Source organism: Phyllobates terribilis, unplaced genomic scaffold (assembly GCF_046119375.1).
Source record: "Phyllobates terribilis strain yellow unplaced genomic scaffold, ASM4611937v1 Scaffold_119__1_contigs__length_5224398, whole genome shotgun sequence".
NCBI lineage: Eukaryota > Metazoa > Chordata > Amphibia > Anura > Dendrobatidae > Phyllobates > Phyllobates terribilis.
In genome coordinates this window covers 4,195,211-4,339,389 of record NW_027362879.1, presented here as the reverse complement: position 1 = coordinate 4,339,389, position 144,179 = coordinate 4,195,211, and the positions used below count along the sequence as shown (strand labels likewise).

Sequence of the window (144,179 nt, the reverse complement as noted above, 5' to 3'; positions counted from 1 at the left end):
CACACCATCACTCCCACCATCTTCTACACTAGCTGCCCTGAGGCAATACTTCTCCCGTGGGGAGTTATTCCATACTTGGCTGCACAAACTACATCAGCCTCAGCGGTCTGCAGCGCAGCGGCGGTCCCCACCGACCGCAATCCACGGGTGGCGTAGTCGGACACTTGTTACAACATTAAGACTGCCACTGAATTGAACACCCTGGGCACGGACCGGGTTGCCGCCACACGGAGACTACAACCCCCAGCATCTTACAGAAGGCCCGGCTCCGGGTATCCCCTGCACAGCACAGGCCCAGGGGGCGCGTCATAAGCTGTCCAAAACGTACCGGGGACTCGATCTGCTGAATAATGAGGCAGCCCCCCTCACTACTGCTACTCCCATCCTCCTCATCCTCCCCCTCGCTCCCGCTGCCCTCTGAAGGGCTAGAATCAGACGGGAGAGCCATCTGCTCAGGGGCTATCCCGCTATGCGATGCCTGGAGATCACTTCCAGGCCACCAGGCGGTGGGTAGGGCGCAACCTCCTCTTCCACGCATACTTCTTCCTCCTCCACCGCCTGGCTGAGGCCCTGCGACCCCTCCAGAGCCCCACCGGTCATGGCTCTGAACCGGTCATCGTTCATCAGCTTCTCCCGAAAGGGTCAACTGCCCGCCAAGATGGTGCCTCTGCGGTCCTCCAGCTCTTGTATGGCCTGCTTGATCTTCCGGACCGCGGCGGATAACTCAGGCTTCTTGCTGCCAGAGGCCCTTTCGGACCTCTCCTGAGCTACCCTCAACTCTCCCCAGAGGGAACTCAGCTTTTTTGAGGTGTCCTCATTCTCGCAGAGGTGCGCATGGACACGGGAGGCATAGGTGACGGTTGCCTCCCTCGACACCTTGGTACCCCAATCAGGGAGCACCGCTGCAGCACCTCTGCTGGCACTCGACCTACCTCCGGAGGAAGGAGCCGCCGCGGTCGTAGCCTCGGGGGTCCTCCGGGTCCTCATGGCGGATCCCTTGCTGCCTTGGCCAGATTTTGCAGCCTTAGCCTGGTTGGTGTTCCTCCCACCCCCCGCCGGCTTAGACGGGGAGGTGGGAGTCGGGGGCCCAGCCCCGGAGGCCAGTCCTACAACAAGCTTTTTCCCTGGGAAGGGGGCAGACAAAAAGTCCCAGATGGAAAAAATTAACTCCCTTCCCAGGAGCTCTCTCCAAACACACAGTCCTTGCAGCACACGGCAGGCTCCGCCTCCACCACTTCCTGATTGAAGGTGCAACAGGCAGAACTGGAGCTCTTTTATTATAAAAATATAAAACAAACCATAATTACACACTATATAAAACCCAAAATACAAAACCCCAACAAAACACAACCCAAAGGAAACCCCAACAAGTCCAAAATATAATGTCCAGTTAAAATGTCCTGCAATGTTCCTCGAACATAAGTTGTCCATTACCCCAAAATCCCCCCCAGCAAGGGAAGATCTTAACCTTTTTTTTTTTTTTTTTTTTTTTTTTTTTAAACCAAAAAAAAAAAAACCCCTTCCAACATTCACTCACATTCATACCCATACACTAATAACTAGCCCTAAAGAAAAAAACAACAAACTGGCCCACTGCCAAAAATGTAAAGAAATAGGCCATCTGGCCGAAAGCATAATACATAGCAAACTTTTTTTTTTTTTTAATTTTTTATACATTTTTTTATTTTTATTTATTTTTTTGTTTTTGTTTTTTTGTTTTTTTTCCCCACCACCATTTTTTAACACCCAAGGTCCCACGAGAGTCTGTGGCCTTACCAAAACAAGGTCCCACTAAAGTTTGTGGCCATTTAACACACAAAAAGGTCCCTTTGCCTTTTCCGGCATCCCTCAGGACGTCCAAATTTTTACTCAAAACCACCACAAACCCCCCCCCCCCTCACCCCCAAAACCCCCCACCCAACCTAAACTAACCCCCCACACACGCAATACACATACATAATTTATATACAATACACAATACACAACATAACAATAACAATATAACACAGACTAACCATATACCTACATGACATCACAACTTAACCAGAAAACTACTAACCATGTACCAAAAGATCAGACCCAAGTTCAGTGCTTGCAAGCCCCATATTCAGATTCTGATACTGTAAAACTAAAAACTACAACGTGAGGGGAGCAGCCCACCACCAGGAAACTGGAGACTACAGAGGCTCTCATCCTAATCTAACACACAACACCCTATCCCTCTCTAATAAAGAAAAAGAAAAAACTGTCCCTACCAATCTTTCCCTACCTGTCCCTCACTGACCCTCACTACTAACCTAATACTAACTACCTGTCCCTAAAGACTGTCCCTATCTGTCTCTCTCTGACCCTACACATCTATCTGACCCTACAAATAACGATAAAAAGACCAAACTCACCCTATCACAAGCAAACAGAACCTAACTCTCCCTAGGGCACATTAAATGAGAACCCCCTCCATAGAAGGGAGGCCCTCCCTGCACCCAGCCTTTCATACTCCAGCGAGCGCACTTTTGCCAGGTCACCCAGGATGTTCCTAATCACCTCTTCCCGGGACAGGACTTTCTGCTGGGTGGACACTAAACACCGTGCATTCCAAGTGTAAAACCTAGTCACTAAGCTAACTAAGAAAACTGTGCCCCGATCTCGGCCACCAAGGGACCAGAATGCCCCATAGGCCCACTCCGCATAGGAAAGGCCTGCTAGCCTGGGCCAGCCAATGGAAGCACCCACCCTCTTGTAGACCTCTGTATTAAAGGGACACCGAAGCAGGAAGTGCTCCATGCTCTCGAGCATGCCGCCACACTCCTCGCAGGGACATTCCCGGTCATCAGAGTTCCTGTACTTCAGGTTGTCCCTCACATACAGTCTCCCATGGAAGCAGCGCCAAGCCAAGTCCCAAAACTTCAAGGGGATCCGCTTAGAGTTTAATAACCCGAGCCCCACCTCTAGATCCCTGCTTGGGCAATCCTTGAGGGCCAGGGGCTTCTGGAAGTGGGTCAACAGAACCCTATTGTCAAGTAACCTCCTTGACAAGGTCCTGATCTCCCACACTCCCAGACCCCACCGGCGGATCACCTTCACAACCAGAGTAGCATAAGCCGGAAGATGCCCATGAGGCGTGCGAAGGTCCTTCACCCGCCCTCCTGTCTCCCATTCCTGGAAGAAAGGCCGAAACCACCCCCTACAGGAGAATACCCACGGAGGAGCCCTCTCTAACCAGAGGTTGGCGATGTTTGCCTTAAGAAAGGTGTTTACTAGAAACACCACTGGGTTGACCATACCCAACCCTCCTAGTCTCCTCGTGCGGTACGTGACCTCCCTCTTAATTAGGTTCAGCCTATTCCCCCATAATAGTTGGAAGAACAGGCTGTAGACCCGCGTCCAAAAAGGCTCTGGCAAGATGCAGACGTTGCCCAGGTATATTAATAAAGGGAGCAAATACCCCTTGGCCAGGTTAACCCTTTCCCTCAGGGTCAAGGACCAACCCTTCCACTGATCCACCTTCTGGGCGGCAATCTTAAGTCTGCCCTCCCAGTTTTGCTGGGGATAGTCCCCCGGGCCGAAACTGATGCCTAAAATTTTTGCTGTGGCCTGAGGCCCTGGAAGGGTGTCCGGGAGATCAAAACTTGGATCTCCCCCTCCCAGCCAGAGACTCTCACACTTATCCCGGTTGATCATGGACCCAGATGCCAACGAGTAGCGCTCAACCTCAGACATGACCCAGTCTGCCTCCTTTCTCAAGGATACAAAAAGGGAAACGTCGTCGGCATACGCCACTACCCTCAAGGTTGCCTCTGGCTCCGCCCGGTCCATCCCGACTCCCACCAACGGTCCGCGCTCCACTCTCCTTAAAAAGGGGTCGATCGCGAACACGTATAACAGTGGGCTCAGAGGACAGCCCTGACGGACACCAGACTTCACCTCAAAAGGATGTCCGACCCAACCGTTCACAAGCGGAAAGTCTCTGCCCCATTGTATAACACTCTCAACCAATCAACAAACCTCCCAGGCAGACCGTACCTCAGAAGGACGGACCAGAGGTACTCATGGTTAACCCGGTCAAAGGCCTTCGCCTGATCTAAGGACAGCAAGTACCCCTTCCAGTGACCTGCCCTGCTGTGCTCCACTGCCTCCCGGACACCGAGCACAGCACTAAAAGTACTGCGGCCTGGAACAGAGCAGTGCTGGGCCCCCGAAAGGAGCCGGGGTGCAAACTTCACCAACCAATTAAAAAGCACCTTTGCCAGAACCTTTCGGTCCGTATTGAGAAGCGCTATTGGACGCCAATTCTCAATACGGGACGAGTCTTTACCCTTCGACAGAATAATCAGGGCAGACTTCCTCATTGAACCGGGCAGAAAGTCCGAGGAGAGACATTCATTAAAAACCTCAGTCATGAGGGGGACCAAAGAGTTCCTAAAAGTCCCGTAAAACTCAGATGTTAAGCCATCTGGACCGGGCGATTTTTTGGGCTGGCGCCCATCAATGGCCCGTCTCACTTCCTCTTCCCTGATTGCTTCTGCCAAAACATGAAGAGAGGGGTCATCCCCTGGCTCAGAGATGGTTTCAGCTAGGAAAGCCGACATCTCATCCCGATTTGGATCCCTCCTTCCCAAGAGGTGCGAGTAGAAGGATCTGACCACCTCCAGGATCCCTGATTTGGATCTGTTCAGGGAACCCGTACTGTCGATCAGTCCTGTTACCATTTTGCAACTCACTGACATCCTGCAGTTCCTGTAGGGGTCGGGCGAGTGGTACCTCCCGAAATCCCTCTAAAAAACTAAGGATGTGTGCCTATCATACTGGCACCCCTTGAGCAAGGCCTTCACCCTGGAGATTTCCTCACGGTCCCCTCCAGTCAAGACGAGCTGCTCGAGTTTCCTCCCCAGCTCCTGATACAGGCGGTACCTGTTCAGGCCTCTGAGGCTCGAGAGCTGACGGAAGAACCCCGCAACCCTTCTTTTGAAGATCTCCCACCACTCAGACTTACTGCTACAGAGACCCAAGAGAGGTACCTGGCTCTGAAGAAATTCCTCAAAGGATTGTTTTACATCCGCCTCTTCCAACAGGGACGAATTCAGCTTCCATAGGCCTCTCCCTATCCAGGGAGTGTCTGTAACATTCAAGGAAAAGAAAATGAAACAGTGATCGGAGAATTCCACCTCAACAGCGGACACTGCAGAAGAGAAGACTTCCTCCTTTAAAAAAAACCTATCTATCCTAGACCTACAACTACCCCTATGAAAGGTGAAACCCCCGTGACCTGGGGTGTGCCGGATGTGGACATCCACCAGGTGAGCTTCGCTTGCTATGCTATTAAGAGTATTACTATCAAAAGCCAGCCTTCGGTCTCCGGGGCCTCCCCTATCACGGGATCTAGTTATAGTATTAAAGTCCCCACCGAAGACCACCTGCCGGATGGTAAAAAGATAGGGCTTGATCTTCAGGAAGAGACATTTACGGTCCCACTTTGACTGTGGACCATAGATGTTAATGAGCCGGAGCTCCTGTCCCCTCATGAAGACGTCAAGGACCAAGCACCTCCCCATTTCTAACTCGATCACCCGTCTGCATTCCACCAAAGCGGCCTTAAAAAGGACCGCTACCCCGCTATACGGCTCGGCCGCAAGAGACCAGTATGAGGGCCCGCATCTCCACTCCCTCCTTGCTTTGTAAATGGCCCCCATGTCCATTAGTCTGGTCTCCTGCAAAAATAAAATGTCAGCCTCAACTAGGTTGAAAAAATCAAAGGCCATAAATCTGGCTGCATCTGACTTTATACTGGCGACATTAATCGACGCCAGAGTCAACGGGGTAGGTTCCGCCATCATGGGTGATTGAGTTAGACGGCCTTCTTTTTGACCGTACCCCCCGATTTTTTGTGCTCACCTTCAGAGGAGGAGCCAGACTCTCCCCTCCTCTTCAGTGACACAGGGGTGTCCATGGTAGTTAACACCTCCTTCCCAGTACTGGGTTCCTCACCTCTGGACCCCGGGGCAGTCCCCCCCCCAGAGGAAAGTGAGCCCCCCGGAGGATGGACCCCGCCGCTCCCTGAAGGCACCTCAGATGTTACCGCCGGTCCCTCGCCCCCGACCTCCGACACAGCAGAGTCATCGAGGGCATGGAACCGATTGGAGAGGGGGATCAGAGGGGAGCCGGTGAGCCCTTCCGTAGGCATCTTAGTGGCCGGGGGGGGGCTTTAGATGTTTTTGCCCCTTTTCTGTTCCTCCTCCTCCGACTCTTACTGGTCTTAACGTCACCTGATTTTGTAGGCTGCTCCACCACCTCCTCATTCAGACTTTCATACTGGGAGGAATCACCAGAAGCAGCCACCTCCTCCCTCTCCATCCTCCTGATCTCCTCGTTCACCGCCTCCTCCCCCAGGGCCTCAGGCTGCCGCTTCTGGAGTGGGGACAGACATCACCCCAGTCGCCTGAGGCTTATCCTGCCCCCTACCCCTACGGCGCCTCACCTGTTGCCACTGGTGGGCAGATGTACTGGCCTCGCCTTCCCTCACTGGCCCCTCAGCTCCTCTCCCGCCCCCACCTCCAGCAGAGGATGCAATACCGGGGACCCCCCCCACGGCTCTCCCCTGCCTGACTAGAGATGGTGTTAGAAACGGAGCGGGGGCAGCGGCTATACGGGTGACCTAGGTCACCACACAGGTGACACCTAATGTCACCACAGGCCGCGGCAAGATGACCTACCCCGCCACACAAGGCACATTTCTGCACCTTGCAGCCCGCGCTGAAGTGGCGGGGATCACCGCACCTGTGGCAGACCTTCGGTTGCCCCTGGTAGAAGATCAGGATCCTGTCCCTCCCCAGAAATGCTGAGGAGGGGATGTGGGTGACAGTACCACCTGAGACCTTCAACCTCATCATGAAGGTCCAGCCCCCTGACAAAATACCAAACTCGTCCCTGTTTTTCTTTGGGACGTCCGTGACCTCCCCATAGCGAGAAAGCCACGTCACGATGTCAATTCCAGAGAGTGACTCGTTATTGGTTAGAACGGTCACTCTCTTTACTCCGTTTTGGCGAGACACCGCCTGAACGGCAAAGTCTCGCCAGCCGGGCTCCCCCTTCACCAGTTCAAAATTCGACCAGAAAAGCTCTAGGCCCTCTGGCCGAACAAAACTGATGTCGAAGATGGGGGTACCAAAAGGATGGATCAGGGCAAAGATGTCAGTCGCCCTGAAGTTCATCTTCAGGAAGAGCTCCACGACCCTCGCTCTTGGCGGGCACGCTTCACTGCCCCTCCACCGAAGAAGGACCACATTCCTCCTGGCCACCCCCTGCCCGGCTGTCGGAAGGGACCGCTCTGTGTCCCCCTCCCTTTTATCTTGGAAGGCGGCCAGGCCATGTCTATCTAGCCAAAAGGCCAGGTCCACCTCTCTTCCCTCTACCTGGATCGCCCATTCTCCCTTTTTGAGGGCCTCCAGGAAAAGGCGTCGCAAGTCACCTTCCCTGAGGTCCAGAGGTGAGGAAGCCCCCCCGAGAAGACCCCGAGGAGGCCCCGGCTACTACCCCCGCAAAACTTCAGGGACCAGCAGCCGGGGGGGCAGATGAATCAGCCACGTCCCCACTCCCCCCACTACCAACAGACATACCAACACTTATATCCTCCACCACAGACACATTCATACCCACAGTCACCCCACTTGCCCCACTCCCACTCACATGCACACTGGGGTCACAGTTTTTTTTTTCTCCACACATTTTTTGCCAGCAGGTTTTTCAACAGCATTACCACTGCTGCTACCTGCTGGCAGCACCTACCCTGCCAGGGGGTCTTGGGAACCGGGTGCTGCTGCCATTTTTACCGGCGCCCCTGCCCCAGATAAGCCCACGGGCACCGACAGGCAGTCACCACCTCCATTTTCAGCCACAGCCGTGTCACCACTGCTCCCAGCAGCTGCTTGCGCTAAGCCCCGCCCCTTTCTAACGGAGCCACGCCCACTTGGGGGGTGGGTTTTACCTGCGAGGCCACGCCCCCCGCACCAGGCAGCACGGTGGGGGCCCCAGAGGCCACTCCCACTGGTGCCGTGGGTGACAGGGAGGCCAAGCCCCCTGCACCAGGCAGCACGGTGGGGGCCCCAGAGGCCACTCCCACTGGCGCCGTGGATGGCTGGGAGGCCACGCCCCCCCAAAGACGGCTGCGCCGGGTCTACTCACAGTGGCCCCTGGACCAGCGGCACCAGCTCTCAGGGGCATAGCACCCCCTACCGTCACACCCTTTGCCACAAAAAGCCTGGCCACCCCAGCTCCGGCGGCCGGCCCCAGGCTAGGCCACTCCCCCTCGGCACCCACCGGCGGTAGAGCCCCCCGCGCTGACCCATTACTGGGCCCCTGCGCAGGGGGCCCCGACCTCGCCGCGGATTTTGCCAAGGGAGCACGCCCCACCTTACCCTTATGAGCTCTGCCAGAGCCGCAGGCCCCGCACCCTTTACCTTACCAGGTTTCTGGGTCCCTAAAAGTGATCCAGATTTTTTAGCGGATCCATGTGTGAGGGACCCAGACACCCCAACACACGCTGACGGAGATGCGGCCCCGGCTGTCGGTGCGCCGCCGGCAGCGCAGGAGCAGCGGCAGATGTACACGCTGCCCCCCGCACGCCAGCAGGCGCACCAGGTGCCAGGCCAGACCCCCCTCTTACAGGGGATCCAGCCCGAGCACCACCACTGATAACACCCACCGTCGGGCCGCCCTCCGCGGCATGCTCCATATCAGACACCTCTGACCCACTGCCTCCATTACCACAAACAAAGGCAGCGCTCTGAATGCCATGGCCTATATTCTCCCCGCTCCCTCGCTGTGGACTCACAACAGAGTCTAAGCCGGGGTGGGTGGCAGGTGCAGCACAACGCGACAGGGGGGCCCCAGAGAGGGGGACATACACAAACTTATGTGCAATAGATGTTTTCCTCTTTTTTTTTTTTGCTTTTCTCTTCATCCCCTACCCAGGTGCCTCATCCTCGCAGATCTCATCCCTGAAAGTAAGCTGACCAAAACGTACCGGGGACTCGATCTGCTGGATCTGCTGCATGATAAGGCAGCCCCCCTCACTACTACTCCCATCCTCCTCATCCTCCCCCTCGCTCCCTCTGCCCTCTGAACTTAGCTTTTTTGAGGTGTCCTCATACTCGCAGAGGTGCGCATGGACACGGGAGGCATAGGTGACCTTTGCCTCCCTCGACACCTTGGTACCCCAATCCAGGGGCACCGCTGCAGCACCTTTGCTGGCACTCGACCTACCTCCGGAGGGAGGAGCCGCCGCGGTCGTAGCCTCAGGGGTCCTCCGGGTCTTCATGCTGGAACCCTTGCTGCCTCGGCCTGATGTTGCAGCCTTAGCCGGGTTGGTGTTCCTCCCACCCCCCGCCGGCTTAGACCGGGAGGTGGGAGCCGGGGGCCCAATCCCACTACAAGCTTTCTTCCCTGGGAAGGGGGCAGACAAAAAGTACCAGATGGAAAAAATTACCTCCCTTCCCAGGAGCTCTCTCCAAACACTCAGCACACACAGCTCTTGCAGCACACGGCAGGCTCCGCCTCCACCACTTCCTGTAGGGAGCTGCAACACATTGAACTGGAGCTCTTTTATTATAAAAATATAAAACAAACCATAATTACACACTATATAAAATCCAAAACACAAAACCCCAACAAAACACATCCCAAAGGAAACCCCAAGTCCAAAATTATAATGTCCAGTTAAAATGTCCTCGAACATAAGCTGTTCATTTTCCCAAAATCCCCCCCAGCAAGGGAAGACCTTAACCTCTTTTTTTTAATTTTATACCAGAAAAAAACCCTACAACATTCACTCACATCCATACCCATACACTTATAACTAACCCTAAAGAAAAAACAACAAAACTGGCCCACTGCCAAAAATGTAAAGAAATAGGCCATCTGGCCGAAAGCACAATACACAGCAAACTCTCTTTTTTTTTTCCCCACCACCATTTTTTAACACCCAAGGTCCCACGAAAGTCTGTGGCCTTATCACAGCATCTCTTTTTAGGTCCCACGAAAGTTTGTGGCCCACAAATAACGGGTCCTTTTTCCCGCATCCCGTAGGACGTCCATTCCCCCAAAAACCCCTCCCCCTCCCCCCCTGAAACCCCCCACCCAACCTACACTAACCCCCCCGTGCGCAAATTACACATACATACAATACACAAAACTATACATGTATATACAGTACTCAACATAACCAAAGCAAACACAACATAACAATAGCACAATATAAACAAATGACCATAACCATGAACAAAAGTCAGACCCAAGTTCAGTACTTGCAAGCCCTATATTCGGGTTTCCAATACCGTAAAACAAAAAACTATAATGTGAGGGGAGCAGCCCACCACCAGGAAACTGGAGACTACCGAGGCTCTCACCCTAATCTAGCACACAAACACCCTGTCCCTCCCTATTAAAGAAAAAGAAAAACCTGTCCCTACCGCCCTACCAATCTATCCCTACCTGTCCCTCTCTGACCCTCACTACCAACCTAATGCTAACTACCTATCCCTAAAGACTGTCCCTACCTGTCCCTCCCTGACCCTACACATCCATCTGACCCTACAAATAAATATAAAATATAGAAAGGACTAAACTAACCCTATCACAGACACACATACCCTAACTCTCCCTAGGGCACATTAAATGAGAACCCCCTCCATAGAAGGGAAGCCCTCCCTGCACCCAGCCTCTCATACTCCAGCGAGCGCACTTTTGCCAGGTCACCCAGGATGTTCCTAATCACCTCTTCCCGGGGGAGGACTTTATGCTGGGTGGACACTAAACACCGTGCATTCCACGTGTAAAACCTAGTCACTAAACTAACTAAGAAGACAGTGCCCCGATCTCGGCCACCAAGGGACCTGAATGCCCCATAGGCCCACTCCGCATAGGAAAGGCCTGCCAGCCTAGGCCAGCCAATGGAAGCACCCACCCTACTGTAGACCTCTGTATTAAAGGGACATTGAAGCAGGAAGTGCTCCATGCTTTCAAGCATGCCGCCACACTCCTCGCGGGGACAATCCCGGTCATCAGAGTTCCTGTACTTCAGGTTGCCCCTCACATACAGTCTCCCATGGAAGCAGCGCCAAGTCAAGTCCCAAAACTTCAAGGGGATCCGCTTAGAGTTTAATAACCCGAGCCCCACCTCCAGATCCCGGCTTGGGCAATCCTTGAGGGCCAGGGGCTTCTGGAAGTGGGTCAACAGAACCCTATTGTCAAGTAACCTCCTTGACAAGGTCCTGATCTCCCACACTCCCAGACCCCACCGGCGGATCGCCTTCACAACCAGGGTAGCATAAGCCGGAAGATGCCCATGAGGCGTGCGAAGGTCCTTCACCCGCCCTCCTGTCTCCCATTCCTGGAAGAAAGGCCGAAACCACCCCCTACAGGAGAATACCCACGGAGGAGCCCTCTCTAACCAGAGGTTGGCGATGTTTGCCTTAAGAAAGGTGTTTACTAGAAACACCACCGGGTTGACCATACCCAACCCTCCTAGTCTCCTCGTGCGGTACGTGACCTCCCTCTTGATCAGGTTCAGCCTATTCCCCCATAATAGTTGGAAGAACAGGCTGTAGACCCATGTCCAAAGAGGTTCTGGCAAGATGCAGACGCTGCCCAGGTATATTAATAAAGGGAGCATATACCCCTTGGCCAGGTTAACCCTTTCCCTCAGGGTCAAGGACCAACCCTTCCACTGATCCACCTTCTGGGCGGCAATCTTAAGTCTGCCCTCCCAGTTTTGCTGGGGATAGTCCCCCGGGCCGAAACTGATGCCTAAAATTTTTGCTGTGGCCTGAGGCCCTGGGAGGGTGTCCAGGAGATCGAAACTTGGATCTCCCCCTCCCAGCCAGAGACTCTCACACTTATCCCGGTTGATCATGGACCCAGAAGCCACCGAGTAGCGCTCAACTTCAGACATGACCCAGTCCGCCTCCTCTCTCGAGGATACAAAGAGGGAAACGTCGTCGGCGTACGCCACTACCCTCAAGGTGGCCTCTGGCTCCGCCCGGTCCATCCCGACTCCCACCAACGGTCCGCGTTCCACTCTCCTTAAAAAGGGGTCGATCGCGAACACGTATAACAGTGGGCTCAGAGGACAGCCCTGGCGGACACCAGACCTCACCTCAAAAGGGGGTCCGACCCAACCGCTCACAAGCGGAAAAGTCTCTGCCCCATTGTATAATACTCTCAACCAATCAACAAACCTCCCGGGCAGACCGTACCTCAGAAGGACGGACCAGAGGTACTCATGGTTAACCCGGTCAAAGGCCTTCGCCTGGTCTAAGGACAGCAAGTACCCCTTCCAGTGACCTGCCCTGCCCTGCTCCACTGCCTCTCGGACACCGAGCACAGCACTAAAAGTACTGCGGCCTGGAACAGAGCAGTGCTGGGCCCCCGAAAGGAGCCGGGGTGCAAACTTCACCAACCGATTGAAAAGCACCTTTGCCAGAACCTTTCGGTTCGTATTGAGAAGCGCTATGGGACGCCAATTCTCAATACGGGACGAGTCTTTACCCTTTGACAGGATAATCAGGGCGGACTTCCTCATTGAACCGGGAAGAATGTCCGAGGAGAGACATTCATTAAAAACCTCAGTCATGAGGGGGACCAAAGAGTCCCTAAAAGTCCTGTAAAACTCGGATGTTAAGCCATCCGGACCGGGCGATTTTTTGGGCCGGAGCCCATCAATGGCCCGTCTCACTTCCTCTTCCCTGATTGCTTCTGCCAAACCATGAAGAGAGGGGTCATCCCCTGGTTCAGGGATGGTTTCAGCCAGGAAAGCCGACATTTCATCCCGATCTGGATCCCTCCTTCCCAAGAGATGCGAGTAGAAGGATCTGACCACCTCCAGGATCCCTGATTTGGATCTGTTCAGGGAACCCGTACTGTCGATCAGTCCTGTTACCATCTTGCAACTCACTGACATCCTGCAGTTCCTGTAGGGGTCGGGCGAGCGGTACCTCCCGAAATCCCTCTCAAAAACTAAGGATGTGTGCCTATCATACTGGCACCCCTTGAGCAAGGCCTTCACCCTGGAGATTTCCTCACGGTCCCCTCCAGTCGAGACGAGCTGCTCGAGTTTCCTCCCCAGCTCCCGATACAGGCGGTACCTGTTCAGGCCTCTGAGGCTCGAAAGCTGACGGAAGAACCCCACAACCCTTGTTTTGAAGATCTCCCACCACTCAGACTTACTGCTACAGAGACCCAAGAGAGGTACCTGGCTCTGAAGAAATTCCTCAAAGGATTGTCTCACATCCGCTTCTTCCAACAGGGACGAATTCAGCTTCCATAGGCCTCTACCTATCCGGGGAGTCTCTGCAACATTCAAGGAAAAGGAAATGAAACAGTGATCGGAGAATTCCACCTCAACAGCGGACACTGCAGAAGAGACGGCTTCCTCCTTTAAAAAAAACCTATCTATCCTAGACCTACAACTACCCCTATGAAAGGTGAAACCCCCGTGACCTGGGGTGTGCCGGATGTGGACATCCACCAGGCGAGCTTCGCTTGCTATGCTGTTAAGGGTATTACTATCAAAAGCCAGCCTTCGGTCTCCGGGGCCCCCCCTATCACGGGATCTAGTTATAGTATTAAAGTCCCCACCGAAGACCACCTGCCGGCTGGTAAAAAGATAGGGCTTGATCTTCAGGAAGAGACATTTACGGTCCCACTCTGACTGTGGACCATAGATGTTAATGAGCCGGAGCTCCTGTCCCCCCATGAAGACGTCAAGGACCAAGCACCTCCCCATTTCTACCTCGATCACCCGTCTGCATTCCACCGAAGCGGCCTTAAAAAGGACCGCTACCCCGCTATACGGCTCGGCCGCAAGAGACCAGTATGAGGGCCCGCACCTCCACTCCCTCCTTGCTTTGTAAATGGCCCCCATGTCAGTCTGGTCTCCTGCAAAAATAAAATGTCAGCCTCAACTCGGTTGAAAAAATCAAAGGCCATAAATCTGGCCGCATCTGACTTTATACTGGCGACATTAATCGACGCCAGAGTCAACGGGGTAGGTTCCGCCATCATGGGTGATTGAGTTAGACGGCCTTCTTTTTAACCGCACCCCTCAATTTACCTTTTTCACCCTCAGAGGAGGAGCCAGACTCTCCCCTCCTCTTTAGTGACACCGAGGTGTCCATAGCACCCGTCACCACCTTCCCAGTCTTACCGGGTTCCTCACCCCTGGACCCCAGGGCAGTCCCCCCCCCAGAGGAAAGTGAGCCCTCCGGAGGACGGACCCCGCCGCTCCCTGAAGGCACCTCAGATGTTACCGCCGGTCCCTCACCCCCGACCTCCGACACAGCAGAGTCATCGAGGGCATGGAACCGGTTGGAGAGGGGGATCAGAGGGGAGCCGGTGAGCCCTTCCGTAGGCACCTTAGTGGCCAGGGGGGGGGCCTTAGATGTTTTTGCCCCTTTTCGGTTCCTCCTCCGACTCTTACTGGTCTTATTGTCACCTTTTGTTTTAGGCTGCTCCACCACCTCCTCGTCCAGACTTTCATACTGGGAGGAGTCATCAGAAGCAGCCACCTCCTCCCTCTCCATCCTCCTGATCTCCTCGCTCACCGCCTCCTCCCCCAGGGCCTCAGGGGCACCGGCTGCCGCTTCCGAGGAGGGTACAGACATCACCCCAGTCGCCTGGGGCTTATCCTGCCCCCTACCCCCACGGCGCCTCACCTGATGCCACTGGTGGGCAGATGTACTGGCCACGCCTTCCTTCACCGGCCCCTCAGCTCCTCTCCCGTCCCCACCTCCGGCTCCAGCAGAGGATGCACCGCTGGGGACCCCCCCATGGCTCTCCCCCGCCTGACCAGAGATGGTGTTAGAAAAGGAGCGGGGGCAGCGGCTGTACGGGTGACCTAGGTCACCACACAGGTGACACCTAATGTCACCACAGGCCGCGGCAAGATGACGTACCCCGCCACACAAGGCACATTTCTGCACCTTGCAGCCCGCGCTGAAGTGGCGGGGATCACCGCACCTGTGGCAGACCTTTGGTTGCCCCTGGTAGAAGATCAGGATCCTGTCCCTCCCCAGGAATGCTGAGGAGGGGATGTGGGTGACAGTACCGCCTGAGACCTTCAACCTCATCATGAAGGTCCAGCCCCCTGACCAGATGCCAAACTCGTCCCTGTTCTTTTTTGGGACGTCCGTGACCTCCCCATAGCGGGAAAGCCACGTCATAATATCGACCCCAGAGAGCGACTCGTTATTAGTTAGAACGGTCACGCTCTTTACTCCATTTTGGCGAGACACCGCCTGCACGGCAAAGTCTCGCCAGCCGGGCTCCCCCTTCACCAGTTCAAAATTCGACCAAAAAAGCTCTAGGCCCTCCGGCCGAACAAAACTGATGTCGAAGATGGGGGTACCAAAAGGATGGATCAGGGCAAAGATGTCAGTCGCCCTGAAGTTCATCTTCAGGAGGAGCTCCACGACCCTTGCTCTTGGCGGGCACGCTTCACTGCCCCTCCACCGAAGACAAACTACATTCCTCCTGGCCACCCCCTGCCCGGCTGTCGGGAGGGACCACGCTGTCTCCCCCTCCTTTTTATCTTGGAAGGCGGCCAGGCCATGTCTATCTAGCCAAAAGGCCAGGTCCACCTCTCTTCCCTCTACCTGGATCGTCCGTTCTCCCTTCTTGAGGGCCTCCAGGAAACGGCGTCGCAAGTCACCGTCCCTGAGGTCCTGAGGTGAGGAAGCCCCCCGAGAAGACCCCGAGGCCCCGGCTACTACCCCCGCAAAACTTCGGGGACCAGCAGCCGGGGGGGCAGATGGACCAGCCCCACCCCCACTCCCCCCACTAGCAACAGACACACCAGCACTCGCTTCCTCCACCACAGACACATCCATACCGACAGTCACCCCACTTGCCCCACTCCCACTCACATGCACACTGGGGTCACAGTTGTTTTTTTTCTCCACACACTTTCTGCCAGGAGGTTTTCCAACAACATTACTACTGCTGCCACCTGCTGGCAGCACCTTCCCTGCCGGGGGGTTTTGGGAGCCTGGTGCTGCAGCTATTTTTGCCGGCGCCCCTGCCCCAGATAAGCCCGTGGGCACAGAGGACACTGGCAGGCAGGCACCACCTCCATTTTTAGCCACAGCTGTGGCACTACTGCTCCCAGCAGCTGCCGGCGCTAAGCCCCGCCCATTTTCGGGTGAAGCCACGCCCACTTGTGCGGGATTTACCCGCGAGGACACGCCCCCTGCACCAGGCAGCACAGTGGGGGCCCCAGAGGCCACTCCCACTGGTGCCGTGGGTGACAGGGAGGCCACGCCCCCCGCACCAGGCAGCACAGTGGGGGCCCCAGAGGCCACTCCCACCGGTGCCGTGGATGACAGGGAGACCACGCCCCCCACACTAGGCAGCACTGTGGGGGGCCCGGAGGCCACTCCCACCGGTGCCGTGGGTGACAGGGAGGCCACGCCCCCCGCACCAGGCAGCACAGTGGGGGCCCCAGAGGCCACTCCCACCGGTGCCGTGGATGACAGGGAGGCCACGCCCACCACACCAGGCAGCACGGCGGGGGCCCCAGAGGCCACTCCCACCGGTGCCTTTGGTGACAGGGAGGCCACGCCCCCCGCACCAGGCAGCACGGTGGGGGCCCCAGAGGCCACTCCCACTGGCGCCGTGGACGGCTGGGAGGCCACACCCCCCGAAGCCGGCCGCGCATGGACCCCCAAAGCTGACCCGGAGCCGGGTCTACTCACAGGGGCCCCTGGACCAGCGGCACCAGCTCTCAGGGGCATAGCACCCCCTACCGTCACACCCGTTGCCACAAAAAGCCTGGCCACCCCAGCTCCGGCGGCCGGCCCCAGGCTAGGCCACTCCCCCTCGGCACCCAGCGGCGGTGGAGCCCCCCGCGCTGACCCATTACTGGGCCCCTGCGCAGGGGGCCCCGACCTCGCCACGGATTTTGCCAGGGGAGCAAGCCCCACCTTTCCTTTATGAGCCGGCTCTGCCGGAGCGGCAGGCCCCGCGCCCTTCACCTTACCAGGTCTCTGGGTCCCTGAAAGTGATCCAGATTTAGAGGATCCGCGCGTGAGGGACCCAGAAACCCCAGCACACGCCGCCGGAGATGCGGCCCCGGCTGTCGGTGCGCCGCCAGCAGAGCAGGAGGCAGCGGCAGATGTACAAGCCGCCCCCTGCACGCCAGCAGGCGCACCAGGTGCCAGGCCAGACCTCCCTTTTACAGGGGATCCAGCCTGAGCACCACCATAGATCACACCCACCGTCGGGCCGCCCTCCGTGCCATGCTCCATATCAGACACCTCCGCCCCACTGCCTCCATTACCACAAACAGAGACAGCGCTCCGCATGCCATGGCCTATATTCTCCCCGCTCCCTCGCTGTGGACCCACAACAGAGTCCAAGCCGGGGTGGGTAGCGGGTGCCGCACAACGGGACAGGGGGGCCCCAGAGAGGGGGACAAACACAAATTTATGTGCAATAGATGTTTTTCTCTTTTTTTTTTGCTTTTCTCTTCATCCCCCTCACGGGTGCCTCATCCTCGCAGATCTCATCCCCGAACGTAAGCTGACCAAAACGTACCGGGGACTCGATCTGCTGGATCTGCTGCATGATAAGGCAGCCCCCCTCACTGCTACTGCTCCCATCCTCCTCATCCTCCCCCTCGCTCCCGCTGCCCTCTGAAGGGCTAGAATCCGACGGGAGAGCCATCTGCTCAGGGGCTATCCCGCTATGCGATGCCTGGAGATCACTTACCAGGCCACCAGGCGGTGGGTAGGGTGCAGCCTCCTCCACGCATACCTCTTCCTCCTCCACCACCGCCTGGCTGGGGCCCTGCGACCCCTCCAGAGCCCCACCGGTCATGGCTCTGAACCGGCTATCATTCTGCAACTTTTCCTTAAAGGGTCCGCTGCCCGCCATGATGGTGCTCCTGCGGTCCTCCAGGTCTTGTATGGCCCGCTTCATCTTCCGGACCGCGGCGGATAGCTCAGGCTTCTTACTGCCAGAGGCCCTCTCGGAGCCACCCTCAACTTCCCCCAGAGGGAACTTAGCTTTTTTGTAGCGTCCTCATATTCACAGAGGTGCGCATGTATACGGGAGGCATAGGTGACGGTTGCCTCCCTCGCTGCCTTGGTACCCCAATCAGGGGGCACCGCTGCAGCACCTCCGCTGGTACTCGACCTACCTCCGGAGGGAGGAGCCGCCGCGGTCGCAGCCTCGGGGGTCCTCCGGGTCCTCATGCTGGAACCCCTGCTGTCTTGGCCAGATCTTGTCGCCTTAGCCGGCTTGGTGTTCCTCCCACCCCCCGCCAGCTTGGACCGGGAGGTGGGAGCCGGGGGCCCAGCCCCGGAGGCCAGTCCCACTATGAGCCTTTTTTCCTGGGAAGGGGGCAGACAAAAAGTCCCAGATGGAAAAAAAAAAAACCTCCCTTCCCAGGAGCTCTCTCCACAGCAGCCAAACAGTCCAGGAAGCACACTCAGCACAGCTCGCTGCAGGCTCCACCTCCACCACTTCCTGTAGGGAGCTGCAACAGATTGAACTGGAGCTCTTTTATTATAAAAATATAAAACAAACCATAAAAACACACTACACAAAGAACCAAGACACAAACCCCAACAAAACACAAACAAATCCAAAATTATAATGTCCAGTATAAATTATAAAGCAAAGCAAAAAAATGTCCTACAATGTTCATAACATAAAATCCATTTCCCAAAATCCCCCCAGCAAGGGAAGACCTTAAACCTTTTTTTCCAAAAATATCCCCTTCCAACATTCACTCCACATTCATACCTAAACCCCCAAAACAAAACAACAAACTGGCCCACTGCCAAAAACAAAGAAATAGGCCACCTGGCCGAAACAAAACTTAATACACAGCAAACCATTTTTTTGTAGTTTTTTATATTATTATTATTTTTTTTTTTTCCCCACCACCATTTTTTAAAACACCCAAGGTCCCACGAAAGTCTGTGGCCTTATCACAGCATCTCTTTTTAGGTCCCACGAAAGTTTGTGGCCCACAAATAACGGGTCCTTTTTCCCGCATCCCGTAGGACGTCCATTCTCCCAAAAACCCCTCCCCCTCCCCCCCTGAAACCCCCCACCCAACCTACACTAAACCCCCCCGTGCGCAAATTACACATACATACAATACACAAAACTATACATGTATATACAGTACTCAACATAACCAAAGCAAACACAACATAACAATAGCACAATATAAACAAATGACCATAACCATGAACAAAAGTCAGACCCAAGTTCAGTACTTGCAAGCCCTATATTCGGGTTTCCAATACCGTAAAACAAAAAACTATAATGTGAGGGGAGCAGCCCACCACCAGGAAACTGGAGACTACCGAGGTTCTCACCCTAATCTAGCACACAAACACCCTGTCCCTCCCTATTAAAGAAAAAGAAAAACCTGTCCCTACCGCCCTACCAATCTATCCCTACCTGTCCCTCTCTGACCCTCACTACCAACCTAATGCTAACTACCTATCCCTAAAGACTGTCCCTACCTGTCCCTCCCTGACCCTACACATCCACCTGACCCTACAAATAAATATAAAATATAGAAAGGACTAAACTAACCCTATCACAGACACACATACCCTAACTCTCCCTAGGGCACATTAAATGAGAACCCCCTCCATAGAAGGGAAGCCCTCCCTGCACCCAGCCTCTCATACTCCAGCGAGCGCACTTTTGCCAGGTCACCCAGGATGTTCCTAATCTCCTCTTCCCGGGGGAGGACTTTATGCTGGGTGGACACTAAACACCGTGCATTCCACGTGTAAAACCTAGTCACTAAACTAACTAAGAAGACAGTGCCCCGATCTCGGCCACCAAGGGACCTGAATGCCCCATAGGCCCACTCCGCATAGGAAAGGCCTGCCAGCCTAGGCCAGCCAATGGAAGCACCCACCCTACTGTAGACCTCTGTATTAAAGGGACATTGAAGCAGGAAGTGCTCCATGCTTTCAAGCATGCCGCCACACTCCTCGCGGGGACAATCCCGGTCATCAGAGTTCCTGTACTTCAGGTTGCCCCTCACATACAGTCTCCCATGGAAGCAGCGCCAAGTCAAGTCCCAAAACTTCAAGGGGATCCGTTTAGAGTTTAATAACCCGAGCCCCACCTCCAGATCCCGGCTTGGGCAATCCTTGAGGGCCAGGGGCTTCTGGAAGTGGGTCAACAGAACCCTATTGTCAAGTAACCTCCTTGACAAGGTCCTGATCTCCCACACTCCCAGACCCCACCGGCGGATCGCCTTCACAACCAGGGTAGCATAAGCCGGAAGATGCCCATGAGGCGTGCGAAGGTCCTTCACCCGCCCTCCTGTCTCCCATTCCTGGAAGAAAGGCCGAAACCACCCCCTACAGGAGAATACCCACGGAGGAGCCCTCTCTAACCAGAGGTTGGCGATGTTTGCCTTAAGAAAGGCGTTTACTAGAAACACCACCGGGTTGACCATACCCAACCCTCCTAGTCTCCTCGTGCGGTACGTGACCTCCCTCTTGATCAGGTTCAGCCTATTCCCCCATAATAGTTGGAAGAACAGGCTGTAGACCCGTGTCCAAAGAGGTTCTGGCAAGATGCAGACGCTGCCCAGGCATATTAATAAAGGGAGCAAATACCCCTTGGCCAGGTTAACCCTTTCCCTCAGGGTCAAGGACCAACCCTTCCACTGATCCACCTTCTGGGCGGCAATCTTAAGTCTGCCCTCCCAGTTTTGCTGGGGATAGTCCCCCGGGCCGAAACTGATGCCTAAAATTTTTGCTGTGGCCTGAGGCCCTGGGAGGGTGTCCGGGAGATCGAAACTTGGATCTCCCCCTCCCAGCCAGAGACTCTCACACTTATCCCGGTTGATCATGGACCCAGAAGCCACCGAGTAGCGCTCAACTTCAGACATGACCCAGTCCGCCTCCTCTCTCGAGGATACAAAGAGGGAAACGTCGTCGGCGTACGCCACTACCCTCAAGGTGGCCTCTGGCTCCGCCCGGTCCATCCCGACTCCCACCAACGGTCCACGTTCCACTCTCCTTAAAAAGGGGTCGATCGCAAACACGTATAACAGTGGGCTCAGAGGACAGCCCTGGCGGACACCAGACCTCACCTCAAAAGGGGGTCCGACCCAACCGTTCACAAGCGGAAAAGTCTCTGCCCCATTGTATAATACTCTCAACCAATCAACAAACCTCCCGGGCAGACCGTACCTCAGAAGGACGGACCAGAGGTACTCATGGTTAACCCGGTCAAAGGCCTTCGCCTGGTCTAAGGACAGCAAGTACCCCTTCCAGGGACCTGCCCTGCCCTGCTCCACTGCCTCTCGGACACCGAGCACAGCACTAAAAGTACTGCGGCCTGGAACAGAGCAGTGCTGGGCCCCCGAAAGGAGCCGGGGTGCAAACTTCACCAACCGATTGAAAAGCACCTTTGCCAGAACCTTTCGGTCCGTATTGAGAAGCGCTATGGGACGCCAATTCTCAATACGGGACGAGTCTTTACCCTTTGACAGGATAATCAGGGCGGACTTCCTCATTGAACCGGGAAGAATGTCCGAGGAGAGACATTCATTAAAAACCTCAGTCATGAGGGGGACCAAAGAGTCCCTAAAAGTCCTGTAAAACTCGGATGTTAAGCCATCCGGACCGGGCGATTTTTTGGGCCGGAGCCCATCAATGGCCCGTCTCACTTCCTCTTCCCTGATTGCTTCTGCCAAACCATGAAGAGAGGGGTCATCCCCTGGTTCAGGGATGGTTTCAGCCAGGAAAGCCGACCTCTCATCCCGATCTGGATCCCTCCTTCCCAAGAGATGCGAGTAGAAGGATCTGACCACCTCCAGGATCCCTGATTTGGATCTGTTCAGGGAACCCGTACTGTCGATCAGTCCTGCTACCATCTTGCAACTCACTGACATCCTGCAGTTCCTGTAGGGGTCAGGCGAGCGGTACCTCCCGAAATCCCTCTCAAAAACTAAGGATGTGTGCCTATCATACTGGCACCCCTTGAGCAAGGCCTTCACCCTGGAGATTTCCTCACGGTCCCCTCCAGTCGAGACGAGCTGCTCGAGTTTCCTCCCCAGCTCCCGATACAGGCGGTACCTGTTCAGGCCTCTGAGGCTCGAAAGCTGACGGAAGAACCCCGCAACCCTTGTTTTGAAGATCTCCCACCACTCAGACTTACTGCTACAGAGACCCAAGAGAGGCACCCGGCTCTGAAGAAATTCCTCAAAGGATTGTCTCACATCCGCTTCTTCCAACAGGGACGAATTCAGCTTCCATAGGCCTCTCCCTATCCGGGGAGTCTCTGCAACATTCAAAGAAAAGGAAATGAAACAGTGATCGGAGAATTCCACCTCAACAGCGGACACTGCAGAAGAGACGGCTTCCTCCTTTAAAAAAAAACCTATCTATCCTAGACCTACAACTACCCCTATGAAAGGTGAAACCCCCGTGACCTGGGGTGTGCCGGATGTGGACATCCACCAGGCGAGCTTCGCTTGCTATGCTGTTAAGGGTATTACTATCAAAAGCCAGCCTTCGGTCTCCGGGGCCCCCCCTATCACGGGATCTAGTTATAGTATTAAAGTCCCCACCGAAGACCACCTGCCGGCTGGTAAAAAGATAGGGCTTGATCTTCAGGAAGAGACATTTACGGTCCCACTCTGACTGTGGACCATAGATGTTAATGAGCCGGAGCTCCTGTCCCCCCATGAAGACGTCAAGGACCAAGCACCTCCCCATTTCTACCTCGATCACCCGTCTGCATTCCACCGAAGCGGCCTTAAAAAGGACCGCTACCCCGCTATACGGCTCGGCCGCAAGAGACCAGTATGAGGGCCCGCACCTCCACTCCCTCCTTGCTTTGTAAATGGCCCCCATGTCCGTTAGTCTGGTCTCCTGCAAAAATAAAATGTCAGCCTCAACTCGGTTGAAAAAATCAAAGGCCATAAATCTGGCCGCATCTGACTTTATACTGGCGACATTAATCGACGCCAGAGTCAACGGGGTAGGTTCCGCCATCATGGGTGATTGAGTTAGACGGCCTTCTTTTTGACCGCACCCCTCAATTTACCTTTTTCACCCTCAGAGGAGGAGCCAGACTCTCCCCTCCTCTTTAGTGACACCGAGGTGTCCATAGCACCCGTCACCACCTTCCCAGTCTTACCGGGTTCCTCACCCCTGGACCCCAGGGCAGTCCCCCCCCCAGAGGAAAGTGAGCCCTCCGGAGGACGGACCCCGCCGCTCCCTGAAGGCACCTCAGATGTTACCGCCGGTCCCTCACCCCCGACCTCCGACACAGCAGAGTCATCGAGGGCATGGAACCGGTTGGAGAGGGGGATCAGAGGGGAGCCGGTGAGCCCTTCCGTAGGCACCTTAGTGGCCAGGGGGGGGCCTTAGATGTTTTTGCCCCTTTTCGGTTCCTCCTCCGACTCTTACTGGTCTTATTGTCACCTTTTGTTTTAGGCTGCTCCACCACCTCCTCGTCCAGACTTTCATACTGGGAGGAGTCATCAGAAGCAGCCACCTCCTCCCTCTCCATCCTCCTGATCTCCTCGCTCACCGCCTCCTCCCCCAGGGCCTCAGGGGCACCGGCTGCCGCTTCCGAGGAGGGTACAGACATCACCCCAGTCGCCTGGGGCTTATCCTGCCCCCTACCCCCACGGCGCCTCACCTGATGCCACTGGTGGGCAGATGTACTGGCCACGCCTTCCTTCACCGGCCCCTCAGCTCCTCTCCCGCCCCCACCTCCGGCTCCAGCAGAGGATGCACCGCTGGGGACCCCCCCATGGCTCTCCCCCGCCTGACCAGAGATGGTGTTAGAAAAGGAGCGGGGGCAGCGGCTGTACGGGTGACCTAGGTCACCACACAGGTGACACCTAATGTCACCACAGGCCGCGGCAAGATGACCTACCCCGCCACACAAGGCACATTTCTGCACCTTGCAGCCCGCGCTGAAGTGGCGGGGATCACCGCACCTGTGGCAGACCTTTGGTTGCCCCTGGTAGAAGATCAGGATCCTGTCCCTCCCCAGGAATGCTGAGGAGGGGATGTGGGTGACAGTACCGCCTGAGACCTTCAACCTCATCATGAAGGTCCAGCCCCCTGACCAGATGCCAAACTCGTCCCTGTTCTTTTTTGGGACGTCCGTGACCTCCCCATAGCGGGAAAGCCACGTCATAATATCGACCCCAGAGAGCGACTCGTTATTAGTTAGAACGGTCACTCTCTTTACTCCATTTTGGCGAGACACCGCCTGCACGGCAAAGTCTCGCCAGCCGGGCTCCCCCTTCACCAGTTCAAAATTCGACCAAAAAAGCTCTAGGCCCTCCGGCCGAACAAAACTGATGTCGAAGATGGGGGTACCAAAAGGATGGATCAGGGCAAAGATGTCAGTCGCCCTGAAGTTCATCTTCAGGAGGAGCTCCACGACCCTTGCTCTTGGCGGGCACGCTTCACTGCCCCTCCACCGAAGACGAACTACATTCCTCCTGGCCACCCCCTGCCCGGCTGTCGGGAGGGACCACGCTGTCTCCCCCTCCTTTTTATCTTGGAAGGCGGCCAGGCCATGTCTATCTAGCCAAAAGGCCAGGTCCACCTCTCTTCCCTCTACCTGGATCGTCCGTTCTCCCTTCTTGAGGGCCTCCAGGAAACGGCGTCGCAAGTCACCATCCCTGAGGTCCAGAGGTGAGGAAGCCCCCCGAGAAGACCCCGAGGCCCCGGCTACTACCCCCGCAAAACTCCGGGGACCAGCAGCCGGGGGGGGCAGATGGAACAGCCCCACCCCCACTCCCCCCACTAGCAACAGACACACCAGCACTCGCTTCCTCCACCACAGACACATCCATACCGACAGTCACCCCACTTGCCCCACTCCCACTCACATGCACACTGGGGTCACAGTTGTTTTTTTTCTCCACACACTTTCTGCCAGCAGGTTTTCCAACAGCATTACTACTGCTGCCACCTGCTGGCAGCACCTTCCCTGCCGGGGGGTTTTGGGAGCCTGGTGCTGCAGCTATTTTTGCCGGCGCCCCTGCCCCAGATAAGCCCGTGGGCACAGAGGACACTGGCAGGCAGGCACCACCTCCATTTTTAGCCACAGCTGTGGCACTACTGCTCCCAGCAGCTGCCGGCGCTAAGCCCCGCCCCTTTTCGGGTGAAGCCACGCCCACTTGTGCGGGATTTGCCCGCGAGGACACGCCCCCTGCACCAGGCAGCACAGTGGGGGCCCCAGAGGCCACTCCCACCGGTGCCGTGGGTGACAGGGAGGCCACGCCCCCCGCACCAGGCAGCACAGTGGGGGCCCCAGAGGCCACTCCCACCGGTGCCGTGGATGACAGGGAGGCCACGCACCCCACACCAGGCAGCACGGTGGGGGCCCCGGAGGCCACTCCCACCGGTGCCATGGGTGACAGGGAGGCCACGCCCCCCGCACCAGGCAGCACAGTGGGGGCCCCAGAGGCCACTCCCACCGGTGCCGTGGATGACAGGGAGGCCACGCCCCCCACACCAGGCCGCACGGCGGGGGCCCCAGAGGTCACTCCCACCGGTGCCTTTGGTGACAGGGAGGCCACGCCCCCCGCACCAGGCAGCACGGTGGGGGCCCCAGAGTCCACTCCCACTGGTGCCGTGGACGGCTGGGAGGCCACGCCCCCCGAAGCTGGCCGCGCCGGGACCCCCGAAGCCGACCCGGAACTGGGTCTACTCACAGGGGCCCCTGGACCAGCGGCACCAGCTCTCAGGGGCATAGCACCCCCTACCGTCACACCCTTCACCACAAACAGCCTGGCCACCCCAGCTCTGGCGGCCGGCCCCAGGCTAGGCCACTCCCCCTCGGCACCCAGCGGCGGTGGAGCCCCCCGCGCTGACCCATTACTGGGCCCCTGCGCAGGGGGCCCCCGACCTCGCCACGGATTTTGCCAGGGGAGCAAGCCCCACCTTTCCTTTATGAGCCGGCTCTGCCGGAGCCGCAGGCCCCGCGCCCTTCACCTTACCAGGTCTCTGGGTCCCTGAAAGTGATCCAGATTTAGTGGATCCGTGCGTGAGGGACCCAGACACCCCAGCACACGCCGCCGGAGATGCGGCCCCGGCTGTCGGTGCGCCGCCAGCAGAGCAGGAGGCAGCGGCAGATGTACAAGCCGCCCCCTGCACGCCAGCAGGCGCACCAGGTGCCAGGCCAGACCTCCCTTTTACAGGGGATCCAGCCTGAGCACCACCACAGATCACACCCACCGTCGGGCCGCCCTCCGCGCCATGCTCCATATCAGACACCTTGGACCCACTGCCTCCATTACCACAAACAGAGGCAGCGCTCTGCGTGCCATGGCCTATGTTCTCCCCGCTCTCTCGCTGTGGACCCACAACAGAGTCCAAGCCGGGGTGGGTGGCGGGTGCCGCACAACGGGACAGGGGGGCCCCAGAGAGGGGGACAAACACAAATTTATGTGCAATAGATGTTTTCTTTTTTTTTTTTTGCTTTTCTCTTCGTCCCCCTCCCGGGTGCCTCATCCTCGCAGATCTCATCCCCGAACGTAAGCTGACCAAAACGTACCGGGGACTCGATCTGCTGGATCTGCTGCATGATAAGGCAGCCCCCCTCACTGCTGCTACTCCCATCCTCCTCATCCTCCCCCTCGCTCCCGCTGCCCTCTGAAGGGCTAGAATCAGACGGGAGAGCCATCTGCTCAGGGGCTATCCCGCTATGCGATGCCTGGAGATCACTTACCAGGCCACCAGGCGGTGGGTAGGGTGCGACCTCCTCCACGCATACCTCTTCTTCCTCCTCCTCCACCACCTGGCTGGGGCCCTGCGACCCCTCCAGAGCCCCACCGGTCATGGCTCTGAACCGGTCATCATTAAGCAGCTTCTCCATGAAGGGTCCACTGCCCGCCAGTATGGTGCTCCTGCGGTCTTCCAGGTCTTGAATGGCCCGCTTGATCTTCCGGACCGCGGCGGATAGCTCAGGCTTCTTACTGCCAGAGGCCCTCACGTACCTCTCCTGAGCCACCCTCAACTCCCCCCAGAGGGAACTTAGCTTCTTTGTGGCGTCCTCATACTCGCAGAGGTGCGCATGTATACGGGAGGCATAGGTGACGGTTGCCTCCCTCGACGCCTTGGTACCCCAATCAGGGGGCACCGCTGCAGCACCTCCGCTCGTACTCGACCTACCTCCGGAGGGAGGAGCCGCCGCGGTCGTAGCCACGGGGGTCCTCCGGGTCCTCATGCTGGAACCCCTGCTGTCTTGGCCAGATCTTGTAGCCTTAGCCGGCTTGGTGTTCCTCCCACCCCCCGCCAGCTTGGACCGGGAGGTGGGAGCCGGGGGCCCAGCCCCGGAGGCCAGTCCCACCACAAGCTTTCCTTCCTGGGAAGGGGGCAGACAAAAAGTCCCAGATGGAAAAAAAAAAAAAAACCTCCCTTCCCAGGAGCTCTCTCCACAGCAGCCAAACAGTCCAGACAGCACACGGCACACAGCTCGCTGCAGGCTCCACCTCCACCACTTCCTGCAAGAAGCTGCAACAGATTGAACTGGAGCTCTTTTATTATAAAAATATAAAACAAACCATAAAAACACACCACACAAAGAACCAAGACACAAACCCCAACGAAACACAAACAAATCCAAAATTATAATGTCCAGTATAAATTATAAGGCAAAGCAAAAATGTCCTACAATGTTCATAACATAAAGTCCATTTCCCAAAATCCCCCCAGCAAGGGAAGACCTTAAACCTTTTTTCCCAAAAATATCCCCTTCCAACATTCACTCCACATTCATACCTAAACCCCCAAAACAAAACAACAAACTGGCCCACTGCCAAAAACAAAGAAATAGGCCACCTGGCCGAAACAAAACTTAATACACAGCAAACCTTTTTTTTTTGTAGTTTTTTATATTATTTTTTTTTTTTTTTTTTTTCCCCCACCACCATTTTTAAACACCCAAGGTCCCACGAAAGTCTGTGGCCTTATCACAGCATCTCTTTTTAGGTCCCACGAAAGTTTGTGGCCCACAAATAACGGGTCCTTTTTCCCGCATCCCGTAGGACGTCCATTCTCCCAAAACCCCCTCCCCCTCCCCCCCTGAAACCCCCCACCCAACCTACACTAAACCCCCCCGTGCGCAAATTACACATACATACAATACACAAAACTATACATGTATATACAGTACTCAACATAACCAAAGCAAACACAACATAACAATAGCACAATATAAACAAATGACCATAACCATGAACAAAAGTCAGACCCAAGTTCAGTACTTGCAAGCCCTATATTCGGGTTTCCAATACCGTAAAACAAAAAACTATAATGTGAGGGGAGCAGCCCACCACCAGGAAACTGGAGACTACCGAGGTTCTCACCCTAATCTAGCACACAAACACCCTGTCCCTCCCTATTAAAGAAAAAGAAAAACCTGTCCCTACCGCCCTACCAATCTATCCCTACCTGTCCCTACCTGTCCCTCTCTGACCCTCACTACCAACCTAATGCTAACTACCTATCCCTAAAGACTGTCCCTACCTGTCCCTCCCTGACCCTACACATCCATCTGACCCTACAAATAAATATAAAATATAGAAAGGACTAAACTAACCCTATCACAGACACACATACCCTAACTCTCCCTAGGGCACATTAAATGAGAACCCCCTCCATAGAAGGGAAGCCCTCCCTGCACCCAGCCTCTCATACTCCAGCGAGCGCACTTTTGCCAGGTCACCCAGGATGTTCCTAATCACCTCTTCCCGGGGGAGGACTTTATGCTGGGTGGACACTAAACACCGTGCATTCCACGTGTAAAACCTAGTCACTAAACTAACTAAGAAGACAGTGCCCCGATCTCGGCCACCAAGGGACCTGAATGCCCCATAGGCCCACTCCGCATAGGAAAGGCCTGCCAGCCTAGGCCAGCCAATGGAAGCACCCACCCTACTGTAGACCTCTGTATTAAAGGGACATTGAAGCAGGAAGTGCTCCATGCTTTCAAGCATGCCGCCACACTCCTCGCGGGGACAATCCCGGTCATCAGAGTTCCTGTACTTCAGGTTGCCCCTCACATACAGTCTCCCATGGAAGCAGCGCCAAGTCAAGTCCCAAAACTTCAAGGGGATCCGCTTAGAGTTTAATAACCCGAGCCCCACCTCCAGATCCCGGCTTGGGCAATCCTTGAGGGCCAGGGGCTTCTGGAAGTGGGTCAACAGAACCCTATTGTCAAGTAACCTCCTTGACAAGGTCCTGATCTCCCACACTCCCAGACCCCACCGGCGGATCGCCTTCACAACCAGGGTAGCATAAGCCGGAAGATGCCCATGAGGCGTGCGAAGGTCCTTCACCCGCCCTCCTGTCTCCCATTCCTGGAAGAAAGGCCGAAACCACCCCCTACAGGAGAATACCCACGGAGGAGCCCTCTCTAACCAGAGGTTGGCGATGTTTGCCTTAAGAAAGGTGTTTACTAGAAACACCACTGGGTTGACCATACCCAACCCTCCTAGTCTCCTCGTGCGGTACGTGACCTCCCTCTTGATCAGGTTCAGCCTATTCCCCCATAATAGTTGGAAGAACAGGCTGTAGACCCGTGTCCAAAGAGGTTCTGGCAAGATGCAGACGCTGCCCAGGTATATTAATAAAGGGAGCAAATACCCCTTGGCCAGGTTAACCCTTTCCCTCAGGGTCAAGGACCAACCCTTCCACTGATCCACCTTCTGGGCGGCAATCTTAAGTCTGCCCTCCCAGTTTTGCTGGGGATAGTCCCCCGGGCCGAAACTGATGCCTAAAATTTTTGCTGTGGCCTGAGGCCCTGGGAGGGTGTCCAGGAGATCGAAACTTGGATCTCCCCCTCCCAGCCAGAGACTCTCACACTTATCCCGGTTGATCATGGACCCAGAAGCCACCGAGTAGCGCTCAACTTCAGACATGACCCAGTCCGCCTCCTCTCTCGAGGATACAAAGAGGGAAACGTCGTCGGCGTACGCCACTACCCTCAAGGTGGCCTCTGGCTCCGCCCGGTCCATCCCGACTCCCACCAACGGTCCGCGTTCCACTCTCCTTAAAAAGGGGTCGATCGCGAACACGTATAACAGTGGGCTCAGAGGACAGCCCTGGCGGACACCAGACCTCACCTCAAAAGGGGGTCCGACCCAACCGTTCACAAGCGGAAAAGTCTCTGCCCCATTGTATAATACTCTCAACCAATCAACAAACCTCCCGGGCAGACCGTACCTCAGAAGGACGGACCAGAGGTACTCATGGTTAACCCGGTCAAAGGCCTTCGCCTGGTCTAAGGACAGCAAGTACCCCTTCCAGAGACCTGCCCTGCCCTGCTCCACTGCCTCTCGGACACCGAGCACAGCACTAAAAGTACTGCGGCCTGGAACAGAGCAGTGCTGGGCCCCCGAAAGGAGCCGGGGTGCAAACTTCACCAATCGATTGAAAAGCACCTTTGCCAGAACCTTTCGGTCCGTATTGAGAAGCGCTATGGGACGCCAATTCTCAATACGGGACGAGTCTTTACCCTTTGACAGGATAATCAGGGCGGACTTCCTCATTGAACCGGGAAGAATGTCCGAGGAGAGACATTCATTAAAAACCTCAGTCATGAGGGGGACCAAAGAGTCCCTAAAAGTCCTGTAAAACTCGGATGTTAAGCCATCCGGACCGGGCGATTTTTTGGGCCGGAGCCCATCAATGGCCCGTCTCACTTCCTCTTCCCTGATTGCTTCTGCCAAACCATGAAGAGAGGGGTCATCCCCTGGTTCAGGGATGGTTTCAGCCAGGAAAGCCGACATCTCATCCCGATCTGGATCCCTCCTTCCCAAGAGATGCGAGTAGAAGGATCTGACCACCTCCAGGATCCCTGATTTGGATCTGTTCAGGGAACCTGTACTGTCGATCAGTCCTGTTACCATCTTGCAACTCACTGACATCCTGCAGTTCCTGTAGGGGTCGGGCGAGCGGTACCTCCCGAAATCCCTCTCAAAAACTAAGGATGTGTGCCTATCATACTGGCACCCCTTGAGCAAGGCCTTCACCCTGGAGATTTCCTCACGGTCCCCTCCAGTCGAGACGAGCTGCTCGAGTTTCCTCCCCAGCTCCCGATACAGGCGGTACCTGTTCAGGCCTCTGAGGCTCGAAAGCTGACGGAAGAACCCCGCAACCCTTGTTTTGAAGATCTCCCACCACTCAGACTTACTGCTACAGAGACCCAAGAGAGGTACCTGGCTCTGAAGAAATTCCTCAAAGGATTGTCTTACATCCGCTTCTTCCAACAGGGACGAATTCAGCTTCCATAGGCCTCTCCCTATCCGGGGAGACTCTGCAACATTCAAAGAAAAGGAAATGAAACAGTGATCGGAGAATTCCACCTCAACAGCGGACACTGCAGAAGAGACGGCTTCCTCCTTTAAAAAAAACCTATCTATCCTAGACCTACAACTACCCCTATGAAAGGTGAAACCCCCGTGACCTGGGGTGTGCCGGATGTGGACATCCACCAGGCGAGCTTCGCTTGCTATGCTGTTAAGGGTATTACTATCAAAAGCCAGCCTTCGGTCTCCGGGGCCTCCCCTATCACGGGGTCTAGTTATAGTATTAAAGTCCCCACCGAAGACCACCTGTCGGCTGGTAAAAAGATAGGGCTTGATCTTCAGGAAGAGACATTTACGGTCCCACTCTGACTGTGGACCATAGATGTTAATGAGCCGGAGCTCCTGTCCCCCCATGAAGACGTCAAGGACCAAGCACCTCCCCATTTCTACCTCGATCACCCGTCTGCATTCCAACGAAGCGGCCTTAAAAAGGACCGCTACCCCGCTATACGGCTCGGCCGCAAGAGACCAGTATGAGGGCCCGCACCTCCACTCCCTCCTTGCTTTGTAAATGGCCCCCATGTCCGTTAGTCTGGTCTCCTGCAAAAATAAAATGTCAGCCTCAACTCGGTTGAAAAAATCAAAGGCCATAAATCTGGCCGCATCTGACTTTATACTGGCGACATTAATCGACGCCAGAGTCAACGGGGTAGGTTCCGCCATCATGGGTGATTGAGTTAGACGGCCTTCTTTTTGACCGTACCCCCAGATTTTTTGTGCTCACCTTCAGAGGAGGAGCCAGACTCTCCCCTCCTCTTTAGTGACACCGAGGTGTCCATAGCACCCGTCACCACCTTCCCAGTACCGGGTTCCTCACCCATGGACCCCAGAGCAGTCCCCCCCCCAGAGGAAAGTGAGCCCTCCGGAGGACGGACCCCGCCGCTCCCTGAAGGCACCTCAGATGTTACCGCCGGTCCCTCACCCCCGACCTCCGACACAGCAGAGTCATCGAGGGCATGGAACCGGTTGGAGAGGGGGATCAGAGGGGAGCCGGTGAGCCCTTCCGTAGGCACCTTAGTGGCCAGGGGGGGGGCCTTAGATGTTTTTGCCCCCTTTCGGTTCCTCCTCCGACTCTTACTGGTCTTACTGTCACCTTTTGTTTTAGGCTGCTCCACCACCTCCTCGTCCAGACTTTCATACTGGGAGGAGTCATCAGAAGCAGCCACCTCCTCCCTCTCCATCCTCCTGATCTCCTCGCTCACCGCCTCCTCCCCCAGGGCCTCAGGGGCACCGGCTGCCGCTTCCGAGGAGGGTACAGACATCACCCCAGTCGCCTGGGGCTTATCCTGCCCCCTACCCCCACGGCGCCTCACCTGATGCCACTGGTGGGCAGATGTACTGGCCACGCCTTCCTTCACCGGCCCCTCAGCTCCTCTCCCGCCCCCACCTCCGGCTCCAGCAGAGGATGCACCGCTGGGGACCCCCCCATGGCTCTCCCCCGCCTGACCAGAGATGGTGTTAGAAAAGGAGCGGGGGCAGCGGCTGTACGGGTGACCTAGGTCACCACACAGGTGACACCTAATGTCACCACAGGCCGCGGCAAGATGACCTACCCCGCCACACAAGGCACATTTCTGCACCTTGCAGCCCGCGCTGAAGTGGCGGGGATCACCGCACCTGTGGCAGACCTTTGGTTGCCCCTGGTAGAAGATCAGGATCCTGTCCCTCCCCAGGAATGCTGAGGAGGGGATGTGGGTGACAGTACCGCCTGAGACCTTCAACCTCATCATGAAGGTCCAGCCCCCTGACCAGATGCCAAACTCGTCCCTGTTCTTTTTTGGGACGTCCGTGACCTCCCCATAGCGGGAAAGCCACGTCATAATATCGACCCCAGAGAGCGACTCGTTATTAGTTAGAACGGTCACTCTCTTTACTCCATTTTGGCGAGACACCGCCTGCACGGCAAAGTCTCGCCAGCCGGGCTCCCCCTTCACCAGTTCAAAATTCGACCAAAAAAGCTCTAGGCCCTCCGGCCGAACAAAACGGATGTCGAAGATGGGGGTACCAAAAGGATGGATCAGGGCAAAGATGTCAGTCGCCCTGAAGTTCATCTTCAGGAGGAGCTCCACGACCCTTGCTCTTGGCGGGCACGCTTCACTGCCCCTCCACCGAAGACGAACTACATTCCTCCTGGCCACCCCCTGCCCGGCTGTCGGGAGGGACCACGCTGTCTCCCCCTCCTTTTTATCTTGGAAGGCGGCCAGGCCATGTCTATCTAGCCAAAAGGCCAGGTCCACCTCTCTTCCCTCTACCTGGATCGTCCGTTCTCCCTTCTTGAGGGCCTCCAGGAAACGGCGTCGCAAGTCACCATCCCTGAGGTCCAGAGGTGAGGAAGCCCCCCGAGAAGACCCCGAGGCCCCGGCTACTACCCCCGCAAAACTCCGGGGACCAGCAGCCGGGGGGGCAGATGGACCAGCCCCACCCCCACTCCCCCCACTAGCAACAGACACACCAGCACTTGCTTCCTCCACCACAGACACATCCATACCGACAGTCACCCCACTTGCCCCACTCCCACTCACATGCACACTGGGGTCACAGTTGTTTTTCTTCTCCACACACTTTCTGCCAGCAGGTTTTTCAACAGCATTACTACTGCTGCCACCTGCTGGCAGCACCTTCCCTGCCGGGGGGTTTTGGGAGCCTGGTGCTGCAGCTATTTTTGCCGGCGCCCCTGCCCCAGATAAGCCCGTGGGCACAGAGGACACTGGCAGGCAGGCACCACCTCCATTTTTAGCCACAGCTGTGGCACTACTGCTCCCAGCAGCTGCCGGCGCTAAGCCCCGCCCCTTTTCGGGTGAAGCCACGCCCACTTGTGCGGGATTTACCCGCGAGGACACGCCCCCTGCACCAGGAAGCACAGTGGGGGCCCCAGAGGCCACTCCCACTTGTGCCGTGGGTGACAGGGAGGCCACGCCCCCCGCACCAGGCAGCACAGTGGGGGCCCCAGAGGCCACTCCCACCGGTGCCGTGGGTGACAGGGAGGCCACGCCCCCCGCACCAGGCAGCACAGTGGGGGCCCCAGAGGCCACTCCCACCGGTGACATGGATGACAGGGAGGCCACGCCCCCCACACCAGGCCGCACGGCGGGGGCCCCAGAGGCCACTCCCACCGGTGCCTTTGGTGACAGGGAGGCCACGCCCCCCCGCACCAGGCAGCACGGTGGGGGCCCCATAGGCCACTCCCACTGGTGCCGTGGACGGCTGGGAGGCCACGCCCCCCGAAGCTGGCTGCGCCGGGACCCCCGAAGCCGACCCGGAACTGGGTCTACTCACAGGGGCCCCTGGACCAGCGGCACCAGCTCTCAGGGGCATAGCACCCCCTACCGTCACACCCTTCACCACAAACAGCCTGGCCACCCCAGCTCCGGCGGCAGGCCCCAGGCTAGGCCACTCCCCCTCGGCACCCAGCGGCGGTGGAGCCCCCCGCGCTGACCCATTACTGGGCCCCTGCGCAGGGGGCCCCGACCTCGCCACGGATTTTGCCAGGGGAGCAAGCCCCACCTTTCCTTTATGAGCCGGCTCTGCCGGAGCGGCAGGCCCCGCGCCCTTCACCTTACCAGGTCTCTGGGTCCCTGAAAGTGATCCAGATTTAGTGGATCCGCGCGTGAGGGACCCAGAAACCCCAGCACACGCCGCCGGAGATGCGGCCCCGGCTGTCGGTGCGCCGCCAGCAGAGCAGGAGGCAGCGGCAGATGTACAAGCCGCCCCCCGCACGCCAGCAGGCGCACCAGGTGCCAGGCCAGACCTCCCTTTTACAGGGGATCCAGCCTGAGCACCACCATAGATCACACCCACCGTCGGGCCGCCCTCCGTGCCATGCTCCATATCAGACACCTTGGACCCACTGCCTCCATTACCACAAACAGGGGCAGCGCTCTGCGTGCCATGGCCTATAGTCTCCCCGCTCCCTCGCTGTGGACCCACAACAGAGTCCAAGCCGGGGTGGGTGGCGGGTGCCGCACAACGGGACAGGGGGGCCCCAGAGAGGGGGACATACACAAACTTGTGCGCAACAGTTGTTTTTCTCTTTTTTTTTGCTTTTCTCTTCATCCCCCTCACGGGTGCCTCATCCTCGCAGATCTCATCCCCGAACGTAAGCTGACCAAAACGTACCGGGGACTCGATCTGCTGGATCTGCTGCATGATAAGGCAGCCCCCCTCACTGCTACTGCTCCCATCCTCCTCATCCTCCCCCTCGCTCCCGCTGCCCTCTGAAGGGCTAGAATCAGACGGGAGAGCCATCTGCTCAGGGGCTATCCCACTATGCGATGCCTGGAGATCACTTACCAGGCCACCAGGCGGTGGGTAGGGTGCGACCTCCTCCACGCATACCTCTTCTTCCTCCTCCTCCACCGCCTGGCCGGGGCCCTGCGACCCCTCCAGAGCCCCACCGGTCATGGCTCTGAACCGGTCATCATTAAGCAGCTTCTCCATGAAGGGTCCACTTCCTGCCAGTATGGTGCTCCTGCGGTCTTCCAGGTCTTGAATGGCCCGCTTGATCTTCCGGACCGCGGCGGATAGCTCAGGCTTCTTACTGCCAGAGGCCCTCACGGACCTCTCCTGAGCCACCCTCAACTCCCCCCAGAGGGAACTTAGCTTCTTTGTGGCGTCCTCATACTCACAGAGGTGCGCATGTATACGGGAGGCATAGGTGACGGTTGCCTCCCTCGACGCCTTGGTACCCCAATCAGGGGGCACCGCTGCAGCACCTCCGCTCGTACTCGACCTACCTCCGGAGGGAGGAGCCGCCGCGGTCGTAGCCTCGGGGGTCCTCCGGGTCCTCATGCTGGAACCCCTGCTGTCTTGGCCAGATCTTGCAGCCTTAGCCGGCTTGGTGTTCCTCCCACCCCCCGCCAGCTTGGACCGGGAGGTGGGAGCCGGGGGCCCAGCCCCGGAGGCCAGTCCCACCACAAGCTTTCCTTCCTGGGAAGGGGGCAGACAAAAAGTCCCAGATGGAAGAAAAAAACCTCCCTTCCCAGGAGCTCTCTCCACAGCAGCCAAACAGTCCAGGAAGCACACTGCACACAGCTCACTGCAGGCTCCACCTCTACCACTTCCTGAAACAAGCTGCAACAGGCTGAACTGGAGCTCTTTTATTATAAAAGTACAAAAACACATATACAAAACACAAAAACCAAACCACAGATACAATTATACAACAAACAAACAACTAACAACCAACAAAACCCCAGCAAGACATAACCTAAAATCTGAAATTATATAGAGTCCAACAAAGAAATATAAGACGACACAAAGTTCAAGTCCTCCAGCAGACTCTGTAGGAGACCCCCCAGCAAGGGAAGACCCTACCATAACTCCAGGGTGCGCCCTAAAACGCACCCGACCCCCAGCATACACAACATCCATACCTGCACATTCATACCTAACCCCCTAACAAAAAAGGAAAACTAAATAACTGGCCCATCGCCAAAAATAAAGAAATAGGCCACCTGGCCGAAAGCACAACACACAGCAAACTCTCTTTTTTTTTTTTTTTTTTTTTAATATATATATATTATTATTTTTTTTTTCTTTTTTTTTTTTTTTTTCTTCCCCACCACCATTTTTTAACACCCAAGGTCCCACGAAAGTCTGTGGCCTTATCACAGCATCCCTTTTTAGGTCCCACGAAAGTTTGTGGCCCACAAATAACGGGTCCTTTTTCCCGCATCCCGTAGGACGTCCATTCTCCCAAAACCCCCTCCCCCTCCCCCCCTGAAACCCCCCACCCAACCTACACTAAACCCCCCCGTGCGCAAATTACACATACATACAATACACAAAACTATACATGTATATACAGTACTCAACATAACCAAAGCAAACACAACATAACAATAGCACAATATAAACAAATGACCATAACCATGAACAAAAGTCAGACCCAAGTTCAGTACTTGCAAGCCCTATATTCGGGTTTCCAATACTGTAAAACAAAAAACTATAATGTGAGGGGAGCAGCCCACCACCAGGAAACTGGAGACTACCGAGGTTCTCACCCTAATCTAGCACACAAACACCCTGTCCCTCCCTATTAAAGAAAAAGAGAAACCTGTCCCTACCGCCCTACCAATCTATCCCTACCTGTCCCTACCTGTCCCTCTCTGACCCTCACTACCAACCTAATGCTAACTACCTATCCCTAAAGACTGTCCCTACCTGTCCCTCCCTGACCCTACACATCCATCTGACCCTACAAATAAATATAAATATAGAAAGGACTAAACTAACCCTATCACAGACACACATACCCTAACTCTCCCTAGGGCACATTAAATGAGAACCCCCTCCATAGAAGGGAAGCCCTCCCTGCACCCAGCCTCTCATACTCCAGCGAGCGCACTTTTGCCAGGTCACCCAGGATGTTCCTAATCACCTCTTCCCGGGGGAGGACTTTATGCTGGGTGGACACTAAACACCGTGCATTCCACGTGTAAAACCTAGTCACTAAACTAACTAAGAAGACAGTGCCCCGATCTCGGCCACCAAGGGACCTGAATGCCCCATAGGCCCACTCCGCATAGGAAAGGCCTGCAAGCCTAGGCCAGCCAATGGAAGCACCCACCCTACTGTAGACCTCTGTATTAAAGGGACATTGAAGCAGGAAGTGCTCCATGCTTTCAAGCATGCCGCCACACTCCTCGCGGGGACAATCCCGGTCATCAGAGTTCCTGTACTTCAGGTTGCCCCTCACATACAGTCTCCCATGGAAGCAGCGCCAAGTCAAGTCCCAAAACTTCAAGGGGATCCGCTTAGAGTTTAATAACCCGAGCCCCACCTCCAGATCCCGGCTTGGGCAATCCTTGAGGGCCAGGGGCTTCTGGAAGTGGGTCAACAGAACCCTATTGTCAAGTAACCTCCTTGACAAGGTCCTGATCTCCCACACTCCCAGACCCCACCGGCGGATCGCCTTCACAACCAGGGTAGCATAAGCCGGAAGATGCCCATGAGGCGTGCGAAGGTCCTTCACCCGCCCTCCTGTCTCCCATTCCTGGAAGAAAGGCCGAAACCACCCCCTACAGGAGAATACCCACGGAAGAGCCCTCTCTAACCAGAGGTTGGCGATGTTTGCCTTAAGAAAGGTGTTTACTAGAAACACCACCGGGTTGACCATACCCAACCCTCCTAGTCTCCTCGTGCGGTACGTGACCTCCCTCTTGATCAGGTTCAGCCTATTCCCCCATAATAGTTGGAAGAACAGGCTGTAGACCCGTGTCCAAAGAGGTTCTGGCAAGATGCAGACGCTGCCCAGGTATATTAATAAAGGGAGCAAATACCCCTTGGCCAGGTTAACCCTTTCCCTCAGGGTCAAGGACCAACCCTTCCACTGATCCACCTTCTGGGCGGCAATCTTAAGTCTGCCCTCCCAGTTTTGCTGGGGATAGTCCCCCGGGCCGAAACTGATGCCTAAAATTTTTGCCGTGGCCTGAGGCCCTGGGAGGGTGTCCGGGAGATCGAAACTTGGATCTCCCCCTCCCAGCCAGAGACTCTCACACTTATCCCGGTTGATCATGGACCCAGAAGCCACCGAGTAGCGCTCAACTTCAGACATGACCCAGTCCGCCTCCTCTCTCGAGGATACAAAGAGGGAAACATCGTCGACGTACGCCACTACCCTCAAGGTGGCCTCTGGCTCCGCCCGGTCCATCCCGACTCCCACCAACGGTCCGCGTTCCACTCTCCTTAAAAAGGGGTCGATCGCGAACACGTATAACAGTGGGCTCAGGGGACAGCCCTGGCGGACACCAGACCTCACCTCAAAAGGGGGTCCGACCCAACCGTTCACAAGCGGAAAAGTCTCTGCCCCATTGTATAATACTCTCAACCAATCAACAAACCTCCCGGGCAGACCGTACCTCAGAAGGACGGACCAGAGGTACTCATGGTTAACCCGGTCAAAGGCCTTCGCCTGGTCTAAGGACAGCAAGTACCCCTTCCAGAGACCTGCCCTGCCCTGCTCCACTGCCTCTCGGACACCGAGCACAGCACTAAAAGTACTGCGGCCTGGAACAGAGCAGTGCTGGGCCCCCGAAAGGAGCCGGGGTGCAAACTTCACCAGCCGATTGAAAAGCACCTTTGCCAGAACCTTTCGGTCCGTATTGAGAAGCGATATGGGACGCCAATTCTCAATACGGGACGAGTCTTTACCCTTTGACAGGATAATCAGGGCGGACTTCCTCATTGAACCGGGAAGAATGTCCGAGGAGAGACATTCATTAAAAACCTCAGTCATGAGGGGGACCAAAGAGTCCCTAAAAGTCCTGTAAAACTCGGATGTTAAGCCATCCGGACCGGGCGATTTTTTGGGCCGGAGCCCATCAATGGCCCGTCTCACTTCCTCTTCCCTGATTGCTTCTGCCAAACCATGAAGAGAGGGGTCATCCCCTGGTTCAGGGATGGTTTCAGCCAGGAAAGCCGACATCTCATCCCGATCTGGATCCCTCCTTCCCAAGAGATGCGAGTAGAAGGATCTGACCACCTCCAGGATCCCTGATTTGGATCTGTTCAGGGAACCCGTACTGTCGATCAGTCCTGCTACCATCTTGCAACTCACTGACATCCTGCAGTTCCTGTAGGGGTCGGGCGAGCGGTACCTCCCGAAATCCCTCTCAAAAACTAAGGATGTGTGCCTATCATACTGGCACCCCTTGAGCAAGGCCTTCACCCTGGAGATTTCCTCACGGTCCCCTCCAGTCGAGACGAGCTGCTCGAGTTTCCTCCCCAGCTCCCGATACAGGCGGTACCTGTTCAGGCCTCTGAGGCTCGAAAGCTGACGGAAGAACCCCGCAACCCTTGTTTTGAAGATCTCCCACCACTCAGACTTACTGCTACAGAGACCCAAGAGAGGTACCTGGCTCTGAAGAAATTCCTCAAAGGATTGTCTCACATCCGCTTCTTCCAACAGGGACGAATTCAGCTTCCATAGGCCTCTCCCTATCCGGGGAGTCTCTGCAACATTCAAAGAAAAGGAAATGAAACAGTGATCGGAGAATTCCACCTCAACAGCGAACACTGCAGAAGAGACGGCTTCCTCCTTTAAAAAAAACCTATCTATCCTAGACCTACAACTACCCCTATGAAAGGTGAAACCCCCGTGACCTGGGGTGTGCCGGATGTGGACATCCACCAGGCGAGCTTCGCTTGCTATGCTGTTAAGGGTATTACTATCAAAAGCCAGCCTTCGGTCTCCGGGGCCTCCCCTATCACGGGGTCTAGTTATAGTATTAAAGTCCCCACCGAAGACCACCTGCCGGCTGGTAAAAAGATAGGGCTTGATCTTCAGGAAGAGACATTTACGGTCCCACTCTGACTGTGGACCATAGATGTTAATGAGCCGGAGCTCCTGTCCCCCCATGAAGACGTCAAGGACCAAGCACCTCCCCATTTCTACCTCAATCACCCGTCTGCATTCCACCGAAGCGGCCTTAAAAAGGACCGCTATCCCGCTATACGGCTCGGCCGCAAGAGACCAGTATGAGGGCCCGCACCTCCACTCCCTCCTTGCTTTGTAAATGGCCCCCATGTCCGTTAGTCTGGTCTCCTGCAAAAATAAAATGTCAGCCTCAACTCGGTTGAAAAAATCAAAGGCCATAAATCTGGCCGCATCTGACTTTATACTGGCGACATTAATCGACGCCAGAGTCAACGGGGTAGGTTCCGCCATCATGGGTGATTGAGTTAGACGGCCTTCTTTTTAACCGCACCCCTCAATTTACCTTTTTCACCCTCAGAGGAGGAGCCAGACTCTCCCCTCCTCTTTAGTGACACCGAGGTGTCCATAGCACCCGCCACCACCTTCCCAGTCTTACCGGGTTCCTCACCCCTGGACCCCAGGGCAGTCCCCCCCCCAGAGGAAAGTGAGCCCTCCGGAGGACGGACCCCGCCGCTCCCTGAAGGCACCTCAGATGTTACTGCCGGTCCCTCACCCCCGACCTCCGACACAGCAGAGTCATCGAGGGCATGGAACCGGTTGGAGAGGGGGATCAGAGGGGAGCCGGTGAGCCCTTCCGTAGGCACCTTAGTGGCCAGGGGGGGGGCCTTAGATGTTTTTGCCCCTTTTCGGTTCCTCCTCCGACTCTTACTGGTCTTATTGTCACCTTTTGTTTTAGGCTGCTCCACCACCTCCTCGTCCAGACTTTCATACTGGGAGGAGTCATCAGAAGCAGCCACCTCCTCCCTCTCCATCCTCCTGATCTCCTCGCTCACCGCCTCCTCCCCCAGGGCCTCAGGGGCACCGGCTGCCGCTTCCGAGGAGGGTACAGACATCACCCCAGTCGCCTGGGGCTTATCCTGCCCCCTACCCCCACGGCGCCTCACCTGATGCCACTGGTGGGCAGATGTACTGGCCACGCCTTCCTTCACCGGCCCCTCAGCTCCTCTCCCGCCCCCACCTCCGGCTCCAGCAGAGGATGCACCACTGGGGACCCCCCCATGGCTCTCCCCCGCCTGACCAGAGATGGTGTTAGAAAAGGAGCGGGGGCAGCGGCTGTACGGGTGACCTAGGTCACCACACAGGTGACACCTAATGTCACCACAGGCCGCGGCAAGATGACCTACCCCGCCACACAAGGCACATTTCTGCACCTTGCAGCCCGCGCTGAAGTGGCGGTGATCACCACACCTGTGGCAGACTTTTGGTTGCCCCTGGTAGAAGATCAGGATCCTGTCCCTCCCCAGGAATGCTGAGGAGGGGATGTGGGTGACAGTACCGCCTGAGACCTTCAACCTCATCATGAAGGTCCAGCCCCCTGACCAGATGCCAAACTCATCCCTGTTCTTTTTTGGGACGTCCGTGACCTCCCCATAGCGGGAAAGCCACGTCATAATATCGACCCCAGAGAGCGACTCGTTATTAGTTAGAACGGTCACTCTCTTTACTCCATTTTGGCGAGACACCGCCTGCACGGCAAAGTCTCGCCAGCCGGGCTCCCCCTTCACCAGTTCAAAATTCGACCAAAAAAAGCTCTAGGCCCTCCGGCCGAACAAAACTGATGTCGAAGATGGGGGTACCAAAAGGATGGATCAGGGCAAAGATGTCAGTCGCCCTGAAGTTCATCTTCAGGAGGAGCTCCACGACCCTTGCTCTTGGCGGGCACGCTTCACTGCCCCTCCACCGAAGACGAACTACATTCCTCCTGGCCACCCCCTGCCCGGCTGTCGGGAGGGACCACGCTGTCTCCCCCTCCTTTTTATCTTGGAAGGCGGCCAGGCCATGTCTATCTAGCCAAAAGGCCAGGTCCACCTCTCTTCCCTCTACCTGGATCGTCCGTTCTCCCTTCTTGAGGGCCTCCAGGAAACGGCGTCGCAAGTCACCATCCCTGAGGTCCAGAGGTGAGGAAGCCCCCCGAGAAGACCCCGAGGCCCCGGCTACTACCCCCGCAAAACTCCGGGGACCAGCAGCCGGGGGGGCAGATGGACCAGCCCCACCACCACCCCCCCCACTAGCAACAGACACACCAGCACTTGCTTCCTCCACCACAGACACATCCATACCAACAGTCACCCCACTTGCCCCACTCCCACTCACATGCACACTGGGGTCACAGTTGTTTTTCTTCTCCACACACTTTCTACCAGCAGGTTTTTCAACAGCATTACTACTGCTGCCACCTGCTGGCAGCACCTTCCCTGCCGGGGGGTTTTGGGAGCCTGGTGCTGCAGCTATTTTTGCCGGCGCCCCTGCCCCAGATAAGCCCGTGGGCACAGAGGACACCGGCAGGCAGGCACCACCTCCATTTTTAGACACAGCTGTGGCACTACTGCTCCCAGCAGCTGTCGGCGCTAAGCCCCGCCCATTTTCGGGTGAAGCCACGCCCATTTGTGCGGGATTTACCTGTGAGGACACGCCCCCTGCACCAGGCAGCACAGTGGGGGCCCCAGAGGCCACTCCCACTGGTGCCGTGGGTGACAGGGAGGCCACGCCCCCCGCACCAGGCAGCACAGTGGGGGCCCCAGAGGCCACTCCCACCGGTGCCGTGGATGACAGGGAGGCCACGCCCCCCACACCAGGCAGCACGGTGGGGGCCCCGAAGGCCACTCCCACCGGTGCCGTGGGTGACAGGGAGGCCACGCCCCCCGCACCAGGCAGCACAGTGGGAGCCCCAGAGGCCACTCCCACCGGTGCCGTGGATGACAGGGAGGCCACGCCCCCCACACCAGGCAGCACGGTGGGGGCCCCAGAGGCCACTCCTACTGGCGCCGTGGACAGCTGGGAGGCCACACACCCCAAAGCCGGCCGCGCAGGGACCCCCGAAGCCGACCCGGAGCCGGGTCTACTCACATGGGCCCCTGGACCAGCGGCACCAGCTCTCAGGGGCATAGCACCCCCTACCGTCACACCCGTTGCCACAAAAAGCCTGGCCACCCCAGCTCCGGCGGTCGGCCCCAGGCTAGGCCACTCCCCCTCGGCACCCAGCGGCGGTGGAGCCCCCCGCGCTGACCCATTACTGGGCCCCTGCGCAGGGGGCCCCGACCTCGCCACGGATTTTGCCAGGGGAGCAAGCCCCACCTTTCCTTTATGAGCCGGCTCTGCCGGAGCGGCAGGCCCCGCGCCCTTCACCTTACCAGGTCTCTGGGTCCCTGAAAGTGATCCAGATTTAGTGGATCCGCGCGTGAGGGACCCAGAAACCCCAGCACACGCCGCCGGAGATGCGGCCCCGGCTGTCGGTGCGCCGCCAGCAGAGCAGGAGGCAGCGGCAGATGTACAAGCCGCCCCCCGCACGCCAGCAGGCGCACCAGGTGCCAGGCCAGACCTCCCTTTTACAGGGGATCCAGCCTGAGCACCACCATAGATCACACCCACCGTCGGGCCGCCCTCCGTGCCATGCTCCATATCAGACACCTTGGACCCACTGCCTCCATTACCACAAACAGAGGCAGCGCTCTGCGTGCCATGGCCTATGTTCTCCCCGCTCCCTCGCTGTGGACCCACAACAGAGTCCAAGCCGGGGTGGGTAGCGGGTGCCGCACAACGGGACAGGGGGGCCCCAGAGAGGGGGACATACACAAATTTGTGTGCAACAGTTGTTTTTCTCTTTTTTTTTGCTTTTCTCTTCATCCCCCTCACGGGTGCCTCATCCTCGCAGATCTCATCCCCGAACGTAAGCTGACCAAAACGTATCGGGGACTCGATCTGCTGGATCTGCTGCATGATAAGGCAGCCCCCCTCACTGCTACTGCTCCCATCCTCCTCATCCTCCCCCTCGCTCCCGCTGCCCTCTGAAGGGCTAGAATCCGACGGGAGAGCCATCTGCTCAGGGGCTATCCCGCTATACGATGCCTGGAGATCACTTACCAGGCCACCAGGCGGTGGGTAGGGTGCGACCTCCTCCACGCATACCTCTTCTTCCTCCTCCTCCACCGCCTGGCCGGGGCCCTGCGACCCCTCCAGAGCCCCACCGGTCATGGCTCTGAACCGGCTATCATTCTGCAGCTTTTCCTTAAATGGTCCGCTGCCCACCATGATGGTGTTCCTGCGGTCCTCCAGGTCCTGTATGGCCCGCTTGATCTTCCGGACCGCGGCGGATAGCTCAGGCTTCTTACTGCCAGAGGCCCTCACGGACCTCTCCTGAGCCACCCTCAACTCCCCCCAGAGGGAACTCAGCTTCTTTGTGGCGTCCTCATACTCGCAGAGGTGTGCATGTATACGGGAGGCATAGGTGACGGTTGCCTCCCTCGACGCCTTGGTACCCCAATCAGGGGGCACCGCTGCAGCACCTCCGCTCATACTCGACCCACCTCCGGAGGGAGGAGCCGCCGCGGTCATAGCCTCGGGGGTCCTCCGGGTCCTCATGCCGGACCCCTTGCTGTCTTGGCCAGATCTTGTTGCCTTAGCCGGCTTGGTGTTTCTCCCACCCCCCGCCAGCTTGGACCGGGAGGTGGGAGCCGGGGGCCCAGCCCCGGAGGCCAGTCCCACTCTGAGCCCTCTTTCCTGGGAAGGGGGCAGACAAAAAGTCCCAGATGGAAAAAAAAACCTCCCTTCCCAGGAGCTCTCTCCACAGCAGCACTCAGTCCAGACAGCACACGGCACACAGCCCACTGCAGGCTCCACCTCCACCACTTCCTGAATGAAGCTGCAACAGGCTGAACTGGAATGGATCCTCTTGCTATGTGCACTGTAGTCTGCTATATACCCTGCCTGCCTGCCTAGCATGGCGGCGCCAGGTCTGATATAGACCTGATGACGCTGTGCGGCCAGCGAATCACTGTAATGCCACAACCAACATGGCTGCGGCATTACAGTGTGTGGCAGACAATCCCTGCATGTTGATTGGTGCTCTAATGATCGCCAAACATGCAGTGAGGGGACCCGAGCTCCCGCCGAGCAACCCTGGAAATACTCGGCAAGCGCCAAGCATCTCAAGCAGTAAGATGCTCGGGTGAGCACTGAGCAGTAGCGAGCATGCTCGCTCATCACTAGTTAAGGTTCATTACAACATTCCACTCTAAAGCAACAGAATTACGTGACTGTCTTATCAAATCATGGCCCATCTTAATGGCTGACCCCATATTGGCAAAATATCTACCAGAGAGACAGCAAATCACTTTCAGAAAGGCAAAAAATCTCTGTGATCACCTTATGAGAAGCCACTATTATCCTACCACCCCCCTAATTTTCTGAAAAGACCACCTCCAGTAAATGGATGTGTACCATGTGGTAGATGTGTGGCGTGTCCTAATGTCAAACATGCTAACTCAGATTCCCAGGGCTGTAGGACCTATTACATCACCAAACCGATAACTTGTACCTCTAAAGCGGTGGTCTATTATGCGACATGCCTGTGTCCTAAAGTCTATGTAAGGCTCACAACTAGACAACTTAAGACAAGAATACGTGAACACGTCCTAAGTATTGAAGCGGCGGTAAATGAAACTGATATTTCTACGTTAAAAACTATTCCCAAGCATTTTAGAATACACCATAAGTGTGACGCATCTAAACTTAAAGTTCAGGGTATTGACATGATCACCACTAATATTAGGGAAAGTAGAATGAGCCAACTATTAGCCCAAAAAGAGAGCAGATGGATTTGGACTTTAAAAGCACTCCATCCATTGGGCTTGAACGAAAATATTAGTTATGCCCCATTTCTCTGATCACCTATATCCACATTGTTTTAGCTATTTTGTCTTACCTTTTTATCTCATATGGTTGGGTAGTTTTTTTTTATTTTAACTTTTTCCTATTTCTTTAGTATTCCCCTATGAGAGTTTGTCGTCTTTTTCTACCAAATTTTCATAAAGGCATTACATGGTGATTGGCATGTTTGTATACGCGATATCTCCATTTCTACCCGTCAATGACGTTGAGGACTTCCATTCTGCTCTTGGATAACATGGACATAATTGCCGGCACTATTTGGCTCTCAAGATCTGTAACTTTTTTTCTGTGTGCACATTTTTGATCCAAACAGTTAATATTGTATATCTTTCGCATTTATAGATCGATATTTTGAGAGATATTTTCTTATATCTTATTATGCATTTATATTATGATCTCATATAATCATGTTATACTTCAAGCTTTTCTTAAAGATATACTTTGTTTTGTCATTGCCAACTAACTTCTCTGACTTATATATAATTGGCTATCGCCTATACCCCATATATATACATATATATATACATATATATATATATATATATATATATATAGTACAGACCAAAAGTTTGGACACACCTTCTCATTTAAAGATTTTTCTGTATTTTCATGACTATGGAAATTGTACATTCACACTGAAGGCATCAAAACTATGAATTAACACATGTGGAATTATATACTTAACAAAAAAGTGTGAAACAACTGAAAATATGTCTTATATTCTAGGTTCTTCAAAGTAGCCACCTTTTGCTTTGATGACTGCTTTGCACACTCTTGATGAGCTTCAAGAGGTAGTCACCGGAAATGGTCTTCCAACAATCTTGAAGGAGTTCCCAGAGATGCTTCGCACTTGTTGGCCCTTTTGCCTTCACTCTGCGGTCCAGCTCACCCCAAACCATCTCGATTGGGTTCAGGTCTGGTGACTGTGGAGGCCAGGTCATCTGAAGTAGCACCCCATCACTCTCCTTCTTGGTCAAATAGCCCTTACACAGCCTGGAGGTGTGTTTGGGGTCATTGTCCTGTTCAAAAATAAATGATGGTCCAACTAAACGCAAACCAGATGGAATAGCATGCCGCTGCAAGATGCTGTGGCAGCCATGCTGGTTCAGTATGCCTTCAATTTTGAATAAATCCCCAACAGTGTTACCAGCAAAGCACCATCACACCCAAATACATTAGGGTTATGCTATTATTGACAGTTTACCCCATTATGCTAGTTTCCTTTTCTCTCCGCTTGTATTTGACTATATATGTCTGTGGACTGGGCAGTACGCATGGCTTCACTGTTCTCTATGGTGTCCTCACTGGCCGTATCAATATCTGCTCCATGATGCGCGGTCACGTGGTTCCCCACGTTCTTGCGGCGTCATGGATGATGTTGCCGTGGATGCGGCGGTGATTGCCATGTGTCATGTCACTCCCTCCCCACACCCATTGGCGGAGAGACTACACACCCCCTTTTCTATTGGCTCAAGGGTTTCTAAACCCTACCCACCTTCATTGACGCCACCTCCTGATGAAGGCAGCCGTGCTGAAACGCGCATCAGGGTGAGCGCCATTGAGGACTGTGTTCACATCTACTGTGGCTGTAAGTATACTATAGGATTCATGCTACACTCTTTTTGGTGCCGGTCTTTAATCTTTTTTCCTACTTAGGTGCATTTTCTAGTCTTTAATATGTATTAGGATATACTTTTTACTCTGTAGCCTAAGGGGTCAGGGCAATGATACCACTAATAAAGATCTGCTACCCCCGGTATGAGCTATTTATATTAGTACCTATATATAGACAGCGGTATGACTAACCTTTTATATAGCAACTACTTCTGACCTGCCTCATAAGCACCTGCACTTTTACTGAATGCTTCAGTGAATTTTAACAATATATTCTTATTTTTTTGGCAGCCCAATTATGTATTTACATCAGAAAAGAATCATGTTAATTTGTCTCATGCTCCTCTTTAGTGCTCCTCCATTGTTTTACTATTAACTGTCTCTGTTTCTGCAATTCATATTTTTTTCCTGTATAAATTATAATTAATAAAATTTTGTCATTTTTTCAGTATTATATGGGACTCTGACTTGAAGTTTTTTCCTCTTGTTTCTTATGTATGGAGGACTATGTGGGGCCCATTATTCTGTATGGAGGACTATGTGGGGCCCATTATACTGTATACTGGTTGGTACACGACTTTGTCAAAGTTTTTCATTTTGGCCCTCTACATGTTTTGAGTTTTATATCTCTGATGTAGAGAGTCAGTTTGGGTAAATGTACATGGAAATGGCAATAATGGAAAGCTACTAATTGGACTTTGCTACAAGCCTCCTAATATAGCTGAACACGTAGAGGATGATATGCTGCAACAAATTAAAAAGGCAACAAAAACAAGTCATGGTCAAGGTGCTGGCTCCCTTGAAATTGTTCCAGAAAATGAAGTAATTCTCCCAGAAAATTATTGAAATTACACTTTTTGCTATACACGTTTATTTCCTTTGCATGTATTGGAACAATACAAGAAAACAGAGAAAAAATGGCAAATTGAACATTATTTCACACAAAATAGGCCGGACAAAATTGTTAGCACCATGCCAAAATTGTGGGTAAGCAACTTTATTTCAAGCATGTGAAGCTTGTTCAAACGCAATTGTGGCAAGTAACAGGTGTGGGCAATATGAAAATCACAACTAAAACCAGATAAAAATGGGAGAAATGGATTCAATCTTTGCATTGTGTGCATATGTGGGCCACACTAAGCATGGAGAAAACAGAAAAAGGAGAAAAGAACTGCATAATCAATAAATTTACAACCCATACAGTCAAATATGGTGGAGGTTCAAAGGTGTTTTGCTGCCTCTGACTGTGTGCAAGGCATCATGAAATCTGAAGATTAGCAAAGGATTTTGGGTCACAATGTAGTGCCTAGTGTCAGAAAGCTGGGTTTGCGTCCTAGGTCATGGGTCATCCAGCAGGACAATGACCCCAACCATACGTCAAGAAGCACTCAGAAAATGGATGGAAACAAAGTGCTGGAGAGTTCTGACCAGCAATGAGTCTGGATCTAAATCCCATTGAACACCTGTGGAGAGATCTTAAAATGTATGTATGGAGAAAAATATTAAAATTTGAGAGTCCTTAGTGGTTGATACCATCTTTTCAATTAGCTATTAGTCAGTAAGCTTTCGAGACTACTCAGGTCTCTTCATCAGACAAAGTATAACACAAAATCTGAAGAGTCACATATTTATACATAATAGGGCACAGGAATAATGCAATAGATAAGACAAGTGACGTGAAGCAGAACTATCAGTTTTGGAAAGGGACAAGCAGTTGTGGCCGTAAAAACGTTTGGCCACAAGTAGATCTAATCTTTTTTCTTTTATTGTGTGGCGATGAGAATTCATCCTTGTTCTAAGTTTTTGCCCCATCTCCCCTACATACAGACCCCCAGTTGGACATTTGGTACATATAATTAAGTACACTTGATTAGTTGTGATGCAGCTGAAAGTACCTGGGATCTTGTGGTCCTGATGTGAGTTAGGAATCTTTATCTTGTCCATGGTCATTATAAACGGACAGGTTTACATTTACAGTTGGTGAGGATGAATTGTATAAGTTTCACCACAAAGGTGAAACTATCCTCCCGGTCAGTTTGCTTTCCCTCCCAGTACCTTTTCATTCTAACAATGTTAGGTTTCTGGGAGATTATACTCGTTCCGTTTATGTTTGGTTCTCCTTAGCTTGCCTTCTTTGCTCTATATGAATGTGTTTTTGTTGGTCATTCAGGTTTTTCGTATATTACTTCATACTTTCCTTTCCCCTTGTTGACAGCGTGTTGCAGCCTCCCCTCTGGTTCCTCAGGAGGTATGACAAACTCCTCAACGACGTATTAGGGAGTTAGGTCTATGGTGGTGTTTTTAGTTGTGCAGCTTGGGCCTTTCTTGTCTGTACAGAGACTAGTTGGGTGTAGTTGCGGCATTCTCCCCAGTGTGGGTTCTCCGGTGGTTATCAAAATGCGCTTTCTGGTTAAAACATTTCCCACATTTTGAACATGAAATAGGCTTCTCCCCTGTGTGAATTCTCTGATGTTTGTTAAGATGTGATTCCTGTACAAAACATTTCCCACAATCTGAACATGAAAAAGGCTTCACCCCTGTGTGGGTTCTCTGGTGCTTATCAAAATCAGATTTCTGGTTAAAACATTTTCCATATTCTGAACATGGAAAAGGCTTCTCCCCTGTGTGAGTTCTCAGATGTTTGGTAAGAGTTGATTTCTCTGTAAAACATTTCCCACATTCTGAACATGAAAAAGGCTTCTCCCCTGTGTGAGTTTTGTGATGTTTGATAAGATTAGATTTTGCTGTAAAATATTTCCCACATTCTGAACATGAAAATGGCTTCTCTCCTGTGTGAGTTCTCTGATGGTTGATAAGAGTTGATTTCTCTGTAAAACATTTTCCACATTCTGAACATGGAAAAGGCTTCTTCCCTGTGTGAGTTCTCTGATGTTTGAAAAGATATGATTTATTTGCAAAACATTTCCCACATTCTGGACATGAAAATGGCTTCTCCTCTGTGTGAGTTGTCTGATGTATATTAAGATATGATTTCTGTAAAAAACATTTTCCACAATATGAACAGGAAAAAGGCTTCTCCACTGTGTGGGTTCTCTGGTGCTTATCAAAATCAGATTTCTGGATAAAACATTTTCCACATTCTGAACATGGAAAAGGCTTCTCCCCTGTGTGAGTTCTCTGATGTTTGATAAGAGTAGATTTCTCTGTAAAACATTTCCCACATTCTGAACATGGAAAAGGCTTCTCCCCTGTGTGAGTTCTCTGATGTTTGATAAGATTTGATTTCTTTGCAAAACATTTCCCACATTCTGAACATGAAAATGGCTTCTCTCCTGTGTGAGTTCTCTGATGGCTGATAAGAGTTGATTTCTCTGTAAAACATTTTCCACATTCTGAACATGGAAAAGGCTTGTCCCCTGTGTGAGTTCTATGATGTTTGAAAAGATTTGATTTCTGTACAAAACATTTCCCACACTCTGAACATGGAAAAGGCTTCTCCACTGTGTGGGTTCTCTGGTGCTTTAGAAAACTAGATTTCTGGTTAAAACATTTTCCACATTCTGAACATGAAAATGGCTTCTCTCCTGTGTGAGTTCTCTGATGTTTGATAAGAGTTGATTTCTCTGTAAAACATTTTCCACATTCTGAACAGGAAAATGGCTTCTCTCCTGTGTGAGTTCTCTGATGTTTGATAAGAGTTGATTTCTCTGTAAAACATTTTCCACATTCTGAACAGGAAAATGGCTTCTCTCCTGTGTGAGTTCTCTGATGTTTGATAAGAGTTGATTTCTCTATAAAACATTTTCCACATTCTGAACAGGAAAATGGCTTCTCTCCTGTGTGAGTTCTCCGGTGCCTAACAAGACTTGATTTCTGATTAAAACATCTCCCACACTTGGAGCAAGAAAATCTATTCTTCGCTGTGTGAATTTTTTGATGTTTAAGAAAAGACTTTTTAAGAGGAAAACTATTTCTATATTCTGAATGTGAAAATGTCTTCTTTGCATTAGGAGCAGTTTGTTTTTTAATGCTTATTTTCTGACTTTGATTTTCCTTAGTAGTCGGTAATGAATCAGAAGACGAGACCTGTTTCAAATGATCAGATGACAGATCTTTGCTGTGAAGGGATGATGGTAAATCTGGAGTAATGGCATTCACTTCAATTGTATCCTGTGGGATCTCAAGATCATCTGATTTAAAAATTGAAGATGTCAGCTGTTCCTCTGATCTCCTGGTGCAGTCATCTGCCAAGAATAAAAACAATTATTATTTTTTAATAAAAAATCCTTCAATTTTATATTTTTGAACATTTCTACTTAAATTGTCTGTAAAAAAGGCAAGTTATATTAAAAAATTCACTTATTCACCAGGACAATGACTATATAATAGAAAATCTCATAGGATGAACCAGTGGAGCGTGGTGTTCAACTGTTTGTTCATTCTGCCTCCCAAATATGGAGTTAAAGGCGCAGGTTCTGTCCAGTCACTAAGATTAGGGTTGCTGGGACCAGTAGTACCATCCAGTCTAGCAGTATGGGTGTGTGTTCTGTCCAGCTGGAGTAATCTGCTCCCTGCTTAAGCAATTTGGAAAGCACCGCACCCTACTAAAGCTGGAAGCATATTGCCGGAAGCTGCCAGATACAGCCTTGTTCTCCTCTGGTTCAGTCCTCTGTGCTCAGCTCCCGGCTTGTGTATTTGGTTCCTGTTGTGACCTCGGCCCGTTTACTGACTACTCTTGTGTCTTCTGATTTTGCATTTTCTCTGCCATTTTCTGACTCGGCTACCTGACTATTCTTCTTCCCATCTCACTCCACAGAACAGCAGGTAACACCGTGGCCCAAGCCTAGGGGTCTCTGTGTAGGTTCAGATCCATGTAGATGGGTTAAAGGATGATGAGCAAAGTAATTTGAGAAATCTGTAAACAGGGTAGATAGTGACAAGCCTGTTCCTGGTGGCCATCTTTTGAGCATTCCTCATAGCTAAATGGCGCTCCTTCCCTTCTTAGCCTGCCATGTGCCCAAACAGTAGTGTACAACCGTATATAGGGTATTGTCAGATTCAAAATAAGTTGGAAAATAATTTATAAGGTCCATTTGTTTCCTATTATCCTTTGTGAAGTATTCCAAAATTATCACCACATAAAGTGACACACGTCAGATTTGAAAAATGGAGCCTGATTAGGAACATAAAACTGGCTGCAGGAAGGGGTTAAATCAGAGGATTACTGAAGTCAAAAACTGTGACTACAGACAATAAAACATCTACTGAAATGATCAAACTCAACAGTCTCCATCAGTAATAAATGAGTAACTAGTGGTGAAACCTCTCTGGGGTAATTGGAGTATGGGGCTCGGGGGCTCTTGGGAATCTAAACTATCGTAAGGGACAATATTTTGTCAGATGAGAAGAAATATTAGACATTTAAAGTGAACTTTTTATAATAGTGCAGAGCTGAGGTGTCTTAGATTTAGATCTCTGGCATGTGGAAGAGACAATGGAGATCTTCTTTTTGAAAGACTACCAGGGAGTTACAGAGTCGCATAAGTGAGGCCGGCCGATCCAACCACAATGAAACTATCATAGAGAGGGAATTAAAAAAAAAAAAAAAGAATATATAAACATGTAACATCCCCAACAACAACATATGTATGAAGGGAGAAATCCAACACTAAACTGGAGTTGCACTCATTTATGGTTGACCATTTGGCGCGAACAAGCCGGAACCCCGAACACAAACCTGAATTTGAAATGCCGAACAAATTCGCTCAATACTATTTATGACGTGGAGTGAATCCATGACACCAGGGCTCGAGCCAACACATCTCCTGCAGGCGGGAATAAATGTATATTACAGCCATCAGCCACGCACAGCTTAGAGATATATCATGGCACAGGTGTAATGTTTTCTGTATAGTTTATTGCAATCCTGTTTGAAGTTAGTTGGTTTTAAAAGAAATTGAACAGTCAGGATAAAGGGAAACTCTGTTGTTATTGTACAGAAATTCACACTTGGCCCTCACTGCACATTTAATGTTGTCGATCATAAAAGTGAAGTTTGGCCAGAAAGACGGGACCTGGTCTTGTAGGAACCATATGAGGACATTCAGCAGCACAGAAGGGAGAGAAGGTAGATTCATCCAATAAGATATCAGGGTCCTAGGAAGCCAACAGCATCATTACCCTCCGCTTTCTCTTACAGATCCATCATTATATTTTTCTTCAAGTGATTTTCTAACTTGTCAGCACATTCTACGTATGCGGTCATTTGGCTTTGTAGTTTACAGACCTGGGCATGTAACGGTCAGTGTCTCCTAATCCCAGGGGGTAAGTGGATCCTCCAGGTTGTAAGTTCTACAGAAAAGGGCTTTCACAATTACACAAAGTAATCTGAATATTTTCGGACGGAGGAGAATGTTGTGGTCTAGCGGCAAAATGGTGATCACACGATTGTGATACGGCCGGACCACACCACCGATAAAGCAGCCACAGCCGGTGACTGAGAAGAATCTGTGACTTCTCTGCATTTAGTGGTTACTACTCACCTGGGTAGTCATATGTAGGAATCTCCTCTTTACACCGCTCATCACCCCTCACATATGTCTCTGTAGTATTAATATGCGTCAGATCTTCACCCTGAAACAAATATTATAAAAGTCAAAGACAGATGGAGAAGTCCCATCTATGATCAGCTCTAATCCTGCCATCTCCACCGTTCTCATAACACAAATATAAAACATAATGATGGTGGATAAAACAAAACTGAAGACATGACCTTTACAGCCGTCTACACATCATAGGGGAAATCTCATGACACCTTCTCTCCATCTACCTGATGATCCTGAGGAACATTGGGATGTTCTTGTTTACAGTTCTGTGGAAGAAGAGGACGGGGACATCTCTCTGGTGTTGTCCTCTTACTGGATAGATCTGGAGGAAACACATACAAGGACTGAATTTATTCTTTACATATAGATAATTATAGGCCGTGTGTATTCAGTCCTATCTAATACCTGGTGATGTGAGGGGCTGGGGAACCTCCATCATGACGTCCTTGTACAGATCTTTGTGTCCTTCTAAATACTCCCACTCCTCCATTGAGAAATAGATGGCGACATCCTGACACCTTATAGGAACCTGACACATATAATGATACCGTCATGCACCCAATCACTCCATAGCGTTACTGTATAAAGTCCCATGATTCCCAGCAGTGTCACCTCTCCAGTCAGCAGCTCAATCATCTTGTAGGCGAGTTCTAGGATCTTCTGGTCATTGAAGTCCTCATGTATCAGGGGGTGAGGTGGAGGCCCTGTGATTGGGCTCAGGGGTCTTCCCCATCCCTCAGACACAGGGTCCTGACAGCGCTCACTAGAGGTCTTCCTCACTACTGTGTAATCCTGGTTATGGAGAGACACATTAATAAATCTCACTACAGACATTTCCAGAGTCCTCACCTCTCCAGTTCTGTCCATCTGTTATTCCCATAGATAAGAATGATGTAATGTGACGTCATCAGAATCTCTCACCTCTCCAGTAAGCCGGAAGAGGATCTCTAGGGTGAGGTGTAATATCCTCTCCACCATTTTGTCCATCATTTTCCTGGATAAATCAGGAAAATTTTCTTATATAGACAATCTTCACTGAGAGGATCCGGTATTTTAGAGATCTGAATGAGAAAAAGATAAGCTGATGGATAAGACCATTTTTCTGCGAACAATGATGCGGAATCCAAAATGTACCACGAGCACCCTTTATCTGGTGTTCAGGTCTATTGCCTGTATATTAAAATCTGTGACATTTGAGCAGTACCTTCTCACCCGTAAAAATTGGCCCTTGGGTATTCCTCTTTTATGGGGATGGGGGTGGTGGTTATCCCACTTCAATAGTTTATTAGTCCTTGAAGGTTTATGGTAGATGAGTGTCCCTAGAGTCCCATTGCAATCCTTCTTGATCAGTACATACAGGAAAAGCAACTGGTAATAATTGGTGTTGGTCTGCTCCTTTAAACAAAATGTACTTTTCAGGTTATCCCCCCAGTAACCTCACTTTTCTTCCCTTCTTTTGAGGCCCACACAGTCAGACTCTACCGGCCCTTCTCCCTGCCAGTGGCGGTTGTGTATCGCCCTCCGGGCCCCTCCCGTCAGTTTGTGGATCACTTTGCTTCCAAACTTTCTATCCTATGACATCCCCACCCTCATCATGGGAGACTTTAACATCCCAATAGGCGATTCCCTCTCCCCATCTGCCGCTCATCTTTTATCGCTAATTTGCTTCTTCGGCCTTTCACAGCTTACTAATTCTCCTACACATAAAGATGGAAATATTCTTTGACCTGATCTTCGCCCGGCTCTGTTCAATACATGACTTTACTAAATCTCCTCTTCCGCTCTCTGATCACAACCTTCTTTCATTCTGTCAAGAACTGTCACCCTGCTCAAGACACCCCCACTTTCCACACTTATAGAAATATACATGCCATTAACACCCAGAAATTTATGAAAACGTTGCAATGATCATTGGCCCCAATCTCCTCCCTCTCATGCCCTGACTTTGCACTGAAGCATTATAACAAAACATTGCAATGCGCCCTGGATGAAGCCGCACCTCCTACACAGAGAACAACTTGGCACAGACGGCGACAACCCTGGAACACGCTGCAAACACGTTTTCTCCAGTGGTGCGCCAGGTGTGCCGAACGGCTGTGGACAAAATCTAATCTGGCCGAAGATTTCCTCCATTATAAATTTATGCTTAAAACCTATAACTCCGCCCTTCACTTCTCCAAACAAACCTACTTTAACAACCTCATCATCTCATGGTCCAATAATCCTAAGCACCTGTTTGACACTTTTCACTCCCTCCTTAATCAAACAGCACAGGCCCCAACCATCAACCTCAGCACTGACGATCTGGCCAATTATTTAAAAGAAAAAATTGACCATATCCGATAGGAAATTTTCTCTCAATTCCCAAATGTTATGCATACTCCTCCCTCCTACACTGCATCTTGCTCATTTTCTGACTTCAAACCAGTCACGGAAGAAGTGAAAAGGCTCCTTTCTTCCTCTCGCTCTACCACCTGCACCAGTGACCCTATTCCCTCACATCTCCTTCAGTCCCTTTCTCCAGCTGTCACTACTCACCTAACTAAAATATTAAACCTCTACCTCTCATCTATTATTTTTCCCTCCTTTTTTAAACTCGCCAGCATACATCCAATACTTAAAAAAACATCCCTCGACCAGAACTGTGCTGCTAACTACAGACCTGTTTCCAATCTTCCCTTTATCTCTAAACTCCTGGAACGAGTGGTCCACTCCTGTCTAATATGCTATCTCTCAGATAACTAACATTCTACTGAAACTGCACTCACTAAAGTTTCTAATGATCAACTAACAGCCAAATCTAATGGTCACTACTCCCTGCTGATTCTCCTGGATCTCTCTGCAGCATTCGAAACTGTGGATCTACCTCTCTGACCGCTCCTTCACAGTGTCTTTTGTTGGCTTCTCTTCTTCTCCCCTTCCCCTTATTGTCGGGGTTCCTCAAGGATCAGTCCTAGACGCCCTTCTTTTCTACTTATATACCGCTTCTATTGGACAAACAATCAGCAGATTCGGTTTTCAGTACCATCTCTATGCTGATGACACCTAATTATACACCTCTTCTCCGGACATCACTCCTGCATTATTACAAAATACCAGTAATTGTCTTTCCGCTGTCTCTAACACTATGCCCTCCCTCTATCTAAAATTCAATCTGTCAAAAACTGAACTACTCGTATTTCCTCCCTCCACTAACCTACCTGTGCCCGATATTGCCATTTCTGTTTGTGGCTCCATCATTACTCGCCAGCAACATGCCCGCTGTCTTGAGGTCATACTTGATTCAGATCTTTCCTTCACTCCTCACATCAAATCACTTGCTCGCTCGTGTCTTCTACACCTCAAAAACATCTCTAGATCAGAACTTTTCTTACCTTTGACTCGGTAAAAACTCTTACTGTAGCTCTTATTCATTCTCGTCTGGACTATTGCAACTCTTTACTTATCGGTCTCCCTCTTTCTAAACTTTCCCCTCTCCAATCCGTCCTGAACACAGCTGTCAGGGTCATATTCCTCATCTACCGATACAACGATGTCTCTTCCCTGTGCTAGTCATTGCACTGATTGCTCATCCAATACAGAGTTCAATATAAACTTATTGCTCTTACCCACAAAGCTATCCACGATTCAGCACCACTCTACATCTCCTCCCTCGTCTCAGTCTACCACCCTACCAGTGCCCTCTGTTCTGCTAATGACTTAAAGCTAAAATCCTCCATAATCCGAATCTCCCACTCCCGTCTCCAAGAGTTCTCGCACGCTGCACAAATTCTTTGGAATGCACTACCCAGGACAATTTGATTAATTCCCAATACCCACAGTTTTAAGCGTGCCGTAAAAAAACATTTTTTAGACTGGCCTATCACCTCAACATACTTATCTAACTGTCCCAGTTTTGGCCCATATTAAAATTTTCTTCAAAATCACGTGTAAGGTGCCCCAGCGAGGTAGTCGTGGGCGAGCTGTAGCCCCCTCTCGCTATGGCACCCTACAGACAATACGTGTCCTCCCTCTGAAGTGTGGCTGTGTATGTGGTGCTCTTCACTTACTTCAAGCCATCCAATCGCGGCTGTCTCCAGGCATTTCTCTTCTGGGACCAGGGCAGCAATAAATTCAGAGGACACGAGGTTCTTAACCAGAACTTGGACTTTACTTGGGGAAGAGGAATATGTACAATATTTACAGGCAGATATAATGGATAAGGCCCGACAGGTTATCATCTCTCTCACAGGCGCTGGTAACTCCTTCAGCCCTGGTTCCCTCTTTAAGTGAAGCATCTCTGTGACTCTAATCTCTGGCCCAAGAGACTCTTCTGTAATACTGACAGTGACCTGGCTCCGATCTCTCCCCCACGTCTTAGCCTGGAGTCCTATTTATCTTCCTCTGCTTCCTGCAGACTAGAAGTGCCCCGGGTCCTCACTACCTTTGATGAGTTTCTCCGGCCGGCTAACAGGACTCGTGCTCTTGTGTAGGGAGACTTGCACACTGGTGATCCCACTGTCTGAGGGTATGGAGCTCCCGTCTACCCTAGCAGCCACTATAGTCAGGCTGCCCGAACGATTCACCGTACTATCTCTTACTGAGTGACTCCTCCTGCTTTCTGAAAACTTAAGCAGGAATTTTCCTAAAGTGCCCACCCTCGGTGAGCTGTCATCACACAGCATTAACTCCTCACTGTCTGTAACCCTGCTAGCAGACTCAACCTGACATCTGCACCCAGAACAGTGGCATCTTGTGGCTGTTTACAGGTACTGCAGCCCACAAGGAATTATGCCAGGAACAAGCTCTATGTTACTCAAGGCTTGATCAGGCACTAAGTTCCCCCTCTACTCTACTAACTGGACCACTCAACCTGACATCTGCACCCAGAACAGTGGCATCTTGTGGCTGTTTACAGGTACTGCAGCCCACAAGGAATTATGCCAGGAACAAGCTCTATGTTACTCAAGGCTTGATCAGGCACTAAGTTCTCCCTCTACTCTACTAACTGGACCACTAAAGCTAACCCCCTTAGCTTGGTCTACCACAGTTAGAGAGGTCTGACTTCAGGAACACTTCCTTTAACTATCTCAGTACCAAGGGAAGGCTACGCCCTTCCCCACTATTACATTCCCTGACACTTTAATGTTGGTGTCCCTGACCACAGTAAACAATAAACACAAATCAGCAGCTATGACATTATATCACATTACTAAATTTTACTAAACCATTTTAGTAAACGACTGGTCCTGAGGTCATCTTCTTGGATGGGAGACCGGCCCTTCTCGGTTAAGGGCCCAGGGACAGCAATTCAGGACAGTCCATTATCAACTTTTCAGAGGTACCGGTCCTTCTTGGTAAGGACCCTGGAAACGCAGTGTCCATGTCCATATTTTTAAGACAGGCCAACACCTCAATAGCCCCCAATCTCCTTCGAGGGCTGCATTCTGAGGCACACAGTCACAGGTAACACCCTGTGAGTCTCTTTCTTCTTGGCTCTAGCGGGGGTCACCGGTTCTTCCCGCTAGGCCGCAAGTCTCTTAGATTTGGAGGATATCCATCCTCAAGGTGTGCCTCAGCATTGTAAATTTCAGCAGAAAAAGGCGCAACAAGCGCAACAAAAATAAAAATAAAAGTAAAAACAAAAGGAGCAGCTCTCTTGGCACACAACTTTTGGTGCTGCTTAAGGCCTTCCTGGCCTGGGAGGTAGGGGAACAGTCCTCCATTTTTCTCTCCAACTTAACATGGGGCACTCCGCCCCCATTGGGAAACAGTCCCAACAACAGGATCACAACCGATGAATCCTAGTAGAGGAAGAAGTAGAAGGTCAACGGACCTTTCAGCCAACTATCTCACTTCTTCCGGGCCTCCTTCCGTTCCATCATGAAGGCGACCCATGCTGCGGACGAAGGTGGCCTCCTCCACTTCCACGGCTGGTCGGGGTACCTGCTAGGCCCGGGGTCCTCGTCCGAGGACGTAGCGCTGCCACAGTCGACTTGGGTAGGGCCGTAACTGGTCACGATGAAATGATGCACCTCATTACTAGCGCCAGCCTGGGTTTCTCTAGCAGCTCCCTGCTCCACTGCTCCAGCCCCTCCTGGGTGTTTGGCTGCTGAGCCGACATCAGGCGCCTCACTGGGAGAGTCGGCCCTGCTGCAGCTCAGGAAGTCTTCCTCTTCCTTACCGACAACATCTCCCCGCTGCTGGTTTTTAGGTTCTTCCTCCTGCGGGACGCCAGCCTTGGGAGGGGGCAAGAATCCTCCAGGGGCTTCCCTAGCCCGATGCTGCCGAGCCTCCCTCTCAGCTCTTCGCTGGAGGACCTGCCTGTCCTTCTCCAGGATGTCCTCCCACTTATATGGACGGGTGAGTGCAGCCGCATACCACCCTTTGTGGCACTCACATTTTACAAAGTGCACGATGTCCCCCACGTGCAGGTTGTGGAGACGGTCGGGCAGATAGTCCCGCTTTACCACTTCGCGGGCCACGAACACCTCGTGCCCGGTCCATTCCTCCTCCAGAAACCCGTACCCCTCACGGATGTGAAATTCTATGACCCGCCCCCGGGTCTGAGCTTTCTCCACTGACTCCCTTCTTGCCGCATTGGACCTCTCCAGCCAGCCTCTCAGGAAGGTATCGGTCCATCGCCACTGTGCTCGCGCGGTCATCGGGGGGGTCGCGGGTAGCCCATTTCGGACTCCCGGGCTCGGCGTACCGCTCTGCCGAGGGGGAGTGTATGGCCTCCAAGGCCAACGACCACAAATTCTCCTGCGGGGCCTTTCTTTTAGGGGGCTTCCCTACCGCACTGTCCCCTGAAGGCCTGGGGGCCTCTGTTGCCGCAGAAGCTACTGGGGCAGATCCTGCAGGCGTGACTGGCCGCTGGGGCATGGACCGCTCACCTTTCTCAAGCTCCGCTGCAGCTATTGCTCCGGCCCCACCGGATGTTCTCCTCCCTCAGCCGAGGGGGACGTTTCCTCCGGCATCCGACTCCAGCACCACATGCAAAGCTCATGGACTAGCAGGCCCAGCTCCGGATCAGGCCTAGTGGCCCACTGGACAGCCACTGTGGGTAAGGGCAACGGTTCGCGGGCAGCGCCCGCCGGCAAATGGCTCCCAGCCGTGGCCCCTGGGGTGGTAATCTCCAGGAGTTCCTCCTCACCGCTTGACTCACGCATGTTGTCAGGCTCTGGGGCTGCCATCCTCTCAGGACGTCCGCTGCCGTACCTCCTTCCCCTTGCGTGCCAGACAGAAAATGGCGCCAGTCGCTTACCGGTGATGTGCGTCCTGCACGTCCAACTCCGCCTCTTCCTGGGCCGGCCTTCTGACGCGACCGCCGCGTCACTCGTCACTCTCGGCAGCTCCGCCTTCAGCCGCACCCCTTCTCTGTGCGCGCTGATATTCACGGGGCCGGACTTCACCACTTTACGCCGCCCCCTCTTCCTCACTGGACGTCCCATCCTGGGACGCATCTTCACCGCTGGGCCCTTCCTTCTTCGGGCCGGAACTCGTAGGGGCTGGACATCTTTTCGCGCTCTCCGGCGCCGTCCACTCCCACGATAGGCGGTTCTTCTCCCAGACTTCACCGCCATTGTCACCATCTTGGAATCCATGCCTCGGGCCGCCATCTTGGGCCGCATGCCTTCCAACACTTTCTCCTCAGTGTTCTGCGTCGGCGCTTCATGCGAGGAGCTCGCATCCTGCCGACTACACCAAATGTAAGGTGCCCCAGCGAGGTAGTCGTGGGCGAGCTGTAGCCCCCTCTCGTTATGGCACCCTACAGACAATACGTGTCCTCCCTCTGAAGTGTGGCTGTGTATGTGGTGCTCTTCACTTACTTCAAGCCATCCAATCGCGGCTGTCTCCAGGCATTTCTCTTCTGGGACCAGGACAGCAATAAATTCAGAGGACACAAGGTTCTTAACCAGAACTTGGACTTTACTTGGGGAAGAGGAATATGTACAATATTTACAGGCAGATATAATGGATAAGGCCCGACAGGTTATCATCTCTCTCACAGGCGCTGGTAACTCCTTCAGCCCTGGTTCCCTTTTTAAGTGAAGCATCTCTGTGACTCTAATCTCTGGCCCAAGAGACTCTTCTGTAACACTGACAGTGACCTGGATCTGATCTCTCCCCCACGTCTTAGCCTGGAGTCCTATTTATCTTCCTCTGCTTCCTGCAGACTAGAAGTGCCCCGAGTCCTCACTACCTTTGATGAGTTTCTCCGGCCGGCTAACAGGACTCGTGCTCTTGTGTAGGGAGACTTGCACACTGGTGATCCCACTGTCTGAGGGTATGGAGCTCCCGTCTACCCTAGCAGCCACTATAGTCAGGCTGCCTGAACGATTCACCGTACTATCTCTTACTGAGTGACTCCTCCTGCTTTCTGAAAACTTAAGCAGGAATTTTCCTAAAGTGCCCACCCTCGGTGAGCTGTCATCACACAGCATTAACTCCTCACTGTCTGTAACCCTGCTAGCAGACTCAACCTGACATCTGCACCCAGAACAGTGGCATCTTGTGGCTGTTTACAGGTACTGCAGCCCACAAGGAATTATGCCAGGAACAAGCTCTATGTTACTCAAGGCTTGATCAGGCACTAAGTTCCCCCTCTACTCTACTAACTGGACCACTAAAGCTAACCCCCTTAGCTTGGTCTACCACAGTTAGAGAGGTCTGACTTCAGGAACACTTCCTTTAACTATCTCAGTACCAAGGGAAGGCTACGCCCTTCCCCACTATACCATCCATGCACTGAATAGCCTCTGTCTGTACTATACACATACTGGCTGGCTATCAGTTCATGTAGTGTTATGTACTTACCCTATTTAGTATACTAAGTCTGTATTATACAATATATGTACATTTTACCTTTTGTGTCTCCCCTATTTCCTTATAGACTGTAAGCTTGCGAGCAGGACCCTCACTCCTTTTAATATCTGAGTTATGCTTATTTTGTAAAGTCTGTATTGTCTGTATAAGTCCCCCCTAAAATTGTAAAGTGCTGTGGAATATGTTGGCGCTATAAAAATTATTATTATAATTAAATTCAGATGTAAATCTAAGGCCCACTCTATTGATATTGAGTTCCCTGACAAATTCAAACGATTGTTCACTCGTCCCTGACCAGATGATAAAAATGTCATCAATATATTTGTACCATACCCCAATATATGGATGCCATCACTTATGATCATCCCTGAATATTGTGGATTCCTCCCACCAGTTCAGGAATAAGTTAGCATATGAGGGGGCACAGAGGCTCCCCATCGCAGTACCCCTGAGCTGGTGGAAGTACTTCCTGTCAAAAAGAAAGAAGTTATGAGTAAGAGTGAATTTTAGAAGATCCTCCATGAAGTCATTATGTCTGCTACACTCTATTGACCTTGATTTCAAGAAATATCTTACTCCTCTGATACCATCCTCATGCGGTATATTACTGTACAAAGCCTCAATATCTAGTAAGGCCTGCTCCCCTACATGCCTGTATACATGCTCGAGGGTCTACATGTAGGGGAGCAGGCAGAGGGAAAACCAACTCCAGAGGGATTATTCCAACTGCAGGACCTCAGGTGGTACTGGGGGTACATTACACTGTGCGGGGGCATCATACACACTGCATAAGGGGCATAATGGGGGCATTACACTGTGTGGGGGCATCATACATCCTGCATAAGGGGCATAATGGGGGCATTACACTGTGTGGGGGCATCATACATACTGCATAAGGGGCAAAAAGGGGGCATTACACTGTGGGGGGCATCATACATACTGCATAAGGGGCATAATGGGGGCATTACACTGTGGGGGCATCATACATACTGCACAAGAGGCATAATGGGGGCATTACACTGTGGGGGCATCATACATACTGCATAAGGGGCATAATGGGGGCATTACACTGTGGGGGGCATCATACATACTGCATAAGGGGCATAATGGGGGCATTACACTGTGGGGGGCATCATGCATACTGCATAAGGGGCATAATGGGAGCATTACACTGTGTGGGGGCATCATACATACTGCATAAGGGGCATAATGGGGGCATTACACTGTGGGGGCATCATACATACTACATAAGGGGCATAATGGGGGCATTACACTGTGGGGGCATCATACATACTGCATAAGGGGCATAATGGGGGCATTACACTGTGGGGGGCATCATACATACTGCATAAGGGGCATTACACTGTGGGGGGCATCATACATACTGCATAAGGGGCATAATGGGGGCATTACACTGTGTGGGGGCATTATACATACTGCATAAGGGGCATAATGGGGGCATTACACTGTGGGGCCAGTAAAGGGGTCCTGTACTATGAGAACAATACGTTTCCCCCCTTCCTGTCTCCATAGTTGGGTCATATGTATCTAATACAGGAAACAGAACAAAAACCTTATGATTCTTATAAAGGGGCAACACAAGACCCCAAAAGAGTCTCCGTGCTGAAGGTGTTAATGCCCCCTGGGCCCAGTAATGAGGGGTCTCCACATACCTCCACCTGCAGAGCCGCCACCACATATATGGCTGCTCTGTGCGCACAGGAGCTGTGATGAGGTCACAGGAGGGGAGGAGTCAGGGGTCACATGATCAGGGGCCTCAGTGGATGCAGGACTCTGCTGTGCTGGTTGTCATGGTGCTGGATGAGCTGAAGTTTATGTGTGGGGTCAGGAGGGGTTTACAGTGTGAATGTAGCAGAGCCGCGTGTGTACGAGGTGTACGGAGCAGAGCCGCGTGTGTACGAGGTGTACGGAGCAGAGCCGCGTGTGTACGAGGTGTACGGAGCAGAGCCGCGTGTGTACGAGGTGTACGGAGCAGAGCCGCGTGTGTACGAGGTGTACGGAGCAGAGCCGCGCGTGTACGAGGTGTACGGAGCGGAGCCGCGTGTGTACGAGGTGTGCGGATCGGAGCCGCGTGTGTACGAGGTGTGCGGATCGGAGCCGCATGTGTACGAGGTGTGCGGAGCCGCATGTGTACGAGGTGTATGGAGCGGAGCCGCGTGTGTACGAGGTGTACGGAGCGGAGCCGCGTGTGTACGAGGTGTACGGAGCAGAGCCGCGTGTGTACGAGGTGTACGGAGCGGAGCCGCGTGTGTACGAGGTGTACGGAGCAGAGCCGCGTGTGTACGAGATGTACGGAGCGGAGCCGCGTGTGTACGAGGTGTACTGTGTGGAGTCGCGTGTGTACGAGGTGTACTGTGCGGAGCCGTGCATGTACAAGGCGTATGGAGCGGAGCTGCCTGTGTAGAGGTGTACGAGGTGTACGGAGCGGAGCCGTGTGTGTACGCGGTGTACGGAGCAGAGCCGCGCATGTGCAAGGCATATGGAGCGGAGCCGCCTGTGTAGAGGTGTACGGAGCGGAGACGTGTGTGTACGAGGTGTACGGAGCGGAGCCGTGTGTGTGTGGAGCGGAGCCGTGTGTGTATGAGGTGTACGGAGCGGAGCCGCGCATGTACGAGGTGTATCGAGCGGAGCCACGCGTCTATGAGGTGTACGGAGCAGAGCCGCTTGTGTACGAGGTGTATCGAGCGGAGCCACGCGTCTATGAGGTGTACGGAGCGGAGCCGCGTGTTTACGAGGTGTACGAAGCAGAGCCGTGTGTGTATGGAGCGGAGCCGCGCGTGTACGAGGCGTATGCGGAGCCACGTGTGTGTACGAGGTGTACGGAGCGGAGCCGCGTGTGTATGGAGCGGAGCCGCGCGTGTACGAGGTGTACGGAGTGGAGGCGCGTGTGCACGAGGTTTTTCCCTCCTATCTTTACCATTTGGCGGTGTGACAATAATATTACATTTGTTCACCTACCATGCTGGCAGGTCCTATATTAGGCAGCTCCACCCACCGCTTACTGCTGAATATTGGTTCCTGGCCAGTTCACTCTGCTAGTGTCCAGTTTGTTGCTCCTGTTATACCTCGCACTCGTGTCACTGACTCTTCCACCAGCAGCTGCGGTCCTGGGGACTACCATTGAGTAGTACCCGATGTCTACCAGCAGCCCATCCTATCCTCTCCACCAGAGGCTCTAGTGAAGACCTGGTAGACACCTAGTTATGCCCCTCCAGGGTAAGCCCGGCCCGTGGCCCTGTGGGTCAACATCCACCAGCGTTACACCAAGTAACCGTGTGTGCAATTACGTTGGCACAGCCTAATCATAGGTATAGGGGAACCTCCGCAGATGACCGAGCTGTTACTGAAAATCCATATACAAAGATTAAGGCTACATTCACATGTTCAGTATTTGGTCAGTATTTTACAATAAAATTTGTAAGCCAAAACCTATTATCTATAGTTCATCTCTCTTTGCAAATCCCTTCACTGGCTCCCAATTGCCCATCGTATCCAGTTCAAACTACTCACACTGACCTACAAAGCCATTCATAACCTTTCTCCTCTGTTCATCTCTGAACTAATCTCCCAATATATTCCCTCACGTAATCTCCGGTCCTCCCAAAACCTCCTTTTCTCCTCCACACTTATTCGTTCCTCACCCAATCGCCTCCCTCCAAGACTTCTCCCGAATATCTCCCATCTTCTTGAATTCTGTGCCTCAACATGTCTGATTATCTGCCACATTCGGATCCTTCAGATGGAACTTGAAAATCCATGTCTTCAAGAAAGCTTAGAACCTGCAATGACCACACTGCCGCCTCACCACCACTAGAGCTGCTGCAACCCCCCAACCTACTGTCTCCTTTCCCACCATCCTATAAATGTAAGCCCGCAAGGGCAGGGTCCTCTTCCCTCTGTACCAGTCTATCATTGTTAGTTTGCTTACTGTAAGTGATATCTGTATTTTGTGTGTAACCCTTTCTCATGCACCATGGAACCAATGGCGCTATATAAATTAATAATATTTCAGTCTTGTGATTTTCCTGGATATTTAAGACCACTGAAGCGGACCCGTATGGACATTAATCTACGTATCCCTCCTATTTTATTGTTTTTTATGCATATAAGAATTGTTCTTGGGTACACACTTAATATATGTTTGCATGTGTAACTTTAGGTACATATTCTATATATATGTGTACAGTTATTATATTTCACATTGCACTTTATTTCTCATGCACCTTATTCATAGACAACTAATTCTGTCATAATATGTGCTTTTGTGTATATATGTACATTTGTATTCTATATAGAGACACAATTCTGAATGCATTTTATTTCTATAGGTATTTCATGTATGTACACTAATCATGTTTTCCATACATTTACACATTCACTCACAAAATTATAATCTTTCACATAACTTTAACACTTAACACTTTTTTGTTTTACGATGTGATTTATCCATATTTTTTATGTAATAATATTCACTTTATACACAACATATGTGTTATTGTATATGTGTATATGGGAATTCTTGTATTTATAATTGTTCATAACCTCTGTAAAACAATTGTTCTTAATTCAGTATGTCTCCATGTATATATTTGTTGGTTTATTTACCATCCTTTTTCTGACCCCGGACCTTTCTTTATATTATCTGCACATTCCTTGGACTGTGCGCATGAGTCTTTCGGACCCACTGGCGGTGTCACTTGCCGCATCTATCTGAGCCAGGAGCGGATCACGTGACTGGCTCCCGATCATGTGACTCATCATGTGGTCGTGAACACACGTCATCTACACCAGCCCCTTGGATGACTTGGCCTCGGGATTTTGGATTGGCTACATTAAACGCTCATGTTCCGGGTTCAATTTAATACATGGCCTTTTACTATTGGTGGTCCTGGCTGATATTTAACCCCTTTACAACCTATGATGTACAGGTACGTCATAGGTCGCTTCCCCCTTTTTAATGCAGACTCCGGTGCTGAGCCTGCATCTTTTCCCACACATGACCACTGATCTGATCAGCTGTCATGTGCCCCTAACAACCGTGGGTGGAATCGCGATTGGGTTTCTGATGTGTTCCCGTCTGGGGGCCTACTGCTTTAATTAAAATATTTCCCCCCTTCCCTGATGAAGGCTGTATGCCAATTGGCGGGTTGGGACCTGGCGCCATGTAAAGGGGTCTGAATACTTTCCCCACCCGTTGTATATATCAGCATTACCCACGGACACACTGTCGAATGTGATTGGGATATAGCACAACACATAAGTCAGTTTGTGGCAACCTCCCCCCTTTTTTTCCTTCTCACCAGCACTGGGATCATATCTCCGCGAGCGCATCACTTTAAAATAGACACTTTTTGATTATCCACTTTATTTTAACCCTTTTTATTTTTAATTTCAGCACAGTTAAACACATGTATTTCCTCTTCATTTTACAATAAATATGCAAGTATATAACTTGATACATGGTATTTTGACATGTGACTGTACATACCCCTCCCTCTGCTCTAAGCGTCTTTTTATAATTTTTCTCTATTGAAATCATGTACGTCTGTATTATCTTGTTAGTTATGTATGGCTGTACTGAAGAAGGAGCCAGTGGACTCTGAAACGCGTCGACAATAAACCTACAATTTTATCATACCACTAATTGTGTCATATTCCACTTCCAATCCTGCTACATAAATCTACCGTCTCATGGAAGCTGCTGCATCTGGTTTTCAGGCTCTATAACAGTTTTGTCTCCCACAGCCTCATAAGGTGAGTGGTTCTACCTTTAATTATCAACCTTTTAACGTGGATAAGAAGACCCTATAGCACTTTTACATATCTTTACAATTTGTCAATAACACATATAGTTTCTCCCTGTCTTAGTTATTTTTAATGGTCAACAAAATACGATTTTCCAGTAATTCATATTTCACACTCTAGGTATGATAATGGCTTCTCTGTGTGGGATTTTTGATGTTTAAAGGGATTGTCCACTACTTGGACAACCCCTTCTCATTCCTCATGCTTGGTTCTGTTAAAATAAAAACACCTAAACTAATCTCCCATGCCGCCACTGTTCCAGCGGCATCGGCAATTGCATTCCCGGGGCTCATGTGAGGTTGTTACGTCTTATGACCCCTGCGCCCAATCAGCGCTTGTGTCACTGTCCCCACCTTCGCACTAATCGAACATCCCGAGTAAGTCAGAAAGCAGCCGCAGCCCTGGCTTCCTGTTCATGTTCAATACATTCAAAGATGGGGAGAGTGAAGCTGATTGGGCACAGGGCTCGTGTGATGTAACAAGCCTATGTGAGTCCCGGGAACGTAAGTGCTGACACCGCTGGAACAGCAGAGGCATGGAACGGGAGATTGAGTGCTTTTATTTTTTTAAACTTAATTTGTTTTATTAAACAATTTTATAAACAATTACACATTGCATTTGGTAATAGAAAGCATCCAGAGATATCACATCAACACAGATTTACATCTCTTACATCGATGAGAACACATTAAAATTAACTGGTCGGATGGGTTATTGCATGCGTATAAATAATTTCTTTGTCCTGAGGATGTCGCATCTTTTGGATTTATATAAAAAGGAGAAAAAAAGGGTATTTACCTAATTAGGATACAATCCAAACTTTGAACCCTCAACCACAACTTATCAAACTTGTGCTGTCTTTATCCTTTCCATGCTCAGATTGACTCTCATCGTAATATATATGGATCTAAATGTCTGCCCCTATAAGCAAACTCTTTGTCACTTATAACTTGTGGTTTTCTATTTATTCTCACACCCCTTTCAAATTTACTCTCCCAGCTCAAACCCTTTGCCTAAGTAGATTCCGTAAGACATGAAGAATTCCAATAGTCCCATATTTTGGAAAATTTTAATGGACAACCTCTGTTTTGGTATACTATCTTTTCGAATGGGATGATGGAGATAACCAGTGCGATCCAAGATCGCAATGTTGGCTGTGTATTGCCCATCCATCTCAGTGACAACAATTTCCTGGCCAAAAATAAGGTTTCTCTAAAAAAAAATCTTAATATAATGATCCCAGCCATCATCCTCCATTACCCAAAAAGGCAAATCAGAGGATCACATGGAATGGGGATGGATACTAAGGAAGATAATAAAGAGGTTCCTGCCAGAAGGACCTAATAATGGAGCAGTCCCAAATTAAATGAACAAAGTCAGCATCTATGGTATGACATCGTAAACATTCTGAATTAGAGGAACGTCCCATTTGATATAGTCTGAGGGGTGTGAGGTATGACTGATGAATAATATATAGCTGAATCAGCTTATTATTGATGGAGGGGGAGACAAAGAACGGGGTCTCCAAAACTTCCTCCCATTCCTCCTCCCCCATATTCGGAATTAGAAGTCTCCACTTATTTTTTGTAAAGGGTTCCGATCTAAGCCTGTTGATAGCAAGTATGTATACAAGCTGGATATAAGACCTTGTGGACCTTGAGAATTAAGTATTCCTATTAAGGGAAATGAGGAAATAGTTTGATTTATTTCTAAATTTTGTAAGTGAGATCTGAGCCCAGTTCTAAGTTGATGGTACCTGAAGAATTGAGATCTTGGAATTTTGAATTTATTTTGCACCCGTTCAAATGACATCAGTATAGACCTTTCATAAATGTCTTTTAACAAATAGACCCCACTAGCTATCCAAAAGGGGGCAGATGGATGTTCCACTAATGTCGCAAAGCACGGATTCCCCCATATAGGTATTTCAGCTATAACATGTGTAAAGTCAATTCTTTTCTTTGCCTGTTTCCATACCGTTCTCGCCAATCTATGTAGGGGTAACAACTTAATGACAGTGGATTTATTAAATTCTAAAAAACCCAGTAAACAACCTGTGCCTAAAACGTGTGCCAAGTGGTTCTCAGAATTCGGTAACTGGGAGTCAGGCATCCAACTACGGATCGCTTTTACTTGACCTGCTAAATAATATAGATGGAAGTCAGGCAGAGCTGCTCCTCCCATAGCTTTAGGCCTTTGAAGGGTAGATAACCTGAGTTTAGGTCTGGAGTTCCCCCAAATAAATGTGGACATCAAAGAGTAAGGCTGCGTGCCCACAAAGCATTTTCCAAGCGTTTATGCTGCGGAATTTACGCAGCGTAAACTCTTGGGAAACGCTTGGTAATTCGTCCCCCATGGTCCCCAATGACAAGCCGCAATGTCAATGCCCATGCTGCGGATTTTTCCGCAGCATTTATGCTACGCTCAAAAATCCGCAGCATGTCCATTAATTTTGCGGACACACAGCATAATCGCCGCCATTGACTTGCATTGGACCGCTTTACAGCAGCATCACTGCATCTGCACAAGCGGATATCACACGGTTCAATGTGCGGATGGTACCCAGGTCTGGAGAAGATGAGACTCTCATCCAGACCTGGGTACCATAGAAACTGTAAAAAAAGAATTTAAAATAAAAAAGATTATAATTACCTTCCGATATCCTCCCGGTGTTTTCTCCCCTCCGTCTGGTCTGCTCTATGGGTCGCGGTGTTGAAGGACCTGCCATGACATCATTGAGTCATGTGAACTGTCACATGACTCAATGACGTCACCGCAGGTCCTAAAACAACACCGAGAGGACATCGGAAGGTAAGTATAATCTTTTTTTTTTATTATTTTTTACCCTTCTTATTCTTTTTTTTAAAACTATTACTTGGTCACACTATATAAATCCATGCCGGTTTCATGGATTTATATAGTGTGAACCAGTTGTCAAGCACTTTTCCAAGTGATGCTAAAATCGCTTGGAAAAGTGCTTGATTACCCGCATACAGAAATGCATGCAAAAAACGCTTGACAAACGCTTCTACCTGGCAGGAAAAATGCATGTAAAAACCGCATGCGTTTTTCCTGCCAGGGAGAAGCGGAAAAAATATGCAGCATTTCTGCATCGTGGGCACATAGCCTTAAGAGATGTGAAGAATTTTTTAGGGACCAGTACTGCACTATGTTGTAATATATAATTAAATTTAGGGAGTAAGGTCATCTTAATTAAGTTAATCCTTCCTGACACTGATAGCGGTAATCTCCCCCACAAGGAAAATTTACATTTAGCGTATTCTAATAAAGGGAGAGTATTACTCAAGAGGTCTCTCTATCTATTTCTAACAATCATAATTCCCAAGTATTTGAAACATGACACTACAGGTAAAGGAGATAACGCTTCCAAATCAGCATTCGGAGTGGGCGACAGAGACATAAGAGAAGACTTTTCCCAATTTATAAAGAGACCCAAATATTCACTAAATTTATCAATGGTAGATATAACACATGGAAGAGTATTTTTAACCTTGTCCATAAAAATGATCATGTCATCTGTATATAAACCAATTTTATCAGTTCGGTCTGCAATTGTAATTCAACTGATATCCTCAGATGATCGCATTCTTATTGCCAATGCTTCAGTTGCCAGAGCGAATAGAGCCAGAGACAAAAGGGCATCCCTGGCAAGTTCCTCTTTCCAATGAAAAAGATATGGAGGATATATTATTTATCACTATCTTAGCTTTGGGGGCCGCGTACAATATTTGAATCCAGGCCCGAAATTAAGGGCCAAAACCAAATTTCTCTAGGCAAGCAAATAAAAACGTCCGCTCCAGCGAGTCAAAAGCCTTGGCCGCATCCAATGAAGCCAAGGCCCAATCATTTTCCGGTATCAAAGAGCTATATTGAGCTATTGATTGTACCATTCTAATGTTAATTGAAGTATTTTTTCCTGGCATAAAGCCTGTTTGGTCCGGCTGGTCAACCGATAGTATCACCTTATTAAGTTTCATGGCTAGAATTTTTGTAAGAATTTTGTAATCCACGTTTAATAGTGAAATAGGGCGATATGATCCACACTCCAGAGGATCTTTCCCCTCCTTTTTTAGGACAATAATATTGTCATCATAAAAGGATTCAGGCAAGGAACCACTTTGCATCGTCTCTGAGAAAGTCTCTAAAAGGTGCGGCATCAAGACCTTTTGGTATCTATGGTAGAGTTCTAGTGGTAGGCCATCAGGGCCCGGAGCTTTACCCAAAGCCATATGGACCTCATCTGGAATACTGTGTACAGTTTTGGGCACCACATTTTAAAAAAGACATAGACAAACTGGAGCAAGTTCAGAGAAGAGCGACCAGAATGGTGACTGGTCTGCAAACCATGTCCTATGAGGAACGGTTGCAGGATTTGGGAATGTTTAGCTTGCAAAAAAGAAGACTGAGAGGAGACTTAATAGCTGTCTACAAAAATGTCAAGGGCTGTCACATTGTAGAAGGATCATCTTTATTCTCATTTGCACAAGGAAAGACTAGAAGCAATGGGATGAAACTAAATAGGAGGAGACACAGATTAGATATTAGAAAAAACTTTTTGACAGTTAGGGTGATTAATGAGTGGAACAGGCTGCCACGAGAGGTGGTGAGTTCCCCTTCAATGGACGTCTTCAAACAGAGGCTGGACAGACATCTGTCTGAGATGATCTAGTGAATCCTGCTTTGAGCAGGGGGTTGGACCAGATGACCCAGGAGGTCCCTTCCAACTCAACCATTCTATGATTCTATGATATCTGCCAGTGCTGCATTTATTTCCTCTAAAGTGATATCTGCATCTAAAAAGGATTGTTGTGTGACACTTAATTTGGGAAAATCAAGATCTGCCAAATAAGTGAGACATTCCAATTTATTATGGGCATTTTGGGATTTATATAATGATTTATAAAAGTTATGAAAATTACTTAGAATGTCTTCTGCCGCAGTAACTATATGGCCCCCTAATGTTCGAATCCTAAGAATAGCACTAGAGTTTGCGGACCATAAAGGCCAACAACTTACTTGATTGGTTCCCCAATTCAAAATATGATTGTCTAGTGAAGAATAGTTTACGTTTAGATTTAGTGTCAACGTTTTGTGTATCCAACCTATAGAAGTGTAGCCAGTTTACTCTATTCTCATCAGACGGGTCTGAAACATAAGTCTGTTCACCTTCCTTTAAGCTATGTTCAAACTCGGTATCAACCTGTGAAGTCATTCTCTTGATGTATTAAATAGTGGAGGAGAGGCATCCTCTAGGGTATGCCTTCAGTGTATCCCAAAAAATCTTAATGTTCCTTGGCAACGGATGTACTTCCACGAAACAGTCTATTTGATCCGGTATTCTATCATCAGGACCAATTAATTTTAACCAAAAGGGACTAAAGTTTCCATGTGGGTCTGTCTTTTACCTGGTCAAATTTTAAGCGTTAGTATCACCGGACTATGCTCTGAGATTCCTCTTACCCCATGCTCAATACTATGTACCCACGTTGCGGTATTACTAGAACTGAAAATATAATCTAACCGCGATAACGTAGATTTGGATGAGGAGTGACATGTGTATTCTTTAGTTCCGGGGTGATGTAATCTCCACAATTCTATCCAACCAATACTCTCCATATAGGTTGAAAACAAATTAGAAGATGGTGTTATTGTCGTTCTGGTGTTGTCACCAATACTCAATCTATCTAAATTTTCGTCCATAATCAGGTTGAAATCCCCCATACACAAGACCTGAGCATCCAGGTAGTTTAGTGCGAAGCTTACTGACTTTTGGACAATTATTAGATTAGCAGGAGGTGGGTTTTATATACATAGTATTACATACTCTCTGGAATCAATTATAGCATTTATAAAAACAAATCTTCCCTCTGAATCTCTGCGGGCCTCCCAACTAATGGCCTTATGGATTAAAAGCGAAACTCCTTTTGAATAGCTTGTATGGTAAGAGTGTATTGACCATTGCAGCCAGGGTTTATTTAGCCACCTAGCTGAATCTCTAGTGAGGTGTGTTTCGACCAAAGCCAGGATATGTGGCTGGTAATTTTTGATTTGCAAGAATACTTTAACCCTTTTCTTAGGGGATTTAAGACCTCTTATATTCCATGTCATACATTTCAGTTGCGATGCCATTTACCTAATATAAGAAGATGGGAATAAATATGAGGGATAGAAACAAAAGGCCATTACACTATTACTGCTCATATTCATTATTTCCCGTTTGACGTATCCAATAATTTCCACCCAATTTATATATTTATGGGGCTCACCAGGTTGATCTATCGCCCCTATAGGTCCCAACAAATTATATTGCATGGAGACCAAGCAAAAAGGATTGAGCACTTTGACAGCATTCAACTTGTAAACAACAACCCGAGACACAACCAAAACAAGAAGTAAACTTTTCTTATGACGCTTCCTTTCAGGGAATACCTTCACTGATCCCAGTGTGAGGTATTATGTTGTCTTTGACGATGCAAAGTCTGAACTCCCGCATATGTAAAAGGTGTATCAAATTACATCAAACCCAATATTCAATATAGGAACGGAGGCACAAAGGGTGTCGGTCACCCTTTTCCAGGCTCTGGGTGCAATTGGAGCCACTCCAACGCTTTCTCCGGGGTAGCAAAGAAAGTAGTAGAGTTTCCAGAAACAATTCGGAGATGAGCAGGATAAGCCATTGCATAGATAATCCCTTTGTCTTTAAGTTTCTTCTTTACATCCATAAATTGGGCTCTCTGTTTTTGTAGTTCCACAGAAAAATCAGGGAAAATAGAAATTGCAGAATTGTTGTATTTAATAGAGCCTTTTTGTCATGCTAAACTCAGGATGGTATCTCTGACCTTAGAATTCATCAGTCTAGCAAGAAGGGGTCTAGGAGGGGCCCCAGGAGGGGGGGGGGTTTGCTGGAACTCTGTGGGCCCTTTCCACAGCAAAGACCGGGGAGTATTCATCTCCTAGGGTAGATTTAAGCCAATTTTCCAAATAGATTTCAGGATGCTGACCCTCTGTTCGTTCTGGTAGGCCAATAATTCATATATTATTTCTTCGCATTTGATTTTCTAGGTCATCAGCTTTTTGGCGCCAGGTGTTATGGATCCCGCCACCTTGGTCAACTTATTAACAATAGGTGGCAGTTTATCTTCCAGTTCTGATACCCTTGTCTCAGCCTTAGTGACACGTTTCTTCATAGTTTGCATGTCTTGGCGGAGTAGGCCCACATCTGAAAGAACCTCCTCTATCTATCCGGTCACAGTTCTTGCAAGTGGATATAGCTTCTAAAAGTTGGTCAGCAACTTGCTTCAAAGTCATTTCTTCGTGTCACTCCCCCTCCTCCTCATCAGATACATGACTCTTACGTTGATCCGTTGTTTTATGTGACAAGGATGTTGGCCCCTTTCTCAATCGAGAATTTTCCTGGGGGTCCCCTCTGGCAAAGTCTTTCAATTTATTTTCTATACTAGAGTTTTTCCCTCGGCTCATTTTGTAACGTTATAGGCAGAATATATTGTATTATGTTTACTCCAATTGTATATTATGCAGATTTATTATGTAGAGGTCAGTGTCTGGACAATGCTGCCACCTGGTATCTTTACTGCAGCGGTGCCTCAGTAATATCTTTTATAAATTATATGCCAGTTTCAGTAGAAAACATATGTTATTTCCAATAATAAAAGTTGGAGGAAATAGTGGTTTCTGGTTGCTTTGTATATTGTTTCAGTCACTCTGTGTACCATATATGAATGCAAGGGACTAAATATAGGCCGAGAGTCTCATGCCCCAGGGCTTACACTTCCCCTTGCAGAGTTAGGATGTGGCTGCTGTGTTTCCCTCCTTCAGATATTCCAATGGCCCCTAGACAGGCCTCGGGACCGGGTTGTCCGGTACACTCACTGCTGCACCTCTCCAGAAGCCCGTCGCTCCTCAGGCCTTTCAGAGGGAGACCGACTGTCAGCATATATTTTCAGTGGCGCCTGTGAGCTGCGCCACGTGTAGAACCCTCAAGATGGCCGCCGCTCCTCAGAGAGTTTACTCTGCCGTGGTCCACAGAGCGCGATGGATCAGAGCCCTCTCCGTAGCAGTTCCTCAGAAGCCCAGCCGCTCCCCGCTTCTCCGGAGCTGTGCTGCAGGGCACATAAATGAAAATCAGGGTCTGGTGAGTATAGGATTATGAGCCGGATAGCGGGAGCTCAGATCTCCTGCGTCCTCTCAGCTCCTCAGCATCGCCATGCCCCGAGTGCTTTTATTTTTAACAAGGCCAAACACAAGAAATGACAAGCGGTTGTCCTAGTAGTGCACAACCTCTTTAACAAGAAAAAAATTTCAACTAAAACATTTCTAACATTCTGAACATGAAAAAGGCTTCTCCCCTTTGTGAGTTCTCTGATGTTTATTAAGAGTTGATTTCCGTGTAAAACATTTCCCACATTCTGAACAGGAAAAAGGCTTCTCCTGTGTGTGAGTTCTCTGGTGCTTAACCAAATCTGATTTCTGGTTAAAACATTTCCCACATTCTAAACAGGAAAAAGGCTTCTCCCCTGTGTGAATTCTCTGGTGCTTAACCAAAGCTGATTTCTGGTTAAAACATTTCTCACATTCTGAACATGAGAAAGGCTTCTCCCCTGTATGAGTTCTTTGGTGACTAACAAGATTCCATTTCAGGCTAAAACTTTTCCCACATTCGGAACAGGGAAAAGGCTTCTCCCCTGTGTGGCTTCTCTGGTGGATAACCAAATCTGATTTCTGGCTAAAACATTTCTCACATTCCAAACAGGAAAAAGGCTTCTCCCCTGTGTGAATTCTCTGGTGCTTAACAAAACTTGATTTCTGTGTGAAATATTTCCCACATTCTGAACAGGAAAATGGCTTCTCCCCTGTGTGAAGTCTCTGGTGACCATCAAGATTAGATTTCTGGTTAGAATATTTCCCACACTTGGAACAAGAAAATCTATTTTCTGCTGCGTGAATTTTTTGATATTTAAGAAAAGACTTTTCGAGGGAAAAACTATCTTCATATTCTGAAAGTGAAAATGGCTTCTTTGCATTAGGAGCAGTTTGTTGTTTAATGCTTATTTTGTGACTTTGACTTTCCTTAGTAGTCACTAATGAATCAGAAGACAGGACCTGTTTCAAAGGATCAGATGATAGCTCTTTGCTGTGAAGGGATGATGGTATATCTGGAGTAATGGCATTCATTTCAATTGTATCCTCTGGGATCTCAAGATCATCTGATTTAAAAATTGAAAATGTCAGCTGTCCCTCTGATCTCCTGGTACAGTCATCTGCCAAGAAGAAAACCAATTATTATTTTTGAATTATTTTTTTAATTTCTACTTAAACTGGAAAGTTATGTAAAATATTGAATTATTCACCAGGACAATAACATTTCACAGTCTAATAGAAAACCTCATAGGATGAACCAGTGGATCGTAGTGTTCAACTGTTTGTTAATTCCTCCTCCGAAATATGGAATAAAAAGCCACCAAACCATGTTATGTAGGCAAAAATAATACCAATAAAAACTTCTACTCATCTCACAAAAAACAAGCCCCCACTCAGGTCCATCATATATCAGTGGAAAAACAGGTTTCCACATTATTAGTGGCTCCAAGGCTCCTGAAAAGCAACATAGCTTCCATAAACTAATCCAGCAATATCCGCTCTCCCAAAGTTAAATCTCACCCTCACTTCTGAGCCTTGCAGTGTGCTCAGATCACATTTAGCCTCCATGTATTTGACATTACTATAGTGAGAAGACCCTACTTAATTTACGGAGTGTGTCTCCTGTAGCACAATCTGGGTACTATGTGTTTGGGAATAAAATGGCAAATGTGCAATTTTCACTCTCCAACATCCATTTCGTGATAATTTCTGGAAAGCGGCCGTGGAGTCAAAATAGTCACTACTCCCATAGATGAATTCACTGTGTCCCATATCCTCTGGAATCTGCTCCTGCGATGTGTGCTTCTGTCACCAGGCGCCGCCTTATTCATTCTGCAGGCGGCGCTGGTGATGGAGGAGATGTCAGAACCAGAAGCCCTGGATGGTGCAGCCTCTGTCCAGCCACTAAGATTAGGGTGCCTGGAACCAGTAGTACCATCCAGTCTGGCAGTATGGGTGTGTGTACTGTCCAGCTGGAGTAATCTGCTCCCTACTCCAGCCAAATGGAGAGCACCACACCCTACTAAAGGTGGAAGCATATTGCCGGGAGCTGCCAGATACAGCCTTGTTCTCCTCTGGTTCAGTCCTCTGTGCTCAGCTCCCAGCTTGTGTATTTGTTTCCTGTTGTGACCTCGGCCCGTTTACTGACTACTCTTGTATCTTCTGATTTTGTATTTTTTCTGCCCTCCTGGTTCTGACCCGGCTGCCTGACTGTTCTTGTTCTGATCTCACACCACTGAACAGCAAGTAACACCGTGGCCCAAGCTTAGGGGTCTCTGTGTAAGTCCAGATCCATGTAGAGGGGTTAAAGGGTGATGAGCAAGGCAATCCCTGGGATCTGGAAAATAGAGTAGATAGTGACAAGCCTGTTCGTGGTGGCCATCTTTTGAGCTGCCAGGTGACTATGAACAGCGCCTCCAATACATTGTGTCTGCCAACTATTTCAGCAAGATCTGCATTCAGATAACTAAATGGCGCTCCTTCCCTTCTTAACCTGCCATGTGCCCAGACAGTAGTGTATAACCATATATAGGGGATTGTTGGATTCAAGAGAAGTTGGAAAATAATTTGTAAGGTCCATTTGTTTCAGATTATCATTTGTGAAGTTATCACCTCATAAAAGAGACACAAGTCAGATCTGAAAAATGGGCTGATGAGGAACACAAAACTGGCTGTGGGAAGTGGTTAAATCTGAGTATTTTGGGCACTAACTGCTGTAGTCAAAAACTGAGTATAGTCAATAACACATCTACTGAAATGATCAAACTCAACAGTCTTTATCAGTAAAAAATGAGTAACTAGTGGAGAAACCTCTCTGGGGTAATTAGAGTATGGGGCTCAGTGGCTCTTGGCAATCTAAACTATCATAAGGGCCAATATTTTCTGTCAGTTGAGATTGAAGAAGAAATATTAGAATTTTAAAGAGAACTTTTTATAATAGTGCAGAGATGAGGGGTCTTAAATTTAGATTTTGAGCATTTGGAAGAGGCAATAGAGACCAGACCTTCTTTTAAATACCAAAAGGGAGTTACAGACTCACAAAAGGGAGGGCGGTCGATCCCACCACAATCAACCTATCATACAGAATAAACCTGTAAAAAAGACATTTTTTTATTATATGTTACATCCTCAACAACAACGTATATATAAGGGAGAGCTCCAACACTAAACCGAAGTTGCATTCATTTATGGTAGACCATTGGAGCTACTATGAGTCCGGAGCAGAAGAGTAGAGAAAGTATTAGTGCTCCCATTTCAGGAGAGATTGTGCAGTAATCTGAATTCCTTAGGATTGAAAACATAATGGAATTTATGACGTGGAGTGAATCTATGAAACCAGGGCTCGAGCCATGCCAACACAATAAATGTATATTACAGCCATCAGCCACGCACAGCTTAGAGATATATCATGGCACAGGTGTAATGTTTTTTGTGTAATTTATCGCAATCCTGTTTGAAGTTAGTTGGTTTTAAAAGAAATTGAAAAGTCAGGATAAAGGGAAACTCTGTTGTTATTGTACAGAAATTCACACTTGACCCTCACTGCACATTTAATGTTGTCAATCATAAAAGCGAAGTTTGGCCAGAAAGACTGGACCTGGTCTTGTAGGGACCATATGATCATATTCAGCAGCACAGAAGGGAGAGAAGGTAGATTCATCCAATAATATATCAGGGATCTAGGAAGCCAACAGCATCATTACCCTCCACTTTCTCTTACAGGCCCATCATAATATTATTTTCTAATTTGTCAGCACATTCTAGGTACGCTGTCATTTGGCTTTGTAGTTTACAGATCTGGGCAGGTAACGGTCAGCATCTTCTTATTCCAGGGGGGTAAGTGGATCTTCGAGGTTATAACCTCTATAGAAAATGGCTTTCAAAGCCCAAAGTCATTTGAACAGTTTTCGGTGGAGGAGAATGTTGTGGTCTAGAGGCAAAATGGTGATCACACGATTGTGATACGGCCGGACTACACTACCGATAAAGCAACCACAGCCGGTGACTGAGATGAATCCGTGACGTCTCTGAATTTAGTGATTACTACTCACCTGGACGGTTATCTGTAGGAATCTCCTCTTTACACCACTCATCACCCCTCACATATCTCTCTGTACTATGATTATGGGTCAGATCTTCACCCTGAAACAAATATTGCAAAAGTTACAGATAGATTGAGAACTCAAATCTATGATCAGCTCTAATCCTGCCATCTCCACCGTTCTCATTACACAAGTATAAAACATATAATACTGGTGAATAAAACAAGACTGAGCACAAGAACTTCACAGCCGTCTACACATCATAGGGGAGATCTCATGACACCTTCTCTCCATCTACCTGATGATCCTGAGGAACATTGGGATCTTCTTGTTTACAGTCCTGTGAAAGACGAGGACAGGGACATCTCTCTGGTGTTGTCCTTTTGCTGGATAGATCTGGAAGAAATACATACAGGGACTGAATTCATTCTTTACATACAGATAATTATAGTCCGTGTGTATTTAGTCCTGTCTATTACCTGGTGATGTGAGGGGCTGCGGTACCTCCATCATGACATCCTTGTACAGATCTTTGTGTCCTTCTAAATACTCCCACTCCTCCATGGAGAAATAGACGGCGACATCCTGACACCTTATAGGAGCCTGACACATACAATGATATCGTCATCCGCCCGATCCCTTCATATCGTTACTGTATAATGTCCCAGTATTCCCAGCAGTGTCACCTCTCCAGCTAGCAGCTCAATCATCTTGTAGGCGAGTTCTAGGATCTTCTGGTCATTGAAGTCCTCATGCATCTGGGGTTGAGGTGGAGGCCCCATGATTGGACTCAGGGGTCTTCCCCATCCCTCAGACACAGGGTCCTGACAGCGCTCACTAGAGGTCTTCTTCACTACTGTGTAATCCTGGTAATGGAGAGACAAATTAATAAATCTCACTATAGACATTTCCAGAGTCCTCACCTCTCCAGTTCTGTCCATCTGTTATTCCCATAGATAAGAATGATGTAATGTGACGTCATCAGAATCTCTCACCTCTCCAGTAAGCTGGAAGAGGATCTCTAGGGTGAGGTGTAATATCCTCTCCGTCATCTTGTCTCTGTCCATGTCCATCTTTGATAGGTAAATCAGGAAAATTATTTTCTATGGAAGATCTTCACTGAGAGGATCCAATATTGTAAAGACTTGAATGAGAAGAAGATGAGCCGATGTAGCATCATAATGAATTCTGTGTAATAATATAATTACTGGAGACAATAAGGGGAAACATATCAGGAGATAGAATGTGTAGATGTTGTATTCTCTAGTCTTATATGGACTGGAATATAAGTTGAATTGCTGACTAAGACATCTCCTCCATGCTCCCAATCAATGGTTGTGCTCCTTACTGCTTTGGCAACTGATTGACTGTAGGAATCACAAGTTTGTTGGCACTGACCAGTAAATACAGAAACTGGCGGTGGGGGCCCAAGCAGCAATTGTATAATAATAATAATACAACATTCTGATTTTTTCCCTGGCATCTACTAATAAAACCTATATATTTTAGGCCACAGATAACAAGCAGTCTCTTCCTCGGAGTCTGCATCTTCCATAACGCTAATTCTCGTCTCATTTTCTGACACTGGAATCAGCATTAGTAATACTGCAGGAGATATTCATTATACGTGACATGAGAAATAACTACTTCACGATGAGGACGACAGACATATATTTGGCCGGAGTCCGTCACTAACTACATCACCAACGGCCGTGTATATGTATGTTTCCCGCCTTCCGCGGACTGTAATATTCTATCACGTTAGATCCCATGTCTAATTCACACACAGAAGTTTGAGGAATTTATGAAAGCTTGTTTGTAAGAACACCAACACAAGAGTTATTTGATGCCAATGTCTCCATGTACAGTGTTTTTTTCCCTCTGGATGGGCAATACGTTTTTTATAGTTGGGTCGTATGTATCTATCAGCGGAACAAAAACAAAATCATTGTGATTCTTATAAAGGTGGCAACACAAAAACACCCTAAATATAAGATTTTTAAAACAACCTCACAATTTGTAAATCTTATGGGTAAATTATTATCTAACCATTTGATCAGAACTGATATTATTAAGCTAAAGTATCTAAACAGACTTTCTTTCAAATCCATAAAGGGGCACTTTTCCATGTTTGTCATGCCAGAACTGTTCAAGGATTAAAGGTGATAGTTTTCCCACCAATTAGAAGGGATACCTGTGGATATTGGTGTTTTTTTACCTGCTAAGGTATATGCCCACGATCAGGAAATAGCAGTGTTTTGGAAGTAGCCTATACTGGCTCCATCCAAAACGCTGTGTTCTAATCACGCAGTTAAATCCGCATGTGTTCAGTGAACCATGTGGATTTAACACATCCAATACATTCTGTTGTGAAAATTTCTGTTGCGGAGACGAGCGTTTCTGCAACAGAAATGGACATGCGGATGCTTGTAAACCCGCGCCGTGGGTGAGTTTACGCAGCATCAAATAGATGTAGAACGCAGAGTTTTGGAAGCAGCGCAGGTGAGCTGCATCCAAAACGCTGCTATTCCTGATCGTGGGCACATACCTTTACAGTTCTGGTGTGATTTACTCAATAAAGTGCCTTGTGATAAAGTGGATGTTGGACAAACAGAACAATCAATTAAAATCAGACTGAAGGAACATCGCTTCTCTATTTGGCTCTATGACTCTTGGATGAAATTCCACTGCGGCCCCTGCAAGAAAAAGAATGAAGAAGAGCAGAAGTTTGGTGAGACCACCGTGGCCAGACATTTCTCGGAAACTGTGATAAAAGTTCTGATCTCCAATAGTCGGTGTTAGAAGAAACGACCACAGCAGATTCACAATCACAACGCAGTAAACTTCTACAGAGACGTGTTCTGAATTTAGTCCCTGGAATCACTTTCTCCCAAAGGGTTAAATGACGTCTGTAACTTCATTGTCTTTCTATGAAGCTTCTTCTCTGAACTTTATTCCTCTGTTCTCTGCTGTATTTATATTACTCTCCGAAATTAGGAATGTATTAAATCCTATAGAAACTGCTGAGACACAATCATCTCTAATTCTGTGTTCCCAGGATTATTCTTGTGGGAATCGGCTGCGGTATCTCCTGTGCAATATATTTCTAGTATTAACAGGTTAGAATCCTGTAACTCAATGGACGGTGGTGGTTGTTTGTTTCTTGTGTCATGTATTATCTTTATGTAATGTGTGTGTATTGGTTCTGACATTCGAGATCTTCTTGTCATGAGACAATCACTATATAAGAAACACCCAAGGGATAGGACGCTGGCTTTTAAAAGGTGTCCAACCTCGAAACATTGCAACAGGTGCGTTTTCCAACAACTTTCTTTCCATGATGTCTCCATGAAACGCTGCTTGTGCCTATAGCGAGACATACGAGACGTCAATATGCCATGGACTACATCGGAACTGCGGGGATAATAAATTGGTGAATGAGGGACTGGCTCTTGTCTTTATTTAATTCTCTCTTTTTATGTCTTTCAGGTTGCCATTTGTGGACTATGTCGGAATCCTTGGACTACCTCGGACCAGCAAGGCTTTTTTTAATTAATAAATTGGTGAACCAGGCAGTGTTTTTCGTGTGTGTTTTTTTTTTTTTTAGCTTACTGGGTTAGTAATGGGGGTGTCGCATAGATGTCTCTCCAATACTAACCCCTGGGATTGAGACCAGCTGACATAGACTCCCAAAAATATTGCGCCAAATGCCAATGCACCATGATAATCGGCAAGAGCCTGGCAAAGTGCAGCAAAGGGCCATCATATTCATGGACCTTCCTAGCCAGATAATATCAGCTCCCAGGTGTCTGTTTTACCTTGGCCGGTTATCAAAAATATGTTTCTAAATTCATTATTTATTTAATAGGTTTAAAAAAAAAGGCAAAAGGGGTTTTCCCACGAATGAAAGTTCATTTAAAAAATTGTCTGTGTCTGACCGTGTACGGAACATACCACATCTCCTGTGCGGGGGAGGAAGGAAAAGACAATACAGACATTACAGCAGGAGATGAAGCAAAAGAGTATACAGACATTACAGCAGGGGATCGCAGAGGATTCATTTTGTGAGATAAAATATTTCACTGTCTGTTTTTAAACAATATTTTACCTCACAAAATGAATCCTCTGCGATCCCCGGCTGTAATGTCTGTATACTCTTTTGCTTCATCTCCTGCCCAGGAGATGTGGTATGTTCCGTACACAGTCAGACACAGACAATATTTTAACCCCTTAAGCCCCGAGGGTGGTTTGCACGTTAATGACCGGGCCAATTTTTACAATTCTGACCACTGTCACTTTATGAGGTAATTACTCTGGAACGCTTCAACGGATCCCCCTGATTCTGAGAATGTTTTTTCGTGACATATTGTACTTCATGATTGTGGTAAAATTTCTTCGATATCACTTGCATTTATTTGTGAAAAAAAACGGAAATTTGGCGAAAATTTAGAAAATTTTGCAATTTTCAAAATTTGAATTTTTAAGCCCTGAAATCAGAGCGATATGTCACACAAAAGAGTTAATAAATAACATTTCCCACATGTCTACTTTACATCAGCACAATTTTGGAACCAAAATTTTTTTTTGTTAGGGATCTATAAGGGTTAAAAGTTGACCAGCGATTTCTCATTTTTCCAACAAAATTTACAAAACCATTTTTTTAGGGACCACATCACATTTGAAGTCACTTTGAGGGGTCTTTATGACAGAAAATACCCAAAAGTGACACCATTCTAAAAACTGCACCCCTCTAGGTGCTCAAAACCACATTCAAGAACTTTATTAACCCTTCAGGTGCTTCACAGGAATTTTTTGAATGTGGAAGAAAAAAATGAATATTTAACTTTTTTCACAAAAATGTTATTTTAGACCCAATTTTTTTTATTTTCACAGGGGTAACAAGAAAAAATGGACCCCAAAATTTGTTGTGCAATTTCCCCTGGGCACGCAGATACCCAATATTTGGGGAAAAAACACTGTTTGGGCGCACGGCAGGGCTCGGAAGGGAAGGAGCGCCATTTGACTTTTTGATTGTAAAATTTGCTTGAATAATTAGCGGACGCCATGTTGTGTTTGGAGAGCCCCTGTGTGCCCAAACTTTGGAGCTCCCCCACAAGTGACCCCATTTTGGAAACTAGTCCCCCCCCAAGGCACCTTTATAGATGCATAGTGAGCACTTGGAACCCCCAGGTGCTTCACAAATTGATTCGTAAAAATGAAAAAGTGAAAAAAAAAACACTTTTTCATTTTTACGAATCAATTTGTGAAGCACCTAGGGGTTCCAAGTGCTCACTATGCATCTAGATAGGTGCCTTGGGGGGTCTAGTTTCCAAAATGGGGTCACTTGTGGGGGAGCTCCAATGTTTGGGCACACAGGGACTCTCTAAATGCAACATGGTATCCGCTAACAAATTGAATGGAAAATCGGCTCAAATTGTTAGCGGACACCATATTGCGTTTGGAGAGCCCCTCTGTGCCCAAACTTTGGAGCTCCCCCACAAGTGACCCCATTTTGGAAACTAGACCCCCCAAGGCACCATTATAGATGCATAGTGAGCACTTGGAACCCCCAGGTGCTTCACAAATTGATTCGTAAAAATGAAAAAGTGAAAAAAAAAACACTTTTTCATTTTTACGAATCAATTTGTGAAGCACCTAGGGGTTCCAAGTGCTCACTATGCATCTAGATAGGTGCCTTGGGGGGTCTAGTTTCCAAAATGGGGTCACTTGTGGGGGAGCTCCAATGTTTGGGCACACAGGGACTCTCTAAATGCAACATGGTATCCGCTAACAAATTGAATGGAAAATCGGCTCAAATTGTTAGCGGACACCACATTGCGTTTGGAGAGCCCCTCTGTGCCCAAACTTTGGAGCTCCCCCACAAGTGACCCCATTTTGGAAACTAGACCCCCCAAGGCACCTTTATAGATGCATAGTGAACACTTGGAAGCCCCAGGTGCTTCACAAATTGATTCGTAAAAATGAAAAAGTGAAAAAAAAAACACTTTTTCATTTTTACGAATCAATTTGTGAAGCACCTAGGGGTTCCAAGTGCTCACTATGCATCTAGATAGGTGCCTTGGGGGGTCTAGTTTCCAAAATGGGGTCACTTGTGGGGGAGCTCCAATGTTTGGGCACACAGGGGCTCTCTAAATGCAACATGGTATCCGCTAACAAATTGAATGGAAAATCGGCTCAAATTGTTAGCGGACACCACATTGCGTTTGGAGAGCCCCTCTGTGCCCAAACGTTGGAGCTCCCCCACAAGTGACCCCATTTTGGAAACTAGACCCCCCAAGGCACCTTTCTAGATGCATAGTGAGCACTTGGAACCCCCAGGTGCTTCACAAATTGATTCGTAAAAATTAAAAAGTGAAAAAAAAAACACTTTTTCATTTTTATGAATCAATTTGAGAAGCACCTGGGGTTCCAAGTGCTCACTATGAATCTAGATAGGTGCCTTGGGGGGTCTAGTTTCCAAAATGGGGTCAATTGTGGGGGAGCTCCAAAGTTTGGGCACACAGGGGCTTTCCAAACGCAACATGGTGTCCGCTAACAATTTGAGCCGACAATTTGTTAGCGGATATCATGTTGCATTTGGAGAGTCCCTGTGTGCCCAAACATTGGAGCTCTCCCACAAGTGACCCCATTTTGGAAACTAGACCCCCCAAGGCACCTATCTAGATTCATAGTGAGCACTTGGAACCCCAGGTGCTTCACAAATTGATTCATAAAAATGAAAAAGTGTTTTTTTTTTCACTTTTTCATTTTTACGAATCAATTTGTGAAGCACCTGGGGGTTCCAAGTGCTCACTATGCATCTAGATAGGTGCCTTGGGGGGTCTAGTTTCCAAAATGGGGTCACTTGTGGGGGAGCTCCAATGTTTGGGCACACAGGGGCTCTCCAAACGCAACATGGCATCCGCTAACAATTTGAGCCGATTTTGCATTCAATTTGTTAGCGGACACCATGTCGCGTTTGGAGAGCCTGTGATGTGCCTAAACAGTGGAGCTCCCCCACAAGTGTCCCCATTTTGGAAACTATACCCCTCAAGGATTTTATTAAGGTGTATAGTGAACATTTTGAACCCAGAGGTACGGCACAGAATTTGTTTACATTAGGTCATCATATTGAATAAGTTGTCATTATTCTTGAGCGCAAGTGCTCGCTACTTGAGTTTGCATCGGGTACTCAGGTATGCACCATGTACAGCGTGTGCTCGAGTGACATGCTCGAGTCCCTGCTCCGCATGTTTCACGGTTATTAGACACCCAAAAAAAAACATGCGGGGATCGCTCGTGCATGGCAGGCAATCCCCGTAAAGTTTTTTGGCCGCGAAGCATATGGGGCAGAGACTCGAGCATGTCACTCAAATACCCACGACACTCAATGCATACCAGAGCACCCGATGCAAACTCAAGTAGCGAGCACTTGCTCTCAACACTAGTCGCCATATCGTCATCTTTTTTTCTTACTTTTGAAAAAAATCCCAACCCCAGCCCTAACCCTAGCCCTAGCACAACCCTAGCCCCAGCACAACCCTAGCCCCAGCACAACCCTAGCCCCAGCACAGCCCTAGCCCCAAACCCAGCCCTAACCCTAGCCCAATCCTAACCCAAGAGTTTATTTTTGACGCTGTTCCTTGTGCGGTATAAGTGATTAGACGACTTTATTCTTCTGGTCGGTGTGATTACAGCAATGCCAGAATCATATGGGATTTTTATGACTGACAGCTGTCACACACTAAAAGACACATTTTTTGTAAAATCTAGTTTTTGCATCGCCATATTTTGAGAGCTATAATTTTTCCAGATTTTGGCAGACAGTCATGTGACGGCTCGTTTTTTGCGGGATGACTTGACGTTGTTATTGGTGCCATTTTCAGGCACGTGACATTTTTTGATTGCTTTCTATTCCGATTTTTGGGAGGCAGAATAAACAAAAACCAACAATTCAGGAATTGTTTTTTTTTTTTTTTTTAATTCTGTTCCGCGTGTGGTAAAATTGATAAGGTAGCTTTATTCTTCGGTTCAGTACGTTTACAGCGGTACCACATTTGTATCATTTTTCTATGTTTTGGCGCTTATACACAATAAAAGCTATTTTATAGAAAAAAATATTTTTTAGCATCGCTTTATTCTGAGAGCTATAACTTTTTTATTTTTCGGCTGATGGAGCTGTATGGAGGCTTGTTTTTTGCGGGACGAGATGACGTTTTCAGTGGTATCATTTTTATTTATATGCATCTTTTTGATCGCGTGTTATTCCACTTTTTATTTGGCGGTATGGTGATAAAGCATTGTTTTTTGCTTCGTTTTTTTTTTTTTTTTTTTACCGTGTTCACTGAAGGGGTTAACTATTGGGACAGTTTTATAGGTCAGGTTGTTCCGGACACGGCGATACCAAATATGTGTACTTTTATTGTTTTTTTTTTATAATAATATTTATTGATGGGTACATTATATTTTTATTTTTGGTGGATTATTTTTTTTATTTTTTTGCAAATTTTTTTTTTATTTTTTTTTCTACTTTCACACAGTTTATACACTTTATTACTTTGTCCCACTATGGGACTTTCACTTTTTTTTCTCTGATCGCCTGCATGGCACAGGAATGCAGCACCATCCCTATGCCATGCAAGCTGTCAGAAATGCACAGTGTGAAGATTGCTTGGAGATGCACTGCGCATGTCCAAGCAATCTTCCTGCTGTCTGGTGACCCGGATGTTGTCATGACGACATCGGGTCGTCATGGCAACACCCGGGAAGCCTTTGCAGACTGCGCTGGAAGCCGGAAGAGGAGGTGAGTATCGGCGATCACCTCCCCTTGCCCCTGCAATGCCGCGATCGACTTCGATCGCAGCATCGCGGGGGTTAATGTGCTGGGAGCGGTGCAGGACCGCTCCCTGCACATAGTACCGGGTATCAGCTGTGACAATCAGCTGACACCCGGCGGCGATCGCGCCCGCACAGCCTGTGTGCGCGCGCGATCGCCATGACGTACTAATACGGGTCTGGCTCTTAAGTCCCAGGGCACAGACGCGTATTAGTACGGCAAATGTTGTTAAGGGGTTAATCAACTTTCGTTTGTGGGAAAACCCCTTCAAATTCACCTTTTAGTGTTTTAGTGCCACATGAAAGGCACTAAAGGTTACAACTTTATAATATTTAGGGCTGGGGGGCATTAATCTAAGCTCTACCTCCTAAAACAACCGCGTTTCCGGGTCTTCTATAAGATCCGATGCGGCCGACCAGTCACAGTAATGCCAGTAGCCAACATGGCTACCCCATTACCATGTATGGCGGGCAATCCTTGCATGTTTAGTGGCCAACAGCTGCAAAACATATGAGGCTCGAGCACTGGCGATACTCGATCCAGTAATGGAGAGATAATCACTACTATCTACATTACTGCGCTGGAGCTAGGAGAGGAATAATGGCGTTGTGTGAGGACTTCTCTGGGCTTCTGTCCTTCATCCTGCAGTCGTCTGAATGGATCTAATGTGCACGGGAACCAGCTAAGCCGCATTCTGCCCACAGCTGTTACCTCACTGTTCACACCACACAGAGACCCCAAAAGAGTCTCCGTGCTGAAGGGGTTAATGCCCCCTGCACCCAGTAATGGGGTCTCCACATACCTCCACCTGCAGAGCCGCCACCACATATATGGCTGCTCTGTGCGCACAGGAGCTGTGATGAGGTCACAGGAGGAGAGGAGTCAGGGGTCACATGATCAGGGGCCTCAGTGGGTGCAGGACTCTGCTGTGCTGGTTGTCATGGTGCTGGATGAGCTGAAGTTTATGTGTGGGGTCAGGAGGGGTTTACAGTGTGGATGTAGCAGAGCCGCGTGTGTACGAGGTGTACGGAGCAGAGCCGTGTGTGTACGAGGTGTACGGAGCAGAGCCGCGTGTGTACGAGGTGTACGGAGCGGAGCCGCGTGTGTACGAGGTGTACGGAGCAGAGCCGCGTGTGTACGAGGTGTACGGAGCGGAGCCGCGTGTGTACGAAGTGTACGGAGCACAGCCGCGCGTGTACGAGGCGTACGGAGCGGAGCCGCGCGTGTACGAGGCGTACGGAGCGGAGGAGCGCGTGTACAAGGCGTGCGGAGCGGAGGAGCGCGTGTACGAGGCGTGCGGAGCGGAGCCGCGTGTGTACGAGGCGTACGGAGCGGAGCCGCGTGTGTACGAGGCGTACGGAGCGGAGCCGCGCGTGTACGAGGCGTACGGAGCGGAGCCGCGCGTGTACGAGGCGTACGGAGCGGAGCCGCGCGTGTACGAGGCGTACGGAGCGGAGGAGCGCGTGTACGAGGCGTGCGGAGTGGAGGAGCGCGTGTACGAGGCGTGCGGAGCGGAGCCGCGTGTGTACGAGGCGTACGGAGCGGAGCCGCGTGTGTACGAGGCGTACGGAGCGGAGCCGCGTGTGTACGAGGCGTACGGAGCGGAGCCGCGTGTGTACAAGGTGTATGGAGCGGAGCCGGGCGCATACGAGGTGTACGGAGCGGAGCCGCACGTGTTCGAGGTGTACGGAGTGGAGCCGCGTGTGTACGAAGCAGAGCCGCGTGTGTATGAGGTGTACGGAGCGGAGCCACATGTGTACGAGGCATATGGAGCGGAGTCGCGTGTGTATGAAGTGTACAGAGCGGAGCCATGACTCTAATCAGTCTTTTAGGGCTAAATGCTTTTCTAACCTTGCCGTTAGAGGAGCTTATTACAATTTGATTCCCATCATGACGGGTGATGAGTGGGAATCGGCGTCTTTAACGTCTGAGGGTTTATTCGATAATCTTGTTCTGCCGTTTGGATTCTTCAATGCACCAACAGGATTTCACAACTTTCTGAATGATATTTTCTCTGATTACATTGATTAAATTGGATCCAACCTAGTGACCTGAAAGCGTTACAATGTTTTGTAGGATTCGCCAACTATTATAGGAAATTCATTAGGGGGTTTTCTCAGATTGCTGAACCTCTTACTGACCTCACACATAAGGAAGTGGATATCAAGGTTTGGCCACCGGATGCTATGAGGGATTTTGAAAACTTGAAAGTGTATTTTGTCTGCTCCTGTTCTAATCCAACAAGAACCATTCATTGTGGAGGTGGATGTTTCGGAGGTTGGGGTAGGGGCCGTTTCATCTCAGGGTTCCAAAACTCTGACTAATTTGTGGCCATGTGCTTTTTTCTTGAGAAAATTTTGGTCTGCTGAAATAAATTATGTTGTTGGGAATTGTGAGTTACTCGCTGTTAAATTAGCCTTTAAGGAATGGAGACATTTTCTGGAGGGTTCATCACGTCACTGTGGTCACTGACCACAATAATTCAGCATACATTGAATCAGCTAAACAGCTAACTCGTAGACAGGTCACAGGGTCCTTATTTTTCTCTAGATTCAATTTCTCTATCACTTTCAGGCTGGGGTCCAAGAATGTGAAGGCTGTCGCACTATCACACAGTTTTAGTTCAGCTTCTCCTCCAGATCCTCCATTCTACCTAAGGGCATTGTGATTTCTGTGGTAATCCCTATCTGGGAGTACAGAACATCACGTGACAAAGCAGTAGATCGGAAAATATGCATTAATGCAATAAACCATGTTATATCATAGCTATCAGCTGACCATGACTGTGGTATACAATCAGGGTGTCACACATGCTGGCAGGATTTTATCTTTGTTTATAAGAGGGATTTAAATTTGTTTGAGACAAAGCAAGGTGGGAAGAATCCCTGCCTTGTCTGTGCCCCCCTCCCCCCACGCTCACCGTCGTCTTTATCCTGAAACACCCTGTGTGACCCTAAGCGTTCGAACCAGGGGCGGAACTACCGCCCGTGCAGCCGGTTCATTGAACGGGGGCCCCGAGGGAGAGGGGGCCCCTCCAGCAGGGTCGCCATCAGGGCATGACTGCCCTGACTCCAGTATGGGGCCCAGCCGGTAGGGGCCCCCTTGGGGGCCCCCCTCTTGTGCGTCTCTCTCCTCATGGGGCCCCGGCCCCATGCTAAGCGCCGGGTCCGGGACATCTCAGCGCTGCGCTACTGCGGCAGCGCCTTCATGATTCCCCTGACTTCCGGTCATGTGACGGCGCCGTCACATGACCGGAAGTCAGGAGAACCTGGTGTCAGCGATTTGGACGAGCGCCAGGATTCTGCAGGGATCGCATGGGGGTAAGTATAACAAGTTTTATTTGTTTTAAATACAATTAATTAACTAGGAGTGGGGGGGATGAGAGATGCACATGGGGGGGGTGGGAGATGCACATGGGGGGGGATGGGAGATGCACGGGGGGGGATGGGAGATGCACGGGGGGGATGGGAGATGCACGGGGGGGATGAGAGCTGCACATGGGGGGGATGAGAGCTGCACATGGGGGGGCGAGAGATGCACATGGGGGGGGTTATGTTTACATAACTTTGTTGCCTTATGAAGCGCAGGGGGGGCCCCCAAAAATTTCTTGCACAGGGGCCCACTACAGTCTGTGTCCGCCCCTGGTTCGAACCCCCTCTCAGAGAGAAATACTCAAACCAGCAGAAAACTGTAATCTCTATTTGGGAATATAGAAAGTCAGGGACAATACAATAGATTAGCAAAAAATACACTGCTCAAAAAAATAAAGAGAACACTCAAATAACACATCCTAGATCTGAATGAATGAAATATTCTCATTGAATACTTTGTTCTGCACAAAGTTGAATGTGCTGAGAACTTTGCTAAACACCTGTTGTCCAAGTTTCAGGAATTCCACTGCATTAATTACTTCAAGTCACATGGATTAGACTAAATCTACAGAAGAGTGAGGACTAAGAGGTACCTGATTGATTGGCAAGTAGCAGACGTACTATAAGTACCAGAAGTGCTGAAGATAGACGTGCTGATGACCAGAGCCCAACATAGTCTAACAAGCTGAGATATCTTAAGGTAGGAAAAATGGATATAATTACCATATTATTCAGACTATAAGACGCAGTTTTTTTGCCACAAATTTCAGAGGAAAAAAGGGGTGCATCTTATTGTCCAAATGCTCACTGTGGTGCGGGGACGCAGTGGTGGATCGGGGTCACACAGCAGAGATTGGTGGCAGCAGGTCTGTTGGTGCTGCCAAGAATTCACTACGGCTGCGCTAGACATGAGGATGTGGGTGGTCCCCAGTCCAGATCACACGCTGCAGTGACATTACAAAGAGGCAGGGCTGGGGGACTCTGCGCATTGTGGAGTTCTGTGTTGTTCCGGCCCTGCCTCTTTGTAATGTCACTGCAGAGTGTGATCTGGACAGAAGACAGCCCACTTCCTCCTGTCTAGCGCGGCAGTAGTGAATTCATGGTGGCACCGACAGACCTGCTGCCATCACTCCCTGCTGTGTCTAGCACAGCCGTAGTGAAGTCATGGCGGTGCTGACAGACCTGCTGCCATCGCTCCCTGCTGTGTGACCCCACTCCCTGCCGTGTCTAGCGCGGCAGTAGTGAATTCATGGCGGCACTGACAGACCTGCTGCCATCGCTCCCTGCTGTGTCTAGCACAGCCGTAGTGAAGTCATGGCGGCGCTGAAAGACCTGCTGCCATCGCTCCCTGCCGTGTCTAGTGGGACCATAGTGAATTCATGGCGGTGCCGCTCCCTGCTGTGTGGCCCCGCTCCTGTCTAGTGTCCAGAAAAGAACAGGAGAGGCAAGCATTATACCATAGTTCAAATAACACAAAGGACATAAAACACTGTACCACTCCTGTGGTGAATTATACCACTCATCATGCCATAGGAGCTGCAGGACATGATGGGAGTTATAGTTATCAAAGGAACCACATGACAAAGTATAAAGTCAGTAATAATGGATGTTAATGCTGCTGTTGAGTTCTATTTACATTGGTGAAATATTATCTTATTTATGTTTTAAAATATTTTGCTGCAAGTTTTTTCCCCGTATTTTCCACCTCTAAAGCGTCAGTGCGTTTTATGGTCCTATGCGTCTTATAGTCTGAAAAATACAGTAATTCTTTTTCAAAGCAAAGTAGACTAAGATTTATGTCTTCAGACTAGTGTAATTTAGAAGTTTTGTGGCTCAGCTTATATGCAGAATGTGAGATGGAAAATCTCAAGCTAAATTCCAAGCTGGTGTTAATAGAGAAAAAGAGAAATTGAAAAATATGTTACAGGTGGTTGACGTATTTCAGAAGTTTGTGTCAGAGAAATCCAAACACAACGACAGTGTAGAGATAGTGTCAAAGGATACTAATGATGTTACTGATTTTGACTGTAATGAGGAACTTGATCAATATGTGAGACACGTGTCTGGAACAGTTACTGAAGATGACCTGGTGTCTCATGACATAGGACGGACATGCAAGAAACTGGCATAGGAGGAAACGTGGGAGGAGACATGAAAATTGACGTAGGTGACATACAAATGCCACTTAAAATAGAAGACAATTTAAAAGTCCAACTCCAAATTAAAGTTAGGAAAATTTGATAAGATTCTACAAAATCATGCCGAAATATGATGTCAAAATCCATGTGTGTAGAAATTCAGAGATATTTGAGAGCTTTGCTGATTAGTTTGATTTAACCAATGAGGAGAGAATTCAGTTGTTTAAAATGTGGCTTCCTGTGATATTTTCCAGACGTCTAATGTTAATGTCTTGTGAAAACGAGTCACCTGAATGGTTAAATGATACTGATAGACTGAGAAATCTGATTTACTGTGAAACTAAAAATACATGCCCAGACATTGTAAATTGTCTCTTCATAGAAGAAGAGGACCAGAACTCTAGTGCCACCTACAGGAAGTAGCAATCCTAAAAGTCAATAGTGACCCTTTAATGAGCCTTATCTTATGACTTAGGATAGAAGCCAGAACCAGAAACTCAATTTGCAGACACTGTGTTTCGGGGTACTGCCCCTCGTCAGTGGAAAATGTGAGTTCTGGTTTGGCTGGGTGAGAGGCATCAGACCAGTACCTTATGGGTAACATTTATCCTTACAGAGAGTGACATGTTAAGCACGTCATGGTGAGGAGACTTTTAAAGGCGCAATGCTCCTCTGGGAAATATTCAAATTGATTCTACAGAGAGGAAGAGAACCAGAACTCTAGAACTCTGGTCCTCTTCCTCTCTGAAGAGACAATTTACATATTTCCCAGAGGAGCATAAAAAGTTTCCTCACCATGACGTGCTTAACATGTCCCTCTCTGTAATGACAAATGTTACCCCTTAGATACTGCCCAGACATTGAAATTCTTCAAAAATTAAGGATTGGTAGGAAAGAATGTACGTTTACATTCATGTCCATATTGAACGGCTGTACAGAACTCTCATTAAAAATAGGAAATAACAACAAATGATAAAAAAAATTGTTAACAAATTTACATTCATAAATTCAGCATCTCGAGTTATTGTGTCGCAAAAAGTTTCTTTATTTAAATGTGCGCAGTCGCTTGATCTTGCTAGAAAACATGAGAATCGAGAAAGGAAAATAAATAAAGCTAATTTTGTAAAATCAGAAAGGGTAAAATCTTTTCAAAAGACAGAATCAAACTCTCCTAAACTGAGTCATATCCCTAATCCAATCTATGACATATGCAGGAGAGCACACATCTGCTATAAACCGTATGAGATGATTCAAAAGTCAATTTCTTCACAGAAAGAGTTAAAAATTCAAAGTTCTGACCTTCTCTGTCTAAAAAGACAAATGGCAGAATATTGCTTCATTAAATCTAATGATATGGTTCCAATATTTATTTATTTTACTCGCTTATATAGCGGCATTAATTCCACAGCGCTTTACAGACATTATCATCACTGTCCCCAATGGGGCTCACAATCTACATTCCATATCAGAATGTCTTTGGAGTGTGGGAGGAAACCGGAGAACCCGGAGGAAACCCACACAAACACGGGGAGAACATACAAACTCCTTGCAGATGTTGAATATAAGAAGAAAATGTTTCAATGTTCTGAGTAAATACAAGTCATTCTTTCATTCATTCATATATTTATTCATTTTGGGTCACCAGTATACATTCTTTGGTATTATTGGTTTAATAAATATATCTAGTTAATAAACTTTGAGTAATAAAGAAACATTTGTTACATCAAAACACACTGACACCTATGATGTGGAAAAGGTAATTACACCTATAACATAAAAATGTTCTATCACATGAAGAACTTGATTAATAATGAATTATTATCTATTATTGTTTTATTATTCCAAACATCATTTATTTTAATCTTTTGATAATAATTAGATGAATATTACTGATTGCTATGGTACGCTGTGATATTATAGGTTAGGAAATTGCCAGATTTGGTATCAGATTAGGGAATGAAGGCTTCAATCAAAATACCGCAATTATGAATTCTATCTTCATAAAGACTTTTCATATTTATAAATCCAAGAGATTCTCAAAAGTTACAAGAAGAAACAGCAGATATCTGGAAGTCCCAGAAGGTCACAATGCTGAGTGATAATAGACTGTGTCAATTACAATACAATCACCACTGACCACCAGGACCGCAGAGGACGAGGATCCTACATTCACCGCTGACCACCAGGACCGCAGAGGACGATGATCCTACATTCACCGCTGACCACCAGGACCGCAGAGGACGATGATCCTACATTCACCGCTGACCACCAGGACCGCAGAGGACGAGGATCCTACATTCACCGCTGACCACCAGGACCGCAGAGGACGATGATTCTACATTCACCACTGACCACCAGGACCGCAGAGGATGATGATCCTACATTCACCACTGACCACCAGGACCGCAGAGGACGATGATCCTACATTCACCGCTGACCACCAGGACCGCAGAGGATGATGATCCTACATTCATCACTGACCACCAGGACCGCAGAGGACGATGATCCTACATTCACCGCTGACCACCAGGACCGCAGAGGACGATGATCCTACATTCACCACTGACCACCAGGACCGCAGAGGACGATGATTCTACATTCACCACTGACCACCAGGACCGCAGAGGATGATGATCCTACATTCACCACTGACCACCAGGACTGCAGAGGACGATGATCCTACATTCACCACTGACCACCAGGACCGCAGAGGATGATGATCCTACATTCACCGCTGACCACCAGGACCGCAGAGGATGATGATCCTACATTCACCGCTGACCACCAGGACCGCAGAGGACGACGATCCCACATTCACCGCTGACCACCAGGACCGCAGAGGACGAGGATCCTACATTCACCACTGACCACCAGGACCGCAGAGGACGATGATCCTACATTCACCACTGACCACCAGGACCGCAGAGGACGATGATCCTACGATGCTAAATGAACTGTGTTGTGTTCAAGTTTTCATCACGTTCCAGTGGTTTCCTATCACCTGCAAAGCTACAATGAAAGCTGGAGAACATGGAAAGGTAATTGTCATGAAGCTGCCAGCCTGACATATGTCCTGTGCATTAAAGACTAAGTACTGGTTATGGTGCTATGTTAAGCAGGGAAGTGTCAAGTTAACCCCTGCTTTGCTGGCCAAAGACGTCACATCTGTTCCAAAAGTGACACGAGACCAGTGCGGATGACACGGAGGATTCCAGAATCATCCAAAGACAATCCAACGTAAGTCCAGGTGACATTACACAGATATTAAAGCTACATTTCATCCATGGACTTTGTTTTGTTATCAACAATAAATGGCGCTATAATAATAAATAATAATAATAATAACATTTAATTTACGGATTCTGATTGACACATGATTTTCTAATAAAGAGAACAGTTTATGGATTGAACAATAATGAATACAATTATGGACTGTACAATAGCTACACGCTGTCATTTATTTCAAAGGAGTTTTCATCTAAAGACTGTGTTATAAAAGAACCAAGAAAATGATGGGATGAAGAGCAGATGACAAAAATGATGACGACTGGACCAGTGATTGCGTTAATTTAGATTCAGGGAAGTATAATTATACATTTTATATGAATATTAGTCACGGCTTACCATAACATGAATCCACATCATTATGCTATTGAATAATTATAGCAATAATCCGATATTGATAATATTATTACTATTATTATTATTATGGACATTAAATTATATTGCCAAAGAAGAAGAAAAGAAAGAAGATCCTGTTATCCTAATGATGAACCTATCTACTTTGAGGATTCCAATTGATGTCTGTCTCCCTCAAAAGGGGGAACAGTTAAATAGTAATTATATTGTTTAGAATTAATTCTATATACGTATTCATTTTATACTTTTGATTCTATAGATTGCATCAGCCTTGCGGTATGGTTTAACTGACACGACGTGCTATTCTTATACTTAGCTCAGGGTAAATGGTTAATGCCATATATAGATAACAGATGCTATGAGGGGCCTATATAACCCATATATAACCCATGTGAGACACAGGCAGGGGGCGCTCTCTTTTGTTACGTCACACTACATCAGACAGAGGATCTACGTGTTGAGGAAACCAGCTGACGATGTAGGCCCAGACGCAGGTCCATCCGGACATGTGCTTCACAAAGACACGAAATACCATTCAGGATCCAGGGAAAGATGGACACTCATGAATCAATCACTTTGTAATTATTTCACCTATTTTATGTAACTGCTGCAATTATTCTTTTTAATGGACAATCCAAGAATAAACCGCTACTTTTTTTATTAGAATATCGTGATATATTCTTTGAACAGTCGCATCTGGTAAACAGTCCTATATATATAAATATACAAAATAAGTATAATTTAATATCAGGTAACTGAGAAGAGGAGCAGAACGGCGCTGGATACAGGAGAAGACGGCAGTAATGTAGTATATTAACACACTGACACTACAGCTTTATTCCCTGCACCCAGTTTTTTTATCTGCGCCTCTATCAAACATGATAGCTCCCTGTGCTGTGTTATCTAACCTCACAGCCAGAGCTGGCCTCAGTGTCCAGCACCGCCCTCTGCACACTCATTGGCTGTCAGTATCTGCCCCAGCACCGCCCTCTGCACACTCATTGGCTGTCAGTATCTGCACCAGCACCGCCCTCTGCACACTCATTGGCTGTCAGTATCTGCCCCAGCACCGCCCTCTGCACACTCATTGGCTGTCAGTATCTGCCCCAGCACCGCCCTCTACACACTCATTGGCTGTCAGTATCTGCCCCAGCACCGCCCTCTGCACACTCATTGGCTGTCAGTATCTGCCCCAGCACCGCCCTCTGCACACTCATTGGCTGTCAGTATCTGCCCCAGCACCGCCCTCTGCACACTCATTGGCTGTCAGTATCTGCCCCAGCACCGCCCTCTGCACACTCATTGGCTGTCAGTATCTGCCCCTGCACTGACCTCTGCACACTCATTGGCTGTCAGTATCTGCCCCAGCACCGCCCTCTGCACACTCATTGGCTGTCAGTATCTGCCCCTGCACTGACCTCTGCACACTCAATGGCTGTCAGTATCTGCCCCAGCACTGACCTCTGCACACTCAATGGCTGTCAGTATCTGCCCCTGCACTGACCTCTGCACACTCAATGGCTGTCAGTATCTGCCCCAGCACTGACCTCTGCACACTCATTGGCTGTCAGTATCTGCCCCAGCACTGACCTCTGTCATTCATCTCAGCATTGGGAATAACAGAGCAATGTCCGGTCATCTGAGGAAAGCAGCACAATCCCTACCCTCCACATCTACAGCGGTGACAGAGCCCCATGTCTGCACATCACCCCCGACATAGGAATACTGGAAGTGAAAAGCCTACAATGATGTGTAATGCCATAAAGCATTCTCTCTCTCTCATTATTCTGGCATTTGGCAAATATTACAAATTATGGTAAATCTAAGTGACCTAAAACGGAAAGGTTTATTCTGATTTCATGTCAGATATTGAGAAAGACATGCAGATGTGTCTTTTATATAGTGTATGGAAACTTCTGGTTTCTACTGTAGGTGATATCCAGACGTCTATTGATTAGTGTTGAGCGAGTATGTTCTATTAACCCTTTCGCTGAGTATGCTCGGGCCGAGCTCGAGTATTTACAGCTGCTTGGTGATATGGTTGAATCGCTCCCGTGTGCATGATTTGCAACTGTTTGACAGCTTTATTACATGTGAGGAATGTGTAAAAAATAGACATTCCTCACATGTAATATAGCTGTCAAACAGTTGCAAATCATGCACACGGGAGCGATTCAAGCATATCACCAAGCAGCTGTAAATACTCGGAGCTCGGCCCGAGCATACTCAGCGAAAGAGTTAATAGAACATACTCGCTCAACACTACTATTGATCCTATTCTGAACATTATTGGAGAGTTTGGTGAATGGTCAGGCCTGTCCATTAATTGGGATAAGTCGGTTATTCTACTGACGCGCCCCCTGGGCCAGTGTTGTTGGGGATACCCGGAGCCGGATCAGATGGGGGTTGTAGTCTCCGAGTGGCTGTGACCCGGTCCGTGCCCAGGGTGTCAAGCTCAGTGTGTGGCAGTCCTTATGATGTTTCTAGATGTTCTTTTGTGTCGACTACGCCACCCGTTGAATTGCGGTCAATATGGCCGCCGCTGCAGCAGGGTCCACTGAGGCTGGTGATGTATGTGCAGCTCAGGTAGTATAACCCCCAACGGGAGGGGTATAGCCTCAGGGGGTCAGTTGCAGAGGATGGGGGTTGTGGTGGTGCAGCGAGGATGGAAATGAGACTCAGAGTCGGGCTGTGCAGTTCAGGGTTTGTTTACTTACTGCAGTTGTTCTGGTCACTCCGGCCTTAAGTGACCACCCAAGCCATGCTGCGTCCACCAGGTCCTGGACTCAGCCAACCCCCAGGTGATTCTGGAGCGTGGTCCTGAGCTCCCTTTCTGTCCTGTCCTCTTCTCTGGCCTTCCCCACCAGGGATCCACCTATGTCCGGCTCCCTCGGGCCTCTTGGTGGTAAACCCTTGTCTCTGGGTTCCCTGACCCTATTCCTGGTCTGCCTTCCGGGTGGATTTAGTGGGTGATCGTGGCAGATCCTGCCCACGACCTCCGGTTCCTGGCTAAGGTGTGCTGTAGCCTCTGCCAGCTTGGGATCCGGTACCCTGTTGCCAACTCTTCACCCTCTGGTCTAATTTGGGCTCTTGGAGTTCCTTCTTTCTCCCCCTCTGGGTCTTTCTTTCTCCTCTCTCTCTCTCTTGGCCTTGGAGCTGCTCTTCTCCTCTGCTCTGACAGACTGACCTCACTCTGCAAAAGACCCTGTCCTAAGATGGTGCCCACCTTATATACTCCCTCTATGTGTGAGCTCAGGTGACCAGCACCCAATGAGCTCCTAGCACTACCCAGACTGCTCCCCCTATCTGCCCCTACACTACTGGGATGTTCCAACCCCCTCCCACTCCAGCCAGGAACAGACACTGTCGTACCTGCACATTTCTCTAGTGGGAGTACCATCGGTCTGTTCCTCGGAAATGGGATGTGTGTAGTGCATGCAGCTAACTGAGCTCAGTTCCACACTCCATCCTTACCCGGGAGTGGAATACCACACCTCTGGCTTGAGGTGTAATACCCCTGTAGCAGCCGAATCCTCAGGGTGCTACATTCCCCCCCGGTAAATCACAGCACGTCCTCGGGCTGTAAGATATAAACATCCACAAACATACATTTTTTTTTTTTTCATAAACATCATAAACATATAAAACAATATATATATATATCAGCAATAAACTTTTCATATAAATAACATTCTTGTTCCTCCGGCCACGGTGCAACTTGTGACCGGGTAAAGTGCGACAGTCTCTTGAAGAAACACGGTTTCCTATAAAACCGGTAGGGGGCGCTTTAGGAAGCGCAACTATATACAAGGGAATTATGGCCGCTCTCGGTCCTCGGCCAGGTATTAGGAACTAGGGACACACGGGGTTAACAGTTCACTCTTGGCTGGTCCCAACGGGGAACATATTTTAAATAAGTAACAGTTCTTGGTACCCCGATGGGCAACTTTATACAGTCTCTCTCTACCGTACTTCAACGACGGCGTCCTCCTGCTCCTTCTTTAGATTCTTCAGACCCGTCCGGGTCCTCTTGCTCCTCCTCACACCGCAGCTCCTCCTCCGTCAGGCGATGCACATGGAGGGCGTAGGGTCCTTTGGCACACTTGTGCCGGGTGAAGGTGACCTCGTCCCCTACGTACAGGTCACGACCTCTGTGTCCCTCCGGCAGATGGCTTTCTACGTCTCTGCGGGTTACAAAGACGTCGCCGGGGGTCTGATGGTCTTTTATGAAGCCCCACCCATGCTGCATATTGAATTTTATCACAGTCCCGGTGGCACGGGGACCATGAGCTGCACGGGGTTTCCTCCTGGTCCGGCTCTTCTGCTCCGCGCTCCTTATCTGCATTTGCTGTTCCCGGACCCGCCTCTCTCTCCGCTCCCTCTCGAAGACCTCGAGCTGCTGGCGGCAGCACTCTGCACGCTCCGCTGCGGCCGCCCGAGTCTCCTGAGTGAACCCCATGAGGTCTTCTCCAGTGGGGTCCCACTCGAACTGTGCCTCCTCCAGCGGGGGCGAGGTCCTCTTTACGGGCTTCGGAGCCGGAATCAGGGGCTCGCACATGGGCCTTGCTTTTTGGAGTTCCAGTTGGTAGTACTCCGGTGGCCATCTAAAGGGCTGCCCATCCGGGCACGTATGCTGGGCAATTAGATTTTCACCCAGGTGCGGCACTCTAGATGTTGAGGGCGCGTTGATGGTAGTGGCGCCCGGGTTAACCAGGCCTTGCGACCAGGCCTGGGGCACCTTAAAGGCAAAGGGCACCGTAAGAACGGCGGCGCCCTGGGTTATTCGGCCCTGCGGCCAGGCCGGTGGCTCCGCGGAGGTAGGGGGCGCTGTTGGTATTGCGGCGCCCGGAGGTACTAGGCCTTGCGACCAGGCCGGTGGTATTTCCTGCTTGGCCACGCTCGAGGTCGAGGCGTGTGACGTCACAGGGGTCGCGGCCGCGGTTTCCGGTTGAGGCCTAGTCGGCGGCGGTGACGATGCAGCGACGGGCACGGCAGGGGGAATTTCGGGCTCTGCGACGGGGAGCTGGGGCAGGCACGCGGTTTCCCGGCTCGGGGTAGAGACGTCCCCTTTACCTGCCTCCGTCCGTTCAGCTCCCTTCTCGGCGCCGTCTCCTGCCTTCATTCCTCCTGCGCCATCCTCAGAGGCGGTCTGTCTCCTCGTCTCGGGTGGCGTGCTCCGCTGACGGGTTTCGGTCTGCTGGGCCATCTCTCGGCTCCACTCCGCCAACGTCTCTCGCTGCACCCGGGCCATCCTCCGTGCGAGGCCCTCCAGCGCGGTCTGTGCACACTCCCGGTCTCGGGGGAGCTGTGCCAGGACCTCCACTAAGCCTAGTGGGGTCGTTGCTTGCAGCAGGCTCCTGACCACTGGGTCGGTGCTGCCTGACTCTCCCTCCATCTCCGGGTAGGCTCTCTCTGGACTCTCTTCCAGACGTCTTGTCTCCGGGTGCGCTCTCTCCAGACTGCTCCAGGCGACACCCATCTTTGCTCTCTTGTTCTGTCTCCGCCCACATTGAGGGTGGTCCCGGGGCAACTTAGTGATTGTCAGTTCCAGGGGCAGTTCTCTTACGCTGATGGACACTTCCAGCATCACAGTCTCTGTTGGTGGGCGCGGTTTCCGCTTTTGGCGCCATTCTTCGACCTGGCCCACGATGGGAGGTGGCCTTCTGCCACCCTCTGGCACGCCCATAATGGCGTCCGCTCTTCCAAGGCGGGAAATCTTTGGAAATGGCGGGAATCGTCTCCCAGTGGCGGGAAACTCCATGGATGGCGGGAAAAAGCTGCAAATGGCGGACAACCGGCGGGAAACGACCTGTGATGGGGCCCAATGGCGGGGACCCTCCGGAACCGGCGGGAGACTTCTTTTTGAGGTAACGGTGAACTTTTCTTCAGGCACGCAGTACCCGGTTGTTGCGGGCACGTAATCCTGCCGACTACGCCAAAGTTGACGCGCCCCCTGGGCCAGTGTTGTTGGGGATACCCGGAGCCGGATCAGATGGGAGTTGTAGTCTCCGAGTGGCTGTGACCCGGTCCGTGCCCAGGGTGTCAAGCTCAGTGTGTGGCAGTCCTTATGATGTTTCTAGATGTTCTTTTGTGTCGACTACGCCACCCGTTGAATTGCGGTCAATACGGCCGCCGCTGCAGCAGGGTCCACTGAGGCTGGTGATGTATGTGCAGCTCAGGTAGTATAACCCCCAACGGGAGGGGTATAGCCTCAGGGGGTCAGTTGCAGAGGATGGGGGTTGTGGTGGTGCAGCGAGGATGGAAATGAGACTCAGAGTCGGGCTGTGCAGTTCAGGGTTTGTTTACTTACTGCAGTTGTTCTGGTCACTCCGGCCTTAAGTGACCACCCGAGCCATGCTGCGTCCACCAGGTCCTGGACTCAGCCAACCCCCAGGTGATTCTGGAGCGTGGTCCTGAGCTCCCTTTCTGTCCTGTCCTCTTCTCTGGCCTTCCCCACCAGGGATCCACCTATGTCCGGCTCCCTCGGGCCTCTTGGTGGTAAACCCTTGTCTCTGGGTTCCCTGACCCTATTCCTGGTCTGCCTTCCGGGTGGATTTAGTGGGTGATCGTGGCAGATCCTGCCCACGACCTCCGGTTCCTGGCTAAGGTGTGCTGTAGCCTCTGCCAGCTTGGGATCCGGTACCCTGTTGCCAACTCTTCACCCTCTGGTCTAATTTGGGCTCTTGGAGTTCCTTCTTTCTCCCCCTCTGGGTCTTTCTTTCTCCTCTCTCTCTCTCTTGGCCTTGGAGCTGCTCTTCCCCTCTGCTCTGACAGACTGACCTCACTCTGCAAAAGACCCTGTCCTAAGATGGTGCCCACCTTATATACTCCCTCTATGTGTGAGCTCAGGTGACCAGCACCCAATGAGCTCCTAGCACTACCCAGACTGCTCCCCCTATCTGCCCCTACACTACTGGGATGTTCCACCCCCCTCCCACTCCAGCCAGGAACAGACACTGTCGTACCTGCACATTTCTCTAGTGGGAGTACCATCGGTCTGTTCCTCGGAAATGGGATGTGTGTAGTGCATGCAGCTAACTGAGCTCAGTTCCACACTCCATCCTTACCCGGGAGTGGAATACCACACCTCTGGCTTGAGGTGTAATACCCCTGTAGCAGCCGAATCCTCAGGGTGCTACATTCCCCCCCGGTAAATCACAGCACGTCCTCGGGCTGTAAGATATAAACATCCACAAACATACATTTTTTTTTTTTTCATAAACATCATAAACATATAAAACAATATATATATATATCAGCAATAAACTTTTCATATAAATAACATTCTTGTTCCTCCGGCCACGGTGCAACTTGTGACCGGGTAAAGTGCGACAGTCTCTTGAAGAAACACGGTTTCCTATAAAACCGGTAGGGGGCGCTTTAGGAAGCGCAACTATATACAAGGGAATTATGGCCGCTCTCGGTCCTCGGCCAGGTATTAGGAACTAGGGACACACGGGGTTAACAGTTCACTCTTGGCTGGTCCCAACGGGGAACATATTTTAAATAAGTAACAGTTCTTGGTACCCCGATGGGCAACTTTATACAGTCTCTCTCTACCGTACTTCAACGACGGCGTCCTCCTGCTCCTTCTTTAGATTCTTCAGACCCGTCCGGGTCCTCTTGCTCCTCCTCACACCGCAGCTCCTCCTCCGTCAGGCGATGCACATGGAGGGCGTAGGGTCCTTTGGCACACTTGTGCCGGGTGAAGGTGACCTCGTCCCCTACGTACAGGTCACGACCTCTGTGTCCCTCCGGCAGATGGCTTTCTACGTCTCTGCGGGTTACAAAGACGTCGCCGGGGGTCTGATGGTCTTTTATGAAGCCCCACCCATGCTGCATATTGAATTTTATCACAGTCCCGGTGGCACGGGGACCATGAGCTGCACGGGGTTTCCTCCTGGTCCGGCTCTTCTGCTCCGCGCTCCTTATCTGCATTTGCTGTTCCCGGACCCGCCTCTCTCTCCGCTCCCTCTCGAAGACCTCGAGCTGCTGGCGGCAGCACTCTGCACGCTCCGCTGCGGCCGCCCGAGTCTCCTGAGTGAACCCCATGAGGTCTTCTCCAGTGGGGTCCCACTCGAACTGTGCCTCCTCCAGCGGGGGCGAGGTCCTCTTTACGGGCTTCGGAGCCGGAATCAGGGGCTCGCACATGGGCCTTGCTTTTTGGAGTTCCAGTTGGTAGTACTCCGGTGGCCATCTAAAGGGCTGCCCATCCGGGCACGTATGCTGGGCAATTAGATTTTCACCCAGGTGCGGCACTCTAGATGTTGAGGGCGCGTTGATGGTAGTGGCGCCCGGGTTAACCAGGCCTTGCGACCAGGCCTGGGGCACCTTAAAGGCAAAGGGCACCGTAAGAACGGCGGCGCCCTGGGTTATTCGGCCCTGCGGCCAGGCCGGTGGCTCCGCGGAGGTAGGGGGCGCTGTTGGTATTGCGGCGCCCGGAGGTACTAGGCCTTGCGACCAGGCCGGTGGTATTTCCTGCTTGGCCACGCTCGAGGTCGAGGCGTGTGACGTCACAGGGGTCGCGGCCGCGGTTTCCGGTTGAGGCCTAGTCGGCGGCGGTGACGATGCAGCGACGGGCACGGCAGGGGGAATTTCGGGCTCTGCGACGGGGAGCTGGGGCAGGCACGCGGTTTCCCGGCTCGGGGTAGAGACGTCCCCTTTACCTGCCTCCGTCCGTTCAGCTCCCTTCTCGGCGCCGTCTCCTGCCTTCATTCCTCCTGCGCCATCCTCAGAGGCGGTCTGTCTCCTCGTCTCGGGTGGCGTGCTCCGCTGACGGGTTTCGGTCTGCTGGGCCATCTCTCGGCTCCACTCCGCCAACGTCTCTCGCTGCACCCGGGCCATCCTCCGTGCGAGGCCCACCAGCGCGGTCTGTGCACACTCCCGGTCTCGGGGGAGCTGTGCCAGGACCTCCACTAAGCCTAGTGGGGTCGTTGCTTGCAGCAGGCTCCTGACCACTGGGTCGGTGCTGCCTGACTCTCCCTCCATCTCCGGGTAGGCTCTCTCTGGACTCTCTTCCAGACGTCTTGTCTCCGGGTGCGCTCTCTCCAGACTGCTCCAGGCGACACCCATCTTTGCTCTCTTGTTCTGTCTCCGCCCACATTGAGGGTGGTCCCGGGGCAACTTAGTGATTGTCAGTTCCAGGGGCAGTTCTCTTACGCTGATGGACACTTCCAGCATCACAGTCTCTGTTGGTGGGCGCGGTTTCCGCTTTTGGCGCCATTCTTCGACCTGGCCCACGATGGGAGGTGGCCTTCTGCCACCCTCTGGCACGCCCATAATGGCGTCCGCTCTTCCAAGGCGGGAAATCTTTGGAAATGGCGGGAATCGTCTCCCAGTGGCGGGAAACTCCATGGATGGCGGGAAAAAGCTGCAAATGGCGGACAACCGGCGGGAAACGACCTGTGATGGGGCCCAATGGCGGGGACCCTCCGGAACCGGCGGGAGACTTCTTTTTGAGGTAACGGTGAACTTTTCTTCAGGCACGCAGTACCCGGTTGTTGCGGGCACGTAATCCTGCCGACTACGCCAAAGTTGACGCGCCCCCTGGGCCAGTGTTGTTGGGGATACCCGGAGCCGGATCAGATGGGAGTTGTAGTCTCCGAGTGGCTGTGACCCGGTCCGTGCCCAGGGTGTCAAGCTCAGTGTGTGGCAGTCCTTATGATGTTTCTAGATGTTCTTTTGTGTCGACTACGCCACCCGTTGAATTGCGGTCAATACGGCCGCCGCTGCAGCAGGGTCCACTGAGGCTGGTGATGTATGTGCAGCTCAGGTAGTATAACCCCCAACGGGAGGGGTATAGCCTCAGGGGGTCAGTTGCAGAGGATGGGGGTTGTGGTGGTGCAGCGAGGATGGAAATGAGACTCAGAGTCGGGCTGTGCAGTTCAGGGTTTGTTTACTTACTGCAGTTGTTCTGGTCACTCCGGCCTTAAGTGACCACCCGAGCCATGCTGCGTCCACCAGGTCCTGGACTCAGCCAACCCCCAGGTGATTCTGGAGCGTGGTCCTGAGCTCCCTTTCTGTCCTGTCCTCTTCTCTGGCCTTCCCCACCAGGGATCCACCTATGTCCGGCTCCCTCGGGCCTCTTGGTGGTAAACCCTTGTCTCTGGGTTCCCTGACCCTATTCCTGGTCTGCCTTCCGGGTGGATTTAGTGGGTGATCGTGGCAGATCCTGCCCACGACCTCCGGTTCCTGGCTAAGGTGTGCTGTAGCCTCTGCCAGCTTGGGATCCGGTACCCTGTTGCCAACTCTTCACCCTCTGGTCTAATTTGGGCTCTTGGAGTTCCTTCTTTCTCCCCCTCTGGGTCTTTCTTTCTCCTCTCTCTCTCTCTTGGCCTTGGAGCTGCTCTTCTCCTCTGCTCTGACAGACTGACCTCACTCTGCAAAAGACCCTGTCCTAAGATGGTGCCCACCTTATATACTCCCTCTATGTGTGAGCTCAGGTGACCAGCACCCAATGAGCTCCTAGCACTACCCAGACTGCTCCCCCTATCTGCCCCTACACTACTGGGATGTTCCACCCCCCTCCCACTCCAGCCAGGAACAGACACTGTCGTACCTGCACATTTCTCTAGTGGGAGTACCATCGGTCTGTTCCTCGGAAATGGGATGTGTGTAGTGCATGCAGCTAACTGAGCTCAGTTCCACACTCCATCCTTACCCGGGAGTGGAATACCACACCTCTGGCTTGAGGTGTAATACCCCTGTAGCAGCCGAATCCTCAGGGTGCTACACTACCATTTGATGATATCCCTAATTCCAGCATATTAGAACATACACGAATACAAACGGTTGAGAAATTCTAATACCGAGTATAATTATAACGATAAGATCTCAGGATTACATTGTACTGAATCTATATCTTCTTCTGGAAAAGTATAAAAACAAAATCGATGCGTGGTGGAGATTACCATTATCAGCGGTAGGAAGAGGGAACTTATTAAAAATTATATTGATGCCCCAACATTCTGCATAATGCCCCTATTTGGATCAATAATTCCCATTTTTCAGAAAATTCATAGCAAGTTTCGTTCTCTTATATGAAAAAGAAATAGTCTAGGATAAAATGTGAATATCTACAAAGTGACGAGGAATCTGGTAGATTGGCGATTCCTAATTCACTAATATATTATATTGCAACATTTGGGTGGGTGGCATAGAGCTGCAAACCCAAATAGTATTAAGGGGTTAATTACTTCAGGACACCGTGGAATATTCCTATTCATATAGTGGAACTGAATGACCTCGCACACAAGAAATCAATATACCCTACACTTGCTCTACTCTACAAGGTCTGGGATAGGGGTAAAGATATAATGGAAATAGGGGACTGCAATGAATCTACACCTATATGGTTTAATAATAAATATGCAGAGGTCTATAAATTAGAGGGATTCCGGAGTTGGGAGGATAAAGGAATATATACGATATAAAACATATATACGATATAAAACACATTGTGTGAAGGGATACTTAAGTCCTTTAATCAATTAAAGGGGGGATTTGGGATGACAAATAAACAATTGTATAAATATCTACAGTTTCGGCATTCATTTGATGCACAATCAAGATGGACGCCCTTTTGGGTAGAAAATAATACTTTTGTTAAGTTGGTATTAGAGAAGGGAAATCCTAAGGGTCGTATTTCTGATATTTACTTCTTGATAATTATTTAAAAATATTTCCTTCTCCAGCTAGACAAAAATGGATGGAGATATAGGTCCAATTTCTGAGGATCAATGGAGAGCGGTATTAGAACTGGTACCCCAGTTATCTTTACATGAGGTGCAGAGATTTTCCCAGATCATATTAATACATAGGAAATATAAGACGCCTAGATTCCTATGTAACATAGGATACCGGACTGCTGCTGAATGTCCAAGATGTAACATGGATGCTGCGGGCCTATTACATCTGCTATGGGAATGCCGGGAGTCAGGTAAATACTAGAAAGGAGTTCTGTCTATTATAAAGAGGGTATATAAAATAGATATTCAACCAGACCCAAAAAATGCCTATTAGGTATATTAGAGGCTGATATGGAATTTGACCCAATTTCAATAGGGATTTCACGTATTTTATTTCAAGCTAGGAAACATATTGCATCCAAATGGATTAACCCCTCACCTCCAGAAATGAGTGAACTCAAAAATAGGATAAATAATATTATCAGATTAGAAAAAGGGGTATATAAAAAACAAAACTCAATGAATAAATTTGAGAAATATTGGGCTCATGGTTGGAAACACCTGGAATGCCATCAAGGGGGTTATTGTTGGAGAGACAATGACTTATGGGAGAAGGGGGGTATTGACGAGGTCTAATGTTTCATTGTAATGTGTATTGGAATTCCCTAACATGTGGTATGGGTAATATAGCACACCTATATGTGTATAGGATTATAATGTTTATTACATTATTATGGTTATATAAGAGATTTCAAGAATGTGGAATGTTAATTGTAAGATATAGTAACTGCAAGTTATCAGACGGTAATGGGCAAGCTGAAAGGATATACAGGAGAGATGCATGTATGTCATCACTATGGTATGTTATTTTATTATTGTATGTACTGGTTTCTTATTTTGTAAAAAAAAAACTAATGAAAAAATCTCAATAAAAATTTATTGGATTTAAAAAAAAAGAATAGTAAAAAGGTTTCTCCTCTGTGTGGGTTCTCTGGTCCTTAACTGGTCCTTAACCAAAGCTGATTTCTAGATAAAACATTTCCTACATTCTGAACATGAAAAAAAATAGGAAAAAGGTTTCTCCCTTGTGTGAGTTGTCTTCTTTTTTGTCCCCCCCCCCCCAAAAAAAAAAAGAAAAAATCTCAAAAATGTATTGGATTAATAAAAAAAAAAAAAGATTAGGAGAAAGGCTTCTCCCCTGTGTGAGTTCTCTGGTGCTTAACCATAGATTATTTATCGTTAAAACATTTCCCACATTCTGAACATGAAAAAGGCTTCTCCCCTGTGTGAGTTCTCTTGTGCTTAACCATAGATGATTTAAGGTAAAAACATTTCCCGCATTCTGGACATGAAAAAGGCTTCTCCCCTGTGTGGGTTCTCTGATGCCTAATCAAAACTGATTTTTGGTTAAAACATTTCCCACATTCTGAACAGGAAAAAGGCTTCTCCCCTGTGTGGGTTCTCTTGTGGCTATCAAGAATCATTTTACGATTAAAACATTTCCCACATTCTGAACATGAAAAAGGCTTCTCCCCTGTGCCAGTTCTTTGGTGTATAACAAGATCTGATTTCTGGTTAAAACATTTCCCACATTCTGAACAGGAAAAAGGCTTCTCCCCTGTGTGGGTTCTCTGGTGTTTATTAAGATGTACTTTCTGGTTAAAACATTTCTCACATTCTGAACATGAAAAAGGCTTCTCCCCTGTGTGAGTTCTCTGGTGATTAACAAAAACTGATTTCTGGTTAAAACATTTTCCACATTTGGAACAAAAAAATCTATTATCCGCTGTGTGTATTTTTTGATGTTTAAGAATAGACTTTTTGAGGGTAAAACTATTTCCATTTTCTGAACGTGAAAATGGCTTCTTTGCTTTATGTGCAGTTTGTTTTTTAATGCTTATTTTATTTTGATTTTCCTTAGTAGTCGGTAATGAATCAGAAGATAGGACCTGTTTCATAGAATTAGATGATAGATCTTTGCTTTGAAGGGATGATGGTATGTCTGGAGTAATGGTACTCACTTCAATTGTATCCTGTGGGATCTCAAAATCATTCGATTTAAAAATCTCCAGTCCCTCTGATCTCCCGGTACAGTCATCTGCCAAGAAAAAAAAACAATTATTAATTTTGAATAAAATATCCTTGAAATTTATATTTTTGAACATTTCTACTTAAAATTTCTAAACAAACACATCCCTGGGCTACATGCTAATCCAGGAAAATGAAGAGATGTATGCTCAAGTTTAAAAATCAATTTTATTAGACACAAATCTAAAAAATAGAGGATTTAAAATATTTTAATAATAATAATCTTTTTATTTATATAGCGCCAACATATTCCGCAGTGCTTTACAATTCAGACAATTTACAGACATTACTGGCACTGTCACCACTGGGGATCACAATCTAGATTCCCTATCAGTATGTCTTTGGAGTGTGGGAGGAAACCGGAGAACCCGGAGGAAACCCACGCAAACACGGGGAGGACATACAAACTCCTTGCAGATGTTGTCCTTGGTCGGATTTGAACCCAGGACCCCGGTGCTGCAAGGCTGCAGTGTTAACCGCTGAGCCACCGTGCTGCCCATATTTTAAATATTCCTCTTTTTTTTAGATTTGTGTCTCATAAAATAGATTTTTAAACTTGAGCATATATCTCTTCATTTTCCTGGACTAGCATGTAGCCCAGGGATGTGTTTGTTTAGATTGATTTAGAAGTGGTATGCAATCTTTATTTATTTTTCTATGGGATTCTTGTGTTAATTGTACTTAAAATGTCTGTAGAAATGGGAAGTTATTGACAGAATGATAGTTCACAGTCTAATAGAAAACCTCATAGGATGGACCAGTAGAGCGTGGTGTCCAACTGTTTGTTCATTCTGCCTCCCAAATATGGAATAAAAAGCCACCAAACAATGTTATGTAGGCAAAAATAATACCAATAAGAACTTCTACTCATCCCACAAAAAAACAAGCCCCCACTCAAGTCAAACAGAGGATTCCACATTATTAGATTCTCAAAGGCTCTTAAGAATCAACATGGCTTCCATAAACCAATTCGAGCAAAATCCGCTTTTCCGAAGTTAAATCTGCCCCTCGCTTCTGATCCTTGCAGTGCGCCCAAACCACATTTATCATCCATGTATTTGGCATTACTATAGTGAGAAGAACCCACTTAATTTACGGTGTGGGTCTCCTGGAGCAAAATCTGGGCACTATGTGTTGGGTAAAAAAGCGACCAATGTGCAATTTTTACTCTCCAACATCCATTGTGTGATAATTTTCAAAAAGTGCCTGTGGAGTCAAAATAATCACTGCTATGGATTAATTCACTGAGGGTTATAATTTCCAAAATGGAGTCACTTTATGGGGATTTCTACTGCTCTGGTTTTCTGACATTTTGTCATATTAGGGCTTCTCCAAATAGTGGGTCCCATCTCCACTGGGATCTGCTCCTGCGACGTCTGCTTCTCTCACCAGAAGCCGCCTTATTCATCCTGCAGGTGGCGCTGGTGATGGAGGAGACGTCAGAACCAGAAGCTCTGGGCGGTGCAGGCTCTGTCCAGCCACTAAGATTTGGGTGCCTGGGACCAGTAGTACCATCCAGTCTGGCAGTATGGTGGGTGTGTTGTCCAGCTGAACTAATCTGATCCCTACTTCAGCCAACTGGAAAGCACCACACCCTACTAAAGCTGGAAGCATATTGCCGGAAGCTGCCAGATACAGCCTTGTTCGCCTCTGGTTCAGTCCTCTGTGCTCAGCTCCCGGCTTGTGTATTTGTTTCCTGTTGTGACCTCGGCCCGTTTACTGACTACTCTTGTGTCTTCTGATTTTGTATTTTCTCTGCCCTCCTGGTTCTGACCCGGCTACCTGACTATTCTTCTTCTCATGTCACACCACAGAACAGCAGGTAACACCATGGCCCAAGCCAAGGGGTCTCTGTGTAAGTCCAGATCCATGTAGAGGTGTTAAATAAGTGATGAGCAAGACAAACCCTGGGATCTGGAAAATGGAGTAGATAGCGCCAAACCTGTTTGCGGTAGCCATCTTTTGAGCTCCCAGGTGACCATGAACAGTGCTCCCAATACATGGTGTCTGCAAACTATTCCAGCAAATTCTGCATTCTTAATAGCTAAATGGCGCTCCTTCCCTTCTTAACCTGTCATGTGGCCAGACAGTAGTGTACAACCGTATATAGGGGATTGTCAGATTCAAAAGAAGTTGGAAAACAATTTGTAAGGTGTATTTGTTTCCTATTATCCTTTGTGAAGAATTCCAAAGTTATCACCACATAAAGTAACACATTAGATTAGAAAAATGGGGCCTGATTAGGAACACAAAACTGGCAGCAGGAAGGGGTTAAATCAGAGTATTTTGGGCACTAACTACTGTACTCAAAAACTGTGAGTATAGAGAATAACACATCTACTGAAATGATCAAACAACAGTCTTTTTCAGTAAAAAATGAGTAACTAGTGGTGAAACCTTTCTGGGGTAATTGGAGTATGGGGCTCGGTGGCTCTTGACAATCTAAACTATCGTAAGGGACAATATTTTCTGTCAGATGAGTTTCAAGAAGAAATATTAGACATTTAAAAATAACTTTTTATAGTAGTGCAGAGCTGAGGTGTCTTACATTTAGATCTCTGGCATTTGGAAAAAGCAATGGAGACCTATTTTCAAAGACTATCAGGGAGTTAAGAGTCTCACAAAAGTGAGGCAGGCCGATCCCACCACAGCCTGTCAAAAAAAATATTTTTTTATTCTAGGTTAGATCCCCAACAACAACGTATGTTTGGGGGGAGACCTCCAACACTAAACTGGAGTTTAGAGAAAGTATTAGAGCCCCCATTTCAGGAGAGATTGTGCGGTAATCTGAATTCCTTAGGACTGAAAACATAATGGAATTTATGACGTGGAGTGAATCCATGAAACCAGGGCTCGAGCCATGCCAACACATCTCCTGCAGGAAGCCAACAGCATCATTACCCTCCGCTTTCTCTTACAGGCCCATCATAATATTTTTCTTCAAGTGATTTTCTAATTTGTCAGCACATTCTATATACGCTGTCATTTGGCTTTGTAGTTTACAGACCTGGGTAGGTAATGGTCAGCATCATCTAATCCCAGGGGGTAGGTGGATCCTCCAGGTTGTACGTTCTATAGAAAAGGGCTTTCACAATTTACAAAGTCACTTGAACATTTTCAGATGGAGGCGAATGTTATACTCCAGTGGCAAAATGGTGATCACACGATTGTGATACGGCCGGACTACACCACCGATAAAGCAGCCACAGCCGGTGACTGAGAAGAATCTGTGACTTCTCTACATTTAGTGGTTACTACTCACCTGGGTAGTCATATGTAGGAATCTCCTCTTTACACCGCTCATCACCCCTCACATACAGTGCCTACAAGTAGTATTCAACCCCCTGCAGATTTAGCTGGTTTGATAAGATGCAAATAAGTTAGAGCCTTCAAACTGCAAACGAGAGTAGGTTTTATGAACAGAAGCATAAATCTTACAAACCAAAAAGTTATGTTGCTCAGTTGAATTTTATTAAATTTTAAACATAAAAGTGTGGGTCAATTATTATACAACCCCTATGTTTCATATTTTGTGGAATAACCCTTGTTTGCAATTACAGCTAATAATCGTCTTTTATAAGACCTGATCAGGCCGGCGCAGGTCTGTGGAGTTATCTTGGCCCACTCCTCCATGCAGATCTTCTCCAAGTTATCTAGGTTCTTTGGGTGTCTCATGTGGACTTTATTCTTGAGCTCCTTCCACAAGTTTTCAATTGGGTTAAGGTCAGGAGACTGACTAGGCCACTCCAACACCTTGACTTTTTCCCTCTTGAACCAGGCCTTGGTTTTCTTGGCTGTGTGCTTTGGGTCGTTGTCTTGTTGGAAGATGAAATTACGACCCATCTTAAGATCCTTGATGGAGGAGCGGAGGTTCTTGGCCAAAATCTCCAGGTAGGCCGTGCTATCCATCTTCCCATGGATGCGGACCAGATGGCCAGGCCCCTTGGCTGAGAAACAGCCCTACAGCATGATGCTGCCACCACCATGCTTGACTGTAGGGATGGTATTCTTGGGGTCGTATGCAGTGCCATCCAGTCTCCAAACGTCACGTGTGTGGTTGGCACCAAAGATCTCGATCTTGGTCTCATCAGACCATAGAACCTTGAACCAGTCTGTCTCAGAGTCCTCCAAGTGATCATGAGCAAACTGTAGACGAGCCTTGACATGACGCTTTGAAAGTAAAGGTACCTTACGGGCTCGTCTGGAACGGAGACCATTGCGGTGGAGTACGTTACTTATGGTATTGACTGAAACCAATGTCCCCACTGCCATGAGATCTTCCCGGAGCTCCTTCCTTGTTGTCCTTGGGTTAGCCTTGACTCTTCGGACAAGCCTGGCCTCGGCACGGGAGGACACTTTCAAAGGCTGTCCAGACCGTGGAAGGCTAACAGTAGTTCCATAAGCCTTCCACTTACGGATGATGCTCCCTACAGTGGAGACAGGTAGGCCCAACTCCTTGGAAAGGGTTTTGTACCCCTTGCCAGCCTTGTGACCCTCCATGATCTTGTCTCTGATGGCCTTGGAATGCTCCTTTGTCTTTCCCATGTTGACCATGTCTGAGTGCTGTTCACAAGTTTGGGGAGGGTCTTAAATAGTCAGAAAAGGCTGGCAAAAGAGATCTTTAATCCACACATGTGAAGCTCATTATTCTTGGTGCCTGAACTACTTCTTAATACTTTAGGGGGACCAAACAGAATTCTTGTGGTTTGAGGGGTTGAATAATAAATGACAGTCTGAATTAACTTTTAACGTTTTAAAAAAACAAACAAACAAAAAAAAAAAACAATATTTGCTGCAGTGCATTTCCCACTTCCAGGCTGATCTACAGTACAAATGTCACAATGCCAAGTTAATTCCGCATGTGTCAACCAGCTAAATCTGCAGGGGGTTGAATACTACTTGTAGGCACTGTATGTCTCTGTAGTATTAATATGGGTCAGATCTTCACCCTGAAACAAATATTGTAAAAGTCACAGACAGATGGAGGAGTCACATCTACAACCACTGGCAAAAATTATGGAATCACCGGGCTCGGAGGATGTTCATTCAGTTGTTTAATGTTGTTGAAAAAAAGCAGATCACAGACATGGCACAAAACTAAAGTTATTTCAAATGGCAACTTTAGGGCTTTAAGAAACACTAAAAGAAATCAAGATTAAAAATGTGGTGCTCAGTAAGGGTAATTTTTTTCAGACCAAGCAGAGGGAAAAAATTATGGAATCACTCAATTCTGAGAAAAATTATGGAATCATGAAAAACAAATACACAAAAGAACACTCCCATACATCACTAGTATTTTGTTGCACCACCTCTGGCTTTAATAACAGCTTGCAGTCTCTGAGGCATGAACTTAATGAGTGACAAACAGTACTCTTCATCAATCTGACTTCAACTTTCTCTGATTGCTGTTGCCAGATCAGCTTTGCAGGTTGGAGCCTTGTCATGGACCATTTTCTTCAACTTCCACCAAAGATTTTCAATTGGATTGAGATCCGGACTATTTGCAGGCCATGACATTGACCTTATGTGTCTTATTTCATGGAATGTTTTCACAGTTTTTGCTCTATGGCAGGATGCATTATCATCTTGAAAAATGATGTCATCATCCCCAAACATCCTTTCAATTGATGGGATGAGAAAACTGTCCAAAATATCAATGTAAACTTGGGCATTTATTGAAGTTGTAATGACAGCCATCTCCCCAGTGCCTTTACATGACATGCAGCCCCATATCATCAATAACTGTGGAAATTTGAATGTTCTCTTCATGCAGTCATCTTTATAAATCTCATTGGAACGGCACAAAACAAAAGTTCCAGTATCATCACCTTGCCCAATGCAGATTCGCGATTCATCACTGAATATGACTTTCATCCAGTCATCCACAGTCCATGATTGCTTTTCCTTAGCCCATTGTAACCTTGTTTTTTTCTGTTTAGGTGTTAATGATGGCTTTTGTTTAGCTTTTCTGTATGTAAATCCCATTACCTTTAGGCGGTTTCTTACAGTTCGGTCACAGACATTGACTCCAGTTTCCTCCCATTCATTCCTCATTTTTTTTGTTGTGCATTTCCTGTTTTGAAGACATATTGCTTTAAGTTTCCGGTCTTGACGCTTTGATGTCTTCCTTGGTCTACCAGTATGTTTGCTTTTAACAACCTTCCCATGTTATCTGGACCAAATACAAACTTTAGATACAGCTGACTGTGAACAACCAACATCTTTTGCAACATTGCGCGATGATTTACCTCCTTTTAAGAGTTTGATAATCTTCTCCTTTGTTTCAATTGACATCTCTCGTGTTGGAGCCATGATTCATGTCAGTCCACTTGGTTCAACAGCTCTCCAAGGTGTGATCACTCCTTTTTAGATGCAGACTAACGAGCAGATCTAATTTGATGCAGGTGTTAGTTTGGGAAATTAAAATTGACAGGGTGATTCCATAATTTTTTCCTCAGAATTGAGTGATTCCATAATTTTTTCCCTCTGCTTGGTCTAAAAAAAAATGACCCTTACTTTAATCTTGATTTCCTTTAGTGTTTCTTAAAGCCCTAAAGTTGCCATTTGAAATGACTTTAGTTGTGTGCCATGTCTGTGATCTGCTTTTTTTCAACAACATTAAACAACTGAGTGAACATCCTCTGAGCCCGGTGATTCCATAATTTTTGCCAGGGGTTGTATGATCAGCTCTAATCCTGCCATATCCACCGTTCTCATTACACAAATATAAAACATATAATACTGGTTGATAAAACAAGACTGAACACAAGACCTTCAAAGCCGTCTACACATCATAGGGGAGATCTCATGACACCTTCTCTCCATCTACCTGATGAGCCTGAGGAAAATTGGGATCTTCTTGTTTACAGTCTTGTGGAAGATGACGGGGACATCTCTCTGGTGTTGTCCTCTTACTGGATAGATCTGGTGGAAACACATACAGGACTGAATTCATTCTTTACATACAGATAATTATAGGCCATGTGTATTTAGTCCTGTCTATTACCTGGTGATGTGAGGGGCTGGGGAACCTCCATCATGACGTCCTTGTACAGATCTTTGTGTCCTTCTAAATATACCCACTCTTCCATGGAGAAATAGACAGTGAAGCCCTGACATCTTATAGGAACCTGACACATACAATGACACCGTCATCCCCCCGATCCCTTCATAGCATTACTGTATAAGGTCCCAGCATTCCCAGCAGTGTCACCTCTCCAGTCAGCAGCTCAATCATCTTGTAGGTGAGTTCTAGAATCTTCTGGTCATTGATGTCCTCATGTATCAGGGGGTGAGGTGGAGGACCCATGATTGAGCTCAAGGGTCTTCCCCATCCCTCAGACACAGGGGCCTGACAGCGCTCACTAGAGGTCTTCTTCACTACTTTGTAATCCTGGTTATGGAGAGACACATTAATAAATTTCACTACAGACATTTCCAGAGTCCTCACCTCTCCAGTTCTGTCCATCCGTTATTCCCATAGATAATGAGGTAATGTGACGTCATCAGAATCTCGTACCTCTCCAGTAAGCCGGAAGAGGATCTCTAGGGTGAGGTGTAATATCCTCTCCGCCATCTTGTCCCTGTCCATATCCATCCTTGATTGGTAAATGTGGAAAACTCTTTTCTATAGTAGATCTTCACTGAGAGGATCCGATATTGTAGAGACCTTAATGAGAAGAAGATGAGCCTATGTAACATCATAAAAATCCTGTGTAATAATACAATTACTGGAGAAAATAAAGGAAACATATGAGGAGATTTATTATTTTAAAGAATTTAGCTTTCTTCTTTATATATGCTAATAAAACCTATATATTTTAGGCAACAGACAACAAGCAGTTTCTTCCTTGGAGTCTGTAGCTGAATTTGTTTCTCATAGACTCATCTCATTCTCATCTCATTTACCAACACTGGAATCGGCATTAGCAATACTGCAGGAGATATTCATTACACGTGACATGAGAAATAACTACTTCATGATGAGAACGACATCTTCATCTTCTACTACGGCTCTAGAAACATATTCGGCCAGAGTCCATCACTGACTACATCTCCACTGGCCGTCTATATGAACGTTTCCCGTCTTCCCCGGACTGTAATCTTATATCATGTTACATCTCATTTCTGATTTACACACAGAAGTTTGAGGATTTTATAAAAGATTTTTTATTTGCACAAACAGGGCAGACAGAAATGATTTGATGCCAAAGTCTCCATGTACAGTGTTTTATGGGGTTTATTTCTGGCCTTATGGTACAAGAAAAACACCAGAAAAAAAGATATTAAAATGTTTCAAAAGAAAATTGGCACCATCAGTTCATGTAAAAATAAAAAAAAACATGCAAAACGCATAAGATACATTTTGTTATTTTTTAATACGTTAAACATTTGTTTTTTAAAAAAATAACTCTTTTGAGCATCAGGACATAGATGTACGTCGCAGGGATCGCACAGGTGTGGCTGCACAAAACCCTGGCAGCTTACCCACTTGCTGCTGTCAAAAGCAAACATGGCATCTAAGAGGGTTTGGTAGAATTCAGCTCAATGACCCTCCCCCCAAGTACTCGATAGCAGGGGGCTGCCTAGTTACTACGATACTTAAATGCCTAATAATGGTGTCTGGGCCTGTAATGTACGAATGTCTATTAGGCCAGGCCAGAGGCAGCGTCCAATAAGTTACCTTTTAATGCCCCCAGACACATTAGCCTAAAGTTGATGAAAGCACTAATTTCGGTGGTTTGTTCAACAATATAATGTATTTGGGGGCCTCCCGACAGATGATGCCAGGGCAGAGAAGGATTTGGCATACTGAATTTCAGATGCTAATCCGTTTGTTCTTCCTGTAGATAATTCTCCACTAGAGGGGTCTGGAGGCTACCCTCATACAGACCACAGGAAAGCTGGAATATTTGTGTGTATGGGGGAGTCAGGAGAGATTCCTGTCTGCCAAATGACCGCTCAGCCAACACTTATCTCATGTGTATGGGGCCGTTAGTATTACATGACAAGCAGTGATAGTACACAGCACTACAGTAGTACCGTGCATCACCTGACCAATCAGAGGCTTGTATGCTGTATGATCGCACTAAGCAGAGTTGTTTAAAAAAGTAAAAAAAAAAGGTTTAATGTGAAAAAAATAAATAAATCAGTTTTGGCATTTTAGAGTCATATTTCCTGACTCTGCAGACCGCATGCTACCGATGTACTTGACAGGCCAGGTCCAGATGGTATTACTCACTGCACAATGTTAGTTAAGTCACGTCCATAACTACTTCATAATACACTATTATCCTTTACACATCTTGTACACAGTGGTGTAGATAGAAATCACAGGTCCCACAGCAATAGCTGTAATTGGGCCCCTCAACCCCAAAAGGAAAAAAATATATATATGTATTTGGCATATCTCTTGACTCTGCAGATCGCATGCTGTCGTTGTACTTGGCAGGCCCGGACCAGATGGTATGGAGATGAATGAGGGAGACCAAAGTCCAAAAATAAAAAAACTTTTCTTTACTTAACAAGAACTTGATGAGAAGCATATACATCAGATAGCAGGCACAACACTTTATGAATGCTTCTTCTACACTATGCAGAGTCAAGATTTTCCAGTTACATGTGGTGGCACATAAGTTTTGTTACAAGCTACAACAGTCCAGAAAATCATTATGGGAAGGCTGTGGGGACTATATAGGGCGAGACGTGTCGCTATGGCCCCTCATAGTTAGGGTATGTGCACACGATCAGGAGCCGCTGCGGGTTTGACGCTGCATACTAATGCAGCGTCAAACAAGCAGCGGAGAGATGTTACAGCATAGTGGATGGGATTTGTAGAAATCCCATGTCCACTATGAGTCTCCGTGCACCTGCGGATCACCCGCGGACATGGACATGCGGCGCATCTTTCCAGACCGCAGCATATCAATTTCTCATGTGGAGTCGCTAGTCTCCACATGAGAAATTAGATCACTACAATGTATTGAATGCAGTGAATACACATGGTTCAATGAACACATGCGGATTCACCTGCGTTCATATAACGCAGTGCTTTGGATGCATCATAAAGTATACTGCGTCCAAAGTGCTGCCTGTCCGGATCGTGTGCACATTCCTTTACTGTTAGCTCCCTGTTTATTTGTGAGGACCTCACTGGCTGAGGTGCATTGGTACAACTCCTCACTAATACTCTCAAAGTTCATCTGATGAGGGCCACACACTTCTTGTTGAAGCATTGCATCTTCAGCTCTCCGTAGGAGAACTGGTGTCCCAGTTTGGCAACACTGTAGCTTCCTGTCTACTATAGACAATTGTTTCCATAAATTCTATTTGTCTAAGATAAGGAATCCTTCCTTAACTTAATCCCTTTTAATTAGGTCTTCTGCTTCCTCAGTGCAAAGTTCTGTACCGTTTAAGTAGGCCTCCTGGCCTGAGCGAAGGACCTCATCTTGCTGCTCACCTTAGTGAAGTTTTATTCCCTTAATTAGGCCTATTGGTCTTCTGTTCCCACTCGGCAGAGTTCCGAACTGTTTAAGTAGGCCTCCTGGCCAGAGCGATGCCCCCTGCATGTAATCTGGATTCCCACTGCCAATCTTTGCTTTCCTTCAGAAAGTACTATCTGATGTCTTCCTCCTGGCACACAATATGATATCAATTAAAAAAAAAAAGACAGAAACAATACACAAATACCCTGAAATAAATAAATAAACCGCAATAGTGCATAAAAGTAATAAAGGGTACTTAGTTAACATAATTTTGATCAAAATAATGCGAAAGCCATCCCGTCTCATCACGGCGACCCTTATGAGACAGTCCTAACTCTAATATTAAAAACCTTACCATTTGTTAAGTGACATACATGTGGATAAGGGCTGAGAGACTGAACCACTAATGGACATAGAGACATGGGAAGCAAGATGAAATAGACTTTCCAGCTCAGGCAAAGGGTGACCACACACTTATATGCACTTGTGCACATTAGACTGAAAAAACCTGAAGGACTGAACTGGAATGTAAATTGGTGTGTATGCAGCATGTAAGAGGATGTTCACACATGGCCACCAAACAGACAAAAACAAAGACAGAAACATGTAAAAGAATGAGAAGTCCTAATATTCTGAATAGCCATGTTAAACCTAGCAGCCATCTTGTTCAGAAGTTTGAGCTAATGAGATGCATTTCCTGTGCGTCCCAGTCACAAGGGAATCATAAAATTATGTCAGTGCCATTAGCAGGTATGGTTAGTATACACAAAGGTTAATAGCAACAGCTGCAGGTCAATGTAAGAGTAAATAAGTGGTGTTATAGGGTAGTAAATAATGTCCTTGTAATTGTGGTATGGAAATTAGGACAATACAGTTGGCAATATGTCGAGAATTATTAGGAAACTGTCATTACTTAAGTAACGACATGAGAATTTATAGATTCTAATGGAGTTTGGTAAAAATACTCAAATATTGTCATGTTGCATTATCACATTGCTGTTCTAAAATGCACGTCCTCCCTGCAGTATGATGTTATCATGTATAAGCCTTTTGCCGTAATATGTAGTTCCTTTGTTTAAGCTATGCATAAAAAGGCTCTGATACTGTTGTTCAGGGCCATTCTATCGCCAGTCTACAGGCAGTCCATGAAAGTCCATCCCCAAGGCAGTCCACCGCCAAGGCCACACCATCGCCAGACCGAAGCCACACCATGGCCAGATATCCTAATGCTGTGTCGCTCGTCTAGACACCTGCGCGTGTCAAGTATATTCTCCCTGCCTGCTTTCTGAACTGTTCTGCCACGTACCTCTGAATAAACTCCATTCTCTGCTTTGAAGAAATTGTCTACACTGTTTTCTCGGCTCTTCCAGCTCTCAGTAAGGATTTTCTTACAAAACACAAATACCCTGAAATAAATAAATAAACAAACAAACCGCAATAGTGCATGAAAATAATAAAGGGTACTCAGTTAACATAATTTTTGACCAAAATAATGTGAAAGCCATCCCGCTCGTCGTAGCGACCCTTATGGTACAGTCCTTACTCTAATATTAAAAACCTTAACATTTGTCAAGTGACATACATGTAGATAAGGGCTGAGAGACTGAACCAAAACAGTGGACACAGAGACATGGGAAGCAAGGTGAAATAGACTTTCCAGCTCAGGCAAAGAGTGGCCACACCCTTATATGCACTTGTGCACATTACACATAAGGCTTTCGCATTATTTTGATCAAAATTATGTTAACTAAGTACCCTTTATTATTTTCATGCACTATTGTGGTTTATTTATTTATTTCAGGGTATTTGTGTATTGTGTTTCTGTCTTTTTTTCTGGTTAGTGGCCATGTGTGAACATGCTCTTACATGCTGCATGCACACCAATTTACATTCCAGTTCAGTCCTTCAGGTTTTTTCAGTCTAATGTGCACAAGTGCATATAAGGCTGTGGCCACCCTTTGCTTGAGCTGGAAAGTCTATTTCATCTTGCTTCCCATGTCTCTGTGTCCATTAGTGGTTCAGTCTCTCAGCCCTTATCCACATGTATAGCACTTTACTTGGGCTACATCTAGGAAAAGGTCTTAATCACTTTCTTGAGTGACTTAGGCTATGTGCCCACGTTGCATTTATGAAGCAGAAAATTTCTGCTGCATAAATGCAAGTCCTATCCCGGAAAAACGCATGCGGAATTGCGCACGCGTTTATCGCGCTTTTTTCGCGCGTTTTTCACGCGTTTTCCACATGCGGAATTGCCTTGCGTTTTTTATGCATTGGACAAAGGCAATTCTGCATGCGGAAACGCAAAATTAAATGACATGCTGCGGATTTTTGAACGCGGCATAAACGCTGCGGAAAAATCCGCAGCATGTGCATAGAAGTTGCGGAAACCCATTGGGGATCATGGGGTGCGGGTTACCAAGCATTTTACAAGCGTTTCCGCTGCGGAAATTCCGCATCAAAAACGCTTGTAAAACGCTACGTGGGCACACAGCCTTACCATACTCTGCATCTGGTCCTCTTTTTAATATTTGTGTGAGTCTATTTGTTCTTTGTTGAAATTAATAAAGGTTTACACATTTTATTCTATTGGGCATTGGCGTCCCTGTTTGTAGGTTTTTCCTTCAGAGAGACCAAAGGTCTGTATTTCTCACCTACTTACCCCTATCTGACTCATCACAAGGGAATTGTTCTCCTGTGTGCCCATCTAGCTCAGTATGATGGTCTCACACAGTATGATACTATTATTAGTATCAGACTTGGATACTAATAATAAAAATAATAAACAGTATATTATTATTCTATAGGTGAGTATTGCTGTACTTTATTGGGGCACTTTATTAGCTCCTTCCCAGAGCATAGGTAGTCAGAGATCGTTCCAAGTTGTACATTCATCTTCATGGCACATGGAAACATTCCCCATGTATAAATCCCACAGACAATCATCCCTTATTTTTGCACTTTGACCTCAATTCCAGCCCTGAACAACTAGCAATCAGCGAGCGTCAGTCACTATTCATGTGGATGACGAGTTCTTGTTGATCTATTGCTTCTTACCCCTTCAATACATTTTATTATAAATGTCTATTACCTACAGAGGCTCAAGAATCCCCAAAGAAGGGTTAACTCCTAATCTAGCAATTCCTCACACGGCTGATACGTTGTGCTGCTCTCCTTGTAGCTCCCGGTATATTAAGTCTCTTTGTTACTCAGCCGCTAAGCTGCATCCGCCAATCACAGATACTGAGATGCAGATATCTCCTGCTGAGCTCCAGGTGAGCACTGTGTCCCCCCATATTGTACTACAGTATTCACATTGGGGTATCCGGGGTCTATGTTACTGAGATGCAGATATCTCCTGCTGAGCTCCAGGTGAGCACTGTGTCCCCCCATATTGTACTACATTATTCACATTGAGGTATCCGGGGGTCTATGTTACTGAGATGTAGATATCCCCTGCTGAGATCCAGGTGAGCACTGTGTCCCCCCATATTGTACTACATTATTCACATTGAGGTATCCGGGGGTCTATGTTACTGAGATGTAGATATCCCCTGCTGAGCTCCAGGTGAGCACTGTGTCCCCCCATATTGTACTACATTATTCACATTGAGGTATCCGGGGGTCTATGTTACTGAGATGTAGATATCCCCTGCTGAGCTCCAGGTGATCACTGTGTCCCCCCATATTGTACTACAGTATTCACATTGAGGTATCCGGGGTCTATGTTACTGAGATGCAGATATCTCCTGCTGAGCTCCAGGTGATCTCTGTGTCCCCCCATATTGTACTACAGTATTCAGATTGAGGTATCTGGGGGTCTATGTTACTGAGATGCAGATATCTCCTGCTGAGCTCCAGGTGATCACTGTGTCCCCCCATATTGTATTACAGTATTCACATTGAGGTATCCGGGGGTCTATGTTACTGAGGTACAGATATCTCCTGCTGAGCTCCAGGTGAGCACTGTGTCCCCCCATATTGTACTACAGTATTCACATTGAGGTGTCCGGGGGTTTTTATTACTGAGCTCGCTGACCTGTGCTCAGTCTCCTCAGCGTGTTTCACCCATTGTCACATCAAGAGGTTTTTGTTATTACTCAGAAGTCAATAATCTGCTATAACATTATTCATTCAGCACCGAACTCTGACCCCCGGCTACGATGTGAGGGGCGCGGGGGGCACTGACGCCGGACATTTATAGAGAGACCCCCCGCCTCATCTCTGTGAGGAGCATTCACTCCGGCCTCAGGTAACTGCCCTACATCTCCATGGTTTATAGGCTGCGGATGACGGATTCTCCACTGTCCTCTCATCCTGCAGCCGTCTGACTGGATCTAATGTGAACGGGAACCAGCTAAGCCGCATTCTGTCCACAGCTGTTACCTCACTGTTCACACCACACAGAGACCCCAAAAGAGTCTCCGTGCTGAAGGGGGTAATGCCCCCTGCGCCCAGTAATGGGGGTCTCCACATACCTCCACCTGCAGAGCTGCCACCACATATATGGCTGTTCTGTGCGCACAGCAGCTGTGATGAGGTCACAGGAGGGGAGGAGTCAGGGGTCACATGATCAGGGGCCTCAGTGGATGCAGGACTCTGCTGTGCTGGTTGTCATGGTGCTGGATGAGCTGAAGTTTATGTGTGGGGTCAGGAGGGGTTTACAGTGTGGATGTAGCAGAGCCGTGTGTGTACGAGGTGTACGGAGCGGAGCCGCGCGTGTACGAGGTGTACGGAGCAGAGCCGTGTGTGTACGAGGTGTACGGAGCAGAGCCGCGTGTACGAGGCGTACGGAGCAGAGCTGCGTGTGTACGAGGTGTACGGAGCGGAGCCGTGTGTGTGTACGGAGCGGAGCCGCGTGTGTACAAGGTGTACGGAGCGGAGCCGCGTGTGTACGAGGTGTACGGAGCGGAGCCGCGCGTGTACGAGGTGTACGGAGCAGAGCCGTGTGTGTACGAGGTGTACGGAGCAGAGCCGCGTGTACGAGGTGTACGGAGCGGAGCCGCGCGTGTACGAGGCGTACGGAGCGGAGCCGCGCGTGTACGAGGCGTACGGAGCGGAGCCGCGCGTGTACGAGGCGTACGGAGCGGAGCCGCGCGTGTACGAGGTGTACTGAGCGGAGCCACGCGTGTACGAGGCGTACGGAGCGGAGCAGCGTGTGTACGAGGTGTACGGAGCGGAGCCGCGTGTGTACGAGGGGTACGGGGCGGAGCCGCGAGTGTACGAGGTGTACGGGGCGGAGCCACGCGTGTACGAGGCGTACGGAGCGGAGCAGCGTGTGTACGAGGTGTACGGAGCCGCGTGTGTACGAGGTGTACGGAGCGGAGCCGCGTGTGTACGAGGGGTACGGGGCGGAGCCGCGAGTGTACGAGGTGTACGGGGCGGAGCCGCGCGAGTACGAGCTGTACGGAGCGGAGCCGCGCGTGTACGAGCTGTACGGAGCGGAGCCGCGCGTGTACGAGGTGTACGGAGCGGAGCCGCGCGTGTACGAGGTGTACGGAGCGGAGCCGCGCGTGTAGGAGGCGTACGGAGCGGAGCCGCACGTGTAGGAGGCGTACGGAGCGGAGCCGCGCGTGTAGGAGGCGTACGGAGCGGAACCGCGTGTGTACGGAGCGGAGCCGCGTGTGTACGAGGCGTACGGAGCGGAGCCGTGTGTACGAGGTGTACGGAGTGGAGCCAGGCGTGTACGAGGTGTACGGAGCGTAGCCACATGTGTACGGAGCGGAATCGCGTGCGTTTGTACAAGGTGTACGGCGTTCAGCTGTGTGTACAGAGCGGAGTCGGGTGTACGGAGCAGAGCCGTGTGTGTACGAGGTGTACGGAGCGGAGCCGTGTGTGTGTACGGAGCGGAGCCGCGTGTGTACAAGGTGTACGGAGCGGAGCCGCGCGTGTACGAGGTGTACGGAGCGGAGCCGCGCGTGTACGAGGTGTACGGAGCGGAGCCGCGCGTGTACGAGGTGTACGGAGCGAAGCCGCGCGTGTACGAGGTGTACGGAGCGGAGCCGTGTGTGTACGAGGTGTACGGAGTTCAGCCGTGTATACAGGGCAGAGCCGTGTGTTCAAGGTGTACCAAGTGCAGCCGTGTGTACAGAGCGGAGTCGGGTGTACGGAGCAGAGCTGTGTGTGTACGAGGTGTACGGAGTGGAGCCGTGTGTGTGTGTACGAGGTGTACGGAGCGGAGCCGCATGTGTGTACGGAGCAGAGCCGTGTGTGTGTACGAGGTGTACGGAGCGGAGACGCGTATGTGCGAGGCATGCGGAGCGGAGCTGCGCGTGTATGAAGCGTGCGGAGCCGTGTGTGTATACCTCCCAACTTTTGAAGAATAGAAAGAGGGACGGATGTTGAGGCAAATTTTAGCCATGCCCTTTACCATTTCTTTCTCCCCTGGCAGGAGGAGTTGTCATAGGGGCGCTGGTAGTGAGGGACATTCAGCAGAGGAGCCGGGTAGAATGACTCGCTCCAGCGAGCTGTTCCGGAGCTGCGCTCATTGAGTGACAGGACACCGCTCCTGAGCGCAGCTCCGTGGCCCGATGGAGTGGCTCATTCTCCTCGGCTCCTCAGCGTCAGCGGTCAGACGATTACAGTGGGGGGCATCTCTGGACAGGTGACTATATGAATTTTATTATTTTAATTTTATTTTTACACTGGTGGACACTGGGGGAGCAGACCCTACTACCCTCATCATTGTCCCTGCTGGTGCTGATCCCAGTGTCGGCAGGAACTATGATGAGGGCAGTGTTCAGCACCCGGCGCTTGGGAACAGCACAAACTGTAGCGTTGATTCCCAGGCGCCGATACGTGTTACACTGATAACACACAGATGTCATCCATGTGGGACGTTTTGCGAACCGTGCATGTGCAAAAAATGGACATGTCAGCTTGTGGAGCACACAGTCCATGAAAACACACTGACATGTGCTCAGACCCATAGATTTGAATGGGTCTACGTGTGGAAACTGTCACCACACGTACTAGAAACACGGAAGTGTGAAAGAGGACTTAGATAGCAAAAAATCCCAAACCAGAAAGAGTACAAATATCAAATGCAAATGCATACAGTATAGACCTGACAGGGATAATGCTAAGTGATTAGGATCAGTGTCCGTGTAGTGAACAAGTGAGGCATAGATGCAACATTGGTATGGGAGCCTAGGGATATGAATGGCAAATGCCTATAGGTATAATCAGAGGGTAATCTAGAGGTGACACTTGTATGTAAGGCTGAGCGTAGTAATCCTGGATGGTGGAAGTAGTCTCCAGCTGCATCCCCTCACCCCGACGCGCGTTTTGCCGCCAGCTTCCGGGGGCATGTCAGGGTGAGGGATGACTCAAATATTTAAATTCAAAGGTGGCCAATGGGAGTCCCAGAGTGCCCGACTCATGTGAGACTTAATGGATGCATGACGCTGTTGTGCCAGCTTCTCCGAATGGAAATCTTCCTTCCGGCGCCCATGACCGCAAGCGTGGAATGCAAGCGGGTCATGTGATGAGCATCATCAGAAGTCCAGGAGGCATCGAAAGCGGCCCATGCACACTGTCTCTGTGATGCAGATGGATGCGGATTGAAATCAATGGATTACTAAGGGTCGTGTAGATGAAATGATGCAATAATACAAAAAGGAGAACTCAATAGGAAACGATGTAGGTGTATGATGAATTATAGATTATGAAATGATGAGTTATGAATATATTAGAATAATTTAAGGGGGGCCATGTTGCAGGGAAAATGATGCACAATGATACACTGAGGGGATTATATCTAATGAGAAACGTGATGATGTGTAATAAATCACTGTGTAAATATGAAAAATAAAGAATAAATAAAGCTGCCTAGCCTCTCACTGGTGGAAAGTGAATACACTGATGAGTGTGGTGAAAGTGAAGATGCTAATTAAAGTTATATGAATGGGCAGGCACCAAGGCCGGTGCCAGGAAAGAGTAGGAAAGGATAAGAATGAAATTATGAAAATGCCCTTTAAAGTTACAGTTATATGAAAAAGTTTGGGCACCCCTATTAATCTTAAGCTTAATGTTTTATAAAAATTGGTGTTTTTGCAACAGCTATTTCAGTTTGATATATGTAATAACTGTTGGACACAGTAATGTTTCTGCCTTGAAATGAGGTTTATTGTACTAACAGAAAATGTGCAATCTGCATTCAAACAAAATTTACAAGATAAAGTGACATGTGCTGGGGAACAGCGTATCAATATAAAATAATCAATATAGGGCAAGTGAGCACATAATTGCGGGTATATATGTATCTAATGGACATCATGATTAAAAATATATAAAAAATCATAGCAAGAGATCTAAGATAAACTAATGTTTACACGTCTAAGTCAGTAATATGTAAAAATTAATCATGCCCCCAAAAGGGGCAAGAAGGCCTTATATATTAGGCCTAAGATATTAACAAGACATAATAAAATCATGATGATTGTAGGACAGAAGGTAGCTACCCGCCTAAAAGCTACCTATAAAATGCCCGTCTAGGTGAATTAATTAAGACAATAAGGAAACAATGAGATCAAATGATATACATAAAGAGGGGCCCAACTTCTGGTTTCAACTGTATCTGTGTGAATAAAGTTCTATGTACAGTTGAAACCAGAAGTTTCCATACACTATATAAAAAGACACATATGATGTTTTTCTCAATATCTGACACGAAATCAGAATAAACCTTTCCCGTTTTAAGTCAATTAGGATTGCCATAATTTTTAATATTTGTCAAATGGCAGAAAAATTAGGAAGCAAGAATGTTTTATGGCATTTTTATTACTGCAAAGTTAATTAGAGACACACCTGTGGATGTATTTTAATGCACACCTGAAACACACTGCTTCTTTGTGTAGCATTATGGGAAAGTCTAAAGAAATCAGCCAAGATATCAGGAAGAGAATTGTGGACTTGCACAAGTCTGGCTCATCCTTGGGTACAATTTCAAGATACCTGAAGGTGCTTCGTTCATCTGCACAAACAATTATACACAAGTACAAACAAGATGGGAATGTCCAGCCATCATACCGCTCAGGAAGGAGATGGGTTCTGTGTCCCAGAGATGAATGTGCTTTGGTCAGACATGTGCATATCAATCCAATGACAAAAGCAAAAGACCTTGTGAAGATGGTGGCGGAAGCTGGTAAGATTGTGTCAATATCCAGAGTGAAATGAGTACTGTATCAACATAGGCTGAAAAGCCACTCTGCCACTCTGCCATGTATCAACATGGCCAGGAAGAAGCCATTACTGCAAAAGAAACATAAAAAAGCCAGATTAATGTTTGCAAATCTGCACAGTAACAAAGACCTTAAAGAAGATGTCCAGTACTTTTTACTATGGCCCAAATGTCCCCCAATGTATTTACCCTGTTCAGATAAGGGTTTTTGTAAATACCTTTCGTTGTCCTTCTGGCCGCTCACGTGACGCCCGGCTGCAGCCGGCTCTGACATCCACTGATGTCACGTCAAATTCTGGCTGCAGCCGGGCGTGACTCAGTGCTGCGTTCCACAGTGAGTGATGGGCTGTGGGCGGGGTTACCCCACGCGTCACACCCAGCATCCACCGCTCTCTTTCCCTCTCCTCATTGGGAAAGCGCGCAGTGGATGCTGGGTGTGACCCGCGGGGTAACCCTGCCCACAGCTCGGCATCCAAAGCGGGGACCGTGTCACTGATGTCTCGCCTCACTTGACGTGACATCAGCAGAAGGAAGAGCCGGCTGCAGTTTGGGGTCACGCGATGCTTGTGAGCGTCCAGCGATATCTTAACAGGGTAAATACATTTGGGCCATAGTAAAAAGTACTGGACAACTCCTTTAATTTTTGGAAACATATCCTGTGGTCTGAAGAAACTAAAATAGAACTTTTTGGGCTTAATGACCATCGTTACGTTTGGAGGAAAAAGAGAGAAGCTTGGAAGCATAAGAACACCATCCCAACTGTAAAACGGGGGTGGCAGCATCATGTTGTAGATTTTTTTTGCTGCAGGAGGGACTGGTGAACTTCACAAAATAGATGATATCATGAGAAAAGAAGATTATGTAGCAATACTTGTTACGGATCCGGGTGGTGGAACCTCTGTGCCACGGTGCAAGGAGGGGCGTAACTAAGTATCAACTCAGACCGACCCTGGTCGTACGGCGGCTAACGACTCCATGACCAGGGAGGGACCGAGCAGAGGGACCAGGTACTACTCTGGGGATGACCTTGTAAGAGAGCAGGTGGCTCCCACGGGTCAGCTGACTGGGGCTGACCGGTATAGCGGATGGACACAACAAGCAGGCAGAAGTCTCTGGATAGTTGACAGGTGGTCACGGCACGTGACGGCAGAGCAGGTTAAAGTCTCTAGGTTAACAGACAGGTAGTTACGGCAAGTGACAGCAGGAGCCTCCAGGTAGGCTACGGCAAGTGACGGCCAAGCAGTCTGAAGTCTCTAGGTTAGCAGGCGGGTGGTCACGGCAAGTGATGGCAGAGCCTCCAGGTAGGCTAGCAGGTAACAGGACGGTAACAGGCGAGAGCTCCCAGGTAAGCAGGCTAGCAGGCACGGCAGGCAGGTAACTGGCAGGTGCTTCCTGGTAAGCAGGCGGACTTGCCCATAGACTGGCGGGTAGAACGGAAGGCAGACTGTCGGGCTGGAGAGTAGTCAGACTGGCGGACTGGAACAGTAGTCAGGCTGGCAACTGGAACTGAGGGCTGAAGCAGATATAAGTATGCTGTGCTTCAACTGTTGCTCGGGCACCTCCATTTTGGAGGAGGTGCCTTATATATGGGAGGACCCTCGGCTATTGGCCGGGGACTCTTTAGGACGGCGCGCGTGGCCCCTTTAAGAGAGAGGGAGCGCGCGCGCACCCTAAGCACAGTGCCCGGGAAGCTGCGCGCGCCGGCAGCAGCAGGAAGAGGAGCGCAGGAGGTCGCCGCGCAGTGAGCGGGGAGGTGAGAGGGACGGCGTCTCTGCCTGGCAGGAGGCAGAGAGGCCGATGCTACAATATTGAAGCAACATCTTAAGACATCAGCCAGGAAGTTAAAGCTTGGGCGGAAATGGGTCTTCCAAATGGACAATGACCCGAAGCATACTGCCAGATAGTGGCTTAAGAATAACAAAGTCAATGTTTTGGAGTGGCCATCACAAAGTCCTGATCTCAATCCTATTGAAAATTTATGGGGAACGCTGAAAAGGCAGGTGCGAGCAAGGCGACCTACAAACCTGGATCAGTTACACCAGTTTTGTCAGGTTTAATGGGCCCAAATTCCCACCAACTATTGAGAGAAGCTTGTGGAAGGATATCCCAAACGCTTGACCCAAGTCATTCAGTTTAAGAGCAATGGTACCAAATACTAATGAAATGTATGGAAACTTTTCACTTTGCAGTAAGTAATAAAAATTCCTTAAAACATTCTCTCTCTCATTATTCTGGCATTTGGCAAATATTAAAATTTATGGTAATCCTAATTATCCTAAAACAGGAAAGGTTTATTCTGATTTCATGTCAGATAGTGAGAAAAACATGCATATGTGTCTTTTTATATAGCGTATGTAAACTTCTGGTTTCAACTGTACTTGAACTTTATGTCCATATCTATATATAGATGTGTATATATATATATATATATATATATATATATACAGTACAGACCAAAAGTTTGGACACACCTGCTCATTTAAAGATTTTTCTTTATTTTCATGACTATGAAAATTGTACATTCGCACTGAAGGCATCAAAACTATGAATTAACACATGTGGAATTATATACTTAACAAAAAAGTGTGACACAACTGAAAATATGTCTTATATTCTAGGTTCTTCAAAGTAGCCACCTTTTGCTTTGATGACTGCTTTGCACACTCTTGGCATTCTCTTGATGAGCTTCAAGAAGTAGTCACCGGAAATGGTTTTCACTTCACAGGTGTGCCCTGTCAGGTTTAATAAGTGGGATTTCTTGCCTTATAAATGGGGTTGGGACCATCAGTTATGTTGTGCAGAAGTCTGGTGGATACACAGCTGATAGTCCTACTGAATAGACTGTTAGAATTTGTATTATGGCAAGAAAAAAGCAGCTAAGTAAAGAAAAACGAGTGTCCATCATTACTTTAAGAAATGAAGGTCAGTCAGTGCGAAAAATTGGGAAAACTTTGAAAGTGTCCCCAAGTGCAGTTGCAAAAACCATCAAGCGCTACAAAGAAACTGGCTCACATGAGGACCGCCCCAGGAAAGGAAGACCAAAAGTCACCTCTGCTTCTTAAGATGTTTATCCGAGTCACCAGCCTCAGAAATTGCAGGTTAACAGCAGCTCAGACTAGAGACCAGGTCAATGCCACACAGAGTTCTAGCAGCAGACATATCTCTTCAACAACTGTTAAAAGGAGACTTTGTGCAGCTGGCCTTCATGGTAAAATAGCTGCTAGGAAACCACTGCTAAGGACAGGCAACAAGCAGAAGAGACTTGTTTGGGCTAAAGAACACAAGGAATGGACATTAGACCAGTGGAAATCTGTGCTTTGGTCTGATGAGTCCAAATTTGAGATCTTTGGTTCCAACCACCGTGTCTTTGTGCGACGCAGAAAAGGTGAACGGATGGACTCAACATGCCTGGTTCCCACCGTGAAGCATGGAGGAGGAGGTGTGATGGTGTGGGGGTGCTTTGCTGGTGACACTGTTGGAGATTTATTCAAAATTGAAGGCATACTGAACCAGCATGCAAGTATATAATTCCACATGTGTTAATTCATAGTTTTGATGCCTTCAGTGTGAATGTACAATTTTCATAGTCATGAAAATAGAGAAAAATCTTTAAATGAGAAGGTGTGTCCAAACTTTTGGTCTGTACTGTATATAGTTGAATATTTATATATATATCTATGTGAGGACACAGCATTTCTTCTTAATTCTGCCAAATGCAGTTAGTCAGTGGGCACAGGGACATGAGCTATTGTCGCTGACTCTAGTTGTAGATGTAAATAATTGTTGGAATCTTGAATGGCTGCTGTGTACAGATTATAGCGCCCCCTACAGCTTATTGTCCTGCTGTCCTCGTGGAACAAAGGCACAGGATAACTGACAGATTGATCATTGTTAGTTTTGTTGTCTACCTATTGTATTAGTGAGTTCAAGGTTGTTCTGCAAATATTGAAGGACAAACTATGAACACTTCGACAATGAGAGATGACTTTCTCCCAATCCTGTAGAAAAAAAATGCCTGAATACGAGGTGTGACCTAGAAAAGTAGGATCTGCCTCTTTTCCCACACACTCTACAGCAAGCCACCGACCATCTGGAGGAACACAGATCTGCTCCACTGACCATCACTGAACCCTCGAAGACGCTGGAGAATCCAGGTTGGGACAATCAGGTCACCTAGCCACGTACCTCACTGCACTCACTCAGCTTCCTAAGCTTGCCACTACCTCGTCTCTGGTTGCCGGGCAAAAGATGGGGTAGTCAGCCCTGGATGCTCCGAAGTCACAGCTGCTCAGAGCCAGTGGAAAGGTGAGACTATGTCATGTGCACCATCTTATGTACTTGCTGGGGCTGTACTGTATGTGACTGGCTGGTGTTGGTGCAATAAATTATTGCCGCACTGTGTTACCCTCACTCTGTCTGGTCTGAGTAGTGTCTGGCCCACAGGAAAGGAGAGCGGGAGTTCAATGGGATGAGCCCTGGTCCATATGATTTTCTAAAGATGAGACCACACACTGACCCTCGTGTCTCCACTCTATCTATCTATTAGATTTCAAAATGTTTATGAATTTCTCTAGAAAAATATTTAGATTTGAGAGTCCTCAGTGGTTGATACCTTTTAATGGCTAACTGAAAAGATGGTAACAAATTGCAAGCTTTCAAGACTACTCAGGTCTCTTCATCAGGCTAGTATACCACAAAATCTGAAGAGTCACATATTTATACACAATAAGGGTATGTGCACACGATGCAGAAATGAAGCAGAAAATTTCTGCATCATTTCTGCATCTCCCTGGCAGAAAAAACGCATGCGGATTGTACATGCGTTTTTCCTGCGTAATACATGCGGATTCACATGCGTTTCCGCATGCGGATTAACAAACGCTTTCCAGGCGATTTTAGCATCACCTGGAAAGTGCTTGACAACTAGGTCACACTATATAAATCCATGCAACCGGCATGGATTTATATAGTGTGACCGTATAAGAATGTTTAAAAATAAAGCTACACTTATCTTCTGATGCCCCGGCGTGTGCTGCCGCGTTCGTTCCTGGCTTGTTCCTGGCTGCCGGGATATCGCGAGACACTGCGCTGAAGGGCCTGCGGTCACATGACTGTGACGTCACCGAAGGTCCTTCAGTCTTGCACGCGAGCAGAGGGAAGGAGACCGGGGGCCGTCAGAAGGTGAATATATCTTTATTTTTTATTTTATTCTTGTTTTTACAGTTTCTATGGTACCTGGGTGTGGAGGAGAGTCTCATCTTCTCCACACCCGGGTACCATCCGCACGGAATTGGCGCGTTCTAATGCAAGTCAATGGCGGCGAAAACGCCGCGTTTCCGCAAAATTAATGGACATGCTGCGGATGTTTGAGCGCAGCATAAACGCTGCGGAAAAATCCGCAGCATGGGCACAGCACATGCGGATTATCATTGGGGAACATTGTTGCCCTTCTACCAAGCGTTTTTAATGCGTTTCCGCAGCCGCAGAAATGCTGTGGAAACGCATAAAAAACGCATCGTGTGCACACAGCCTAAGACACACAAAAAATGCAATAGGTAAGACAGGTGATGAAAAGCAGAGTTATTATGAAAGAGATAAACAGTTCTGGCTATAAATATTTTAGCAGTTAATAGATAAGGAGTGTGAAGGTTTTATTGTCCTGTGTCCAGTGTTGTGATGACCTCACAGGTCTGAGAGTCTGAGGAGCACATTCCTTAGTTGATGTAGAATGACATAAATCCATGCGACACATTCATTCCTGTTCTGAAAGTGTTAAAGGTCACCATCAGTTTATATTCTGAGATTCTTCTTTCTCTTTGAGATTTGAAGTTACCTTTTAATACCAGTAATTCATGTCTTTTATGCTGTGATCAGGGGAACAAAAATGCTTGGCTACAGGCAGATCTATTCTTTTTTATTTTGTGTGGCGATGATGATTCATCCTTGTTCTAAGTTTTTGTCCTGTCTCCCCTACATAAAGACCCCCAGCTGGACATTTGGTACATATAATTAAGTACACTACATTAGATGTGATACAGCTGAACGTACCTGGGATCTTATAGTCCTGATGTGAATTGGGGATCTTCATCTTGTCTGTGGTCGTTATAAACGGACAGGTTTTACATTTTTTCTGGTTGCAAGGAAAGGTTCCTGTAGCTGGTGGAGATGACAGGGAGCTTCTGACATTGTCAGGAAAACTTGGTCAGACCTTGAAGCCCTCTGGCGCCCCCTTATCCTGCTGGTTAAACACAGTATTGACCGAGGATAAGCAACAGGGCGCAGCTGCTCTCATTTATGTCGACTATTGTGGCACGTGCTGTGACAGGACGTATATATACCACCAGTTCCTTCCAGGAACGTATATATATACCTCAATCCAGCCACCCTCAAACCACAGTATCACATAAATACACCGTTTGCTGCCACCACCGATCTCTTAACAGGTGGATCGGGTACCCGTTAGATAACGTGAATTAGTGGGTGAGGAATTGTCAGGAAAACTTGGTCAGACCTTGCAGCTCTCTGGCGCCCCCTTATCCTGCTGGTTAAACACAGTATTGACCGAGGATAAGCAACAGGGCGCAGCTGCTCTCATTTATGTCGACTATTGTGGCACGTGATGTGACAGGACGTATATATACCACCAGTTCCTTGAATTTCTCTATAAAATGATCTATGACAATGATTATATAATGTACATTGTGGACCATTCAGCCTCAGTCTCAAAGCACAATCGTTAACAATCCCGAAAAGTAGGAAGAATGGGAAGCATTTAAGGAAACCAGGATGGATGAACACAGAACTTAAACACATGCTAAAAAGAAAGAAAGAAATGTTTATTAAATGGAAAGAGGGAGGCATATCTAAAGACGATTATAATGCAGTCTGCAGATCCTGCAGGGCACGTATCAGGTTAGCTAAAGCTGACAATGAATTAAGGCTTGCAAGAGATGTCAAAAGCAATAAAAAAGGATTTTGGGGGTATGTCAAAAGTAAAAGAAAAGTCAAAGATGCTATAGGATTTTTACAGGATGAAAATGGAGAAATGGTAAGAGAGGATGTTGAGAAGGCCGAACTTTTTAATTCCTATTTTGCATCTGTTTTTTCTCAGAAAGAAAATGTAACATCAACTGATCTTCACTGTCCTTTTAAAGGAATAGAGGAATCCAAGTTATCTGTAAACAGAAAGATTGTGAGGGAATGTTTAGCTAACATAAATGAGTTCAAGTCTCCAGGTCCAGATGAATTACACCCCAGAGTACTGAAGGAGATCGTAGAAGAAATTTTAGAACCACTCTCCATAATCTTTGAAAATTCTTGGAGAACAGGAGAAGTCCCAGAAGACTGGAGAAGAGCAAATGTTGTTCCTATCTTCAAAAAGGGGAAGAAGGTGGACCCAGGGAACTATAGGCCGGTGAGTCTGACTTCTATACCAGGAAAGATCTTTGAACAAATTATTAAACAACATGTATGTAAGTACATGGATAAGAATGAAGTGATTAACCAGAGTCAGCATGGGTTTGTAACTAACAAGTCATGTCAGACTAACTTAATTTCCTTCTATGACAGAATCACTGACTGGGTGGATCAGGGAAATGCTGTAGATATAGTATATCTTGACTTCAGCAAAGCATTTGACAAAGTATCTCACACCATCCTTATTGAAAAAATGACCAAGTATGCAATGGACCAGGCAACTGTTAGGTGGATTCATAACTGGCTTAGTGATCGGACTCAAAGGGTGGTTGTAAATGGCTTCACATCCAGCTGGATGAATGTCTCAAGTGGGGTACCACAGGGCTCCGTCCTGGGACCTGTATTGTTCAACATCTTTATCAATGATTTAGATGAAGGAATTGAGGGTAAACTGATTAAATTTGCTGATGACACAAAGCTAGGAGGGATAGCTAATACTAGAGAAGAGAGAGAGAGGATTCAAAAAGACCTAAATAAACTGGAGCAGTGGGCAGCAACCAACAGAATGGTTTTTAACAGGGAAAAATGCAAAGTACTACATCTGGGCAATAAAAATGAAAAAAGCATATACAGAATGGGAGGAATAGAGCTAAGCAACAGTACATGTGAAAAAGACTTAGGTATACTAATAGATCATAGACTGAACATGAGTCAACAGTGTGATGCAGCAGCAAAAAAGGCAAATACAATTCTGGGATGTATTAACAGAAGCATACAGTCTAGATCACGTGAAGTCATTATCGGTCTTTACTCCTCTTTGGTCAGACCTCATCTGGAATACTGTGTACAGTTTTGGGCACCACATTTTAAAAAAGACATAGACAAACTGGAGCAAGTTCAGAGAAGAGCGACCAGAATGGTGACTGGTCTGCAAACCATGTCCTATGAGGAACGGTTGCAGGATTTGGGAATGTTTAGCTTGCAAAAAAGAAGACTGAGAGGAGACTTAATAGCTGTCTACAAATATGTCAAGGGCTGTCACATTGTAGAAGGATCATCTTTATTCTCATTTGCACAAGGAAAGACTAGAAGCAATGGGATGAAACTAAATGGGAGGAGACACAGATTAGATATTAGAAAAAACTTTTTGACAGTTAGGGTGATTAATGAGTGGAACAGGCTGCCACGAGAGGTGGTGAGTTCCCCTTCAATGGACGTCTTCAAACAGAGGCTGGACAGACATCTGTCTGAGATGATCTAGTGAATCCTGCTTTGAGCAGGGGGTTGGACCAGATGACCCAGGAGGTCCCTTCCAACTCTACCATTCTATGATTCTATGATTCAGATGCAGAGTGTGAACATTGCCAAAAATCTATATCGTACATTTAACTGAAATAAATGATACAATTCATCAGAAATATTAACCATTTAGACGCTTTTACAAAGTTCCGGATAAATATGAACAAAATGTAAATGTTGATTCATAAGCTGTGAATTCAGCGGGTCAGTCCTGAGGGAATTTACATCCCATGTAGGAATTCAGAGGATCTGGGAAGGGATTTTGCGACAAACAACACTGGATGGAATGGGCCCAGATAACCTGGCACCAAGGCTGGAAAAGATCCATATGCTGGTTTTCTTCGATGCCGATATGAAAGAAATAAAAACAAATATTTTCTAACACTTTTCTATTTTTTTTTTATAATTATTTGATATTAACCCCTTTACTACCTTGGGTTTCTCCATTTTTGCGTTTTCGTTTTTTGCTCCCCTTCTCTCCAGAGCCATAACTGTTTTATTTTTCCGTCAATATGGCCGTGTGAGGGATTGTTTTTTGCAAGACGAGTTGTACTTTTGAACAACACCATTGGTTTTACCATATTGTGTACTGGAAAACAGGAAAAAAATTAAAAGTGCGGTGAAATTGCAAAAAAAGTGCAATTTCACAATTGTGACTCACCGGCGCCTGCGCACAAGTTTCCTGCTCCACAAGGCTACACAGACGGCAGGAAGAAGACCGCCGTCCATACAGGGTAATGGGTGACGTGGCGGGGAGGAGGGGGGATATGGAAATGAAGCTAATAGGCGGGGATTTCTTTGCGTCCCCCAGATGTGAAGCTTGCCAAAACTAATTTAATAAAAAGCTATTACACAGCAAGTAGACCTCTAATATGGGACATACAGGTAAGTATAGATTCATACTTCTATCACCTGTATCCCCATATTAGAGGTCAGATAGGTCCCAGGGGTGACAGATTCCCTGTAACATGTTAACTGCCATGGGTGGATCGCGACTCCACCTGTGGCTGTTAGGGGCACGTGACAGCTGTACAGAGCAGCTGTCATGTCCCTGGAAAGGTGCGGTGTCATCACCGAAGTCCACACGCCTCGCACACGCGCCGCTCCACATGCGTCGTACACATGTGCGGGTCCGCTCCGTACACCTCGTACATGCTTCTCCGAACACACGCGGCTCCGCTCCCTACACCTCGTACACATGCGGTTCCGCTCCGTACACCTCGTACTCACACGGCTCTGCTCCGTACACCTCGTACTCACACGGCTCTGCTCCGAACACCTTGTACACACCCGGCTCTGGTCCGTACACCTCGTACACGCTTCTCCGTACACCTCGTACACACGCGGCTCCGCTTCCTACACCTCGTACACGCGCGGCTCTGCTCCCTACACCTCGTACACATGCGGCTCCGCACCGTACACCTCGTACTCACACGGCTCTGCTCCGTACACCTTGTACACACCCGACTCTGCTCCGTACACCTCGTACACGCTTCTCCGCTCCGTACACCTCGTACACACACGGCTCTGCTCTGTACACCTCGTAGATACGCGGCTCTGCTCCGTACACCTCGTGCACACGCGGCTCTGCTCCGTACACCTCGTACACACGGCTCTGCTCCGTACACCTCGTACTCACACGGCTCTGCTCCGTACACCTCGTACTCACACGGCTCTGCTCCGTACACCTTGTACACACCCGGCTCTGCTCCGTACACCTCGTACACGCTTCTCCGTACACCTCGTACACACGCGGCTCCGCTTCCTACACCTCGTACACGCGCGGCTCTGCTCCCTACACCTCGTACACATGCGGCTCCGCTCCGTACACCTCGTACTCACACGGCTCTGCTCCATACACCTTGTACACACCCGGCTCTGCTCCGTACACATCGTACACGCTTCTCCGTACACCTCGTACACACGCGGCTCCGCTTCCTACACCTCGTACACGCGCAGCTCTGCTCCCTACACCTCGTACACATGCGGCTCCGCTCCGTACACCTCGTACTCACACGGCTCTGCTCCGTACACCTTGTACACACCCGGCTCTGCTCCGTACACCTCGTACACACGCTTCTCCGCTCCGTACACCTCGTACACACACGGCTCTGCTCCGTACACCTCGTACACACGCGGCTCTGCTCTGTACACCTCGTACTCACACGGCTCTGCTCCGTACACCTTGTACACACCCGGCTCTGCTCCGTACACCTCGTACACACGCTTCTCCGCTCCGTACACCTCGTACACACGCGGCTCTGCTCCGTACACCTCGTACACACGCGGCTCCGCTCCGTACACCTCGTACTCACACGGCTCTGCTCCGTACACCTTGTACACACCCGGCTCTGCTCCGTACACCTCGTACACACGCTTCTCCGCTCCGTACACCTCGTACACACGCGGCTCTGCTCCGTACACCTCGTACACACGCGGCTCTGCTCTGTACACCTCGTAGATACGCGGCTCTGCTCCGTACACCTCGTACACACGCGGCTCTGCTCCGTACGCCTCGTAC

At 48.8% G+C, this 144,179-nt stretch overlaps 2 protein-coding genes across 3 annotated transcripts; both read right to left on the bottom strand.

Annotated features, from left to right (window-relative positions):
* Nucleotides 1–49,114: 49,114 nt before the first annotated feature.
* LOC141201586 (uncharacterized) lies at nucleotides 49,115–82,616 on the bottom strand. Of its 2 annotated transcripts, XM_073663580.1 has the most exons (8): nucleotides 82,518–82,616; nucleotides 82,209–82,388; nucleotides 82,002–82,125; nucleotides 81,821–81,918; nucleotides 81,532–81,622; nucleotides 77,662–78,600; nucleotides 61,536–61,542; nucleotides 49,115–51,948 (listed from the first exon to the last, which is right to left on the bottom strand). In XM_073663580.1, exons 1-8 carry the CDS (start codon nucleotides 82,593–82,595, stop codon nucleotides 50,442–50,444), a joined length of 3,024 nt encoding a protein of 1,007 aa, XP_073519681.1. In that variant the 5' UTR covers nucleotides 82,596–82,616; the 3' UTR covers nucleotides 49,115–50,441. The 2 variants fall into 2 exon arrangements, with proteins under 2 accessions (XP_073519681.1, XP_073519680.1); XM_073663579.1 differs by lacking the exons at nucleotides 77,662–78,600; nucleotides 81,532–81,622; nucleotides 81,821–81,918; ... (1 more) ...; nucleotides 82,209–82,388; nucleotides 82,518–82,616 and adding exons at nucleotides 54,605–54,695; nucleotides 54,892–54,989; nucleotides 55,073–55,196; nucleotides 55,280–55,459 and having other exon boundaries at nucleotides 49,115–52,306; nucleotides 55,589–62,014.
* A 37,470-nt stretch (nucleotides 82,617–120,086) lies between these two features.
* On the bottom strand, nucleotides 120,087–128,329 carry LOC141201575 (gastrula zinc finger protein XlCGF66.1-like). Its single transcript, XM_073663565.1, has 7 exons — nucleotides 128,241–128,329; nucleotides 125,072–125,171; nucleotides 123,741–123,913; nucleotides 120,801–120,950; nucleotides 120,495–120,674; nucleotides 120,288–120,411; nucleotides 120,087–120,205 (listed from the first exon to the last, which is right to left on the bottom strand). The coding sequence occupies exons 4-7, from the start codon at nucleotides 120,876–120,878 to the stop codon at nucleotides 120,087–120,089; spliced, it is 501 nt and encodes a 166-aa protein (XP_073519666.1). The 5' UTR covers nucleotides 120,879–120,950; nucleotides 123,741–123,913; nucleotides 125,072–125,171; nucleotides 128,241–128,329.
* Nucleotides 128,330–144,179: the final 15,850 nt, after the last annotated feature.

Bases quoted from the DNA above. Each gene is read 5' to 3' on its own strand.
- LOC141201586 (XM_073663580.1), bottom strand. From the start codon at position 82,595: ATGGACATGGACAGAGACAAGATGACGGAGAGGATATTACACCTCACC. The intron at 82,389-82,517 runs GTGAGAGATTCT...CTCCATTACCAG, and splicing joins TCTTCCAGCTTACTGGAGAG to GATTACACAGTAGTGAAGAA. The intron at 81,623-81,820 runs GTAGATGGAGAG...TATTTGTTTCAG, and splicing joins ATGTTCCTCAGGATCATCAG to GGTGAAGATCTGACCCATAA.
- LOC141201575 (XM_073663565.1), bottom strand. From the start codon at position 120,878: ATGGATATGGACAGGGACAAGATGGCGGAGAGGATATTACACCTCACC. The intron at 120,412-120,494 runs GTGACACTGCTG...TGTATGTGTCAG, and splicing joins TTGAGCTGCTGACTGGAGAG to GTTCCTATAAGATGTCAGGG. The intron at 120,206-120,287 runs GTAATAGACAGG...TGTTTCCACCAG, and splicing joins CCAGCCCCTCACATCACCAG to ATCTATCCAGTAAGAGGACA.